This window comes from Hibiscus syriacus, unplaced genomic scaffold (genome assembly GCF_006381635.1).
Source record: "Hibiscus syriacus cultivar Baekdansim isolate YM2019G1 unplaced genomic scaffold, ASM638163v2 tig00112249_pilon, whole genome shotgun sequence".
In the NCBI taxonomy this organism is placed as follows: Eukaryota; Viridiplantae; Streptophyta; class Magnoliopsida; order Malvales; family Malvaceae; genus Hibiscus; species Hibiscus syriacus.
The window spans coordinates 1,660,290-1,804,468 of NW_024063281.1; the positions used below are offsets into that span (position 1 = coordinate 1,660,290).

Below are 144,179 nucleotides of genomic sequence, written 5' to 3' on the forward strand. Positions count from 1 at the left end.
CGATCGTAAACCGAGAGGCTCGCCCGGGCACCGTCTTGGCTATCGTAGCCGAAACGAGTGTCGCAAGTTTGGATATCGGTTTTCTCAAGAAGTTACGTTACAAGATGGAAGAGCCAAGAGATTACAAAGGCGAAAACCATACATGCTAGCAGGAAATTTAGAAACCGATGGACTAGCCGGAAGTTTCGGGTTTCCGCAGCACGAATGGCAGTGGGAACCGTCACTGCTGCTGCCGCTGCTGTGGAATCGTACACTTCGTTCCACGGCCCGATCGTGTCGATATCAATTGTTCATATAGGAACATGGATACCCTTGAACATAGTACTAACAATACGATGTAACGACCGGATCATAACGATTTTCAAAGTCAGTACGACACAATAATCGTAAAACCCGAATTTGAGTAAGAAAAGAACGATTCCCGGAGCTGAACCACATGTAAAGCATCATGGTGGTTTATCAAGCATTAACAACAAAAGTATCTCATCAATTTTTTTAACAGAACAAACCAAAAGACAAATAAGTCATCAAATTTCCTACAAGAAGCCAGACAGGCCCTCTTGAATTGAAGTTTAATTATGCATCGTCTCTCTCAAATAAGAAGGCTATATGATTTTTCTGGGTAAACTATGTATTAAGTCGTCCACCTATTCTCGAGATTCTACTTTAATAATTCAACTATTTAAAAAAAATCACACCTGAAGTTATATTTTTGTCACTCGTCGTTCAAAAATTAACAGTGATATTGATGTGTCACCACAAAAAATATTATCATTGAAAAAAAATCATGTCAGCAATTCTCTTTATTTTTAAACGATCGATAACCGAAAAGAATGTAAAATTAGGAGGAAAAAAAATAATAGAATGACCAAAATAAAATTACTAAAATAGTTGAATAATTAAATATACAATTTACCCTTTTTGATGAATACTGTTTTCAAGTGTTGATGTTCCTCTTTTCTCTCTGTTTTTCGGTTCAAAACAGCATTCTCTTTTATCACGAACAATAATAATCCTGAACGATATCACGATCTTAAAAGAACACAACATTCTCTTTTATTATATAGATCAATTGATAATTTTTTAATTGAAAATTGAGTATTCATTATCGATAATAATAATTCGGCTTAAATGTTACTTTTACTCTTATAGTAGACTTAACATATCATTTTCGCATTATAGTTTTTAATTTTAATTTAGCCCTCGAAGTTGTTTAGGAGCATCATCCTAGCTTTCGAAGTCCGTTTTAACTTACATAATCGTTAGTCTTCTGCATTTGTCGACGCTAGCAATTCCGACGACAACTAATATTATTGATGTGACTTGATGATGACGTGACATTTATTTTAAAAATAAATAATAAAATACTTAAAATATTTACTAAATACAACAATTAGAAAAAGATACCCAAAATTTTGATCTAATCACTTAATTTCACTGAAATAAATAATACAATCTTGAGAATTTTTTCTAATTGTTGTGTTTAATGAATATTTTAACCAAATATTTTAATCCATAGGCGCATAAGACTCATGGTTCTATTAGTCAAAACAATTAACAGACTTTGAGAGTTAGGATGATTCCCTAAACAACTTCGAATGCTAAATTGACGTAATTAAAAAAAATAGAGACAAATAATATCGAGTTTTGCATAAAATAAAATAAAAAAACATAAACAACATATCATCCTATACCCTAAACCCTCCAACATGAAAAAACATTAAAAAAAATCTAACAATATGATCACTCTTTCTATATAGAATCATATCTTTAGTTCAAACCCTCCACCTCAGATCGCGTCGTACACATTTGTTTAGCCATCTCCGTCGGCATAACTTCCTTCGACATGCCTGTTAACCTGCTTGGTCCGACATTGAAGCGCACGGTGTCCGATATCCCTATTTGCATGCATGGAGTAGCTCCTTGAGACATTCTCTGGCCCGCAGCATTGCTCGGTATCCTACCGTAATTGTTCTCGAGACCGCTCTTTATCCATGCAATGTTGTTTAAATCAGTTGCTATGGAGATTAGTTCGTGGCTCGAAAAAGCGGGGGGCTCCTCGTAGTCGAGGAACTCTGGCCCCAACAACGAACTCTGAGAATGACCCCCACATGGAGTTGAGCAGCAACCGAATCCGCATCGCAAGGGAATGACTGGTTCACAGCGAAGATCTTCTAGGATTTTCCCGACTCCCCAGTCTGCCCTGGATGATTGAGCTAGAGGCCCTTGCATTGGGATTCTATTCATCATTCCGGACTCCGTTTTAGAACTTCTAGGAGCATTATATCGGCTGAATGCACTAACATGGGCAACTGGACGACAAACGGTAGGATGGTCCTTTGGTTCAACGGCAGTTTGATCCTCTTGTATCGGTGGTTTGTCTTCTTGAAAGTTCGGTCTATCGCCCATCACTACATCTCTTCCTTCTTGAGGCCTGAAGTGGTTTATATCTCCAGCCGACAGTGTTTCCCCCGAGGAAGCTTTTGATCTCTCAAGGCTGCCATCTTCCATCATATCAGCCGGCCCGGGTTTAAATCTACGCTGTTCCATGCATCGACGTCTTAAGGTAGAATTCCAATGGTTCTTAATTGCATTATCAGTTCTACCGGGCAAGAGTTTTGCTATTGAAGCCCATTTGTTGCCGTGGATCGCATGAGCTGAAATTATAATTCGGTCCTCTTCATCTGCAGATGGTTACATAATAGATTTTGCCAGTGAGTTCCCATATAAGAAAACTATTCATTCGTCCGGCATCGTTTCTCAGCAGCACAATGAGAAACAAAATCGAGACCTCAAGCTCACCTCGAAAAAGAAATTCATGCTGCATGATACAAAGAATGAAAAAGAAAACGAGAGACACCACCCTCCTATCAAAAGATATGCATATCATTGTTCAAAATTGAAATCTTCATACATCTTCCTCGACAACAGACATTAATAATATATACTAGGCATAGAAACGGATTCAATAATCCGACACTGCAGTTTCGGAGAGTTCCCCTAAAGTTCAAGAATCAAGCAAAACAACCTAGAAATTCTAAAACAACCCCAACCCCGCTGTTAAAAATCTTGCTCTATGTGATGCTTTACACTTACAAAAAGCCATAGAACTCCTGTGCTAAGATCAACTAGGTAAAGATACATTGTTCTAAGTACACAAAGCAGAAGAGAATAGAGTTACAAATAAAATGAACTGGCCTTCCGACTTGGTCTCCACTCTCAGCTACCCGAAAACAATAGCAAACAAAACAAAACTTAAATGCACACATCAACCTCAATAACTCCGAACATTCCGATGCGAGAACGTGGGTGTGTGTGATCAACAGTCAACACAGCTTCGACTGACTTCCAATGGCACCCATCAATACACGCATTACTCGTGAAAAAGGAATGGAATCGAAGTTGAAAACAAACGAATTTCAAGCAACAAACATAAGACAAGAACAGAAAACATGTTCTCCATTTCGACGCCGATTTCGACTAGCACAGAGAGGTATCACACTCTAGAGCTTACTATTACTTCTAAGCAACAGAGATACAAGCTTTGCAATACAATGTAACAGAGTAGTAAATTTAGAGCACTAGGAAACAAAAGCGAACTCCGACGAAACTTCGAACAGTTGAAGCATAAGAATCAAACATCATCAAGCAATCAACATTGATCCAAATGTAAAACAAGAAGAAAAACAGTGTTTTAGACTTAATCAGACAAAGAACCAAAAAAAAAAAAAGGGACACACCTTGTCTTGACTTCCCACATTCCAACCAACAGGAAAAACAGGAAACAATAACTACCCATTCTAGAACAGAAAAAAAAACCTAAACGAAAAACACCCAAATCCTCATTTAAAGGAAGAAAAAGGAATTCACCGGTGAAAGGCTTGCGCTTGAGGCAAGGGTCGAGCTGGTTGCACCAACGAAGCCGGCACGATTTCCCCGACCGACCCGGAATTCCTCGCGCGATCAAACTCCAATTCCTTGCCCCGAACTTCGTCACCAGCCGACTCAACACGGCGTCTTCCTCCGGCGACCACGGGCCTTTCACTCTGGTATTACCATCATCACCACCGCCATCAGCGCCACAAAGCTCCGACTCAGCCGCAATAAGCTCCGACTCATCGACGCCACTTCCGGAACCACTACCACCCGCCGCCGGCGAGTACTGGCGGTTGCTCTCCTTTTCGTCCTCCATCTTTTGGGGTTTATTACCTACCTGCCCAACTGCAAGAGAATATCGATTTTTTATTATTATTAAAGGGCATATTTTTCGGTGTTCTTTTTTGTGAAATGACTGTTATGTCCCTGTTTTTCCCGCTTCAAAACGGCGAGGTTTGTTATTTTATCGGCATCGTGTTTGACTTCGGTTGACTTCTGTTCAAGTGGGGCCCATTCGTTGGTGGTCAATGACATTCTAACCCTTGAACTTCGTGTGCTCTGTATCAAGGTTTTTAATGTAAAAATCGATGGACGTTTGGGTATTTTTGGTATGTGAGATTCCGTTATTTTGTTGGGCCACACCGCATGAGAAACCGCCTTCAGTTTTTCGTATTATAAAGTAGACCAGTGTTTGTACAGTTCCCTTTATGTTTGGTTTAGTTTCAAATGGACTCGAACCGACAGGTTCCGACTCGATTCGATTTGATCGAGTCATATTTTTTAAAAATAATTTGAGTTTGGGTTAAGTTGAATCAAATTTTTAAGGTTATGTTTGGATTTGTTAGGGTTCGAGTTTAGAGTGAAAAATATCTTACTCGACTCGAAAAAATGTAATTTTATCTTATATATTTAGGATAATTGCAATGATATCCCTCCCTATATTATTTTCTTTCAATTAAATACCTATTTTTAATTGAAAAAAATTAATATCTTTAAAAAATATATATTATTCCGGGTCAGGTCAGGTAGGGTTCGGATTTTATCTCAAAAAATCGGATCAAGTTCGGGTCAAGTGGAAGGTGTATATTTTTTGGGGTGGAATTCGGGTTGTGTGGAGGATTTATAATTTTTGGGTCAGGACAGATGGACTGAAAATCCGATTCAACCCGACCTATGTCCATCCCTAAATAGGCAAATGGGTTAACGAAATTAGATTCTAGGGTAAACTACACATTTAGTACTTAAACTATTACTTTTGGTTTATTTTAGTATCTAAACTTTTATTTTTTTCAAAATCATATCTAACATTTAATTTTTGTTTCATTTTAGTACATACCATTAAGAACATAACGTGTGTAATATTTAAACTATCAATTTTTGCTCATTTTAGTACCTAAACTTTCATTTTTCTCAAAACTTAAAGTTAAATTTTGAACATGGATACTAAAATGAAACTAAAACTAAACTTTAGATATGGTTTTGAAAAAAAATAAAAGTTTAGGTACTAAAATAGAACAAAACTAATAGTTTTTATACGAAAAGCATAATTTACCTTAGATTCTGTAACACCTTAAACCAGTTTGACACACAATCGACCAATCCGGGTGCCACACGGAACCACCGAAGTGGCTGACCAATTTTTTTTATCACTTTCTCTTACTTTAGAACAACTATTGCAATAATAAAAATAAATTGTTTGATATACAAAATCTTACAAAAAACATAATTGAAACTTTAACACTGGAGAGCTCTCATAATAAATAAAAACATTTTCAAAAATATACAGACTGACTCTTGATTGACTTTACAACTCAATACAATTGAATTTATGAATATACATGCCATTTAAGAAACTTGTGGCATTCTCTGCTCTGCACTGGATCTGGACCTCGGTCTCTCTAAATCTTGTCAAACTAATTGATCTGCTAACCTGCCAATAGAAATGTCACACTAAAAATTAGGTCATACTAAAAGTGCATCATAAAAACTACATCAAGCTTCTCAATCAATAAAGAATATCTTCGTGATATTCACTCTCTACTCTAATTGTAGAGATCATGGTGCGACTGAGGGATCTCTGCATCTCAGAGCTCACACACCCCTTTAGTCTACCAAGGATATGGCCCCCGAAATTTTTACATCGGACACCATACCCCTGACTGACCCACCCCTTGCGAGCGTCAGGTCTTGACCTTAGTTAGTAAGTTATAAGGGCCTTGCGCCCTACCTAAGAATATATCCGGACTGCATCTATACTTTTGACTCCACTAGCTTTCTAAAGGAACTTGAGTGTCCGAATCGTTTTCCGAGCATCAAACAATGCTAGTCTTATTTCATCCTAATCATTTAGGTTTCTACGTTTGAATTAAGTTTGATATTGTTCTCACTTGTAGTCTTATTTAGGAGTAATTAAAAGTTTTGGGAAAACCTCAACTCTTCTTAACATTCTCGTAAAAGTTCTACCTAAAAATATGACTTGGTATCGATACTACCCTCTCAATATCAATACCACCCCTTTAGTATCGATAGCCCCTCAAAGGTATCGATACCCCCAGCTATTTTGCCTTACTTTATGCCAAAACATAACCTTGATATCAATACTAGCCTTACAGTATCGATACCCACTCTTCAGTATCGATACTCACTCTTCAGTATCGATACCGAAATGACATTATGGAATCCCGGTCTCGATACCGAGCACCCTGGGCTCTGAAAACAATATGCATATATTCTATATAAAATGTGATCCTAATGCACAATCAAGCGATCTCGGTGGTTAAAGGAATTGTTGTTATTCTTTGAGGTCCCAAGTTCGAGCATAAGGAATATCAAGGGTGTGAGCGTTCAATGTCAAATGGTTGAGGATTATCTTTAAATAAATATTGCCTTATACTTACCTAGATTAATAAAAAAATGTGAGCCTAATTTGAATAATCTTTAGAACCTCAACCCTTACAAATTCTACTAAAATCTTATTGGCACCAACCAATTGCATACCTAATTTCAATGGGGCATATGACCCTCTAAATGAGGAATTACCATTTGTGTATCCTTTGGCAAGGGACCCTCTAAAAACTCTTTTTGCACCTTATATTCTTCCTTTTCCCTACCTTATACCGAAAAAGATGTTTTAAAATATCAATAAAAAGATCTTAAAATGAAAAAAAAGGAAAAGAAAAGGAGAAGTAACCGATGTTCGTAGTGGTGATGGTATAAAATTTCACTAAAAAGCAAAGTTTAAGCGGTTGATAAGTAATGATGATTCCGACAACCAAGAAGTTCATAAAAACTTTATATTATATACCACCAAATCAACAATAGAATGGATCCTAATGTTACACTTTTAATGATGAGTAGTATCCCCCACAACAATTGAAAACATTGAATTTTCGTATGATTAAGTTGACTTAATCATGGAAGCATGATCAAATCCACTTTATTTTACTGCATTTTCATTTAATTAAGCTCGGGTCTTTTGCACGAATCAACTTACTTAAGTGGTTAAAGAATTGTTGTTCCTAGAGGTTATAAATTCGAGCACCAACAACAGCAGCAGAGTGATTGAGCGTTCATCTCCGATCAGTCAATTTCAAGTTTAAGTTATTTCGAACTTAGGTCAATCTCAGGATCAAGTTGTATGGAATTCATGTCATTAAATATCTAACATTGTTATATTTTAACCCTAAGTTCTAAACCCTAAATTGATGAAAATGCAAGAGAAAACTAAATTCAAATTTCACCAATTTTGTCTTTAATTTATCAATTAGTAGTTGGTCTAGCGGGATAATGTGCTAGCTATTTTCTTTAAACAAAATTAAATGTTTAAATCCTAATCTTTTGAACAGAGAAAACCGGATTGAGAGAGTCTTACTCATAATAATTCTCTATAATACATGATTCATATTAACTGTTTAATGGATCAAATACCGATAGTTTAAAAAAAATCCTAAATTTAGATTTTAAAACTTAAAATTTTCAATTTTCCCATTTTTGAGCAATGTCTATAATCCTAAGTTACCATGAAATTCAAGGTGGTTGAATTTACATCAATGGTGCAGCATTCACGATTTATTTATCTAGCTACAACTGGTTCAACAATGCCAATAGTTTGTGGTCCAATGAGTGGGTTAGTCGCTTCTCTCTGAAAATTTAAAATTATAATATATTTTAAATTTTTTATGTATTTTTATTAAAAATTTATTTTTATATTCCTTAAATTTTATAAATTCAAGTTCGGCCACTAAAATTTTAAATATTTAAATTTATCCTCTAACATAAACTTCTATATCTGTTCCTGTTGTGGTCCAATCAATTAAAAGAATAGTTGAATAGTTTAAAAGTTGTAGGACCATCATATGATAATTGCATATATCCAGAAGGTTATAAAATTCCACACAATTTGGTAGGTAATAATTTTAAATTTTAAATTTCGAAATCCGAGATTTTAATTTTATATTAATTTAATGTAAATATACAATTCATTAAGTGTACAGGTGGGGGCTATTTTAATAAGGAATAAATGTCCACAAGTTGCACAAATAAAAATCGTCCTCCTACGTTAACCGTAACAACATTTTTTTTGTATGGTTCTAATATAGTTCGAGATTAATCGTAATAATAATCATCCTACAAATAATAAATGTTTGAGATATTATTTTTTAACATTTTCTTATATGATCATAATATTAAGTGATTGGTTTATTCAGTCAATAATTATAGTAAAAAATCATGGTTATGAGTTTAATTATAGTGATGAAAATTTATGTCAATAAAAAAAGGGACAAAATATGTTCTTCTATGCACTCTTTCCCTCGATGGGAAGTTCTACAATGCGGTAACCTTAATATAAGGTTAAGGAAAGATGTTATTGATTTTGTTATTTTTTTTTGACAAAATCGGTAAAAAAATACCTAAAAAATTATTATTTATACCTAAAACATTAATGTTTTTTAATATTTCCAATAAAGTGTCCAATAATAACAAAACCGGTAGAAAAAAATAATAAAACCGGGAAAGCGCTCAATAATAACAAAATCGGTAGCACCTTTCCTTAACCGCATATTAAGACTGTCACACGTGAGACTTTTTCCCCGGATGGAAACAAGTAGAGGATACAATCAAAAACTTTGTTTTGACGTCATAATTTTACAATATTATCTATTCAAGAAGTTTACTTCCCCCCCCCCCGGTATTGTATGTAATTTATGTATTAAACGTGATATTAAATATTGTATCGAATATATTACAAATTTCGGTTATGATTTATACAAAACGAACTTCACTTCAGTTATTTTCACGTAATAAAGAAAGGAAAAGGGTAAAAAAGTCACTTTGCATGTCGTCGATTTATGTTTTTTTAATCAATTTTGATAACATATATATCTTACAAATGCAACTATTCAAACTCAAAATCTCTAAAAAAAAATAGTATTACATTTTACCACTAAAATCTCAAGAGCTTAATTGATACCCTCGTAGCTATCGAATGCTTATCTAATGGCCAATGACAGAACTAGGGGTGTAAACGAGCCTAATCGAGTTCAAGTATTGCTGAGCTCGACTCGAAAACTCATAAGCTTAAAATTTTTAAGCTTGACTTGAACTCGAAATCCTGAACTGAAGCTCGTGAGAAGCTCGAAAAGGCTCGAAATGAAAAAAAAATCTTAAACTTAACTAGATTGAAGCCTCAAACTCGAACTCGAACATGAACCTTAAATACGTGAAAGTCTTACTGTATTTTTAAAAAAAAAACACATAAATGTTAATATTATTAATAATTTGTTTTTTAAATAAAATCTTAATATATTATATTTTCGAGCTGCTCATGAGCCTTTCGAGTCGAGTATCAAGTAACTCGTTTCGGCTCGTTAAGAATTCGAGTCGAGTCCATTCGATCCGAGTATTTATCGAGTCTTGACTGAGTCGATCTTGAATAGCTCACGATCTGTCTCGTCTCATTTACAACCCTAGACGGAACGCTGTGGGGACATCCTTGGCCCTGCTAATTATTTTTAAATATTAATTAACATTAAAAATATGTTTTTAAAAAATAAATAAAGAAAATTTTACCATACCCCTTCAATTTATATATATATATATATATATATATAAATAATAAAAAATATTTTAACCTCGCTATAATAAATCCTAATTCCGCACCAACTAATGACTCATATTTTTTCTTCATAAATTACCTAAATTTTATATAAAAAGTAACTCATATATATATTATAAGTAGGGCATAATTTATTTATACGATGTAAAATTTATTAATTTTACATAAAAATATAGTTGTTGATGGATGAAAAAGGGATTATGGTGATTTTTGATGATTCATTTCTTTTGATTTCGATGAAAAGTCACATGTAGTCGTTCAATGGAAGAGAAATAGAGAACATATGAGTTATAGAAGATGGTGAACAGTCAAGAAACATAGTCTCCCCTGTTCTTCAGTCTTACATGGTAATTTATACAGGTCTTTGGTGTTGGTGATAGACTAAAGGTGATGATGATTATTCGTGGGTTGGCATAGTAAATAGTTCTGATTGTTAGATAGTAGATTTAGCTGATAAATAATGTACGTTTATCTGTAATCATGTCAGGGTACTATAGCTAGCCTAAAGATATGAAACTTTTGATGCTTTAAGGAAATCTAGAGGAATGACAATGAATGTGAGGCTTGCGGAGAGATCTAAAGGTGATATAACGATAATCATTTGCTGAATCTCAATAATCTATTTAGATTCATCTAATGATTATATTCTCGTGTAAAATTAATAAATTGTACACTATTCTCGTAAAAAATCGTCAACCAAATCTTCATAGTCAATTTTCTCCAAAATACCATTCTCAATCGCTATCAATGTTAACCCGTTAAGCCTTTCTTGTGACACAGTAGAAAGCATATAGATCTTCAACAACTTCAATTCGGAAAAGCTTCTTTCTACAGATGCAACTGTCAGGGGAATAGTTAATAAAATTCTATATGCAATAATAGCATTAGGAAAAATAACACATTTCAAAAAACATTAAAATCTTCGACGGCCCCATTTTTTCTGCAGGCAAGAACTCTCTTAGTAACCTCAACTCCACATGCAATTCATTTCCATCAACATTAAATTTTCCTTTATTCTTAAGAATATATTCAAAATAAGCACAATGAGACTTTAGACTCTCATCATCTACTGACTGCGACTTACGAGAAGTAAATAAAAATCTAAATTTTTTCTCATATTTTTGGTATTGTTCAAATCTTCTATTAAGAAAAACAATAGTTTGATCAACAATATATAAGAAATAATTTAATCTAAATGAAATTGGGATAAATATAAATTATATTTTTTTCCATTTAGAAATCATGATTTTAGTGGGGGTTTTAGGAAGAAATGATTACAATTCATTTACTAAGAGAGCAAAGGAGAAAACTAAAATATATATTTTTTAAAATCTTATCATGAAAAATTAATGAAAGAATTTTTGAGAAAATAATTTTTTATTAACATATTTTTTAAAATGTGGGGGCCCTAAAATTTTAGGGCACTGTGACATATCACATCTTACACATGTAAAAGGACGAGCTTGAATTAAGTTATTCGATCCTATCAAGTGGCCTCAGTCATAAAAGAGAATATTATTATCTTTAGAGGTTCTCGGTTCGAGTAGTTATGTTTGTAGGTTGTGTGTACGTAGTCAATATATTAAGAAAGTTATGAACATATTCTACCTTGTAATCTCACCAGACTATCTCACATATAAACTGTTGAACTGTTAATTTTTTATTAATTTCTTGCTTATAGATAATTTAATTGTTGATTTTTAATCACTGATTTAACGACAAAATTTAACATTGATATCAAATTAAATTAATATTTTTATATAAAGTATAAGAATCAAATTTTTACAAATTAAAATAGATGGACTAACTTCTTAATTTTTGTTAAGTAGAGACCGAAGTTTACATAAAGGACCAATGGAAACTTATATAATAACACAATTAGTATTCATTATTTACACATTCAATCAATTTATTTAAATTAAATATCAATTTGGTCCTTATTACTTACATGTTATTAGCTTAACAAAATCTTGATTAAGTTTGTTAAAAGTTATTATTTCTTTTTTTGGTAAAATATAAAAAAATATTTTAATAATTGAATAAAAAAGAATTATCATTTAAGTTATTAGACTTTCAGTTTCGTTTCAATCAAACCATCAATCATTAAAGATTAATAAAATTATTGGCGTGACAGTTAAGATATTTGTACAATAACATAGTTGGTCCTCCTTATTTACACATTTAATCAATTCAATCCTAATTCTAACAATTTTATTTTTATGAAAAAATTAAATACAAATAAAATAAAATTTATGGAATGGAGAATACCTCCCCTTGAGAAATAAGTAAATATAAAAGAGTTTGGTGTAAGAGATTGGTCCATTGAGTGGACCACAAACCTTCATTAAAATAAGCAAACAACAAAATGAAAAATTTATTAATTATGACCACCAAACTTGTTGGGAATTTCTATGGAGGGATAGCTTAGACCCACTAGTAAAAAAATACTCTTTTCCATGCATGTGCCCGGTTGGTTAATGAATTTACCTTTTTTTTTAAATTATATATCAATTTGTAAATAATATCGAGCGGTATTAGTGGTTAAACTAAGTGTCGTTTTATCTTGAGGTTCTAATTTCGAGTAGTCGTGCTTGTAGGGTGATTCTATATTATAATCATCCCAGACTATTGAGATAAAAAAGGGTTAAATAAAAAAAATCAACTTAGGAATTATTTTTATCTATTTCAATTCTCAAACTAAGACTTTTTTCTGTTTAACCACTGGTTTTAGATCCATTTGTTGACTAATATTCAAATCGAGTACTACATAGGTTTATTACAGGGTAGCCTTCAGACCCATTTTTTTTTCATTCACAACGTAAGATTAGAACTCATGATATTGTTTAAGAGATCTAGTGTCTATTTCCGCTAGACTAACGGGTTGTTGGTGGTTCTCAATCTAAAACTTTTTTATATATAAAAAGAGTTCATTTGAGCACTTAGATATCCCTTTTCATATTGGTAGGTCTCCCCTAAAACCACTTCCCTCTATAAAAGAAAGAAAGAGAAGAAGAAGAAGCACAAAAGTAAAGAGAAGAAGGGTGGTCTTTGGGAGAGGTATAGTGTCTTTAAGAGAGGTATAGGAGAGAGCTTAGTCAGCTGATTAAACCCTACTAAGAACCAGAGGAAGCATCCAAAGGGATCGCATTGATCCTTTATTTTTCAGCCCCTAAAACAAATCACAATTTTGGATCATGCTATCCCTTTGGACTCCTCCTTTGGTAGCTTCAACATCCACCGCTCTTCAGGTACGTTCCTCGCCTCCGAACCGCGGAATTCGTCGGAGAAAACGGCTTTGACATCGTCTCTGTATCGTCAAGTAAGTCATTACATAGCAGTTCGTCTTCTACTCTTTGATTTGCATGAGTTTTCTCCTAGGGTTTCTTCCCATGGTATATAGCAAAGTAAATTAAGCTTGATTATTAGGGTTAAATGAGAGAAATCCCATTATTAATTCATTTTTTTATAGGAAATTTGATTTTTTTTCCCTTGTAATTTCTCTTCTTTTCTGAGAGGAAAAATCAATCATCATTGACAAAAAAAAATAACCAAGTGGAAGGTAGCTATTCATACTCATTATGAATAAAACAGTGCTTATAATAATAGGATGATTTAATCATGCCTAAATGATTATTTTAGTTATTAAATTTTTAAATATCACAAAATGATTAATATAATCTATAATAAGTACAAAAATTTGATAAATTTAATAACTGTTTTATAATTTTTAAAAATTTATTGACCTAGATAATCATTTGAATATAATTTAGTGATATCGGATATAAAATGGATGTCCCTTGTTCCCATATGTAAATGGGGTAAGAGAGAGGTAAGATAGTAGGCTGCCCCCAACACTAGGTTGAGAGCAGCTTCCGTAGAAGACCTCCAAATTATGAAATGCCCTCCATAGGACTTGATCCCATGACCTCAAGGTTAAGAACCTTGATATCGGATATACTATTCCTTAAATATATATATATAAAAATAAAAAACTCTAAATCATATGCTTAATTGGGTAGGATCCAAATTAATGAAAGGTTGGTATTTAAGTATTTCATTTTTATTTATTTATTAAAAAAACCAACGAGATTTAATTCAACTGATAAACAACTTGATATCGCTTAAACAATGTCTCAGATTCGAGTTATTGTGTATACAAAAAAATCTCTACTAAAAGACTCACCCATTAAATCCAAGCATACGACCCGAGTCGGTTCAGATTAATCATAATAAATCATTCGATCTAGAGGGGGAAAAAAGACTTTTGGGGCCTTACGTTGAGTGTGCCAAAGGCAAAGGATTCACCCACATGGGATGACAGACCCTTAATAGGCTATATAACTTTTACTTGAATATGGTAATTCGTATATTTTAATATTAATATAAAGTCTATTTTTTTAATTTTTTAATAATTTTAAGAGTCAAAACTAATAAAATTCAGCTAGGAATTTATTTTAAAAAAATTAGACTAACAATATAAAAGTAAGAAGAGAAAAGAAAAATTAGATTATGGCATATTAAAGGAAAGGGTAAACTACATTAGATACAACCAAATTTTAGGTATTGTATCGCTTATACCGCTAAACTTTTAATTTTGCCCATTATAGCACTGAACATTGATTTTTGTTTCAATTATACCATTAAATCGTTAATGATATGATGATGTGGTTGACGACTGCCGATGTTACTGATGATTTTCGACATAGACACCTCACCAAAATGATATCGTTTCAATCCGACTGTTAACGATTTAATAGCCTAGTGGTATAATTGAAACGAAAATCAAAGTTCAATGCTATAATCGGTCAAATTAAAAGTTTTGTGGTATACACGATAAAACATCTAAAATTCGGTGGTATCTGGTGTAATTTACCCTAAAGAAAATTGACTAAATCCCAAATTCAAATAAAGTAGAGGGGCCAAAAAAACCAAATTTGACCATTTTCTAATCATGCATGCATCTATGTGTGTATGACAATGGCATACTTAAAAGGAAATAAAATTATAGAAATTTTAAATCCATGGTTTCTCTTTACTTTTTTCCTTTAGTTGAAATGGAACAATTACTGCAAAAATGTCATATTCACCATTATGTCTGATTTTGCAAGCTCTATCTTTTGTCTGAGATGTTAAAAACAGCCCCCGACTTCTGTATCATTGTGTCTGTAAGACTGTAAAAACCTGAAATTTTTTCCATGATTAAAATAATACTCTATCGGTTTTATTATTGTTTAAATAATAAAATCGGTAAAAAATTATTTAAAAATTATTATTTTTATCTAAAATATCATTTTTTAACGTTTTCGGTAAAAGTGTCCAAAAATAATAAAATTAGTAGCGCCTAATAATGTTTTCGATCATTTTTTAGCGCCTAATAATATTTCCAGTCATTTTTTTTGAAAATCCGGTTAAAACGCCCAATAATAACAAAACAGGTAGCGCCTAATAATGTTTCCGATAATTTTTTATCGGTTTTGTTATTTAAACAATAACAAAACCAATAATACTTTTTTTAAACCGTATATTAAAACTGCTGCACGAGGACATTTCCTTATTCTTCAATACTTGAATTATGGATAGTTCATTTATGTTTGGCTTTGGTAAAGGTTGTATACTGTTTCGATTTTTTATTTTTTCAAAAAAGTATATATACAAAGTTTATTTACAAAAAGATATATTTGGATCCAGGATTTTGTTAAAAGAAAATAGGGTAAATTAGTGGTTTAGTACTTAAACTATCAATTTTAATCTATTTTAATACCTAAACTTTTATTTTTTTCAAAACCATATCTAAACTTAAGTTTTTTTCCATTTTAGTATCCTCGTTCAAAATTTAACATTATTTTTAAAAAAATTTGAAAGTTTAAATACTAAAATGAATCAAAACTGATAGTTTAAGTACTAAGCATGTTAAGTTTTTAACGATTGATACTAATGTAACCCCCTTAGACCGATACGAGTGACCTGATCTGATTCGATGTGTCACATTCGGGCCATCGGAACGAGCCACCATCAAAATCTAAGAAAAATTAAAATTTTGTCAAACCATTTAAAATGTAAAATAATTTATAAATAAATTGTACAAGTTCAAAAAACATTTATAAATCCCAGAGTTCAAATATACACAATACCAAAGTAAGTTACAGACTCGGTGTAAAATCAAATATGACATACATGCCCCTAATTATACATGTACAACTCTGCAAGCAACACCAAAGGAACTCCTAAAACTGATATCGATAACTGCACTAGATCGATTATTTTATCCTGAAATGGTGAGAGAGTGAGCTTTGAGAAAGTTCAGTAATACAGAACTATCTGATAATGCTAAAGCACAAGCATATATATAGTAAGACGTAAAAATTTACTTATTGGTCTAGGTATATACAAGTTCCAATGATGAGTTAAGGTTTATTATTTAAATCTTAGGGTAGTAGTTATGAAGCCTACAATTCAGAGGAAACATTCAGAGGGCCAGATTTAGGAGATTAAAAACGGATGTCTAGTGTGTTTCCATAAAAATAGAAATATTGTAAATATAGTTTAAAAATAATATTAGTTTATTTTAGAAAAATAGATTTTAAAATCACAGAAATATCGTCCAACCAAAAACATCGATATGCAGTTCCCCAAAATTGCATCCATAAGGACTTACCCAATGCCTGTTGGACGTATGAGCAACCTAAAAGAGTACCTTGGGGCATATATGCTTACGTAAGGGTCACCTTAGGTCCGTAAGGAATTGCCAACTGGATCAGGGATAAACCTAAAAAAATTATGTTTTCATGTAAATTTATTATATTTAATGCTCGTACGAATGGGCAGGAGTCTGGTTTGGCCAACCCAACTCAACCCGATTTTTTGAGATAAAATCCAAACACAACTTGAAATAATAAAAAATATTATTTTTATTTAATAAAAATATAGATATAAAAATAAGGATTTAATTCAAAAAAAAATATATAAAGGGGAAAAAGAGAGTAAAATTCAATGAGCAGAAGACTTTCTCCCTAAAATGCAAGAATAAGTGAACAGTAAATATAAAAAGCAGGCAATATAACAAAGAAGCCAATTTTCATACTTCTCATCCAATGAAAATGGTAGGGATAAGCTCACTAACTAGAGAACTGATATAAAGGATGAAGAAATGTACGTAGCAATTATATTCCCCCACTAACTAGAGAACTGATATAAAGGATGAAGAAATGTACGTAGCAATTATATTCCAGAAATGAAGGAACATCATAAAAAATGACTGTCCCTTGTTCCCATATGTAATGGGGTAAGAGGGAGGTAAGATAATAGGCTGCCCCGAACACCAAGTTAAGAGCAGCTTCCGTAGAATACCTCCGAATTATGAAATGCTCTACGTGGGACTCGATCCCTCGACCTCAAGATTAAGAACCTTGTGCTCTACCAACTGAGCTAGATAGTCATCTTCTCATCCAATGAAAATGATAGGGGGTAAGCTCACTGACTAGGGAACCGTAAATATAAATGATGAAGAAATGTACCTGGCGACTATATTCCTGCAGTGAAAATGCAAAACACTTTAAACCAACCAAGACAAACTGATACAAATTGAAATGTGATGTAGACCTGGCTAGCTTGGAAAGTGATTTTCTTGTCAATTGGTTCACACATAACACTGGACTCAAACTTAATTTCATGGAAATTAAAGCACAACCAAATAACCATGCCTCACAATGTCAAAAGTCAAGCAAAAGGTTAGGAAATTAATCATATGGTAAATAATATGTCAAAAGACATAAATTTACATTAATTCTCCCATATCTGAGTGGGATGGAAAGGTTGGTTAATTCTGGAGACAGCTAATGCCTTGAACTGGATAAAGAATCTGGGCGCGTGTCTTGCTATGTTTACCTAGTTAGTTAAGGAAATAGTTAATTGTGTTTTGGATGGTAGTGTAATTATTAGGCTTGTAAAGAGATGTGTGAATTGGGAGGCTGATAGCTTGGCTAAGTCGAGCATAGGGTAATTTGGGTTGTAATCATGTTTGGGTAGTTTGTTTTGATTAGAGGGTTGATGTTAGGTACTCTTACAAGACAACTATAAATAATGTCAATATGATCATACTTTTTTTTGTGAAGAAAGGTCCAAACAATAAAAGAGCAATCTTAATTGTCTACGTGGATGGCATCATCATCACAGGTGATGACATCAGAGAAATCGAAAATTTGAAGACATTGCTGCACGAGAATTTGAAACCAAGGACTTAGGGACCTTGAGGTATTTTTTTGGACATGGAAGTAGCAAGATCAAAAGAACGGATTGTCATAAATCAAAGAAAATATATTCTGGACTTACTCTCTGAAACTGGATTAGCGACACAACCCACTTTGAACTTCAAAGTGATAGTAAGTCGGCTATAAGCATTGCCAAAAATCCGGTACAACACGACAGAACTAAGCACGTGAAGATCGACAGACACTTCATTGTAGAAAAGGTGGATGGTGGATCCGTAAAACTCAACTATGTCTCTTCAAAAGATCAACTAGCCGATATTTTGACCATGGCACTTCCAAGAATCAATTTCGACGAGATTACGTCCAAGCTAGGTCTTTACAACATCTATTCCCTAGCTTGAGAGGGAGTGTGAGTTATAGTTAGATGTAAATACTAGTATTCTACTTTGACACCAACTTTAGAACTCTATTTTATCTCAAACTCTTGAAAACACTTGTATATATATATATTCCTCTTGTACAATCAGAATGTAACGTGAAATAGAGAATTTTTTCAGAGAATTTTAGTTTTACAACATGTAGGAAACTGACAGTTAAATATACAAGCTAATGTCTTATCTTAGGAAACTTCTAAACTAGGAAAGTGACTGATTCTAGTAATAAATACAATCCCTTAAAGTTAGGGAACCTAACTAATAAAGAATATTTACAAATCCTACTTCCACAAAATTATAGTGAAACAAGGAAGAATGTACATTAGCTTCATAACCGGTAAAAATATCTGAAACAGCAAACTGTAAATATAAAAAGTAGGCAATATAACAGAGAAGTTAACTTCCACAATTCTCATCCATTGAAAATGATAGGGAAGCTTACTGACTAGAAAGATGAAGAAATGTACCTGACAATTATATTCCAGAAATGAAGGAACATCAGGATAAGGGTATTGATTAGTACTTTCGACAGGAAGACTTTCAAAGCAAATTATTCCACCATCCACAAAGCTGCCGTGAAAATGTAAACACTTAAAACCAACCAAAACAAACTGATACAAATTGAAATGTAATGTATACCTGGCGGTTATGAACATATTCGAGAAATGAAGGAACATCTGTGCAGTGATATTGATTAGTACTTTCGACAAGAAGAGACTTTTGAAAGCAAATTATGTCACCATTCACAAGCTACCGTGAAAATGTTTGACGATAAACACTTTTAACCAACCAAAACAAACTCATACGAATTGAAATGTAATGTATACCTGGCTAGCTTGGAAGGTTATTTTCTTGTCAATTGGTCAACACATAACACTGGGCTCAAACTTAATTTCATGTCATAGTCAAACCCACAAAATTACTATAAAGCAAGGTATAAAATACATTAGCTTCAATTATCAAAGTAACCAGTAAAAAAGCAAAATGAAAAAAGAGTAAAATTCTATGGGAAGAAGACTTTCTTCCTAAAATGCAAGCATAAGAGAGAAAAATGACTGAGAACTGGAATTGCTCTACTGAGAAAAGATATTGCTAGAAGCTAAACTCATAAAGATTGGTCTTTTCATCAGGAGCATACTCTGCCATTTTGTTTAATTTGGACAAAATTTCTATAAGCTTCCTTGTAATTTTCACAACATCCCTCCAATATAGCTAATATAGATCAGAAAGATAACCCAAATAAGATTTCACGTATTTATCCAAAAGACAAGGGGAAATAGACAACCTACCAAAGTTTGATTTGCATTTCTAACTCTCTTAGTTCCACATATCCATCCACGTCATCAATCATCTTTATCGTTCACCTTCATAAGGGAGATCTTTTGATTTCTTGGTTATCTTATTTTATTTGCAATTCATTTATCTTTTCTTTATCTTGTTTTAATCTTATTTTTATATCTTGTTTCCAGCACCAAAAAGAAACCCTATCTATTGCCGCCACCTTCCCGATTCATCCCTTATTGTTCTTCATCGAGTCTAGATCTTTTCTAGGTTTGTTTCTTCAACAAGAGTAACGTTCATTAACCCGCCACCGCTTCACTATCAATTGGTATCAGATTTGGGCCGATTCTTGGAAAGAAGCAAGCAATCTTGTTTGTTCTTGCACACAACACCGTCAAGGTACCTATGTCCGCAAGCACAAAGACTATATTCTTAAAGTATATCTTACAAACTTTAAAGAAAAAACCAAGAGAAAGAACATGTCATGTAACTCACCCTTTCACACCATTGTACATCAATACTAATGACTCATCAACAGTCCATATAAAACTTTTTTTTTCTTCATCCCATACACACAGTTGAGCCCTCAAACTTGAGGCAGGTTTTTTGAAGAAGTTAATTGACTTTCTGTACAATGCATACCACTAAAACATAAAATCAGGGGAAATGAGAACTTTAGCATTCTCTCTTTCCTGCAAGTTAAAAAACAAATAAATAAAGTTCTTTTAATAAATTTAGTATTAACATGAAGAATTAGCACAAAGTAGAAATTACAGAACTTAAAATCGGCTTGTTAATATTTTCAATAATATCCCTCTAAACATAAATCAAAAGAAAATTTTCCTTAGTTATTAATAAAAAGGGAGTACTGTAGTTATAATATCATGTCCTTCAGGAGCATGAACTGAAAGTTGTTCCTCTGGATAATCTGAGAGGTGCAGGATGTTGTAACTTAAGAAGCAAAATCAAATGGATAAGAAAAATACCTCTACACTCAACAGGAGAGGAAGCAAAAGCTGATGAAGAAATAATTTCAGTCCTATCATCATCATCTGATATCAGATCAACCCGCTCATTCTGCAGACATTTTAATAGAACAATATACAGGAGGTTTAGGATCTTTTTAATATATCACTCAGGGACAAAGTCTAGGACTTCTATAATTAGACAAGCAAACAAGCAACAAAATATGGAGTACTTACAATGAACTACTTTGGCTAATATCATATATGGTTTATCGTATTCATCTCACAATTTTTTAATTGATCATCCAATTTAAGAAATCAAAATACAAACTTTCATTGTAATCACCTGGAGTAACTCATGGCAGAAAAATCATAAGCTGTCTGATTAATAAAAAAGACAATCTAACATCAATAAACTAAAAAGAAACCAGCAGAACAGAAAAAGGCTGCAATCAAAAAAGCTTTCCAGTTCAACCATGAGAAAAAAAAACCTGGAATTCTTAGAAACTCCCAAGATTTACTTTTTCATTCTCGTTAACCCCCAACAAAAGAATTGAAAATTGAAAAATAAAAACCCGGAATTTCGAAGAAAAGATGAGTAGGAAAAAAGTTTAAACCTACTTTGAGGGGAGGCTTCTTAGAATCCGACCCATCATACTGCTTAAGCTCCTCCTCGGAAATCTCGCTGAGCTGAACCGGTGGTGGAAGCGGCTCCATCTGCTCCTCCTCAAAAGCCCCGGACCGTTGATGGTTGTGATCATCGGATGAACTAAATAGACTGGTTGCTACATAGTAAACGGCCCATAATAGAGCAAGAACCGTGAAGAAAGTGGCTGGAGATAGACTCAAATACGCAGTTTCACACATGGCTGCAGCCTAAAGTATGTTGCCCATTTGATTATATTGTTCTAGATATATTAATGGTAGGCACCTATACCTTAGAGCTTCAAGAAAAATATTGCATGGAACAGTATGTAGGAAATGCGCATTGATTTTCACTAGTTGGTTGCGCTTTTACAAAGTTAAATGAAGAACATTAGAAGCTTCAATGACAAATTCCATGTACTTTTAGCATCAACGACAATTAGTCCATCGATCTTTTTCTTTTTCCAAGTCTTGCGATTTTGTAAAGCTACAAACTGTAAGACAAAAGAAGTATAGGTGATAACACAATATTGTTACATTAGTAATTGAAATACAAAGTTACATGAAAAGCATCTGAAGCTTGAACAACAACACTTAAGATATACACTGATGCAATGTACCTTTAGCATCGTCGTCAATTGGTCCATCAATCTTTCTCTTTTTCCAAGTCTTTCTGTTTTGTAAAGCTACAAACAAAGACAGAAGAAGTATAGGTGTTGCAACAATATTGTTACATGAGTAATTGAAATATAGATAATAACATTCTTTTTGTCTTATCAGGAGAAAAGATTAGAATAACAGCTATCAAAAGAAGAAAAAATAAAATAAAAACAAAGTAATTAGAGAATGTGTCATTACAACTCATATGCCCATTGCCATTGCAATAACCAAGCAGCTAATGGTGATACCAAAACACGGCAAGGCCTCATTAGCCACAACTCTCCTTTAAAGTTCCAAGTTGAATTATACTGCTCTTCCTATCAGGAGAAAAGAGTAGAATAACAGCGAACACGGTGCCCGACAAAAACAAGCAAGAACATTGAAATATCCACTGGTAAATTATAAAAGCAAAAACAGAGAAAATACAAATACGGAGATAATTACCAAAGGCTCGAAGATCAAATATTTAGAGATAATAGCTTTCACACTGGAGAAAATGATGATTCAACATTTATATCTAATACAATGAACCATAGATACGGGACTAAAGACCTAAACCATGAAAAGGCATTAAAAATATGGAAAGGCATGAACCCATAAACCAACTAAAGTCAATAACATTCTAATTTATGCAAATCATTAAAAATATGAAAAATAACAGTAACAACCCACATTGCAGTTCTGTTAATTCATAATCAAGTTCAATTGGTCCTTTGTTAACTGCCTTTCGCTTAGTCCTGCAGCAATCTGCAACTAGAGCACATGAAAAGGTCAAATATTTATAGATGATAGCTTTCACACTGGAGAAGATGATGATTCAACATTTATATCTAATACAATGAACCATAGATACGGGACTAAAGACCAAAACCATTAAAAGGCATGAAAGCATAAACCAACTCAAGTCAATAACATTCTAAAATTTTATGCAAATCATTAAAAATATGAAGAAAAAAAAAATAACAGTAACAACTCACATAGCAGTTCTGTTAATTAAGAATCAAGTTCAATTGGTCCCTTACTAACTGCCTTTTGCTTAGTCCTGTAGCAATCTGCAACTAGAGCACATGAAAAGGTCAGATATTTAGAGATGATAGCTTTCACACTGGAGAAGATGATGATTCGTTATATCTAATACAATGAACCATAGATACGGGACTAAAGACCTAAACCATGAAAAGGCATGAAAAATATGGAAAGGCATGAACCCATAAACCAACTCAAGTCAATAACATTCTAAAATTTTATGCAATCATTAAAAATATGAAAAATAACAGTAACAACTCACATTGCAGTTCTGTTAATTAATAATCAAGTTCAATTGGTCCATCGATCTTTCTCTTTTTCCAAGTCTTTCTGTTTTGTAAAGCTACAAACAAAGACAGAAGAAGTATAGGTGTTGCAACAATATTGTTAGTAATTGAAATATAGATAATAACTCTATTCGTTTTGTCATTCACAGCTTTTCTGATTAATCAATATACTTGGTTTACTCTAAATTCAAGTTCCTTTACTGTTTTATACAAAATTTAGGTCTTCCTAATTAGCATTAATAAGGGCCGGAAGTATAAAAGCTATCAAAAGAAGGAAAAAAACAAATAAAAACAAAGTAATTAGTGAATGTGTCATTACAACGCATATGCCTATTGCCAATTTGCCATTGCAATAACCAAGCAGATAATGGTGATGCCAAAACACGGCAAGGCCTCATTAGCCACAACTCTCCTTTAAAGTTCCAAGTTGAATTATACTGCTCTTCCTATCAGGAGAAAAGAGTAGAATAACAGCGAGCAAGGTGCCCGACAAAAACAAGCAAGAACATTGAGATATCCACTGGTAAATTATAAAAGCAAAAACAGAGAAAATACAAATACGGAGATAATTACCAAAGGCTCAAAGGTCAAATATTTAGAGATGATAGCTTTCACACTGGAGAAGATGATGATTCAACATTTATATCTAATACAATGAACCATAGATACGGGACTAAAGACCTAAACCATGAAAAGGCATGAACCCATAAACCAACTAAAGTCAATAACATTCTAAAATTTTATGCAAATCATTAAAAATATGAAAAATAACAGTAACAACTCACATTGCAGTTCTGTTAATTCATAATCAAGTTCAATTGGTCCTTTGCTAACTGCCTTTCGCTTAGTCCTGCAGCAATCTGCAACTAGTGCACATGAAAAGGTCAAATATTTATAGATGATAGCTTTCACACTGGAGAAGATGATGATTCAACATTTATATCTAATACAATGAACCATAGATACGGGACTAAAGACCAAAACCATGAAAAGGCATGAAAAAATTGGAAAGGCACCCATAAACCAACTCAAGTCAATAACATTCTAAAATTTTATGCAAATCATTAAAAATATGAAAAAAATAACAGTAACAACTCACATTGCAGTTCTGTTAATTCAGAATCAAGTTCAATTGGTCCCTTGCTAACTGCCTTTTGCTTAGTCCTGCAGCAATCTGCAACTAGAGCACATGAAAAGGTCAAATATTTAGAGATGATAGCTTTCACACTGGAAAAATATTTGGAAAGGCACCCATAGATGATGATTCAACATTTATATCTAATACAATGAACCATAGATACGGGACTAAAGACCAAAACCATGAAAAGGCATGAAAAAATTGGAAAGGCACCCATAAACCAACTCAAGTCAATAACATTCTAAAATTTTATGCAAATCATTAAAAATATGAAAAAAATAACAGTAACAACTCACATTGCAGTTCTGTTAATTCAGAATCAAGTTCAATTGGTCCCTTGCTAACTGCCTTTTGCTTAGTCCTGCAGCAATCTGCAACTAGAGCACATGAAAAGGTCAAATATTTAGAGATGATAGCTTTCACACTGGAAAAATATTTGGAAAGGCACCCATAAACCAACTCAAGTCAATAACATTCTAAAATTTTATGCAAATCATTAAAAATATGAAAAAAATAACAGTAACAACTCACATTTCAGTTTTGTTAATTCAGAATCAAGTTCAATTGGTCCCTTGCTAACTGCCTTTTGCTTAGTCCTGCAGCAATCTGCAACTAGAGCACATGAAAAGGTCAAATATTTAGAGATGATAGCTTTCACACTGGAAAAATATTTGGAAAGGCACCCATAAACCAACTCAAGTCAATAACATTCTAAAATTTTATGCAAATCATTAAAAATATGAAAAAAATAACAGTAACAACTCACATTTCAGTTTTGTTAATTCAGAATCAAGTTCAATTGGTCCCTTGCTAACTGCCTTTTGCTTAGTCCTGCAGCAATCTGCAACTAGAGCACATGAAAAGGTCAAATATTTAGAGATGATAGCTTTCACACTGGAAAAAATGATGATTCAACATTTATATGAAAAGGCATGAACCCATAAACCAACTCAAGTCAATAAAATTCTAAAATTTTATGCAAATCATTAAAAATATGAAAAACAACAGTAACAACTCACATTTTAGTTCTGTTAATTCAGAATCAAGGTCAAATTTTATGTACTAAGAGGAGTGAGCAGCAGTTAAGTGCTATATTGTCAATTGGGACAAAAGTCTTAAAACATCAGTTTTAGGAACTAAGGTTTTGCCTGCATTCTTCCAACTCGATGAGAGTGTTCTCCTTGTTAATATCTGTTGCAGCAACTCTCCTATTTAAAGAACTCTATGAGAAAAAAGTTAACAATGATTTAAAACATGAATATATGCAATTTAAATAAAATGTACTGAGAGGAGTGAGCAGTAGTTCCCTACTATCCAAAGTACTGATAAAAATTGTCACTTGGGATAAAAGTTTGAAAACAACGCTTTAAGTTTTTTTCTTTGCTTTGGTCCACATTGGCCTTCGTTCAGCATATTGTTCTGCAGTAACAACAGCATGACAAGCCACACAAAGATACCTCATATTTGTATTCACCTGAAATTTTGTATACATCATGGAAACCAACATTAAGCTCAAATTAACAGAACACCAGTAAAACAAGTAGTCGAGAACAAAGAAAAAGTATGCTCATGAACAATAATATACCTCCCCTTCTATAAATAGGGACAATGTGGTCCGCATGCCATGCATTGTCCTCAGAAGGTAAATTAGGAAATTAGTTCAAAGAAAATATTGTGGTCTAGAAAGTAACAGTGAATGACTCAACTTATGTGGACATTTTCCCACAAAGTTGTTCAATACTTGATATGTAAAGGAGGTTTCTTTACATGAAAACTCAAAATGTGGTCCGCATGCCATGCATTGTCCTCAGAAGGTAAATTAGGAAATTAGTTCAAAGAAAATATTGTGGTCTAGAAAGTAACAGTGAATGACTCAACTTATGTGGACATTTTCCCACAAAGTTGTTCAATACTTGATATGTAAAGGAGGTTTCTTTACATGAAAACTCAAACTGTCTTTGCATAATTTTCTACAACAAAATATTCTGCAGTAATTAGAAAACTAGCATCAGTATCTTATCCTGACTGACATACACCTCTTCTGACTTGCAATCTTTGGTGCAACTTTGATTATATACTCCCGTCGCCTCTCTAACGATAAAGGTTTTAAGTTATTCACAAGTTTATGGCAGTTTATTCGGCAATATGTGCAGATATCATGGTCAAGTTGAAAAAGTTCCAGGAAATTCTGAATTGCCTCATAAAATCTGCTCTTAAAGGTGAAAGCTTGAAAGATGGATAAAATGGTCTAGTAAAGAAACATTGTGACCAAACCTCATAGAGATATTTGTTGCTCTTCTTAGGCCATATTCTTCATAGCAGCCAATATTACAAAAAAAAAAGATTCTCAAAATATTGAGGAACCTTGGCATTTCTCCCCCTGAAGACATAAAGAAATCCAGTGACATATGTGACAAATGGTATACAAGAAAAGAGTAATTGGTTCTTACTTGCATGGTTTTTTGGCAGAGTTTGTCGAGTGGTTCATCAGTCAGGGTCCAACCATGAGTACATTCTTTCTCCTTTTTACTTTAACTACGCCGTAGATGGACCTTTTTATAGACAACATTTGGAGGTAAAGAAACATTTATCTCACAAAAAACCTATCAGCAGTCCCTGCAACAGAATTACAAAGAAACGCCTTAAGTCATTCATAATGAAAGAAATAAGATATCCCGGAGACAAATACATGTTCATTCATACATATGTGACAAATGGTATACAAGAAAAGAGTAATTGGTTCTTACTTGCATGGTTTTTTGGCAGAGTTTTTTGAGTGGTTCATCAGTCAGGGTCCAACCCTGAGTACATTCTTTCTCCTTTTTACTTTAACTACGCCGTAGATGGACCTTTTTATAGACAACATTGGGAGGTAAAGAAACATTTATCTCACAAAAAGCCTATCAGCAGTCCCTGCAACAGAATTACAAAGAAACACCTTAAGTCATTCATAATGAAAGAAATAAGATATCCCGGAGCAGAATACATGTTCATTCATACATACCCCACTGTTATGGTTAATGCTTTCCTTAAAGTAGCATAACTAAGCAGACAAAGGGAGTTGCAAAGACTTTCCCCATTCACGTAAGATATTCCTTCTAAAATCCATCAGATATGAAACAGAAAATCCTACCCTTTTCTCATGAAAATGTAAACGTAATTACTTATATATGTAAGGCATCAAGTACTCTATTGAAACACCAAGTTTCTTAATCAAACGATAGCAGAGATTATAACTTGCAAATTCCACAACTACTCTAAAATCATAACTTATGTCCCAAGTGTCATTATAACGGCATTTTAAAGTAATATTATAGTTGAAAGTGATCAAATATGGAAGGCTAGACTCAAATAACTAAACAGCAGCTAATGTAGTAGAAAATTCAATAAAGTACATACCAGTAAAGGGAGCTAGGACTTTTTTAAACTCACAATAGTATTTAATTCACTGAAAATAAAAATTAGATTGACGAATAACGATAATAAGAAAACATATTAAATGAGAAGAAATCATAATCAAAGAACAATTACCAAAAATATTCATCCCAGGTCATGGCTTTTAGGTCAAGTATATGTAGATCATTTCAGAGCGCTTGCTTTGCATCCTGCTCACCAAATATTGCTAAGATAGTTCTGACGAGGGTTACAGATTGACTATCGCGAGCCACCTGCAATATACTGAAATTAAGGTCAAAAACTCATAACTATTGGAAAAGAATTTGTTCAACCATACTAATATGTCTATAAATTTTCAGCTAAACATTGCCTTTCAATTGAGATTCTATTATTTAGTTTTCAGGTTCTTATATAACGTATTTGATTCAGCGAGAAACGGTAATTCACAAAATAAAATCCAAAGGCTGATCTAATTTTATGTGAATACCACAACAACCATGAACCTGCTAGTTTCTAAATATAGTGTTGTAATTTTTTCTAGTTGGCAAAGGGGAAAGATAAATACTGGTGCTTTTCCATAAGTTTTCAACATTGACCATGTGCCGGTTTGCGGATCAAATGTCTTCACTCACTACCATAAGAATACAGAACAGTAGAATAAGAAAACAAGGGAAAGATGCAGAAAAATAGTTTCAAATTTTCAAATAGTTATAAGGGGAAAGAACGAGTACCCTGGATAGTTTCAGAAGGACACTTTGTAAGGCCAGCTATTGAAAGAAACTTGTTCTCCCAAGGTATCTATCGGGAAAATAGAAGAGAGGGAGTGAGAGAAATAAATAATATAACTGCAGAAAGACAACCGGTACGAATTCAAGAATTTTAAGCAGACAACTACAAAGAAACGATAAAAATAATTTGCTTTTAAATATTCCTTTTGTATAAAAACAATTTGCTTTTAAATATTCCTTTTGTATAAAAACAATTTTGAAATGACCACAAATTTCACTAATGATGTTCCTTCTAAAATCCATCAGATATGAAACAGAAACTCCGGCCCATTTTCTCATAAAAATGTAAAGGTAATTACTTATATATGTAAGGCATCAAGTACTCTATTGAAACACCAAGTTTCTTAATCAAATGATAGCTGAGATTATAACTTGCAAATTCCACAACTACTCTAAAATCATAACTTATGTCCCAAGTGTCATTCTAACGGCATTTTAAAGTAATATTATAGTTGAAAGTGATCAAATATGGAAGGCTAGACTCAAATAACTAAACAGCAGCTAATGTAGTAGAAAATTCAATAAAGTACATACCAGTAAAGGGAGCTAGGACTTTTTTAAACTCACAATAGTATTTAATTCACTGAAAATAAAAATTAGATTGACGAATAACGATAATAAGAAAACATATTAAATGAGAAGAAATCATAATCAAAGAACAATTACCAAAAATATTCATCCCAGGTCATGGCTTTTAGGTCAAGTATATGTAGATCATTTCAGAGCGCTTGCTTTGCATCCTGCTCACCAAATATTGCTAAGATAGTTCTGACGAGGGTTACAGATTGACTATCGCGAGCCACCTGCAATATACTGAAATTAAGGTCAAAAACTCATAACTATTGGGAAAGAATTTGTTCAACCATACTAATATGTCTATAAATTTTCAGCTAAACATTGCCTTTCAATTGAGATTCTATTATTTAGTTTTCAGGTTCTTATATAACGTATTTGATTCAGCGAGAAACGGTAATTCACAAAATAAAATCCAAAGGCTGATCTAATTTTATGTGAATACCACAACAACCATGAACCTGCTAGTTTCTAAATATAGTGTTGTAATTTTTTCTAGTTGGCAAAGGGGAAAGATAAATACTGGTGCTTTTCCATAAGTTTTCAACATTGACCATGTGCCGGTTTGCGGATCAAATGTCTTCACTCACTACCATAAGAATACAGAACAGTAGAATAAGAAAAGGGAAAGATGAAGAAAAATAGTTTCAAATTTTCAAATAGTTATAAGGGGAAAGAACGAGTACCCTGGATAGTTTCAGAAGGACACTTTGTAAGGCCAGCTATTGAAAGAAACTTGTTCTCCCAAGGTATCTATCGGGAAAATAGAAGAGAGGGAGTGAGAGAAATAAATAATATAACTGCAGAAAGACAACCGGTACGAATTCAAGAATTTTAAGCAAACAACTACAAAGAAACGATAAAAATAATTTGCTTTTAAATATTCCTTTTGTATAAAAACAATTTTCTTTTAAATATTCCTTTTGTATAAAAACAATTTTGAAATGACCACAAATTTCACTAATGATGTTCCTTCTAAAATCCATCAGATATGAAACAGAAACTCCGGCCCATTTTCTCATAAAAATGTAAAGGTAATTACTTATATATGTAAGGCATCAAGTACTCTATTGAAACACCAAGTTTCTTAATCAAATGATAGCTGAGATTATAACTTGCAAATTCCACAACTACTCTAAAATCATAACTTATGTCCCAAGTGTCATTCTAACGGCATTTTAAAGTAATATTATAGTTGAAAGTGATCAAATATGGAAGGCTAGACTCAAATAACTAAACAGCAGCTAATGCAGTAGAAAATTCAATAAAGAACGTACCAGTAAAGGGAGCTAGGACTTTTTTAAACTCACAATAGTATTTAATTCACTGAAAATAAAAATTAGATTGACGAAAAACGATAATAAGAAAACATATTAAATGAGAAGAAATCATAATCAAAGAATAATTACCAAAAATATTCATCCCAGGTCAAGGCTTTTAGGTTAAGTAGATGTAGATCATTCCAGAGCGCTTGCTTTGCATCCTGCCCACCAAATATTGCTAAGATAGTTCTGATAATGGTTACAGATTGACCATCGCGAGCCACCTGCAATATACTGAAATTAAGGTCAAAAACTCACAACTATTGGGAAAGAATTTGTTCAAGCATGCTAATATGTCTATAAATTTTCAGCTGAACATTGCCTTTCAATTAAGATTCTATTATTTAGTTTTCAGTTTCTTATATAACGTATTCGATTTACCATGTTCCGGTTTTCAGATCAAATGTCTTCACTCACTGTCATAAGAATACAGAACAATAGAATAAGAAAACAAGGGAAAGATGCAGAAAAAATAGTTTCAAATTTTCAAATAGTTACAAGGGGAAAGAACGAGTACCCTGGATAGTTTCAGAAGGACACTTTGTAAGGCCAACTATTGAAAGAAACTTGTTCTCCCAAGGTAGGGAGGGAGAGAATTAAATAATATAACTGCAGAAAGACAACTGGTACGAATTCAAGAACTTTTGGCAAACAGCTACAAAGAAACGATAAAAATAATTTGCTTTTAAATATTCCTTTTATATAAAAACAATTTTGAAATGAACACAGATTTCACTAATGATGTTCCTTCTAAAATCCATCAGATATGAAACAGAAACTCCTACCCGTTTTATCATAAAATGTAAACGTAATTACTGATATATGTAAGGCATCAAGTACTCTATTGAAACACCAAGTTTCTTAATCAAATGTAAGCAGAAATTAGAACTTGTAAATTCCACAACTACTCCAAAATCATAACTTATGTCCCAAGTACCATTCTAACTGCATTTTAAAGTAATATTATAGTTAAAAAGTGATCAAATATGGAAGGCGAAACTCAAATAACTAAACAGCAGCTAATGCAGTAGAAAATTCAATAAAGCACATATCAGTAAAGGGAGTTGGGACTTTTTAAACTCACAATGGTATTTTAATTCACTGAAAATAAAAATTAGACTGACGAATAAAAATACCAAGAAAACAAGTTAAATGAGAAGAAATCATAAGCAAAGCACCATTACCATATAAAAGAAGATTAAGACATCCAATAACACATGTGGAATATGGAGAAAACAGATGCCCGTGAAACCCCCTATAACAAAAACAAATAATTTTTTTTTGCAACCATCAGATATGAAACAGAAACTCCTACCCGTTTTATCATAAAATGTAAACGTAATTACTGATATATGTAAGGCATCAAGTACTCTATTGAAACACCAAGTTTCTTAATCAAATGTAAGCAGAAATTAGAACTTGTAAATTCCACAACTACTCCAAAATCATAACTTATGTCCCAAGTACCATTCTAACTGCATTTTAAAGTAATATTATAGTTAAAAAGTGATCAAATATGGAAGGCGAAACTCAAATAACTAAACAGCAGCTAATGCAGTAGAAAATTCAATAAAGCACATATCAGTAAAGGGAGTTGGGACTTTTTAAACTCACAATGGTATTTTAATTCACTGAAAATAAAAATTAGACTGACGAATAAAAATACCAAGAAAACAAGTTAAATGAGAAGAAATCATAAGCAAAGCACCATTACCATATAAAAGAAGATTAAGACATCCAATAACACATGTGGAATATGGAGAAAACAGATGCCCGTGAAACCCCCTATAACAAAAACAAATAATTTTTTTTTTGCAACCATCAGATATGAAACAGAAACTCCTACCCGTTTTATCATAAAAATGTAAACGTAATTACTGATATATGTAAGGCATCAAGTACTCTATTGAAACACCAAGTTTCTTAATCAAATGTAAGCAGAAATTAGAACTTGTAAATTCCACAACTACTCCAAAATCATAACTTATGTCCCAAGTACCATTCTAACTGCATTTTAAAGTAATATTATAGTTAAAAAGTGATCAAATATGGAAGGCGAAACTCAAATAACTAAACAGCAGCTAATGCAGTAGAAAATTCAATACAGCACATATCAGTAAAGGGAGTTGGGACTTTTTAAACTCACAATGGTATTTTAATTCACTGAAAATAAAAATTAGACTGACGAATAAAAATACCAAGAAAACAAGTTAAATGAGAAGAAATCATAAGCAAAGCACCATTACCATATAAAAGAAGATTAAGACATCCAATAACACATGTGGAATATGGAGAAAACAGATGCCCGTGAAACCCCCTATAACAAAAACAAATAATTTTTTTTTTTTGCAACCATGTTACAAACTATCTAAATCCAGAAACAAATTTAGTATGCTTTAAATACCCAAAAAGATTACTTTAACAGTAGAGTAGACAGCAAGGTAAAAGGAGATATCTTTTCTGATTGAAAAATCATTATGAATTTGATTATCTACTCCATCCGTAGGGTAAACGCCAAAGAAATACAAAACCCAAAATTTGAATACTCGACTACCATCTCCAAAACAGAAAATCGAGGAAAAGGGTAAGTATTATCAACAAGGGAATGAGCAATGTACCTAGAAGTTATCAATCTTCCAAGTGAATCTTGATTTTCAACGGCATTTACAGTCCCGGTTATCAAATTGAAGACGCAACAAAATCAAAAATTTGTTCTAGTGATGCCCACGAGAAACAAGAACGATAAGAAAAAGATAGAATGAGAGGGAACTTACGAAAAATAAGAAGAAATCTTTTTCTTGCTTTATAGAGAATTATCAGAAAGTTACCGTTACAAAGAAAAACGGTAACACTATTGTTTCTGTAAACGAAGAGCAATCAAGAAAACTTCAAGAAAACTAAATAAATAAAAAAACCGGGAACATTTTTTTTGGGGAAAAAAAGAGGGTAAATTAATCAAGAAACAAGAAAACTAAATCAAAAACTTGTTCCAGTGATGCCCACAAGAAACAAGAACAATACCTTGGTAAAGAAATCAAGAAAAAGAAATCATTATGAATTTGATTATATACTCCATCCGTAGGGTAAACGCCAAAGAAATACAAAACCCAAAATTTGAATACTCAACTACCATCTCCAAAACAGAAAATCGAGGAAAAGGGTAAGTATTATCAACAAGGGAATGAGCAATGTACCTAGAGAAGTTATCAATCTTCCAAGTGAATCTTGATTTTCAACAGCATTTACAGTCCCGGTTATCAAATTGAAGACGCAACAAAATCAAAAATTTGTTCTAGTGATGCCCACGAGAAACAAGAACGATATCTTGGGAACTTGCATTGAAGTAAAGTAATCAAGAAAAAGAAAAAGATAGAATGAGAGGGAACTTACGAAAAATAAGAAGAAATCTTTTTCTTGGTTTTATAGAGAATTATCAGAAAGTTACCGTTACAAAGAAAAACGGTAACACTCTTGTTTCTGTAAACGAAGAGCAATCAAGAAACAAGAAAACTAAATCAAAAACTTGTTCCAGTGATGCCCACAAGAAACAAGAACAATACCTTGGTAAAGAAATCAAGAAAAAGAAGAAAGATGGAATGAGAGGGAATTTATGTAAAATAGGAAGAAATCTTTTTCTTGATTTTATAGAGAATTATCCAAATGTTACTGTTACAAATAAAACGGTAACACTTTTGTTTCTGAAAACAGAGAGTAATCAAGAAAACTAAATTAAAAAAAAAAACCGGGAACACTTTTTATTTACGCATAAGAGGGTAAATTATGCATTTAATACCTAAATTATCGATTTTGATCCTTTTTAGTGCATCGGAACTTAAATTTACCTTTGTAGACATTATCGAAAATAAATTAGTGCATTAAAATGAAAATACAAGTTAAGGTCAAGGCTAGTAATGCTAAACCATAGACACATAAGAAAGTTTCAAACTTCAAATCTGGCCATCATAGAAACTATTAGATATAGGTTCACATCACTATCTCAGAAAGAATCTTAGTCATATAGTCTAGGATTTCCTGCAAATGTATAACTAAACTAAAGACTACTTTACACAATTCAATCTATTTATGTAACAATAGAACTAGAAGCTCAACAAGAAAGAGAGAAATTTTTTCAGTAAGAAGTAACATTTACGACAAACTATTTACTTAATCAGACATTGTTGACAAAAGTTTCTATCTTATGAAAGAACATTTGAAAGGATAATCTTGGTGTTATTGGAATCAGACATTGTTTGAAACCTATATTGCTTCAAACAAAATTTCATCAACACAAATAAAAAAAATCTAAAAAGAAAAGGTTCAATTATAACTCACAATTTGTTGAAGAAGAATTTGTACCTATAAAAATCAAAGAAATCGTTATCAAACACTTATAATAAAGGAAATTAGAAAACCAAAGCAATTGATTACTGATTTACCCATCGGAGATTATTATCCAACAAGGGCAATCTTAACCGTTCAAAATGAATCAAAATCGGCAGTGATGATGCCATCATGGTAATAGCATAAACATCATACTTTAAAAGCAATTCTTTCATCTTACAAAGAAAAGGTTAGGAACTCGCAAAAATAGTCGATCGACAGTGTTTTGCTAAGATTGTTTCGACAAGAATCTTAACGCTAGCGCTACAAAAATCCCTGCAAACAAGAAATAAACCAAGGAAATAATTGATCAAGTCATAACTATTAAAAGGAAAAATAGTCAATCAAAGTGAAATGATTTCATTACTAAAACTCATAAAATAAACATCCAAGAATCAATAAATATCACTGCACCTAACATTTTGTGGTTTGTCCTGAGCATTGATGATGAAGTCATTGGCTAAGAAAAACATCATAATCAAACAACACAGATCAAATGAGCTTACAGAAATAAATAAGATCATATTCTACAGGCTCTGACTGACATTAAATGATTGGAAAACCTTAATATTTCACTGCGTATGATATGAAATAACGAGTTAATCAGACCAGTTATAAAACAAAATACACTGAGGAAAGGAAACAGCCACTTACACATCTCCTGTTTCAGAATTCAAGATCTTGAATACTTCTTTAATAAGAAACAAGAAATATTAAACAAGAGTTCAGGTCTTAAAAACAGCATGCATTACACCTACCAACTAAAACCATATATCAAACATACCAAGAATTACAAAGTCACCATTGGCTAAGAAAAACTTCATAATCAAACAACATAGATCAAATGAGCTTACAAACCTGCCATGAAATATCAAGAAACTCAACATAATCAGAACAAGTAAAGCTAGAGAGAGAATCCAGACTTGGCTGTGGAAAATGAAAAAACTTTTGCCACCCATTTTGCTTGTAATTCCATCACTCTAAACACTATTGCCTGATCGTGTCAATGTCGAATTCTAGTTCAGAAACACTTAATACCCTCGGAAATACTAGATTCAAGTGGAATACAAAGGTTTACCTGTGATGTAGTCCCACAAAAGAAAGCCGGGGGCTAGGCAAATACATGTTCATAGAGAGGTCCAAATGATCTTCGTTCACTTTAACTACTACATTTGATTTGAGAAACGGGTAACGGTATTTGTACCTGCAAGAGATTCTTTCCCACCTCAAGGATTGAAAAAATGTATTTGAATTTAAAAGGACAAAATATTTCAGGAAATACCCAGTGCAATGAATAATGGCATCTGCATCAACAATTGATCCATCTTGGAATTCCACCTTACCATCTTTATGTGCTCATTCAATCTGCAGGAAAAAAAAAGCCAGACTATTAAGAAAATATGACCACCTTAAAAGTTAACTTTATAAACTAACTTAATTGATAGAATGACTAAGAAGCCAATGGATGCTAGCAAAGATTATCATGTATGGGTTGATGATACTGAAACTTCAAGAATCTGTTACTATGTTTGCCGAACCATGTAGAAGACTAATATGGTTTTGGTTCAAAATCAAATCATAATTCAAAACCCAAAAACAGATACTCGTGAAACCTCCTATAAATCACCAATAAGTGATGTTCTTGGCTTGGGAAGAAAAACAGATGCGTGAAACCCCCTATAACAAAATCAAATCATAATATTTTTTTTTGCAACCATGTTACAAACCCAAAAAGATTACTAAATAGTAAGCGTATGGATACCTCTTCTGATTGAAAAATCAACATGGATTTGATTATCTACTCCATCCGTAGGGTGAACGCCAAAGAAATTCAAAACCCATAATTTGAATTTATCAACAAGGGAAAGAGCAATGCACCTAGAGAAGTTATCGATCTTCCAAGTGAATCTTGATTTTCAACGGTATTTACAGTCCCGATTATCAAATTGGAGACGCAACAAAATCAAAAACTTGTTCCGGTGATGCCCACAAGAAACAATAACAATATCTTGGGAACTTGCATTGAAGTAAAGTAATCAAGAAAAAGATAGAAAGAGAGGGAACTTATGAAAAATAAGAAGAAATCTTTTTTCTTGATTTTATAGAGAATAGTCAGAAAGTTATCGTTACAAAGAAAAACGGTAACACTCTGTTTCTGAAAACGAAGAACAATCAAGAAAACTTCAAGAAACCTAACTAAAACAACCGGGAAAACTTTTTTTGAAAAAAAGAAGAGGGTAAATTAATCAAGAAACAAGAAAACAAAAACTTGTTCCAGTGATGCCCACAAGAAACAAGAACAATACCTTGGTAAAGTAATCAAGAAAAAGAAGAAAGATAGAATGAGAGGGAATTTATGTAAAATAGGAAGAAATCCTTTTCTTGATTTTATAGGGAATTATCCGAAAGTTACCGTTACAAATAAAACGGTAACACTCTTGTTTCTGAAAACAGAGAGTAATCCAGAAAACTAAATTAAAGAAGAAGAAAAATAAGGGTAAATTACGCATTTAATACTTAAATTATCAATTTTGATCAGTTTTAAATAAATTTATGTTTTCATGTAAATTTATTATATTTAATGCTCCCACTATTTTTATACATATTTTTGTATCCTTTCATGTTTTAAATATTTTTCTCATTTTATATTTTATTTTACATTTATTTACTTAAATTTTATATTATAATATATATCATACAATAACATAACTAAAAATCTAGTGTAAACCCTAAACAATTTAGGTTTATGATTATTTCGATCTCCTTTTCATCAGAAAATACTTTAATCTTCCTAAATTGATAATAGACTCCTCGATTTCTTATCTTCCGATCTCCATAGTCTGTCATCAGAATGGAATGAAACTGAATTATATTAGTCAATTCATCAGTCTCCCTTGGTTTATCGTTCGGGTTGCTCTCTCGTCCACCGGAATTATGTCACGTCAACCTGTTTGTTAAGTTTTTAGCGATATGTATTAAAACGAAGCAAAAACTAAACATTACGTATACGTTACATACCACAAAATAGAAACATGTTGAAAATCGAGTGACTAAACATAAAGAAGACTTTATATATATATTAAGACGATGTTGTATTAAGACGATGTTGTCAATCTAAAGAAAAAATATACGTAAAAATTTATATTAAAGATACAAATTTGAGAGTTTATATTATAAATTTAAGGGTATAAAATATAAAAATAATATAAATTATATGATAATTTGATACTTTAAGGAAAGAATCAAAGCCTTGCATGGTAATCTTGTAAATATTTGCACTACTTTTTTTATCTTTCATATTTATTTTATAATTTGTGTTCGAGTTAAAAATTATTTTCTATAATATTTTTTTTAAAATTTAAATTTAGATTCTTTCCTTAACAATACAATATATTCTATTAATATACTTAAAAATTTATCTATAGATTTCCATAATATCTTTAAACACATGTAAATGGACTTTTATGTAATTGTATAACGAAGGGTTCTAAATAATAAAGATGAGTGTTGTTCTTTCTAAATGTTGTGAATTTGATAAGTTGCGTTTGTAGGGTATATATATTATCAATAGATCAAAAAATATATGTACCAAATTTTCTTCGATTATTTATCTATTTTATTAATTGTACATACTCTAAAATTTTATTTTTATTGTTAATATATATATATATATATACCCAATTACTTGCCTCAAAATTACTTTTTGACCCACTATTAGATGACAACTATATAGTTAAAACTAATTTTTATTTAAAAATCATTATTAATTACAAAGTTTTTGCATGAAATCATGTGTCCATTATACATTTAAGTAATGAAATCATGGGTATCTTAGTGTGCGTTTGGTTCACGGAATGTAAGATTATCGGTGGAAATAAAAGATTACCAGAGAATATGATTAATGGGAATGTTGTATTTTGTGTTTGGTTGCTTTAGCAGAAATGTAAGATTACCTTGTTTGGTTAAAGAAATAAAAGATTATTGGAATATATATTTGACCAAATTATCCTTATTATATATTTGTTTTTTTAACAAGTTTAATTCTACTATAATATTACTGTAAGATATTTATATATTTTCTTTAAAAAATTTAAATTCATAAAATTTATATAATTTTTTTTACAAAATTGAAAATATAAAAAGGTTTAATGAAAGGTTAATATTTTATTTTAACCCCTGAACTTTATATAAAATTATAATTATGAACTTTTTTTTTGTAAATCTAAAATAGTTTAAGGATAAATTTGTAATTTAATCTTTGCATAATTTTTATTATTCAATGACAGAAGAAGGATATTTTTGAGAAAAAAAAATTTAAGGGCATTTTAGTCAAAAATACCGGTAATCCAACAATACCTAAGGGAAGAGAGTAATGACATTCTCGGTAATATACCCCAAAAAACCCACTGTTGATAATAAAATATTACTGGGAATGAGATTACCGGCCAACCAAACGGAGAATGTGAATTTCATTCCACCGGTAATCTTATATGACATTTTTCATGCTTTTTGAAACAAAACGTGTATCAAAATATTTCACGTAATGATAAATATCTTGATATCATTTAAGTATAATATCAGGTTCGATGATATGCGGATCAATCTAGAGTAATTAAACTAATCCATGGAACCGGAGGCAAAAAAATATTTCATGTAATATCCCACCAGGAGTTTATGTTTCATGTGAAGAGTGAGCCTACCATGTGACACAACATGCGGTGGGTCACGGTAATAAAATGAAAAAAAAAACATATATTTTAAGATTAACTGTTAAAAGTATTTTAGTTTTGAAGTTTTAATTTTTGATTAAAACAGTTTTTTTATTTATAAAAATTGTTAGTTAATTAACTATCAACATGTGTGGTTGATTTAAATATTTTTACCAATAACAAATAAGGATGTGTAAAAATACTTGATCCAGTTGATCCGACTTACCGACCCGAACATTAAAAAATCCGGTGATTTAAAAAAAATTACTTGATCAGGTCGGGTACCCGGCCCAACATTTCCCGGGTCGGGCATAGGTCATAAAATTGTGTTTTTCCGGGTACCCGAGTACTCGGTTAGTTTTTATTTTTTTATTATATATATATATATAATGGATTATTAGAATTTGTATTTCGAACTTTTAAATTTTACGTTCGGATGTTGGAGTATGTAATTCAAAGTTTCGAACATTTAAATTTGTGTATTTTTTAATTAATAATTTGAAAATAAAAAAAATAGGTACCCGATTACCGGGTACCTGTAACATCCAAGTTGGACACGGGCCGAAAAATCACCGACCCAAATATTTCGGGTACCCAGATTTGTACACCTCTAATAACTGATAAAGAAATATAGTAATAATAAAATATTTTCTAATGTGATGGACGCAATAAAGTTTCATGGTAGATACTATGAGTAAAATAAATGTATAAATTTACGTTGAAAAGTACAAATAAATTATAAAAGAGAAGTACAAGTATCACACGGAACTTACAAAACAACCAATAACCAGCAATAATCTTAGATATGATTAAAAATTCGATTTTAATAGTATTTATTAAATAAATTGGTTACAGTTAACAAATGATCTCAAACTATAAAATATTATTTTATTAAGTCTCTAAATTATTAAAAATTATAACTGATCATCCGACTATAAAATATATTTTTGTTAAATCCATCGACTATTAAAAGTTACAAAATAGTCACACAATTATTCATTACGTTCTAAACTCGTCTTTTTCATTAAAAATTTAGTGGTTGTATAAGATAGACGTTAATATAATGATTGAGATATGTTAATCGTTTTGAGATTCTGATATCAGATTTTATGATATTATAGTCAGCGGATTAATGTTTAGCTTAGAATACCTTTAATTTTTAAAAGAAAAAGAGCGAGCTTGGAAATAATGAATAGTCAGGTGACTATTTTGTAACTTTTAATAGTCGAGTGACTTAATAAAGCAACATTATATAGTCATAGAACTGTTTTGTAATTTTTAATAGTTGAAAAACTGAATAAAATGTTATCTTATAATCGGGGTCAATTTGTGTACTTTACCCAAACAAATTATATAACAAAATTTTACTACATGTTTATAACCTAAACTATCACTGTTATTTAGTTTTAATACCTAAACTTTCATTTTTTTCAAAATCATACCTGATGTTTACTTTTTGTTTCATTTTAATACTCGACGTTAACTTTTTGTTTCATTTTAGTACCATACCGTTAACTTTTTGTTTCATTCTAGTAACTAAATTTCTAACTGCGGGTACTAAAATAAAACAAAAAGTAAACATTATGTATGATTTTGAAAAGAACGAAAGTTTAGGTATTAAAACGAAACAAAAATAATAGTTTAAGTACTAAATATGTATTTTACCCAATTTTAGAATCAAACTTGTCATGTTCTATTTTTTTATTAAGCCGTGAAAAGTACAAAGATAATTCTTAATTTTTTGATATTGAACGCTCACATCCTTAATATTTATAATATTTGAACCTAAAATCCTTAAAAAACAACGACAATTCCTTTATTCGAAAGTCACTGCCGAATTTATCATGTTCTAATATATCAACAAAAGTGATTGTAACGGGAAATTCTACAGTGCGACACTCTTAATATACAACTAAAAAAAGGCGTTATCAGTTTTGTTATTATTTAAATAACAAAATCGGTAAAAAAAATTACCTAAAAATTATTATTTCTACCTAAAACATCAATATTTTTTAACATTTTTGATAAGTGTCCAACAATAACAAAACTAATAAAAATAATAATGTTTCTGATAAATTTTTACCGATTTTATTATTTAAATAATAATAAAATCAATAATATTTTTTAATCGTACATTAAAATTACCACACGCGTTCATTTCCCGATTGTAACCAAATAAATCAAAAGTCGAGAAAGTGCCATTGATGTGTTCATGGAAATAATTATTACAGCCACGAAAACAGTTGATAAACATTACAAGACAAGGGACAATCTCAGCCATGTAAACTTAGTCACCATTATCCTCCAGCAACACTTGGCACTAAAACTAAACTCAGTTCATAATCAAACTTACTTTAATATTATCTTTTACGACTCCCAAATTTCTAATTTTTAATATAAATTTTAAATATTTATACTTTTAACATAAAAATATACGTTATCTACGTACAACAACAACAAAATCCTATTTATATATGCAATATAATAAGGGGGAGATAGGGTAGTAGACTACCTCAACATCAGATTAAAAGCAGCTTCCGTGAAAGATCACCGAATAACTTAAAATAAGCCATTGTCCACTAAAACTTAGACATTAGGCATGTAAGGTCCGAGTCCTTATGTCGTGTGATATAAAATGTAACCATCAAGAAATTGATAAGCATATGCTATGATAATATATTTTTTTAACGTTATCTAATAATTGAATTTGAATATAATTATTTATAACCATGTATCTCAAATATCACGATCGATAATAAATAAATGGTTTGTTATAAAATATATTTTATTTCTATGATGAAAATTAAACATATAATTATATAAAAATATTTTTTTTATAATCGAGAGTAATTATAATATAATATAATATATATTCAATATTTTTTAAAATATTTTATTAATATTAGTCTCTAAATCTCTTTAATATCCATGTTTTTTTTTGTTTTAATTTTCTTTAATACTCGTTTTCTATGGGCTTAAATTATCATTGTTTTGAAAATAAAGAATTTTACATTACTTTTCAGAGTATAATAGAATTGTTGGTTTGGTATCAACTTTATAGTACTTTTAGGGTAAATTACACGTTTAGTATATAAATTATCAACTTTGATCCTTTTTAGTACCAAACTTTCATTTTTTTCAAAATCATATATAATGTTTAGTTTTTGTTTCATTTTAGTACCCGCCATTAAAAACTTAACGGACGGGCTGACGTGGCATAGCTCTGGTGGACAGACAACCAATCCTAATGGTGGACCAAGAGAGAATGATAAGTCAACAAACATAGTTCATTTTCATGCCCATCGGACGGTAGACCATAGAGATTAGAGGATGAAGAAATCAAAGAGTTTATTGTCAATTTGGGGATATTGAGACGTTTTCCGGTGAAACGGAAGCCGAAATCGTGTTCAAGGGGTCGAAAAAGGTGAAGACTAGAAGGTTTGAGCTTTATTAGCTGACGGATGCGACGGCCGACGATTGTATTGAGTTTATAACGGTGGGTACTAAAATGAAAGAAAAACTAAATGTTAGGAATGATTTCAAAAAAATGAAAATTTAGGTACTAAATACGCGTTTTACCCTTTTTAAAAAATATAATAAAAAATTGTTTTCAGACTATTTATTTTAAAATTTAAGAGTTTATTATAAGGTCGGAGAGGGTGCCAAATGTCAAAGCTGCCCGACAGAGTGAGTTAGGGGACCCTACAACATTCCTTATGGCACAAAAATAAAGTGATGGAGACATTATAACATATTGTATAACACCTATCATATGGTCGCATTTGTCCTCTAAAAGTCCCAATCCAAAATGACTTTAACTTTAAATGTCCATTGTCAATAAATTTTATTGAATTGTTATAAAAAATTATTATATTTATTGTATTTTTTTAATAATTATTTTATAATATTGAATAATTTTAATAATTATTTATAATTTTAAAATATTTTTTTATTTTTATTTTTATTAATCCATGATAAATACAAAGAAATATCTTTGGGTACTCGAATCCGAAATCTTAAAAAATAAAAAAATAAAATTATTATTGAGATCACTTGATTCGTATAATTTAAAATAGCTGTCGAAATATAATTCGATAAATTTTCGATATAATCTAAACTTTCATGATTGATACGTGTGCTTTTTGCCAACTTTCCGGCTTGTACTTTTCCTCTATTTTGCGTGATTCATTTGGGTTTCATTTTCAAGTGTATATGCCCTTTTCTTACTCTTAACTTGACTCCTTTTCCATCCTCCCTAACTTTCGAGAATCTACTTATATTGTTATAATTATATTATTATAATATATATAATATAATTTTATTTTAATAATATATAATAAATTAGTAATACAATTAATATTATTTATTAATTTCATAAAAATAATATTATTGAATTATTTGAATATTTAATATATACTCTTTAAAATATAATAAAATATAATATTCATATTTTAATATTATAATTTTTAATGTTTTAATAATATTATTATTTTAATATATAATTAATATAATTAATAATATATGGTTCTTATTTTAATAAATAATTAATATAATTTATAATAATTTTATTTTAAAGAAATATAACAATCGTAATATTTTATTTATAAAGTTGTATATAATATTTTAATAATAATATTGAAATAAATAATATTAAATATATTATTCTAATATTTTTAAAAATATTATTGCTATTTTGTACTAAAATGATAAAATGATAACCAGGATGTAAAGAAGAAGCAAAACCAAGATGTAAAACTTAAGAAGAAGAAGAGGTGACAGGTTGATGCACGTGGACATTTTTTAGAAAAAAATAATTTTCACGTAATAATTTTGTTAATAGGTTAACGGATATTAACGGTTGAAAGATTAGAATCAAACAGATCGATAACATAAGGGACCAAGCGCGCTTAATTTTTGAATAGATGACCAAAGTCGGTCGGATCGAAAGTAAATAGAACTATTCGCATAATTTACCCTTTTTTATTTATGTTTTAGTTTATATTTAATATTTAAGAATTTTCATTTTAATAATATATCTTTTACCTATATTAAATAATAATTGATATCGTAATTCAATTATTTTCATCTTTTAAAAATCCATTGAGAAAAGATATTTTTTCTAATGATTACATAACGTTATCTTATGATGACACATCAACATCATCGTAAAATTTTTAACGGTGAAGTATCAAAATGAAACCTAAATTAAACGTTAGGAATGATTTTGAGAAGATTAGGTACCAAAACATAACAAATGTAATAGTTTAGGTATAAACGTGTAATTTATCCTTTATTTTATTCTTAATAAATATAACCAAAAACTTATAACATAATTATATTATAAACAAAAAATATATGAATTTGACTATGATATAGATTTAAAAGTATGATTTTCTTATTTTTAAAAGAATATTAATTATAAATTTATGATTATAGTTTAATTTTAAATGAAGTTGAAAGGTTATAATCTACATTTGTTGAAAGGTTTGATTTTAAAAGAAGCATGCTCAGGTGAAACATATACTTGATTCATGTTCAAGAGGTAAAATAGGGTAGCTCACATACTTGTACATCGGGCTTTGTCGAATCCCAATTCGTTTTGATTTTTCTATGACGAACCGGATTGTATTAAGTCTGTTATCATTCTTGATGCCATTAGAATGTAATTCAATCCACCTTTTAAAAAAGAGGCAAAAAAGGAAATAACTAAAATTTTTGAGGTCCAAAAATCGTCGAAGACAATGGTCGATGATGATTATCGATGATGGTGGTGAGTGACGACCGAGGATGGGAGACTCTGTTTGAGTTCAGGGGTCATTTTGATATTTTATATAAAGTATAGGGGTTAAACTGATACTTCATCTAAAGTTCAAAGTCAAATTAGTATTCTATTTAAAGTTCACGAGTCAAACTAAAACCTAACATATTTTTTGACTAACATGACACATCATCGAACTAACAAGAAATAACGGCTTAGTGATCAAAATATAACAATCGATAACGTAAGTGGATAAAATTTAATAAATTGATAATGTAAGTGATTAAAATATAATTTTTTAAAATTTAGTGAACAAAGGTGTACAAATATAAAAGGAAAGTAATTAATTTATTATTATTATTATTATTATTAGTTGACCCTTATTCCCATATGTAATTGGGTAAGGGGGAGGTAAGATAGTAAGCTACTCCAACACTAGGTTGAGAGCATCTTCCGTGGGAGACCTCCAAATTTAATAGTTTACCCTTAATCGTAATTATTTTCTATTTATCCAGGATAAGTATAAGATAATATTTGTTCAAAGATAACTCTCAACTATTTGACAGTGAAAACTCATACTCCTGACATTCCAAGTACTCGAACCCGAGACCTCAATAAATAACAACGAATTAAATGATCGCAGTGGTTAAATAGATGGTTTTTATTCTTTAAAAAACTCGGGTTTAAGCACCAACGATTGCTGGGTATTTGATCATTCATTGTCAAATTATTCAACGTCTTTAAAATTAACAAAAATAATTAACTCTTTAATGTAATTAAATTAAGATTTCATAAAAATGAGAGTAAATATCAAATTATTCTTCATTGGTTAAAAGTTTTCAAAGCCAAATGATTACACTTTTGATATTTTGGGAAACAATATCTTGATATTTTCTCTAATTAATACTCTTATTTTTATTAACCGTTTATTTCATAATTTATATTTAAATTAAATCTTAACGATGTAATTAGTAATAAAATAACAATCAATATTTAATTCATTATAACTCTCTGTGGAAAAATGAAAATTTTGATGTTATGAGTAAAAATAATTAAATTTGGAGAGTTCCTCTCATAATATATTTATAATATTTGATATAAATAAGTTGATTAATAAATTGAATATTGATAATTCTATTAAAATAAAGAATAAAACACAACACATGTCACTAAACTACGTCCGAATGATTATTTTGGATATTGAACTTTCAAAAGTTATAAAATAGTCATTAAATTTATCGAACTGTTATAAGATGATGATTAGATTTTATCGAATTATTACAAAATGATCATTGAATTTTATCAAACTATTATAAATTGATCATTAAATATTATTGAATTGTTATAAAATTATTATTAAATTTATTGAAATTTTACAAATATTGTAACATTGCAGACTTTAGGGAGATGGACTGAAATGAAGGCAAGTGGGGCAATCGATCGGTTGCCCTCAAAAATATTTAATTCTCATATATTTTAGATATATTTTTTTATTTTCTATAAATAATATATTTTTGTCCATCTTAAAAATTTTATAAGTTTATCGCACTTAAATAAAATTCATCACTTTTAACATAAATCACACGTCCTTCTATGATTACGATGATCTTTTTATAATAGTTTAATAAATATAATGATCATTTTATAAAAATTCAATAGTCAAACTGATCATTTAAACATAGTTTAACTACCTCATGTATAACTTGCCCTAAAATAAGAACAACCATAAAAATATATTTTGTTTTTATTTATATCTGGGTAAACTACATGTTTAGTATCATAACTATTACTTTTGTTTTATTTTGGTCATTCAACTATTTTTTTTAAAATATACCTAACATTTAGTTTTGGTTTCATTTTGGTCATATGTCGCTAAAAATTTAATGGTGATATTGACGTGTCATCATAAGATAATGTCAAATCATCAAATGTAACGTTAGATATGATTTTGAAAAAAAAATTGGTGACCAAAACGTAACATATGAGATAATTGGGGCAATAAACGTGTAGGTTACCCTTTTCATTTTTTGGATTCTATGTACGTGTGCGTCAGTGCGTGTGTGTGTATATATATATACACACATTAGTGGATGTTTGTGCTTAAAGAAGAAACGCAGAGGGAGATCAGTTACCGAGTCATCACTTTCCAGCACCAAACATCAAAACGAATTTGCTTCTTAAAAAAAAAACTAGATTTTACGTCTGTTTGATCATTTGCCAAAAACCCAGAAATTCTCCATTAGTGGGAATCAAACTTCATTGATTGTGCTACGTTTTGACATCGAATTCAATAACAAAATCACATACAACAAATAAAAAAGAAGAAGAAGGTTTAATCCCCAATCAGCAACCATATGGCGTTCATCGATATATTTGCGGAAGAAGATAAACACGGAGACCAACAAGAGGAGACTGTTTGGCTCTTCTCCGAAGAAGGGAAAGAAGAGCCAAACATGGTGGAAGAGAGCGGAGATGAACCCGAGGGTGATAAGTTGACTGTTAAAATCCCTGAAACTGCTCATCAAATAAGCACTGGTGAATTTCTAATTCTGGGTTTTTGTTTAATTTGATCGCAACGCCTTGCTTAATTCTACGATTTTGTTTCTATCATTGTCTTCGTATGGACTTGGGATCGCATATCTTGTTGCATTTCAACGCTTTTTCTTGTTCTTCCTCGTATTGTGTTGTATTTTGCTGCTACACGATTTTCTCTTCTTTGTTCGTGGCATTTTCATACTGTTTTGGGGTTTTTCTGGGAGGTTTCACTGTAATCTACAGCGATTTAAATTACGATTGCGGCGTTGACATATCAAGAACTATTACACTGATTGCGGTTATATAATGGGTGATATTTAAATCCTTGGTTATGATCACTTTGGAATTATCGTGGTTGCAGCCGTTGCAGACATGACGGATGCTACTATGATATGACGGATGCTATTATGATAAGCCGCGCCCCCTAATGTAAATTGTAATAATTTTAATTATTGTAGCAGACTGTTGATTTTTCCGTCGTTGGATGATTTTTCTGTAATCAAGGGTGGACCGAGGGAAGCTGACTTCCTTAAAAATTATGAATTTCCAAATAATTTAAGTATTTTTTTTGGTAATTTTCATTGATAATATATTTTCTCTCTTAGAATTATCCGGTCCATTCCTGCTTGTAGTAATTAAGTTCATCAATGGCCTCTTGTGTGAGTTCTGATCTGATGAGGCTCTGGTTTCCGGTTTGTCCTTTTGTTGTGGCTTTCCAGATTCATGGTTCCAGGCAAGTTTCGTCTTGACCACTGGTATCAACAGTGTATTCGTCTTGGGATATTCCGGTACCATCATGGTCCCTCTCGGCTGGGTCGGAGGTGTAGTCGGTTTGCTTCTAGCCACCGCGATATCGCTGCATGCGAACATTCTTGTTGCCAAGCTCCACGAATTCGAGGGAAAGCGGCATATCCGATACCGAGAACTTGCGGCTCAAATCTACGGTACGAGTTGCCTGATTAACGTTTGATGTTCTTCGTTATCTATTTTGATTGTTGTTTGATTAGCATATCGTTTTCAACAGGCAGGGACGCTTATTACGTTACATGGGCGTTGCAATATGTCAATCTGTTCATGATCAACCTCGGATATCTCATTTTGGGTGGTTCCGCTTTAAAGGTAAGATCCGATCCGGATATCCGCAAGACGATTTGAATATAGTCTGCGATTCGGGACTCTGTAACATACGCATGTGTGATGCAGGCTTGTTATGTTCTTTTCAACGAAGAGCATACGATGAAGCTTCCGCACTTTATTGCCATCGAAGGACTCGTGTGTATCCTGTTTGCTGTTTTGACGCCGCATCTGTCATCGCTAAGAATATGGTTAGGATGTTCGACTGTTCTCAGCTTGATATATATCGTCGTGGCGTGTGTGCTGGCAACTAATGACGGTAAGTTCGAACACACTGAAGTGGTAATTGAATCGTCGACGGAAATAGTTAACGGTTAACCTCGAAGTGAATCACTTTTACGACTTAGGGTCGAATGCTGCAGTCTAATCATTCTTTTGAGTAGACCAAAATATTGATCCATGTTTTAAGTTTGACCCATAAGAAGCTTTTAATCTTCATTTTTATGGCGTTAATGGTTCTCATGCTGTTATAGGATTGAATGCGCCGCCCCGAGATTATACCGTACACTGGGAATCGACCACCGACAGAATTTTTACAACCATCGGGGCATCTGCGAACCTTGTTTTTGCATTCAATACCGGAATGCTTCCTGAAATACAGGTTAGCGGATTATATCCGGTTGTATTTTTATCATTAGCATATTTCTTGGAACTTAAATAGAAGGATTTAGCTCTAACGGATTCGTTATGTTTCAACTCGTCGATGTTCGTTTGCCGTCGCCTTCTGAACATTTTTCTCTATAAAAGGCAACAGTGAGGCAACCTGCAGTGAGGAATATGATGAAAGCTTTGTACTTTCAGTTCTCTGTCGGAGTTGTGCCGATGTATGCCGTTACTTTTATCGGCTACTGGGCTTACGGGTCTTCAACACCTACATATTTACTTAACAGTACCAGCGGCCCTGTTTGGGTGAAGGCTGCTGCAAACCTGTCCGGCTTCCTGCAATCGGTTATTGCTTTGCATGTAAGTATTCTTAGTTGTATTTCATGGTTTTGGAAAACGCCTCGACGAACCCTGATCGCCTCCCTCATCGCCGCAGATATTCGCAAGTCCGGCTTACGAGTATTTGGACACAAAGTTCGGAGTTCACGGGAGTTCATTGAAACTGAAAAACATAGCCTTCAGAACTGCAGCGAGAGGCAGCTACCTTCTTGTGAGTACGCTGGTGTCGGCTCTCCTGCCTTTCCTCGGTGATTTCGAGACCCTCACCGGAGCATTGAGCACGTTCCCCCTTACGTTCATCCTCGCGAACCACATGTACCTTGTGGCGAAGACGAAGCAGAACAAATTGAGTTCCCCGCGACGTTTCTGGCATTGGGTCAATGTCGGTTTCTTCGGTCTCATGTCTCTTGCAGCAACGATCGCCGGTATAAGGCTCATTGCCGTGGATTCCAAGGCGTATCATATATTCGCCGATGTTTGAGTAGTCGTCGGTTAAGAATAGATGAAGATGATGCGGTTGCAGACGTCAGAATTCGAACTCTTCGAGACTTCGAAGATTCCTCTCGAATCATTATTTTCATTCCGAGAGTTGTGTTCTTTTAACTTGCAACCACTGATTCAACTAGGTGTCGAATAAGAGTTGATATAGTATTAGTTGGCATAGTATCGTTGAGAGTAGCTTTAATACTATGAAGAGTGTTTATAAATAATGGTAAAACTTTTTTTTAATAATTTATTTAAGCGGTATCGGAGTGTTATTAAACTCGATCGTTCAATTATGTTTTAAACTCGTCATTTTTCTTTAAAAAATTAACGGCCGTCTGAATTTGATGTTGACATGTTAAGTGAGGTATGGTAGTTTTGAGATTATGAAATCAGATTTTATCATGTCTCATATTTACGACAAAACAACTGTTTATAGTCGAGGGACTCACCAAAGCAACTCTTTATAGTCGGGAGATCATTTTATAACATTTAGTAATTAAGGGACTCAATAAAATATTATCCTACAGTCGAGAGACTATTTGTGTATTTTACTCTAAAATTAATGATATAACATGCCATGTTAGACGTTTGTGTAATTTGCCCCAAGAACAATGAACAAAATGCTAAGGCCCAAATCCAAACGCATATATTAATTGGGCTTACGTACATAAATTTCAGCCAGTTTATATAAATTCCCCAAATCTTTAGCGCTTATAATTAGGGTTTAGGTCTCCGCCTCACAGCCACCTCTACCAGAATCCAAAGGATTGAAAAGAAAAGCTCCAGCTTCCGAAAATGGTGAAGGGACGCCAAGGAGAGCGAGTCAGGTCTGGTTTGATCTTTCCATCAACCCTTTTAAAACCCTAATTCTCCTTTTCGTTTTCTGATTTTGAGCATATGGAATGGAATTTTAGTTCATAGATTTCACTTACTGTTTTCCATTTTCGTTTTCAATTAATATTTTTAATCCCTTTTAACTCATTATTTGCAGGCTTTATGTAAGAGGAACTATCTTGGGTTACAAGAGGTAATGAAACCTTAAAACATTTTTGTATTACTTCAAGCACCATTTTTTTAGGAACTAGAGAAAAATCTTAAATAAGTTGAATATTTTACGAGTATTTTGAGTAAAATGAGCTTGGTGTAATCTGTTTGGAAAAGAAAGTTTAGCATTCTATATTGGAATTAGTGTTTTGCAACAAAGGGTGTGGTTGAATTTCTATGTTTTGTGTTGGGGGATTGAAATTAATTTCTTTTGTAAACTAAATCATGAAACAAAGGGTTTGATTGAATTTTGGAGTGATGCTTATGATTCGTTTGGTGCCGGTTGGCATTAGGTCGAAGTCAAACCAGTACCCGAACACTTCACTGATCCAGATCGAGGGAGTTAACACCAAGGAGGAAGTTGCTTGGTATGCCGGCAAGCGAATGGCCTATATCTACAAGGCTAAGGTGAAGAAGAATGGCTCGCACTATCGCTGCATTTGGGGCAAGGTAGCCAGGCCTCATGGTAACAGCGGTGTTGTTCGTGCTAAGTTCAAGTCTAACCTTCCCCCCAAATCTATGGTAATTGAGTTATATCTTTGTCGATTAACGGGCGTATGTATACTGTGCTTTTAGTCTTACATGTATCTCTTGGCTCCTTTGCAGGGAGATAGAGTTAGAGTCTTCATGTACCCCAGCAACATTTGAGGTAATGTTGATTCCCCAGTTTATGATCTTTCTTAGTTAATTTCTGGCTTGTTTTTGTTTGTATACAAGGAATGACAGCATCGATAACGTTTCACATTAACATTTAATCAAACGGTATAAGCAGTTTTACTAAGTTTCCCAGCTTTTGTCCGTTACCGTGTTCTTGTGTTCTTGATTGCTGCTAGAAGCTTATTTATGCCTCGTTTTAGTGATATTATGCTTTCCCGTTTGTGATAACATTTTGAAAACTAATTACTAATTTTTTCTTTTGTCGAATTGAAACAATTTGTCCAAGCTCCCTAATGTTATATTTTTTTTCTCTCTGCTGTTGTCTCTAGATGCTTATCGCCATTCGGTTGACAGATCCAAGTGACTCTCGCCTTCCTAAACTTTGTCAAAATTTCGTATGTTGTTTCTTCTCTTTACTACGGTAGATGAAACTCTGCTTTTGTCTGAATATTTCTTTTATCTCGGATTTTTATACATTTTTGTTTCTTGACTTTGAAGTTTTGGTTAGTCAATTATTCATGGAACTGAACAGCAAGTTTTGAACTTCATGGAGATTGCATATTATTATAATTTGTTAGCTTTCGGATGATTAAATATGTTTTCGACCTGTTCGTATTAGCCCCGATACATGCGTTTGAGGTCTGATTCATGGTAGTTCAATCTATGGACAAGTCTAGTTGAAGTTTTTCAAGATTTTTTTTGAAATTTCAAGCTGATAAAATGTTTGACAATATCAACATGATGATGATAATTTAGGAGTTTACAACATAATTGTTATGTACTTCTAATTCAAGTGAATTACATCTTACATAAAGCATGCACGTGGACGCAATAAATTGAACAAAAAGAACACTCAAGTAAATGACTTGCTTTTATTTTTAGGGTAAATTGCACTGTCCTCACTCTACTTTACTTTCCTATTTTGCTCACCGAACTTTCAATTTTTTTAATTTGCTCATTAAATTTTACAGATTGAATTATTTTGCTCATTCTGTTATTAATTTTTTAACGGCATTATGATGTGACAGAAGAATTTAAACGACGCTGTTTTTAAAAACTTAAATATGCACTAAAACGAAATCATTTTGGTGAGTAAAATATGAGATAAAGTTAAATGATTGATGGTGTAATTTACCCTTTTTCCTAATGACTCATGGTGTAATTTACCCCTTTTTCGTCTCTTCTTCATTTTCTCTTCGTCGGCCACATCATTTTCATTTCGGCCACTGTCAGCCGTCGTAGATGGTGATCGTTCGATCCCAAAATGTGATGGGTCAGTTCGTCTCGAATCCTTGAGTCTGGATCTGGTGGTTGTTTCACCAAAAAATGTCCTAAAACCCGTGTATTTGGATTGAAATGTTTCGGTTTTCTCATTTTCGAAAAAATGTAGGTTGGATTCGAACTCACGACGTCGAAGCAAAGCGACCCATCTCATTTTGGGACCAAATGACCACTATCTACGGCGTCCGACGTTGACATCCAATCACCTTATGTTTTTATTTTATTTTTTAATTATTTTATATTAAATAATAATAAAAAATACATCAGAGAAAACGGGAGAGTGAGTAAAATGATTCAATTTATAAAGTTCAGTGAGCAAATTAGAAAAATTGAAAGTTGGGTGAGCAAAATAAGAGAGAGTAGAGTGAGGAAAATTGTAATTTACCCTTATTTTTATTTATTTAATTCTATTAAAAAAATTTAAGATTTATCATTGACTACATAATAGTCCTTGACTATAGGATGATTTATTATTGAGTCCTTCGCAATTAAAAGTTACATAATGCTATTTGATTATAGGGTGTTGATTTTTTGAAGTTATAAAATGGTCACTTAATTATTTATATATTTTAAATTTTCCTTTTTCCGTTAAAAGATAAACAAATGTATGAGATGTATGTTATCATGATTATTGAAATATAATAAAATCATATTTTAAAGATAATGTTTTCAAGCACTGATTTAATGACATATTGTTTAAAGCATCTTGACAAATATAATGTAAAAGGAGAGCTGGTCCAAAAAATATAACTTAGAACGGTTTTGAGATTAAATTTTATCATATTTTAATCAACAAGTTAATTCAATTCAGACGAACGCCAATATTTTCATAGAAAATGAAGAGTTTGAAACATATAAGTCGTTGGGCGACTATTTTATCATTTATTTTTTTCATGTATTAAACATGATTCATTTAATAATTACATCACAAATATAATGAAAAATAAATACATATTTTAGGATAATTTATTACAATTATCTGTCTTTACATATAAAATCTTAAAACCGTTTTACTTTATCTTTTTAAATCTCAAAGACTTACAAGTCTATGGAATCAGCTGATTACCTTGGGATTGGATATGGATCGGCCGTGGCTGCTCGGAGGAGATGTTAACGTGATTGGGAGCTGCTCGGAAAGACATGGCGGCTCTCAACGTCGAGTAGGGATTAGCCGAAAATTCACCTGGAAGCGTGGGACGCTTATGCAGAGGTTGGACCGTTGCCTTTGCAATTCGCGGTGGACTGGTGTGTTTCCTCATTCAGTAGTGTACCATCTTCAGTGAATTGGTTCCGATCACCGACCACTACTGCTTGACATGGGAAGGTCACAGAGGGTGCCTCGTATTCGACCTCTTAGATATATTGATGCTTGGAGCGAGCACCCAAATTTTCGAAGCTTTCTTTCGGAGGTTTTGTTGAGCTCTTACGAACAACCAAAAATGAGACAAAAGGGGGTGAATTGGTTTTTTGAGAAAAAGAAAGTAAAGTGTTAAAAAGTATGAAAATCGGCACAAGGATTTATAGTGGTTCGACTTCTCAACCAACGAAGTCTACATTCACTACCTTAGCTCCTCACTTGGGATTTTCCAACAAATCACTAATTTGTTATTTGTTTTTTAAGGATCAAGAGTAACATTTACAACTCCCTATCTTTTCAATGGTTAAGATATAACCAAATCCCTTTTACAAAGGAAACAAAGATGTAAACAAGAAAATCTCTTAATGTATGTGTTACAAGGTTTTAAGCTCACAAAAACAAAATCTAAAGATAAATAATTAAGCTCAAAACACAAATAGTTCCAAAAGAAAGAAAATAAAGATTGAAATTTTTTTCATTTGGATAAGTGTTGGTAATATTCTTCAAGTGTCTTGAACTTCATTTTATATGTTGGAATGAGTTTATGGATGTTTCTAGTTATTGGGAATGTTTTGGAGCCATTGAAAACCTTAATTTTGAGCATTAAATGCTCACCTGCACGTTGGGTCTCGATATCGGGACATTGGTCTTGATAACGAGCCTTCCAACAATCAAATTTATAACTTTTGAACCTCAATATCGATACAGCTTGAATCTGTATCGATACCCACTCTTCGGTCTAGAGGCTAAAGCCTTGGTATCGAGACCAAAAACCCATTTTGGAATTTCGTTCTCGAGACTACCATGTTGGTCTCGAGACTGGCTGACATTGGTCTCAAGACTGACAGGGGGTTTTGGCTAATTTCAAGAGTTTTTGAGTTTTAAAACAATATTTAAAAGTTTGTCAAAGAAAACAATTAGAACATATTTTTCAAATTTCTTTGGACCTTGAATTATTTTTGAAAATTTTGAATAAATTTAATTTAATCTAAAAATATTTTACCTTTATTTGTTATATCAAAATATGGGTTCAACAGGTTTGGACCGGAAATGAGAGCATTATAGAGGAAATTCGAAACTTCCAAAACAAGAGTCGTGATTGGAACTACAACACGTTTGGACATATTGGTCGAAGGAAGAATATTTTGATGGCTCGGGTTAGGAAGATTGAGAGTCTAGTGGAAGGTTCGGATGATAATTTCTTATTGGAGCTCGAAGACAGGTTGAACCGTGAGCTCAATTGGGTCATGGCGTTGGAGGAAAGCATTTGGCATCAACGGGCGAGAAGTAATTGGATTGCGAAAGGGGACTTGAATACCTCTTTTTTCCGTACTTCGACTATGATGAGGAGTCAACATAATGAAATCAGCATGCTTCAGCTCCAAGATGGTAGTTGGTGTTCTGAAGGAACCTCTCCCGTAACCATGCGGTGAATTTCTTTCGTGGACTTTTTGCTAGTGAGGGTATCTCACCTGGTGGGGAGTCTGCAAGGAGGAGTTCATTTCACTGGTTTAGGGTCGATGAGCTTCGGGTTCTTTTATAGGTTATTTCAGTAGAGGAAGTTCATGGTCTGTGTGCGCTCAGTGTCGACAAGAATTCCTATGGAATGGGGAGTTAACGGAGTCATTCAAGCCAACTAGAGGACTTCGACAAGGAAACCCGCTTTCTCCTTATCTCTTTGTTCCTTGCATGGTCGCACCTGATTGAAGCAAGGATTGCCACGGGGAAGTGGAAGCCAATTCATCTATCCAGGAATGGTCCGGGATTGTCTCACCTTTTGTTTGCAGATGATCTTGTTCGCTGAGGCCGATTCACCGTAATGCTCCATAATTAAAGATGTCATCGCAGAGTTCTGTATGGCTTCAGGTCACAGAGTTAGTGCTGCAAAAACTCAAATTTATTTCTCCAAAAATTGTTCGCCGGGTGTTTAGGAGTCTATTGCTGACCGATTTGGATACGAGGAAGTGAATGATTTAGAGAAGTACCTTGGGGTTCCTCTGCTCCATAATCAACTAAATCAACTTATGCGTGCCTCCTGAATAAAATGAATCAAAGACTTTCGGGGTGGATGGCTAAATCTTTGTCGCTAGCTGGACGTGTCACTCTGGCTAAATCGATCCTTCAAGCTATTCCAGGTTATGCCATGCAATCATCTTGGCTTCCGAAAGGGCTCTGTGATAACATGGAGGGGATCATCCGAAGGTTTATATGGGGTTCGCAACATCAAGAAAAGGCCTTGCTCTAGTGAGGTGTGTTGAGTGAATGATGTAAGCTCACGTGAATGAAGAGTGCTTGTGTAATGTCATACATGGGAGCAGGATTGTAGCTGATGGATATAGCTTGCATACCTGTCAAGTCTGTTAGGAAACTATTCTAGAAGTTGTTAGTTTGTTAAAGTTTGTTATTAATTTACTATAAGTAATTAGCTTAGGTGATGTATAATTCAAGCTTAATGAAAATACTTCTGATATTCTGTTTGATTCAAGCTTTATTTTCTGCAATACTCAACATGGTATCATTCGCCAAACGGTCCTGACTTTATTTTTCTTCCGCTGCATGGAGTTGTGGCGAACGAAAATACAGAGGAGAAGATCTCGAAGATCACCAATGGCATCTCCTGCGCCAGAGGAAACCCAGTCTCCTCCTCATGGCCAGGACAAGTTTGTCCAGGTCGAAGGCGGTTTCGCCTGTGCCCTTGATCTGGTTAAACATATTAGAGCTAAATATGGTGACTACTTTGGCATAACGGTTGCCGGTTATCCAGAGGCTCATCCCGATGCTATAAGAGTTAACGGTGTAGCAACACCAAAAGCTCATCAGAACGATCTTGTTTACTTGAAGAGAAAGGTTGATGCAGGAGCTGATCTGATTGTTACTCAACTGTTTTATGATGAGATTACTGTTTCCTTAGAGCCTATCAAGGACAACGATGAAGCTGTCAAAGCCTATGGGATTCACCTTGGAACAGAAATGTGTGGCAAAATTTTAGCTAATGGGGTTAAGACGTTACACCTTTACACGTTAAACATGGAGCAGGATCACATCTTGAAAGCTAATGGTATGGTCAATTGTTAAGAGTTTTTTGAGTAGTTTGTTTACATTTAGAGTTTGCCGGGAGTTTAATTTCTTGTTGTCATTGAAACAAATTTGTAATAAGTATGATACTATAGTCCTTTAAAAAAAATGTCAAGGAATCTTGTATAAGAGGATGAAGAAGGAAGAAATGAAGGTGAAAAAGAAGAACGAAAGAATGCATCGCACTTCCGATTCAAGTTGAACGGAGGGAAGCGTCGGCACTTTCGATTCAAGTCGAACGGAGGGAAGCGTCGGCACTTCCGATTCAAGTCGAACGGAGGGAAGCATCGGCACTTCCGATTCAAGTCGAACGGAAGGAAGCATCAGCACTTCCGATTCAAGTTGAACGGAAGGATGTATCGCACTTTCGATTCGAGTGTTCATCTTTTCATCAAGAAGATTGAGAAAGTAGGGAGAATGTTGAGTGAATGATGTAAGCTCACGTGAATGAAGAGTGCTTGTGTAATGTCATACATGGGAGCAGGATTGTAGCTGATGGATATAGCTTGCATACCTGTCAAGTCTGTTAGGAAACTATTCTAGAAGTTGTTAGTTTGTTAAAGTTTGTTATGAATTTACTATAAGTAATTAGCTTAGGTGATGTATAATGCAAGCTTAATGAAAATACTTCTGATATTCTGTTTGATTCAAGCTTTGTTTTCTGCAATTCTCAACAAGGTGGGATACAATGATAAGACCGACGGTTGATGGTGGTTTGGGGATGAAGAATTCGTTTCACCAGAACAAGGCTTTCCTTATGAAAACAACATATTAGCTGGTCACTAATTCCTACGCTTTATGGGTAAGGATTATCCAAGCAAAATATAAGTGGGATGAAGTTCTTCCTTTGAGCCTTGGGGGCGTTAATGGGTCTAGGTTGTGGAAGGGGCTTCGTTGTATTTGGCATGATTTCACAGAGAGTATCGCTTGGAGTCTGGCCATCTACGAAAGGATGCGTATTTCACTTTTGTATATGCGAGTGTCCTTGATCATGAAGAAAGTCTTTGGTACCGAAAGTCTAGGTGTAATTGGTTTCTGAATGGAGATAGGAATGCAAAGTTTTACCATGCATATGCTAAGCATAGATAAAGGGTGAATTATATTTCTTCATTACGTATGGATAATGGAGAATGGTGTTCGGATCAGGTGGTGCTCCTACGTTTGGCGGTAGATTTCTTCTCAAGGCTCTTCACTAGCTCGTTGGATTGTGGTTACACTTATCATGTGCGGGGCCTTTTCCCGGCTTTGAGTTCGACTGATGTGCAATATTTGGCTCAGGAAGTAACTCTAGAGGAAGTCAAATCTGCAATTTTCTCCATGAATTCGTCTAAAGCTCCCGGAGATGACGGTTTACATGCTTTAATTCTACCAACAGAACTGGGACAATATGTACCTTCAGTTTATCAGCTTGTGCGGAGTTGTTTTGTAGAAGGTACGGTCCCGAGAGAGATACATCACACTTTGTTGGTCCTCATTCTGAAGATCTTTTCTCCTGAGAATTTCACCCAGTTCATGCCGATTAGCCTTTGTAATGTCATGTTCAAGGCCATTGCAAAGGTTCCAGTGAACAGATTGAAGCCGTATATTCCTACCTGGCCATTACAAGTTTTGTTCAAGGGGTATTCGGCAAGGAGACCCTTTGACTCCGTATCTCTTTGTTCTCTGTATGGGGCGTTTGTCGCAGGCAATTCAAAGTAAAGTCCAGACAAATGAATTCAACTTTCTCGAGGAGGACCAAAACTTTCACACCTATTTTTCACCGATGATCTCTTTGTGTTATGGATATGGCGGAAAATGGGGAGTGGAGATGGGAGATTCTTGACTCACTCTTCCCGAGTATGGTACTTCACTACATTAGGGGCATCAAGGCGCCGACTGAAGATGGAGGTCCTGACGTTCCCTTATGGAGATGGGACTCGCAGAGGAGTTTTACGGTTAAAAGTGCATATACCAGTAGATGCTGGGCGATGGGGCATGTGGAGCAATCTTTGTCGTGGAACCCCATTAACTCCTTTAGGGACCTGCCACGGATCAAGCTGCTCTTATGGCTGTTTTATAAAAATTTAAATACTTTAAATACTTATTTTGACAAAAAAATAATTTTAGGTACTTATAATGACAAAGAAATACTTTAACTACTTAAATGAAAATGAATACATACTTTAAATACTTATTTATAAGCCGATAAATATCGATAATTATTCGAGATTAATTAATATTAATCCCCTCGATGAATAAATTAAAAGAAAATACAAAAGCGTTTACCTTCTCTTCTTTAAAATCCTTCTTGCATTTCTATTTTTATTATCATTCTTCTCTCAATGAACTTTGCAGAGAAATGTCCACATTCTTTCCCTTTTATCTTCTTCAAAAACCTGATATTTCCCCCATTTTTAGTCAAAATCCTAATTTTTCTTCTGTTTTCAGTACCTTGATTTGGTAATGGGGAGCCTGAAACCTTGAATTAGAGCCTCGGAAGCTAATTTCATCAAATTATTCCCCCAAAATCCATCTTTTTTGACAAGAAAAGAACCCTATATTTTCCCAGATCCACCTTCGTATAATTCCAATTTTCAAAACCCGGTGTTTTTTCAAGATACCCAAATCCTCAAAGCATCAAAAAATGAAAACTAATTCGAGATTCTTCACGATCGGGCTGGTGACGTCCTGGTACTCATCAAACATTGGTGTTTTGTTGTTGAACAAATATTTGCTGAGCAATTACGGCTTCAAATACCCAATCTTCTTGACCATGTGTCACATGTCGGCTTGTTCTTTGTTGAGCTACGTCGCGATTGCATGGATGAAGATGGTCCCCATGCAGACGATTCGATCCCGGGTTCAGTTCCTGAAGATCTCGGCCTTGAGCCTGGTCTTTTGCGTGTCGGTGGTGTTTGGGAACATCTCTTTGAGGTTCCTTCCGGTGAGTTTTAACCAGGCCATCGGCGCTACGACGCCGTTCTTCACGGCGGTCTTCGCTTACTTGATGACGTTGAAGAGGGAGGCTTGGCTTACATATGTTACCCTCATCCCCGTTGTTACTGGGGTCATCATCGCCAGTGGGGTATGTATTTTAGCTAATCTTTGGCTTTTATTTTCTTGGTTTGATAGGATTTTGATTTAGTTTTCCTTCGACTTTGTTGAAGCTTGTGTTGGTTTGGTTGCTTAAATTTCTATTGGAAATGTTAGATTCGTTAATGTGTATGTGTTCGTGGAGAATTTGGATGGAATGTGGAAAGGATTTGCTTTATTTTTTATTGAATTATGTTGGATTTATATGTGTCGAATTCGAATTGATAATATAGATAGGGCAATAATGTGGGAATCTGATGCTAATCCCCTCTATTTGAATTAGGCTAATATGAATATTTTGATGTGATATGAAAGCTTCAAGCTTCAAATTATTCTCTAGTTGATCATTTGCGGCACGGAAAGGTTACGAATACGAGTAGAAGTATAAGCTAGAAGCATAGAATTATGATCCAAGTTATTTGGTTTAGGTTCTATTCAATTGCTGAAACATGCAAGAATTATGATCATTTGCGGCGTTTTTAGCTAAATTCAGAGGTTTTTAAATCATAATTATCGCAATCTGTGGATTATCTTTTTCCTTTTCTTGATTTCGTCGTAGAATCTGCTATGTCTTTGTTTTGTTTATGATTCATCGATGCTTCTCGTGTACAACCTCTCTTCCCTACCGAATGTTTGATTGTTTCGTTTGTTGTATTTAGAAGCGTGCGGTCTGGACTCTTGTGGCTCTATTTGATTTTAAAAACCTTCAACTGTCCTGGATTATTATTCTTATCAGCTTTTTAGTTTAATTAATCCGTTAGAATCGATCGCTATCGTTCATTTTTCTTCCATGGCCATAGGGTGAACCGAGTTTCCATCTATTTGGTTTCATCATGTGCGTTGCTGCTACTGCTGCAAGAGCTCTCAAATCGGTTTTACAAGGAATTTTACTTTCTTCCGAAGGGTGAGCAAACTTTTTATGCCTTTGCTTCTGCGTTGCGGTTAATGGCGTAAGTTATGTATATTTACGTGAAGTTCAGAGATTAGACATGAGCGCTGAAAAGTTTTGCAATTTTATTTTAGCGAGAAGCTGAATTCCATGAACCTCCTCCTCTACATGGCTCCTATAGCTGTTGTATTTCTACTCCCGGCATCGCTCATTATGGAAGAAAACGTGGTCGGTATTACCGTGGCCCTTGCCAGAGATGACGTCAAGATAGTTTGGTATCTAATATTCAATTCAGCACTCGCGTACTTCGTGAATTTGACCAACTTTTTGGTCACAAAACACACCAGCGCCCTCACGTTGCAGGTATGGCATGCGTGATACTGTTGACCGGCTATTACCCAACTTTTCGGCTTATCGGAATTTGCTACTTTTGTTTTGCACCATGAAGTTAAATTGGCATAAGTAGACTTACTAGATTATGAACTTTGCATACGAATAGCCGTCGCCGGTAATTCCATGCACACACTCCTTTATTTTAGTATATTCCATGCGCACATTCCTTTATTTTGGTATGATCGGTTCCGATATTCGAACTTGCCATAATTTTAAGCTTTTCGAGATACTGAGGTCTTGGCTCTTGCAGGTTTTAGGAAACGCAAAAGGAGCTGTAGCGGTGGTGGTTTCGATTTTAATTTTTAAGAATCCGATCTCTGTCACCGGAATGCTCGGCTATACTCTCACAGTCTCTGGGGTCATACTCTACAGCGAAGCCAAGAAACGAAACAAATGAAGCCATCATCCGGCGAACACGATACGTGCGTGAACGGCCATAGATTTCGCTTCCATTATCGCAAAGAACATCGACAATGTCCTAAGAGGAAAGTTACGGCAATGCGGTAGCGTATGAAGACATTGATTTTTTTTACCCTAGGTTCTTTTAAATTTCCCCCGGAAAATCCAGGAAACCGGGTTTTCTTCTTTATCGGGTACGGCTGCCGGACTAGTCGAGCACTCGGAAACTCGAATAGGTGACTGATTTGGTCTCTATTTTCCTCATTTTTATGTTTTCTGTTCATTCAGGAAAAGGAAAAAGGTTGAAGAATTGGTCTTCACAGTTTACACAGATTTCTCTGTTATCAACATTTCTAATATTGATTATTAATGAAGAAACCTCATAATTTTACTCATTTTTATTGTTTAATGTGTTGGTCTTTGTCTCTTTATATGCTGGAAATCATGGTACGTGGGATTCATGCATTACACAGAATTTGTCTATCAAAAAGTATTAGGGTAAATTATGTATTTAATACTTAAACTATCAGTTTTAGTATTTAAACTGTTAGTTATGATCCGTTTTAGTACTTAAACTATCAGTTTTGGTCCGTTTTAGTACTTAACTTTTAATTTTTTTGAAAGTCATACCTAATGTTTAGTTTTAGTTTGATTTTAATATTAGGTCATTAAAAATTTAATGCATTTAGTACGTAAATTATCAATTTTGATTCAGTTTAGTGCTTAAACTTTTAAATTTTTTTTTTCAAAACTTAAATTCTGATTGGGTACTAAATGAAACAAAAATTAAACTTTAGGTATGATTTTGGAAAAATTAAAAGTTTAAATATTAAAATAAATTAAAAGTTTTAGTTTAAGTATTAAACGCGTAATTTACCTAAAGTATATTTACTTAAAGTATATTTACCCAAAGTAATAGTTGCCAAAATGAAGCATGCCAAAGTCAGACACATATCTATACTCAAAACTCAACCGAATTCGAGTAATATAAGCTTTCATATGTCCATAATTTAGTAACTTTTATCTTTTTTTTAATGAAACAGTTGATCAACTATTATGTGAGAGAGAAGTACACATTGAGGTACACTGGTGGAATGGTACCTGATGTCAACCAGGTATATCCCATGCTTCTTCTACTGCCACAAAATAGCCCTTGAATTTAGAAAGTTTGGTCAGATTGGTCCCTAAATATTTCTGTAGTCAAACAGGCCCCTAAACTTGATAAGCTTAAACTTATTTTGGGGCCAAATTGACCTCTGAGCTTATAAGTTGCCATAAAAAGTTCAGGGACGATTTTACCAAACTTGACAGAGTTTAGGGACCAAGTTGACCAATCTTATCAAATTCAAGGGTCATTCTAGCGTTTTAAACCTTTTGTCAAATTTAAATGATTTAATTTTTGTTCTTTTTTATCCTAAGATCATTGTAAAAGAGAAGGGTATATTCACAAATGTGGCCTCACCGTCAGCCAAGGCCAAGCTGAGATTGTTGTTTGAGGTTGCACCATTGGGGTTCTTGATTGAGAAAGCCGGCGGTTACAGCAGCGACGGTCAACAATCGGTGCTCGACAAAGTGATCACGAACCTCGACGACAGGACTCAAGTCGCGTACAGTTCGAAAGCCGAGATTATCCGGTTCGAAGAAACTCTATACGGATCGTCCAGGCTCAGTGCAGGGGTCCCTGTTGGAGCTACTGCCTAAATAAACAATGTTTCACTTGCATTTTCTTTTCCTTGTACCTTAATCATGTGGATGAAATAAAAGGCTTGAATTATGATGAAACTTCGGCTTTCGGATTCGAACTCTCGATAGGTTAACGTCGATCGAATAACATCCGGTTTTCGAATAATTATCACACCGAACTATCTAAACAATGCAACTAAATCCGAAAAGATGGAAATTCCAAAGAAACTAAGCCTTGGAATTAGCTCCCATTTGCATAGTATTATTGGTATAATCTAAGGGTGAGCTATTATAAGCATTAGAATTGCAGTCCATCACATAGATCCGAATAACACCATAGCATGGTACGAGTCGTGTTTTGTTCACCCTTCGACTTTATCTCCTTACATGATTAAAGTTTCGACCTTGTTTGCAGGCCGTTGAAATTGGAAACCGGAAATGGCGTGGATCGGTTTGTGGGATAATTGATTCACCTCTAGACAAAGTCTGGACTGTTGCCTCGCAAACGAAAAGATTGTCACAATGGATGCCAGTGGTCGAGCGATGCATGGATTTAGCCGGGACCGAAGGCGTTCCTGCATACGTCCGTCTAGTCTCGGGCTTCATGTTCCCTCGACACGATGGAGAAAGGTCGTGGATTAAAGAGAGGCTGGTCGCAGTGGATCCGATATCACACAGTTATGTTTACAAGATGGAAGCAAGCAATGTGGGATTAGATGGACCTGTGAATTCTTTGAAACTTGTGAATTATGGAGATGGCTCAACGTTGGTCAATTGGTCATTTGAGATAGACCCTTTAGAAGGTCAACTGAGGATAACATCATTGATTATTTAGGGTTTCTCTATAAATCATGCATTAACAAGATCCAAGTTGTCATTGAAATGGGGACGTAAATGAACCGGATTAAAACGAATAGATCGGTGTTCGTGTTATATTCATGTTTGTTAAGAATTTTAAAATTGTATTTATGTTCATTTATTTAAAAGGTATATGTGCTCATGTTTGTTTAGCGTTTATGTTTTGGCCATCCATCTTTTGAAACTTCTAATTTTAAACCTCAATTCGAATCTGATTCGGTTAATCAAATCTATTCAATTTGAACCTAGAAATGATAGATCCGAAATGATATAAATATATAATTACTTGAACTCAAAATGAATCAAACTAGTAGTCCTAAATGACCCAATCTCGAAAGTCAAAACCCAAATATAAGCTCTGAAAAGACTTGAACCTAATCCTAAATTATTCAACGTACAAACCCAAATGACTAAAATCCAATACAACATGAATTTGTAATTGACTCAAACCTGAAGTGATCCAACTCGAAAATTTTGAAATTCTATTCGATCTTAACCCACATATATAACATAAAATGATCAAATTCCTTTTGAGTATTTTTCATATATTCGAAAGAAAGTATTCGAATATGTATTCGAATATGGAAGAATCACATCTTGGATTTCATATAATTAAAACTTCATGGTTGTTCATAAAGTGACAATTTTGTTAGGATGTCAAATGCAAACATTCTTTCGTAAAAATTAAAGTAATAATGGAAAGGCAATGCATAGCCATCTGCACAGCATTTTTTAGGGTTTAAGGTGGTGTATTTAATCCTTCATGATATGCCACCTTTAAAACAAGCATCTTGGTGATTTATTAGTGAGGTAAATTGGGGTTTTCAGGAGGTCAAAAATCTTTTATTAGCCCTTGTATTGTGAAAATTATGATCTTAGTCCTTGTACTCCGATTTAGTCATTTTTTCCTTATTTTTCGGATTTTAAAATTCCGGTCTTGACTCCTAAATAGTTGTTAAACCTATTGAGTCATATTTTGTAATCAATTCATGTTACATGCATGAGTTGTAGATTTAGTTCCTATTATCCAATTTGATCATTTTAAGTCTATGTAATTTAGTCATACTATTCAGATCAAAATTGAAATTTTAAAATTCAACAAGTACATTTGATTAAAATTGATATAATTAAAGTACAAGAACTAAATTCATAACCTATGTATAGTACAGGGACTAATGACCGAATTTGACTAAATTGATTTTCTCATTTGTCCCTTTTTTTATTTAGAATAAACTCCTAAATTATCTTTTTTCTTTTTCGTTTTATCCTAAAATGTAAGACGCCTAATAAGAATATGTCACATGTCATGTTTTAAACTATGAACAAATGAAAGTTTAGGTATCACTTTGACCTAAGGAAACTTTATGGACTAATTTGGAAAATGAGGTATAATTCAAGAGTCAATTTATGAATAAAGCCGAAAAAGGCACTTCTTTCAATTTTGAGTTAATTGCATCATCTGTCCCCAAAATATGAATCTCATTCTAAATTGATCCCTAAAATTTTGAATATTCCAATTTCATCCCCAAACTATGGCTCTTATTCTAAATTGGTCCCTAAACTTTTAAAGCCTCCAATTTCATCCGCAAATTCATCCAAATATGTAATTAATTTTAACCATAATTTAACCTAAACTTTATTTTTGTTCAAACATATAATAATATAACTCGACCTGGCGATTTTGTTAACATGGAATGTGATTAGTATGTACATGTAATTTGGGATGAAATTGAAATGTTAAAAATGTTTGGGGACCAAATTAGAATGAAGATATAGTTTGGGGATGAGACTAAAATGTTCAAAAGCTTGAGGATTAATTTAGAACGATAATCATAGTTTAAGGATGAAATTGGAATGTTAAGAAGTTTAGAGACCAATTTAAAATGAGAACCATAGTTTGAAGATGTATGATGCAATTAACTCCTGATTTTTCTGCTGACCAGGTCATTGATTCATCATATTCGAAAGCCATTTCTCAACTACAAAAAGGACAATCTCTAAACTCCTCAACGTCTTTACTTTTTTACATATGACAATTGCCCACCACCGTATTTGTCTGTTTCATGCACATGTGTATGTAGACTAGCACTCTTCATGAAGGTTGGAGAGTTAGGGGTGAGTATTCGATCGAGTCAAGTTAAGAAAATCAAATTATTCGAGTTGACGAGTCTATTTTACAATCCGAAGTTGACTTGAAAACTTTTCGAGTCGAGTTGAATTCTAGAGTTTATGTTTAAATTAATTGTAAATATTATAATATTATGATATTATTTGATTTCAATTAAATGATTTTTATGACCATATACAATACATATGTATTTCTTTATATATATATCATATAGAGTTGAGGGACTCGACTCAAACTTGAAAATCAACTTACTAATTACTAAAAATTTTGAGTTATTTGAGTTTTATTTTATAACTTGATTTGAACTTGAAATTTTTTGAGTCGATTCGAGTTTATGAAATTACAACTCGAAGTTAATTCAAGTAAATTTGCTCGAGTTGAGTCGATTAAAAAGTATAATTTTTAAATTGAGTGGAGTTTTGCTCACCCTATTTGGGATTATTATAATCCGTATATAATTGATTTAATTTCTTAAATATTTTATTAGTCGAGTCGAGTTTTGCTCACCCTTCCTTTAGCATTCACGAATATGTTCGCTTAATTTTTATTAAAATGTTCATTTAGCGTTCGTGAAAATATTTGTTTAGCGCTCGTTAACACATTCGTTAGCGTTAATTAATATGTTGATTATATGGTTTAAGTCTCTTATCTACCAACACTCCTTTTTACCCATTTATTTGCAGGCTAAAGAAAAATAGTGATATTAGTCCTTAATTTTGTAGACTTCATTTGAATTTCAAAGTTCATATTGTATTCAATTTAGTCCTTATCTTCACCCAACATAAAAAAAATTCACAATCATTTGTTTAACTTAATAATCAAACGTTATAGAAATAATTATGAACAATTTATCAAATACTTTGTTCATTTCACCCGTAATTAAATGTTGCTTATTTTTTTACGCTTGTCCTAGAAATTAAAGATTGGGGACTTAAATGTTGGAGAAAGTTACCGAAATAAAAATCATTAGTGGTGAAGAAGGAAGAGTTTGAGAAAAACAAGGTATATATGTTGTGAGGATGGGAAGTAAGTTTCAGACATTGAAGTATCAGCGGTCGGCAATGGTAACCTTTGAGAACATACCATGACGCTACTTTGTGTATACCCAAGAAAACTAAAAAAAACCTATCAGGTTCTAGCATCTCTTCTTCATTCACCTAACCAGCTAAAACGACATTGCATCAATGGCGATTTGACCGAGAAAATGCTATAAAAGGGCGGTTTGCAGACACCGGTTCGACACAAAAGGAGCGAAAACTATGACTTCTTGGGTTCCGACATTCGTTTATGTCTGTCTTGTTCCCTGCAGCATTGGTAGAGGTAAGATCCGGCATTACCACTTCTCTGTAAGTAAATTCGGTTCCACGGTGGTTCGTAGCCGTATACTCGTTTATGTCGGTTCCGTTTCCGGTGGAAATCATGCGGTCTGTTGGTAGGATACCGTATGGTTTCGGGAATAGGGATCCGATCGTACCGTTGAAGAACATGTCAATGGGACAGTTATGTTTATTGAACATTTTATTTTGTTGGGTCTGTTCAGGTGGTCTTGAAAATGCAACAAAGCTTTGTACGTCGAAGACGATCGTGACGGTGAACGGAAAGTTTCGGGGCCGACTCTTTATGCTCGATGAGGGCGACAATGTTCTAGTGAGGGTCACAATCATGTTCAATACAATGTGACGATCCACTGGTAAGCAAGTTCATCACAGGAGTCCTATAATTAATGTGTCTAAAATTGCAGCTTGAGCTTGAGATTGCAGGCATGGGGTCCGGCAGCTTCGAACCGGTTGGTTGACGGACCGGCATATTAACAGGTCAAAGAGGGACACTCCTTGGCATGCACATATTTTGGCTGAGAGCAACCGTGCATGGTGCCATTGTTATCTTGCCAAAAAAAGGTGTCCCTTATCCGTTTCCGAAACCCGACAAGGAAAAGGTCATCGTATTAGGTGAGTTTCGGACTTTCCGGCACCTCGAAGCTTGTTTTTGCCTGCATGGATTGTGTTCACGAGACTAATATGTTGATATTTACAGGGGAATGGTGGAAAGCAGATACCGAAGCAGTGGTGAGCCAGGCTATGCAAACCGGTTGCCTCGAATATCAGATGCACACATGATTAACGGCCATCCGGGGCCAGTTCCTAATGTTCTTCTGATGGTAATAGCTTTGGACTATATATTATCTTGTTTTATGTTCGATCATGCTCGTAAAAATCGCAATTTCTTTCTATCGGAAAATCGGAAACCGTGTCGAAAACCATTTGGTCTAAGGGAAGAAAGGACTTAAAACTAGCATATAAGAACAGTGCTAATCATCTAAGGGTTGTATCCTTCGGTGAATGCAGATACATACTTTACATGTCGAGACCGAAAAGACCTATTTGATTCGAGTAAACGCGGCTGTGAATGACGAACTCTTCTTCAAGATTGCACACCACAATCTGACCGTGGTCGAAGTAGACGCCTCATACACGAAACCGTATACCACCGATACATTTCTTGGTCGGGACAAACCACAACTGCACTTCTTAAAGCAGATCAGGGCATTGGCAAGTATTTGATAGCCATATCTCCATTCATGGACACCATTGTCGCAGTGATAACGTGACCGGAGTGGATACTTACGCTACAAACGCACCCTCGCCTCTACGCCAACTACCTTGTCAGCATTCCTTCCGTAAATGCAACGCGGTGAGTCAGTTTTTCTGATTCACTTCGAGCCTTAATTCGAAAGAATATCCGGCCACGTTCCTTTAATAGTGGACCATTCACTATTTTCACCATCGGTGTCGGGGATTAACCCTTGTGCCACATGCTTCAACAGTAGCCGAGCTGTAGCGTCAATTAACAACATCTCTTTCGTCATGCCAACTACAGCTCCTTCAAGCACATTACTATGGAATAAACGGAGTTTTCACGATGATTTCCCGGGAAAGCCGTTAATACGTTCAACTATACGGTACTCCACCATCCAATCTACAAACAATAATGGCACCAAGGTGTACAGACTGGCCTATAATTCAACAGTTCAGCTAGTGATCCAAGGGAACAACATAGTAGCACCCGAGAGCCATCCAACACATCTCCATGGATTCAACTTCTTCGTAGTCGGTAGAGGGGTCGGAAACTTCGATCCGGAAAAGGATCCATCGGAATTCAATCTCATCGATCCAGTCGAGCGGAACACGGTAAGTGTACCGACTTCAGGGTGGACTGTAATCAGATTCAGAGCAGATAACCAGGTAAATACAATCAAATCTTATCGACGAAAAAAAAAATTGCATCCTATATTTCTTCTACAGCAAGCAATGCCTTCTTCATAAACTTTTCAACTTTAACAAGAAGCAAACCGAAAATTTCTTACAAGGAACACATGTTCAAGTTCCAAATTATGTTACGGTCTGTCGATTTAGGGATCTGGTTTTTTCATTGCCATCTGGAAGTTCATACAACATGGGGGCTTAAGATGGCATTCTTGGTGGAGAACGGGGAAGGCCCGGACGAGTCGATCGAACCGCCTCCTAGCGATCTTCCGAAATGCTAAACGACGTTTGAGACAGCTTTGAGAATCAAAGTTTGAGGATTGTAGGGAGGAGAATCAGCTAATAAAGAGCAGATGATCAAAGTTTGAGGGTTTTTCTTTATATCTATATATATATATATAATATATATATATATATATCTATATATACACGCACACACACACACTTTGAGTGTATGTAATGGAAGTCATATATAAGTAGTATCAGAGTTGTAATCAAAATTTATGGTGAATGAGGGCTTTGGGGAACTTGGAATTTTTCATTATCTGATTTATATATTATAATTATTAAGAAACGTGTTGTGTACAAATCAGGTACTTGAATTTTTTAATTGTACAATTGGTATCTACCTTTTTTTGTGCGATTTGGCATGAAATTTTATTTTATTTTTGGTGCAATTAGGTATACGTTTTTTGGCACGAATTTTTTTTGGGTGCAATTAGGGGTCTATAATTTATCATGTTTAAAATTGTAAGTATGACCAATCAAAAGTGAATATGTGCAATTAAAAAGATGGTAGGTCGAAAGGTACAGATGTAATTGAGGGCATTTCTATCCTTACATACTTTCTAGGCCTGTAATGAACTGAACGTTCAGCGAACCGTTCGTGAATCGTGCGGCGAGAAGTTCGTTTGTGTGGTTTATTATTAAATGACGAACGAACAAATTTTTTGTTCGTTAATTAAATGACACGAACAGCATTTACGTTCGTGAACGTTCGATTATGTTCGTTCGGTTATGTTTGTTTATGTTCGTCGATTGTAGTTTATGTTCATTCATTTATGTTTAACTCAATCTTCTTAAATCAATTTTGGTGGACCAATTGTAAGTACCTTAAAAATATTAATTAATCTGATATTCTGATGACCAACTCCATACAATTTGTAAGTACCTTAAAAATATTAATTAATCTGATATTCTGATGACCAACTCCATAATTAACCCAATTTTATTTGGAGATTAAATCCAATATGTTAACCTGTGAGGCACATCGCACCTATTATTTCCCCTTTTTCCCCAAACCCTAGTGTTCACTAGAGAGTGGAGACGATCGCTGAAAGCTTCAAAACAAGTATATTATAGTGCAATATGAAGTTTTACAGGTCTGTTTTCATCTCTTTCTCTGTTTATTTGACTTCATAGTTGATATGTAAAGTTATTGCAGGTATCTTCACATCTAAAACTCAAAAAAACATCATACTTCTTTCTAGAAATAGATGGGAAGATAAAGGTAACAATCGGAAGTATATGAGCATCAATAAAGAGAAAAATATATAGAATTTGCCAGAAAACAAAACAAAGATTTCTATGCAATTTCTGAAAAGAGTGTAATAGCGAAAAATGATTGTTCATATGTAATCATGGACCACTAAGATAAATGTTATAGCGTTAAAAAAGTTGTGTGAATAATTAATATCTTTAAAAGATCGATCAAAATATTTGATATCTTCAAACATTTCATCACTGCTAATAAACGCTTACGCTATTTATCACTGTAGATTTGGTTATTTGCATTGTCGACTATTTTTCATGAAAGAACAATGGAAGGTAGGGTCTCCAACGTTTATGTTCGTTTATGTTCGTGTTCATTTATGTTCGTGTTCGTTTATGTTCGTGTTCGTTTATGTTCGTTATTTATTAAATGAACGAACATGAACATATTATTCCTTAATAAACGAACATGAACAAAAAAAAATTTTGTTCGTTTATGTTCGTGTTCGTTTATATTCGTCTATTTATTAAATGAACGAACATGAACATACCTCCGTTCGTGTGCGTTCGGTTCGTTTACAGGCCTATACTTTTCTTTTAGTGTTAATATCGAAAACATCTGATCTAATCCCGACATATCTATACCTACGATAACACGAATTTGGTGTTGCAATCCAACAACATAATTTTATATTTCAAAGTCTTCAATGATGTTATTATCATGATCGAGAAAAATAATTTGGATGCTCTAATACTAATTTACTAGAATATACGTCGACAACGATAAGTAGAAACAAACGCAAAATAAAAGAGACACCAAAGTTTTACGTAAAAATTCTTGACGAGAAAATTATGAGTAAAAGAGAAGAATTTTCACCAATTTCAAAAATAAAAGAATACAAGAAAATTGCTGAAATTCAGTTAACGTTTAACTTTAATACTTAGTATTTGTTGTTGAAATAATCACTTGATTATTAATGAAATTTAATTAATAAAAATTTACTTAAATTAAAGTTTTTAATTTTAATCGATAAACAATAGTAGAGGTATGATTGAAATAAAATTTAGGTACAAAAAAATTAATAAAACCCTAATAAATGAATTTTAAAGTATTTAATTAACATATAAATTTATTAATAGTTAAATATAGCTGACTCAAGTTTTTAAATAATCATATAATTATAACATGTATAGACAAATTAGCATATCTAAGTGAGAGTTGCGCATAGGTCAATACTTTTTATAGTGCCCTTTTCTTTTAGGATTATCATTGCAACTTTATGAACATTTGGTGTAAAAAATAAATAATAATAATAATAATATGATTATATAAGAAAAAAATAAAATTCAATTAAATATTAAAAAATATAGATATAATTAATAAACATCATCGATAACATGATAACAATTATAATAAATTATGAGTGATAATCATTTTATTATAGACTGATATTATTATTCTTCTAAATAAATGAAAAGGATGTTGTGAAGAAATGAGGCACGAATTAACTTATCTCGATAATTAAATAAATCTTTGTTGTTTCTTAAGGTCACAGGTTCGAACAAGAGGAAGAGATGAAAAAAATAAAAAAATGCGTTGTTTCTTTTTGGGTTTGAATCCGAACAGAGAGTTTGTAAGGTGTGTGTTATCAATAATTAAGAAAAATTATGAATAAATAGAGCGGAATGATTACAAGGTAGTATTTGTTAGAAGTTTATTAAGAAAAATTATGAATAAATAGAGTGGATGATTACAATGTAGTATTTGTTCAGAAGTTTTCTTAGTTGTTACCAACACAAAACCTGTAGATAGGGATATGCATGTGTTGGGTCGGGTCAGATTTTCATCAATCTAACCGAATCAAAAATAAAAACCCTCCACCCGAAGTTCGACCCGACCCGAGTTTAGAGGCGACTTCACCCGACCGAAATCAACTCAATTTTTTGAGATAAACTCAAATCTGACCTGATCTTGATCGAAATATATAGATTATTTATTTAAAAAATAAGAATCTAATTGGAAAAATAATATATAGAAATATTATTATAATTATTCCTGATTATATAAGATGATCAATCCACTATTTTTAACTCTAAATTCAAACCCGACCCAAACATTTTTAAAAATTTGATCTCACTCGACCCAAACCGATTTTTTTACTTCAATTTATTTTCTCAATTTTCTTCCACATTTCCCATTTGATCAAATATGTTTCTTCCTTCCAAAGAAAACCCATCTTCCCACTGTTTTTCCACCAGTTTTTAAGTATCCAAAGAATCAATCCTTTTCTTCCCCATTTATTTTACTCAACTGGGTCTCTTCACCTCTATCCACCATCTTCACTGCCATTGTTTTTAGTATAAATTCCAAAGTCCCAAGCTTTATTGTTTTACTGTTCTCCAAACAGCTTCAACTTCTTGTCATATTATTAATAAAAAAAACCCAGATTCTCTTGTCTTGTTCTTTGTCAAAATCCTCTTGATTCTTCAAAGATTGTCTTTTTAGATTCTTCGGGGGGAAAAGATTGATTCTTGATTCCCAGGTAAAATTATTCTCATTTCATCTCCAACATGAAAACCATTGCCCAAAGCTAAAGATTGTTTCGTCTTTTTATGTCATAACTTGTCGACCATGGAAGCTTTGTTTTCGACTTCATTTATGGAAAATTTTGGTTGGCTTGATGATCATCAAGAGAACCAAACCACATATTGGACCATAGAAGAAAACAAAAGATTTGAACATGCTTTAGCCATCTACGGTGATGATGTTCCTGATAGATGGATCAGAGTTGCAGAGATGATACCTGGGAAAACTGTCTCTGATGTGATGAAACAGTACAGGGAATTGGAGGAAGATGTTTTCGATATCGAGGCCGGCCGAGTTCCGATCCCGGGCTATCTCGGCTCGCCTTTCGGATCGGAATTGGTGGTTAACCATGATCTCGATGGTTATAGTAAGAGGGCTAATGGTGCTAGAGGCCATGATCATGAAAGGAAGAAAGGTGTCCCTTGGACTGAAGAAGAACACAGGTGATTTTTCTTCATAAACCAACTTAGGGATTCTTTCATCAGTTTTCTTGGTTTGCAAGTAAACTTTATGTTAAAAAAATTAGGTATCTAATTGAATTTAAGAACAAGTTTTATTGAATTGTATATTTAACAATGGTTTTCTTTGATTTTGGCATATGAAGGAGGTTTCTAATGGGACTTGTGAAGTATGGTAAAGGGGATTGGAGAAACATCTCAAGGAACTTTGTGGTGTCCAAAACACCGACACAAGTTGCAAGCCATGCTCAAAAGTACTTCCAGAGGCAGCTATCGGGTTCGAAAGATAAGCGGAGACCGAGCATCCACGACATTACGGTTCTCAATCTCACCGGCAGCACTGTGTTTTCGATCGACCGTAAGCTGCCTTCGGTAAAACCAGTCCAATGTTCTTGCATTGCAGCAGAAGCTGACTAGTATGTCAAAAGCTGCAGGCCTTAATTGGAACGACCCCAATGCTGGATTGGCTTCGGTGAATGGCAACCGGTTTACGTCCTCGAACGGAGATCTATACGGCAGTTCTTATCATGGAGCTCTTATCAAACCCCAAAGCTCAGTGTTCTAAAAATGTACAAGGCAATTATTCTCTGTTGTACTCGAAAACATTTCAGTTTCATGATGTTAAATGGTTTGCTTGTTCCACAATGGTGAATGAAAACCAGTGTACTGTAAATTCATAATAATACGATATTCGGTTCTTAAAAACCGGTGTTCGGAGAACGAATCAAAGGAAAGAAAGAAAAGAACCATCTCAGAGCCTTAAATATTTTTTGTGTCTGCAGTTCTTTGACAGGGGAAAGCCTTGTTGCATGATGATGACATGAAACCAAACCTCGTGAGGCCACAAACCGAGACACGACCGGACTCGTTCGAGGCGGGATCGATGATCCGTTACTGATACAATCAAACGGTACTAACAGGCTGACTCATTTGGCACTGCAATTGGAAATTCCTTCGGCATTTCTGATGCTTGCTTTTTGTTTTAGGGACCCCTTGCCATTTTTCACATTTTGTGGACTCAGTATGGCCAACTTGACTCACCTTTGATTGCCATCACTTAGTAGAAGCCGAGTAGCATTCCACTTGATTTCAGCATCACATACTTTCAACCTTTTACATAATATAGAAAGATGCTTTTTCAACATGAACATCTACATGCATGCATATATAATACCTCAAATATCAGGTCAGTGACTATATGAAAGGATTTTTAAAAAATTGGAGGATTAAATTGAATAAATGGTAAAGTATAAGAAAATGATTTAGAAATTTGTTTAAGACCAATTAGTAAGAATGGAATAATGAAAGGGTATTTTGGTCCTTTAGAGGGAAATGTATTTAAAATTCATTTTTAATTAGGGTACTAAAGAAAGGGAAAAAAGGAAAGTTGAAAAATACACTAAGTTATCTTCTCTTTTCTTCCCATGGCAATGCTCTCCTCCCAGCCAAAGATCATAATCAAGCTCCCGAGTCAAGCAAGAAAAAAGGAAGGATAAGGTTGTCGAGTAGTTGGACGTCATTACATCATATTAGGGAGATATATCAGGTGAGTGCATTTATTGTAATTATATGGGATGAGGAATACTCGCAATGAGGCAACCTCTAATGTTATAATTTAATATATGTTTTACAGTATTTGATATATTTTATAATGTGTATGGAAATGATATATTAATAAGTTTAGATTATAAACTGCTCTATAATGAAAGTTAAATGCATAATGGTGCGTTTTTTGCAGAAATGTACCACTAATGCAAGTTAAATGCTAAATGTGCTTTTTTGACAGAAAGATTGAAAGATGTCACTAATGCAAGTTAAATGCATAATGGTGCATTTTTTGCATAAATGTGCCACTAATGCAAGTTAAATGCATAAAGGTGCATTTTTTGCATAAATGTGCACTAATGCGAGTTAAATGCATATCAGTGCATTTTGGTAGAAAGGTGTCACTAATGACAGTTAAATGTATAACGGTGCATTTTAGCATAAAAGATGTCACTCATGGTGTAACTAGAAAAAAGGTTTTAAATGATTCTCATGAAGTACGAATTATCTCGGATTTTGATAGTCATGATGGTTATGTATGAATTGTAGTTCGTTTACAGTATTATGTCTCACTAAGTAAATACTTAACTTGTTATTTCATGCGTAGGTAAAAGCAAAGACGAGTAAGGGGTGTTGCAGGAACTATCATCAATCTAAGGTTGACTCATCATTAAGAGTAGGACATTCATGTTTATTTTGAAAATTTGCTAGCATGTAATCGAATTTAAGAAAAAATGCTCTGGGATATATTTAAAGTGATAATTTTGATAATTATTTAACGAATGTTTTATTATTTTACAAAATGTTTTGTTTGTTTTCGAAACAAAATTTTATGGGTTTTACAAATAAGTAAATGTTTTAAAAGTCATGTGACACCTATGACTTGTGTACGGAAACGTATTCAGCATAAAAAAATGTTTTTAAAAGTCATTCTTCCATTCTTACTAATTGGTCTTAAACAAAATTTCTAAATCACTTTCTTATACTTTACCATTTATTCAATTTAATCCTCCAATTTTTTAAATACTTTCAATATAGTCACTGACCTGATATTTGGGGTATTATAATATATGCATGTATGCATGCCACATATCCAATTAGCATGGTACCTTCTTTTATGTCTTTTTGTTCATATTACTTCAAATTTTCGTTTTTATTAAAGTAATTGTGTCGACAAAGACGGATGAAACATTAGGGATCTACTTATAAAAGAAAATAAAAATCTAAGAATATAATCTTTTAGATATAAGTGTCGGTATTCAGTTTTTTAATCAACTAATTTAAATTAGATATCATAGAGATTATGATCTTTCAATCTATTTTCTTTATTCACAACGTCAAAATTTTTACACGATAATACGAAATACCATAAAAGCCATTAACAAATCTTTTAGAAATAGAATATATTCAAAATAAGCAATAAACCCTTAAACTTGAATACGAATAATATAAATTATTGCTGGTGATGCAACCATGATGAAATGACTTAGTGCCCTATGTCACATTGCATGGTAAATCTATCATTTTTTATGCCACACAGTAAACTTTTTTTGGCTTAAATAAAAACAAGTCCCTAAATTATACTTAAAAAATTAAATTTTGGTACATAAAGTTAAGAATAGGTGTCTAATATTTTCTGTTACAAACCGTTAAAGAAAAACCGTTAAGCGACGTCACGTTCATTTTGTAAGGCTTAATACAAAATATGGACGTGACACGTGCCATTTAAGGGTCTTTTTAATGGTGGGCACCTAAAAGTGTAACGGAGAAAACTTAGGCACCTATTTTAGCGAAAAATTCTTTAGGCTCCAAATATTAATTTGAATATAATTTAGACACTTATTTTGAATATTTATTTAAAAAATTAAAAATATAAACGTGACACATGTCAATTAACGATTTATTTGACTGTAATACCTAAAAATATAATAGAAAACTTTAGATATTTATTTTTAAAAATAAATTAAACATCGAAAATCAATTTTAATATAATTAGGTACTTGTTTTTATTAAGCCATCTTATATGTGGTAAATTATCTATTTACTGACTAAATTGCGAGACGTATTTTATTTGATCATTAAATATTTTTTTATTAATTAAGACATTAACATTAAAAGTATATCAACTAAGTCATTGACCTTAAAGTACTTAACAATAATAATGGCATATTCCATTTTGAATTGGGATAATAACAATTTTAGTCATCTATATTCACACTTCAATTTGGTCATGATTCTTAATAATCGGATATTGAATCAGTGTGATAAATTGATAGAATTTATAAATATTTAAAATTAATTTATATCAAATTAGGATCCCACTGAAATCACATTCCATGCAATCACCTTTCATAGGAATTGTAACACGAAAAATTATCGAACACTGACTTTATGTAACACATTAATAAAATAATTGTATTATATGATTAACAATTCAAGTGTAGTTATCAACAACTCGTCCTTCTAGCTAGCGGAATAAGATATTAGGTCCTTTAATATAATGTCTAGGATTTAAACCATGTCCTGGGAACCGAACAAATTAGATGGAGATAGTTGTTTCCATAGTGAGCATCTATAGTACTTAATTTAGATTAGTCAGTCAATAAATCGAATATCGATGATTATATAAAAATCAATTCCATGTGGTGTAGGTAAGAGTATTTGCTACTAACCTTTTAGTAATGGGTTCAAATTCCATGGACTCCTAAAAATTTCTCTCGAATTTGAGATAAAAACTCGTATTCAATCCGATCTAACACAATATAACAAAAATCTTATTTTTATTTGATAAAATAAGGAACTAATTAAAAAAATTATATAGAGAGGTGTTATAACAAATATTCAGACCCGTATTTGAGTATGGGTAGGAGGGGCTAGGGATGGCAATGGGTCGGGTCGGGTTTTTGGGTCACCAGACCTGACCCGAGAAGAAAGGGTCCTCCACTCGTGACCCGACCCGACCTGAAGAAATTAAGGTTTCACCCGACCTGACCCGACCCGAATATATGACTTAGAAACCCGACCCGAAATAATTAAAAAAATATATTTTTATTCAATAAAAATAGTGTTTAATTGAAAAAAATTAAATATAGAGGGATAATATTATAATTATCCCTAAATATAGGTAAAATTATATATATATTTGGGTCGGGTCGGGTCAGATTTTTCCACCCTAAACCCGACCCGACCCAAACAATGCATTAAAAAAACCTACTCGATCGGGTCAGAACTCATCAGGTTCAGATTGAGTTGCCATCCCTAAGAGGGGCACCAGGCCGGGGCCCAAAATTGTGAAGTTATATAATTAAACAAAAAAATTATTTATTTATTCACCTATTATTTTTTGTCATCTAATTATTTTTTTTTCAAAATCATACTTAACGTTATATTTTATTTAATGTTTAGTTATTCATCTTTAAAAAATTATCAACGATATTATTTTTATTTAATTTTTAGTTATCCATCATTAAAAATTATTAGTGATATTGATGTGATATTTTTAAATTATTTTCACTTTCTATTTAATTATTCTTTTATTATTTTTTTACAAGATAGAGCAGGTTGAAATTGAACCAAGGCCCTCTTAAAAAGGGTCATGCCTATTTTATGGGTAGTGGTGTGTTTAATAGAAAGTCTTTATATTTTCTTTTTAAATTTGATGTATTTATTATAGTTTATTAAACGTAATAAAGAAAACAATTTACAAATAAATTTATTTATCTTTTCTTGTTCTTACGATTCAACTTTTCTCGATACTTATTATTAGGGGCCTAATTTTTATGTTTGTCTCTGGCTACTAAATCTCAGAAACGAGCCTACAAATATTCTTAGATATATAGAAGAAAAGTATATTATATCACGAGGGAGAGATTTTTCACCCTCTACAACTATTATCTAACCCTAACAAAAAGAAATAGTCCTATCAATTGAACCGGATCAAAATTTATTCGATTTTAGATAAATTATCATCCCTAATTATAAATAGAACAAATTAAATTAAATCAAGGAGAAAATCCAACCTTTTTTTTCAAGTTGGGTGAGAAAAAGCACTCTTTTCCCTCTTTACTCGACACTTTGATGAAAACCTTTGAGAAAGGTTATATTACATACTTTTTGGCCATCTTTTTTCTTCTTTTTTCTCCATAAAGAAAATACAGAAATCTTAAACTTTAACAATAACCCAATGATGAACATTCAAAATCTCCATGCAGATATTAGACCTACCCATTGTATCGAGGGACGGACGCAAATTTTATATTAAGAGGGACGAATTTAAATTTAAAATTCCAACGGGACGAAAATATTTTCAATAAAAAAATACATAGAAAAAATCTAAATGTTAGTGATTTTTTTCTAGGAAGACGATTACCTTAACCCGTCCCTCTCGGTCCATCTCTGATTACATCGCATGATGTATTTGCATTTGGACCCTTCTTTTTGTACATTCTTTTGTGTCGTCAGATCTCACAAAATGATGTTAAAGTGGAGCTGATGTTATCACTTTGATGCAATTTTATATTTATATTTTCTTTGGCTTCACATGATTTTTCCATTCCTTGAATATTAATTAGATTTGAGTGTTTTTAGAGTATGTCAATGTTGACTTTTTTTAATCGAATGAGATATTAGATCAATGAATTTACAAAATTTAGGAGAATAAAAATAAATTAGTAATAAAAAATATAGAAAAATTAAAATATATGAAAAATTAAAAATTTTAGGGACACAACCGTCACTATTTGTTCCCCTCTATTCATCTAGCTTGAAGTTTTAGTTTTTTAGCAAAAGGGTATGTGAAACACTATACTTTTTTTTAAATAAGGTGGCCCTTATTATTTTTTTCTTCAATGTGACCCTCTAGCTCGATAAAAGAACCTAATATGACCATTTCACCAATTTTTCTGTCATTAACCAACGTTCTCCTTGCTGATGTGGCATCTCAAATAGGTCAACGTCCTTCGTTTAATGTTGAGTGGGAGCCTTTTGAGTTCATAAACCCAAAAGGTGTCCGGTCAATATTAAATGGAAGGCCCAATCAACACTAAAAAAAAACAGAGGTGTTGACTTGTATGATGTCACATCGGCATGAATTAACGGAGGGTGTTGGTTAATGACAGAAAACGTTGGTTAAAGGTAGAGGTGGGTATATGGGCTAAGGTTCACGGCTACCCGTTTAACCCGCGACCCGTGCGGTTTTGGACACCAAAAGTTGAAACTCGTTTAAATTGTGGGATGTTTAGGTCGGACCGTTAAACCCGCAGGTTTAATGGGTATAACCGCGGGTAGCCCGCGAAGCCCGCCTAATTTAAAATTTATAAAATTTTAGAGAAAATAAACTTAAAGAATTTTATAGAAAAAGAAAATAAATTACCTATAAATATGATATTACTCATAACCATTGTAGTTCTTAAATTTATTAGAGCATTTGTCATAATTCTATCGCTGCTTGATATTTTTTTTCATTTACAATGTATCAAATTATTCTTCATTTTAAAAAATAAAATATTTATATAATATTTTAGTCTTATAAAATTTACATCATTATCACTTTGGTATTTAAAGATTTTTTTATTTAATTTTGACCTTTATTTTTTTCATTAAGTATGTTATCCATTTCATTCTTTAATTATAAAAAGTCACGTGATATTTTAATAATATATCACATGACACGTAATATTTGGATTAAAAATAAGAAAGAAAGTAAAAGAAAAAAATTGAAAACATATTTGTTGAATTTTTATGTTTGAATTTATGCTTGCAGACACTTCTGTGTCTTCATATTATAGCATTAATAATTGTGTTTTATAAAAGTATATTGTGGTTATTATTTTATTTGTTTTCAATTTGGTGATATAAGTGAATATTGTTTTTTTTAATTTGAGTTTAAGTAATTATATCGTTATATATATATATATATATTAATGATTAAAAATAAAAAAAAATATTTTTTTATAATCATTTATGACTATTTAAAATAAAATTTAAATATTATTTATTTTTTTGATGGTGCTACCTTCCTTTTCAAGTTACTAAATCATTTTTAAAGGTGTAACAAGTATAGCATTATTTTTTATTACATTTAAAGCATTAATTTTTTTAAACGGGCCGTGGGTAAGCCTGTTTAACCAGCGAGTTAAATGGACGGGCCTTAGAATTCAAAACCGTTTATGCATGCGGGCTTTTTAAACCGCTCCGTTTAAGCCTGCATCGTCAAAACTCGCGAGCTAAACGCACGGGTAGCCCGTATACCCACCTCTAATTAAAGGGTTACATTGAGTTTTTTTTAATTGGAGGGTCACATTAAGAAAAAAATAAGACGAGTGTAACATTGATTTTTTTATTAAAAGAAGTACAGGAGTTTCGTATACTTTTACCTAATTTTTCCTTATATAAAAATAATATAAATATTGTAATATTATTCATGAACAAACCCAAACTATACATTTTTCAAACCCAAACAAAGTAATAAATCCAACCCAAACTTCATTAACATAAAATATATTAAATAAAATAAGCTATCATAATATTTATTAATTGGTTAATTCAAATAAAATATTAAAAGAGTCTATTATAAAATAATTATTTAATTTAATATATTTTGCTCATAATACTATTAAATTTTAAATGCTTTTTACAATTTGTTTTTGATAAATTACGAATTTAGTATATGAACTATCAATTTTGATCCGTTTAATACATAAACTTTTAGTTTTTCAAAATCATACCTAACGTTTAGTTTTCATTTCAATTTATTATTCCGTCGTTAAAAACTTAACGTGTTTTGTACCTAAACTATCATTTAGTTCGTTTTAATACCTAAACTTTCAAATTTTTTCAAAACTTCACGTTAAATTTTGAATGGGGGTATTAAATGAAACAAACTCTATAGTTTTTAACGATAGGATACTAAAATAAAACAAAAACTAAACTTTAAATATATATTTGAAAAAAAAATTAAAAATTAAAATACTAAAATAAACCAAAATTGATAATTTAAATACTAACGCATAATTTATCAATTTTTTTTTTACTTCATACCGTAAAATGAATACGATACCTACAGATAGAGTGTACCCTAACCAAACATTATGTCATTCTGATTCAAGTTTGATAGTTTAAATATTTAAATTTTCTAGATTTTACAAATTTTAAAAATATTGAAAAAAATATTATTATATTCTTTTTTTATTAATTTAAGGTAAATACGAGATAATATTTTAAAATAAAACTCTCGACCCTTTGACATTGAAGACTCACATACATAGTATTATTAGTGTTCAAACCCGAAAACTCAAAATTCCGAAATAGTTGTCGTTCCATTTGTAATGACACTAAATATGAACAGAAATGCAAAGGTCTGTCGGTGAAAAAAAGATGGGAAAGAGCAAGAGGATGGTTGAGGTCAATTTCATGCAATGCAGACCACTTACTCCATACCCTGCCACCTGCCCCCTTCTCAATGCCATAAATAGTTTGACCTTCCAAAAACTAAGATAAGCAACAAGTTCCAACACATGGATAAGAAAAACTACATCTCATAATCTCTACTCGAATCTAGAAATTCGAAGCACGAATCAAACGATCTCAATAGTTAAAAAATTTATTATTTTTTGAGGCCTTAGATTCAGTACTGTAGATACCGAAGTACGAACGTTCACTGTCAAATAATTGAAAGTTTCTTACCCTAAACCCTAATCTAAAACCGTAAACACTAAACCTACTTGAGCCTGAAGTTACTCACACCAATGAAAAGATTACTTCAAATTGAAGCTATTTCAAGTGTCTATTACTAAATGTTGTATTCTTGTTGCATGGTAGTCCACCAGGAACAATGCAATACTACAAATGCTTTCAAAATTACAGGCCAAACACAATCTTTATTACAAGACAGTCGAGAAATGAATCGGAAAGAAAAATGATCAAACCGGAAACCCTCTAAACCGTAAGAAAGTACATAATCTGTATAAACAGAACGTGGATCGGGAAGTTCGAAAAGAAGAAGAAGAACAGATTGTATTTACAGCACCGGATCCAATGGAATAACTGTATCTGGAAAATCTGTTCTGGGTCCAGCTAGGGAGTAGTAGGCGAGTATATGAGCCGGATGTTCTTGTGGAACTTGTCCAAGTTGATTAGTCGTAATGACTCGTCTCGCGGGAATTAGCTCGATTCCAGAACGGACGAGCCATGGCTAACAGATCGCGACCTGATTGTGATGATGCTTTATATCCTTGCACCCATAAGTACCTCAAAGAAGGTAATTGTAATGCCGCATGAGCGAGTGCGCGCTCGCTGAAGCAGCAACCCCTCATCTCGAGTTTCTGCAAGCTAGGACATCCCTTGGAGAACTCCAACAGTCCGGTATCGGAGCCCCCGACATATCCCAGAAGCATCCATCTCACGTGCGGACTATATCGCCCGATATAACCGAGACCCACATCAGTCAAACCACCAGTCGGAGATAGAGTGCAAATCTTCTAAGCTTTTCACAGCCTCTCAGTAGAGCTCGTACTCCATTGTCGAGAGGCAAGTCTGTTATCCTTTCTTCTCGGTCAAGCAAAACTAGGCGAAAATCACAGAGATTTTTGGAGTAAGTCCCGATGGATTCCAACGATGCATTAGTGATGTCGGATACATAAATGGCTATATATTCCAATTCAAGGCATCCCTGAGCTAAAGCTGTTAATCCTCTATGTGAAACCGCGCCTTCTTCATCCCCCATTCCTTGCTCATCCGCTCCTCGCTCGATTCTAAGCCGCTTTAGTTTCTTACAGCTTTGAGCAAGAACTTCTAATCCTGTATCTCCAATAACATTCCTTGTCTGTCCATCAGAAACACATTTAGTAAGACGTGATCGAAAATTAAGAACGAAAGCTAACAACATGTCGTTTCTAGAACATTCCTCGGGATTTCGCATTATCCGAAATACCAGAAACCTCTTTTGGTCATTCAGCACATTCAACTACTGAAAATGTCAATGACAGATAAAATTTGTCACAAGAAATGCCAACATTCTATAACATAATGCCAAAGTTCATTCAAAACAACATTACTTGAAACACAGAAACTAATAGACAGGCCAAAGAACGAGATAAGATTCGGAATCCATGAAAACGGTGCAGCAAAACGTTAAGAAATAGTCATAGATTCGTGATCCTACCTCGAAAACTTCTAAGTTTGGGCATCGTTGAATTAACAAGCAATGATCTTCTGTGTCAAGCAACGCATAGAGAAGATCCAACTTTTTAAGCGACGATGCAAAAGGAAACACGATCGGCATTTCATGGCTCCCCATATATGTTAAGCCCAAACGGCATAGCTTCGGGGGAAACCTTACGACATTATACTTTTCTGATTGCTCGTTATTGAAAGAACCCCCACAGAATTCTTCTAAAACAGAAGCAGTACGAAAGAAGCCAACAAGATCCAGAATTTCACAATCACTAACTTTCACAGAGGTCAAGTTGCTACAATTTCGGGCAATCTGTTCAAGGCTTTGAAACTCACTTGGACAAGATCAGTCATGTAAAAGTTCAAAGTCTCGAGAACGGAGTTATTCATCGCGATCTCGTGAAGCCATTCTCCGTCCCTCTCGATAATTGCGCTCTCTTCTAGAAACAAGGTTCTTAGTTGCCTGCAGAAGCATATCAAGATTTAAAGTCAAACAATGAATTCAGTATACACTAATATAACACCAGAAGCATAACTAGCTAACTCTTTATCTTTTACTTCTTTGCAGATTCATCGAGTTCAAATACCTATGAAACCGGTTTTTTTCTGTATGAAATCTCAAATATGAACTATCTCCCGATGGACCACAGGACATGAAGTTTTATAAATGAAACATGAATTGATCGATCACACAAAGCTCGGCACTATCGGCATCCTATCGTTTATGCTGGAATACCTTGCTGCACCTCAGTATCTCATAAATATCCATGACATTCTCTAATCAACTTGAAGCATTTGAAACAAGAAGAAGAAACAATCCTCACTAGTGTTTCGAGACGAGAATGAATAAGTGCGAATTTAAGCTACGCCGCTCTCCGACACATACAAAACTCGACGCTTCACTGGATGCAGCGATCACCATACTCGTATCACATGTATAAATCCGATTCTTACACCCAGAAATTAAAAGATCTACCTCATTTTCAAACAATATAGAATCTACAAATGCTAATCCAGTCATCCAATCATATCAAATTCAGAAACAAATCATTAAGCATAGCTTATAGTAAGCAAATTCAGGAGGAAAACCTAACAGCATCAATGATTAGACTCGAATTAAAGAATGAATTTAATCGCAATTAATAAGCAAAATTAATACCATCAAGGTTACAGCTCATAACTAAGCATTAGAATTTAAAAAGGAAATTGAAAAATACCGGCACATGCTTCCATATGGAAGAGTCCATCAGTTGAAAACCCAGAGCATTTATCAAGCTTCAAAGCCTGCAAAACTCTCCCCCTAGACCGAGCCAAACCTCGAGATCCGAATCTCTAACAATCATCCTCCTAAAATGAAGCGATCTCAAGCAATCGAAGTTCTCCGCTATTTCCCGCACCCACGGCGTGACGTACCCTCCCCAATCATCGGGTATCAGATTGAACATCGCCGCCCGAGGCTTTCCCTTCAGCTTCAACGATTCCAGGAACGGAAAACGCCGCCGCAACCGATCTGTCGTCGTCGTGTAACAAACGCGATGGTTATGTGCCTGCGCCACATCGAATCGAGCTCGTACCACCTCCGGCAGACGAGCGAAATGGCGGCGCGGTCCCTCGGGTCGTGTACGTACGACAAGACGCATTCCAATACGACGTCAGACATGCCGTATTGAACGACGCCGTTCTCTGCATCTTTTTATCATTCCCTCCATCCAAGCAACCAAATCGGATCAAAACAAACGGTAACAGCTCACTTTTATGGCAGAAACGGGAACAAAAAAACCGATCTGTAATATTCCGAAGCTTCTCCTATATTCAAACGAAGAAGACTGAACCGACAGAGCTGGAATCCGAAACTGAACGGAATAAGCCCAGATACAAAACGAACCAGGTCGGTTATGTACTGGGTCGACGAGTCATGAGGAAGAAGTAGAAGAAGAAGAAGAGAAATCTCACACGTAAACTGAAGAAAGAACAGAGCTGGAAGATGGCTTTTTCTAGTAGATTGAAGCTTATCTGTGGAAACGGACGCTAGAGATTGATTTAAATATGATCCAACGGTAGAGAATGAAAGTATGAGATCAGTGCGGCTCTCAAATTTAAAAATGAAAAAATTAATGAAAGCGACGAAATGCATAATATAATCGATTTTAATAAAATATAATTAATCGGGGTGGAGTCTGACGTGGAGAGATTTGATTGGATGCATTAACTGTACGACTCTGCAGTAGATTCCTACTATCTTATGGGACAATCTTAACGGTAAGGAGTTCGATGTTAGAAAGCAGTTTGGGATAAAAGTAGTAAGTTTATGTCTTATTTAAGTAATTCATTTTTAAGTTTAAAGGATTTATATTTTTATAAAAAAATTATTTTTTTTCAATTTTACAATATATCATTATTTTATAAATTCGATTTTCACTATATGTACTATATTTTATATATTGATGATGAAATTAAAAAATCAGAAAAATAATATAATTACATATCTTTAATTAAGGATAAATATATAACATCAATCCTATTGTTTTCAAACTTGATTTTATAGAATTAATTTTTGAAAATAGGAGTTTAGTCAAGTCGAGTTAGATTTTTAAAGATAATAATAAGGTCGGGTCCAGTTCAGGATAAAAGATATCTAACCTAACTTGAATGTAAATATTAGTATAATTTACCTTTATATATTTTGGGATAATTGTTACAATATTAATCTTTCTACATTTTTTCAATTAGATCTTTATTTTACCTAATAAAAAATTGTGTCGGATTGACGTGGGTTTGTACCTAAGAATTATCAGGTTTTAGGTTGAGTGAAGTTTCTCTAAACTCATGTCGGGTTGGGTTCATGAATTTAACTGTTATCTGTGTCGTATATAAAATTTTTAAAAAATGACTTTTTTAAAAATTAATATATTTTAAAAAACATTTTTTTATAAAAATAACGTCCCCCTTCTCCCTTCCCTTTTCCACGTCAACCACTCCCACATCGACATTGTCACAGACTGCAGTGAAACCACGATTCTATCAAAGGTACTATGATGAGTTATGAAGCAGGAAAATACAGTGGGGTTATTGAAAAACTGATTGTAATTGTTGTGGGGTTGTAATTTTTAATTGTTGTGGGGTTTTAATTTCTTTATTTTGATTTTACATCAAATTGCTGGGACTTTGATTTTACAAAGCACACGGTGGTGCGGGACGATGCAAGAATGGAGTGTCGAAGGGGATCTAGGGTTTGTAATTGAAATTGAACTTGGGAGTTTGAGTTTTGGATATAGAAGATTTTAGAGATTTAAGGGATCTGGGAGACGATAAAGACGATGATTGATCATTAGATGGATGACGACGAATGGGTGATCATTCTGCAATGACGATGGTGATCGGAGATGACCGGCAACAATTGCTAATGGCCGAAGATGGTAACTTATAGCTGGGGAGGAAGGGAGACGGACGAGAGGGAAACTTGATTTTTTTTAAAAAAAATATTATTTTAATTTTATAAAAAAATATATCGATAAGTACTTAAATGTAAATGAGAAAAGTTAGACACTTATTTTTAATGAAAATTCTTTAAGTACCAAATCATTTTTTGAGGTTTAATTAGTCATTTATTTTTATATTAATCCTTTTAATTTATATTAAACATTAAAACATTTTGATTCCGTTATTTCTTAAAAAAGACAATTTTCAACCGGACTAAACTTAACTGATATATTAGTAAAAATTAAATGCATTGTTTTAATTTAAAATCAAACAGTAGTTTTAGATAGATTTGTGTTGAAAAAGTATGTGTAAATAAAATAATATTAATTGAATATTCTAACACAATAATAAAAATAAACCAAATTCAAGATGAATAAGAACAAACAAAGTAACCCCTAGATCTAGTTTAAGAGTTACAGTTGAATTAGGGTGACCATGTTGATTACATATACGATTCACAAACGAAAATTTTTAATAAGTCGTTCTGAAAATGTTTATCAAATATAAAATCAAGAATAAACTCATGCCACATTTTAAGAAGTCTGAAAAGTAAATATTAAACCGCATAAAGTGTATAATCAATCTCATACTTGTGATAGCCAAACTGGTCTTACATCTAGATAATCTGAAAAAGAAAGAAAAAAAAAATAGAGTGAGCTACAAGGCTCAATGTGTCCTCTAAATTTAATCAGGTAATACCGCAACGGAAAAAAAATTAATAAAATAATAAACAAAATAACAATCGATCAATATTAAAATTTAGATATTTTACCAACAAATGTCCCAACAGAAATTCACAATCTTGCATTTCATTTCGAATCAACATAATACATTACCTTACAAGGAGACATTAAAAACTGAATACCAAAATCAGAATGAGAATTTAGCCCTCATATAAATAGAGTCAGGACTGAGATCTAATCTCATGCAGATGTCAGAATGGAGAATTTATCCCATGCAAATATCAGAAATGAGAGTTTATCCCATATAGATGTAAGAATGGGGAACGTCCCATGTAGAATCAAGACGATGACTAAGCCCATGCAGAATCAGGACGGGATTATGTCCTCTATAAAGGATCCCATGCAGATAACATAAATGCATTAACATGCAAATTAATGGTGATGTCACAGTATTCAGAAGTCAGATATGTCGCGTATATATATATAATCAGATCACAAACATGTTTACAGATAGCAACATATAACACGTTAAATATCGAACAGGTCAAAGGGACACGCATATAAGAGAAAAATGCATATATGACAGACCTTATGTTTCTCATGTTATTAGTACTAGGTCCAACGAAATGGGAACCTAAAAAGTACTAGTATATGAACACATAATCCATAATTCTAAATGGTAAAAGACTATAAAGTCACTAAATAATACTTACGCGTATCTCAAGACAAACAAGTAGAATCGAACTAAACTAGGCCAGAACATCCAAGGTCAACTGGTGAATGATCCTGAGAAGCGTGATCACATTCGAAATCAATATCAGAAACTGAGTCCAAAATCCCACAATTTACTTAACTAAATCATAACTTTAAATAATAAATGATGAAAAACAAGGCTTTCGGGTTAGAATTTGGCTAAACAAACTGCAAAAACGGACTTAGGACGACAAAAAACATAAAGATAAGTGATTTTGAAAAAAAATAAACGGTCAAAGTCAAAGTTAATGGTCAACAGTCAACGGGTCGGTCAAACAGGTCAGGTCAATGGGTCGATGATTGGCCCAGCCAATTCGGTCCAAGGGTGATTGGTTCAGCTGGTCCAAACTGACGGATGAATCCCACGTGCCACCGAGCTCATGGGGGACTTTACGGTGGCCGAAAAATACCAAAATTTGTAGAAAAAATTTCAATTACGGGGAATCACTTATCGGGGTCAATTTGCAAAAATATCAATGAAGATGGGGGTTTTAGCGAAACCTAAACATTCAAATCTTCACTGATTGCAACAGTGATGGATAACAAAAATCCAAGGGCACGGAATAAACGGGGTTGACGAGACAAACAATGGTACCAGAGGTGTCGAACAACTCCTCTCGGTTAGCAACGAATCGAAGAAAAACCAAAAATGTTTTGTTAAGAGAGAAAATAGAGAGAGAGACCGACTAAGGTGCCCATTTTTTTTCAAAATACCAAATGGTAACCATGAATACAGGTTTTGGGTATTCAAACCCCAAAAATTATAGGTTAATTATAACCCAAACCCCCATATTTTTAAAGAGTTCCTAAATAGACTAGTAAACTTACCAACACTTCAATTTAACCCAATTTTTGAGGTGTTACAGCTATCCCCTTAAGAAAATTTCGACCTCGAAATTTAGATGACAAAAAATGATAAAGAAACAACATCCTCATAGACACTAGAGTCGATGAAATAACCTTCAAAAACTATGATTACTCTACAGTATTTTAACTGTCGATATTTATAATTCTCAGAACTTGACCCTCACATATAGTTTTTTTAACTGGAATCAGATCTTAGTTCATTAGTCTCAACAGAAACAATATAAGGGGATGGTAACAATTAATCACGAACAAGATGTTATGCAATTAGTCCTGCTCATCGTAGAATATGTCAATGATTAAACATTAATCAACGGTAAATGATCCCTCCAATCATCTCGGAACACTAAAATACGACATTTCAACTTATATTCCAATATCCGAGTAATTCATTCAACAACCCACCAGATTGAGGATAATAAATGGTATCGAAGTTTCAATCGTGGACATAGAATCTTAAGAAGTCTTTGGAATTGCGACATAAATACCAAATCTCGGTCAGTCACTATAGACAAGGAAACTCATCAAAATGAACAATCTCAGAAGTAAACAACCCAATTAGTTACCAGAAATGTAACCGATTCAAACTAGAATAAAATAAACGAACTTGTCAAGATGATCGATAAAACACAGAATGAATCTTACTTTGACAGAGTCAAAGGCAATCTACTGAGAAAGTCTATAGTTACTCATTCACAAATCCATTTTGAAGTATGTATGGGTTGAAAAAACTAGGCAGAATAGAATTCTAGTTTTCATACTTTCAGAGTAATTCCCAAAATTAACTCTCTCCACTATAGATATCTGAATCAGAGTAATGTAGATGTTATATCCTTTTGGTTTTCTGAATATAGACAATACACGAGAATTCTTATATCCAGTCTCATCCAGAATGCTTCAGAACTATACTCATGTTTTAGGACAATGGATATCACATATAGAGTTATTAATCCGAGGAAGATGAATGATAGTTTCGAAACACTTTCCCCAAGTCATATTGAATTAGAACGATACAACTATCATATTTATTAACCAAATGAGGAAGTTATTAGTAGATATTGAATTATTCTATAGAGGATTTGAAGGAATTAAAAATGGTTCATATCAAATAATATTTCATTCTGGAATGTTAAACTTTGCAAAATTTTTGGCAGAATAAAAACTCGAATAGAGTATTGCTCAAAAAGCATTCTTGTACATAGAAAACCCCAATGTGACAGAATAAGAACTCGAACAGGTTAGCGTTATTACAAGGATTCATTTATATTCTTATATTGTTGCACAGAACTGGAATTTTATCAAAACTCACAATCGAAATGAACTTGGAAGAATATTAAGTCATACGACATATATAAAATTCCTACGAGTTACTTCTTAGGAAATATTTTATAATAGGTCCAGATATTTCGGTCAGAGTTTCCCATCTAAAACTGAATATAATGCTAAAAACCAAATATTAACACATCTTATTTTCAAGAGAAAATCGAGAATAAATTCAGAATTGTTAATAAAGTTTAACATATGAAGACTGAATGGTGTTAAAAGAAAATCAAGAACATGTGTCGTTATTTGACTTAATTGCAAGAGTTCAGACCTTACACCAGAAATAGCCAATTAATGTGTATAAACAACATCAAACATCCAAATCAGGCTCGTGACTATGCATATATATTAAGTATTAACCTATTAATATGGATAAGTAGTAACTTTCCACAATGGCATCGAAGTCTCGATAATTTCAAAAAATACTTGAAAATCTCGTGGCATGATTTTTCATACTTTTCTAAAAATATTTTTTGCAAATTTGTTTTAAACAAATTTTTAGAATTATAGCAGGCTGCAGAGTCTGAGAGTTTAAACCTGGGCTTTGATACCACTAACGTAACCCCCTAAACCCAGCCTAGGAGTTACAACTGAATCAGGGTGACCATGTTGATTACATATACGATCCATGGACGAAATTTTTAGTAAGTCATTATGAAAATGTTTACCAAATATAAATCAAAAATAACTCATGCCATTTAAGAAGGCTGAAAAGTAAATATTAAACCACATACAATGTATAATCAAGACCATACTTTCGATTGCCAAACTAGTCCTATATCTAGATAATCTAAAAAAGAAAGACAGAAACAGAGTGAGCTACAAGGCTCAATGTGTCCTCTAAAATTTAATCAGGTAATACCTCAACACAGAAAATTTTCAAGTATAAAAAATGAACAAAATAATATCGATCAATATTAAAATTTAGATATGTTACCAGCAGAATGTCCCAACAGAAATTCACAATCTTACATTGCGTTCTGAATCAACAAAATATGCAAATTACCTTACAAGGATACATCGAAAAGTGAATACCAAAATCAGAATTGGAATTTAGCCTTCATATGATGATCCCAAACAGAGTCAGGACAGAAATATATACTCATGCAGATATCAGAATAGGGAATTTATACTATGCAGAGGTCAGAACTGGGAGTTTATCCCATACATATGTCAAAACGTGGAACGAGGTCCCATACAAAATCAAGACGGGGACTAAGCCCATACAAAATCAGAACGAGGAATAAATCACATGCAGAATCAAGACGAAGATTATGCCCTCTGTAGAGGATCCCATGCAAATATCATAAATGTGTCAACAAACAAATTAATGGCGATATCACAGAATTCAGAAGTTAGATATGTCATGTGTGTGTATATATATATATATATATATATATATAAGTCAGAAATTAGATCACAAATATGTTTACAGATAGCAACATATAATATAGCACGTTAAATATATCGAATAGGTCAAGAGGACACACCTATAAGAGAAAAATGCATATCGTCTAGGCCTTACGTTTCCCACGTTAGTAGTACTAGGTCTTGCTGAATGGGAACCTAAAACAATACTAGTTTATGAACACAAAATCCATAATTATAATCGGTAAAAGATTATAAAGTCACTAAATAATACTTATGCGTATCTTAATAAAAATAGGCAAAATCGAACTGAACTGAGCAAGAACGGTCAGGGTCAACTGGTGAATAATGCTGAGAAACGTGATCACCTTTGGAAATCAATATCAGAAAGTGAATCCAAAATCCCACAATTTACTTAATTAAATCATGACTTCAAGCAATAAACGATGCAAAACAGGGCTTTCGGGTAAGAATCTGACCAAATGGACTGCGAAAACAGACTCAGGATGTTGAAAAACATAAAGATATGTGATTTTAGAAAAAGTCAACGGTCAAAGTCAAGAGTCAAATTTAATGGTTAACAATCAATGATTACGTCAAACGAGTCGGTCAAACGGGTTAGTGATCAGCCCAGTCGGTTCGATCCAAGGGGTGATCAGTTCAGCCGGTCTAAACCGTCGACGAATCCCACGCACGACACATGGGTGCACGTGGGGGACTTTATGGTGGTTGTAAAAATACCAAAATTTGAAGAAAAATAATTCCAACTACGGGAATCGCTCACTAGGGTCGGTTTACGAAAAATATCGATGAGATGGGGTTTTAATCAAACTCAAACATTCAAAATTTCACCAATTGCAAACGGCGACGGTGAATGGAAATCCAAAGACACCGGACGAACGGGGTCGACGAGATGAATGCAATGGTACCAGAGGTGTTGAACACCTCATTTCGATTAGCAACGGATTGAAGTAAAACCAAAAATGTTTTGTTAAGAGAGATAAAATAGAGAGAGCCCCGACTAAGGTGTCCATTTTTTTAAATACCAAATGGTAACTGTGAATGCAGGTTTCGGTTATTCAAACCCCAAAATTTATGGGTTAATTACAACCCAAAGCCCCATATTTTTAAAGAGTTCCCAAATAGACTAGTAAACATACTACATTTCAATTTAACCCAAAATTTTGGGTGTTACAATTGCTCATATGTTGGTTTAATTTAGAAAGGGAGAGAAAATAACTTTATAGAAAAGTACTCGATTAAGTTATCACCTTTTAAAAAGTTCTCGATTTAGTATCTTTTTGACAAATTAAAAAGATTCTTTCTTACTATTTCTTATAAAAATAGTCATCATGTCATTATAATGATAATAGTAAAGTTCAATAACTTTAATGATCATTTTGTAACAGTTTGATAATTTTAATGACCATTTTTTGTAACATGATGATGATAGGTTTATAATATTCTAATAAATTTAATGTTCATTTTATAACTTTTGACAGTTTAATAATTAAAAAGATCATTTAAATATAATCTGATGACCTTTTAAATACTTTACCCAAAATTATTATATACACCAACCAAATTTGACAGTTGAAAATTGCATTAAAATTAGTATTTATTATTGTTCATGCATCATGAATAAACACAAAAGACAAATGTTTCAATTAAAGTACATAATAGTTATAGCAAAGTGGAGCCATGATATGTGAAGATTATTTTAACAATTTCACTAACAATTTATCTTTTATTTAACAAATAAAGGGTTAACTATATGAATTACACTATTGATCACTTTTATTTATATTTTATATATTTTATGTACTAATTTTTAAATATATATATGTAGTCAATTACGTTATCGTTTTATTAAATTTTGATCACTGGAATGTTAAATGGCATTAGATTGATGACATGGCATGTTAGTAAAATGATTAATTTTTATTTTAATCCCTTAATTTTATATAAAATACTAATCATGTTCTTCAGTTAGCCATGAAGTAGGAGCTGATACATTAATGTTGAGCTTAAAGCTGGCGGACACAAGCGGCGGAGGAAGCGACAGGTCGGAGGAGACAGAGCTTTGGCAAAGATGAAACATTAAAAAAAAGACATAATTTATATTTTATAAAGTTTAGGGACTAAATAAAAATTAAATCATTTTATTAACGTGTCACGTCATTAACCTAACATCATCTAACGTTTCCATGACCAAAACTTAATAAAACAATAATAAAAGTGACAACATATTATATTTTTTAAAATCAATAAGGAAAAGTGGGCAAAACATAAACAAAATTATCAATCATGTAGTTAACCCCAATATATATATATATATATATATATATAAATAATATTTTTAAATTATAATCAAATGTTTGTATTAATCATTGATTTTTTAATTATAAAAATAATTATTAAATTATTTAGTTATTACAAAATAATAATTTATTTCATTAAATCATTATAAATAATTATTAAACTTATATTATAATGTTGCAATGATTATTTTAGTAATTCAATAAAGTCGATGACTGTTTTATAATTTCTGAAAGTTTAATGACCAAAATGATGTTTACTCATAGTTTAGGGATTCTTGGTGTACTTTATCTTTTTTTAAGACAAAGATGTCCACTCAATCCTTATAGTCTTTTTCTAATTTATTTTAATGCAAATTGAGCAATTAAATCAATAATTTATTCAAAATTATATAAAATTAAAAGAAATAAATAAACCCTATGGCCAATGGGGAAATCAAAGTGTCATATCATGTCTAGCTAGCAAGTTCCACCACTTTCCGTAAAGGATATGATTTTATTTGCAATTTTTATTTATATTTTTATAATTTTACTATAAAATATCATTTTTTTACTTCAAGACGTTTTATTTTCTTAATGTATATGTTCTTATTATATAAAGAGACGAAGCCTTAGAATTCTTGAAAAAAAATTAAGGTCTAAAAGTGCAATTATGCCATTTAAAATTATTCTATTGAAAAATTAGATTTGATTAAAGAAATTATAAAGAAAGTGGCATTACAACAATTGCTCCAAAATATATAGAAAAATATAATATTATCCGATATTAATTTTTTTTATCTTAAATCTAAACTTGACAACCTCATCCTTTATAAAATATAATTTAAATTAAACTCGTTTTTTTAAATAAAACTAAAATTAAATAGAAAGTTATCCATTAGTGTCAAGTTAACATTCACTATAATAATAATAAAAAATTAGGCTTAATACAAAAGATGTCCAAACTATGTCTTGAAAAATATTTTTGTACCTAAATAATTTTTCAGTAAAATAGGTTCTTAATGTTTTCAACGTTACACTTTTATGTATCTGAGCATAACGCTAATAAAATATTTGTTAAATGACATGTTATTGGAGAATTTATTTTAAAAAATAAAAAATAAAAAATATTTATTAAAAAATAAAATAATTTAAAAAATTAAAATAATCCCTTCGTCCCCTTGTCCCATCCTCCCCTTCCCCAACACCACCTCCACCACCACCACGTGCCGGTGGTGTAAACTTTAAAATTAGTCACTAAACTTTAATAATTAGCCAAATAATAAGTTTGGTCACTAAACTTTTAAAATTAGCCAAATAGTCATTAAATTTACAGAGTGATCATTGTGATGTTATGATAAATTTAATAATATTTTTATAATTTTTAAAAACCCAATGACCAAAATAATAATTTGAACATAATTCAATCACTTCTAATATACTTTAAGTTTAATGTAAATAACTTGGATCTCTATATTTTACATAAATTGTAAAATTTTGATAAATTTAACATGATTTTGATTGTACTTAAACATTACTAATAGAAAAAGATAATATAACCATTTTAATGATAAATAATAAGAGGGTTATCAATATAAACGCATAAAGAATATTATAAAATTATAAATACAAAATTGTGTCAAATTAAAGTAAATGGATTAAATTATAAATTTCTGTATATTACATGGATTAATTTCAGAGATAGACCAAGTAAGATTCCGGTGCAAAGAGTGAAAAGTTTACGCGTGGCAGTCATCAATTGGATGTTTATTTTTGTCAAGTTTAATTTCTGTAAAGGACGAGTTTAGAACATGATGAATAAATAGTTGGGTGACTATTTTGTAACTTGTAGTAGTCAGAGGACTTAAAAAATAACGTCCTATAGTTAAAGGATCATTTTACAACTTTTAATAGTCTAAGGACTCTATAAAACATCCTATTGGTGGGCATTTATGTACTTTACCCATATTTTTTTTAGAAAATAAAATTTTTAATGCATGCATAATACATAACTATTTATTATATTGAATTCATTAAACAACTACAGTGGTAAAAGGAAATGTGATAAATTATAAGTTTTAAACTATCAATTTTTTTCGTTTTAATGTCTAAACTATCAATTTTTTTTCTTCAAAAATACATTTAACGTTTAACTTTTATTTCATTTTAGTATCTCCAATGAAAACATAACATTAAGTTTTAGGGAAAAATGAAAGCTTAGGTACTAAAACGGATCAAAATTGATAGTTTAGGCACTAAACGCGTTAAGCTTTTTAAGTCAGAGTACTAAAATGAAACAAAAACTAAACGTAGGTATGATTTTTGAAAAAAAATGAAAGTTTAGGTACTAAAATGAACCAAAATTGATAATTTAAGTACTAAACGCGTAGTTTACCCAAAGAAATATTATCCTCTTAAAGATTTTAAATTCGAATAACTATATATGTAAATTATATATTAATTATCAATTAATTAGAATTTTTTAAATAAATACTATATACCGAAATCGATCTAGAGTAATAAAAATATTTATTATATTATCATAATACTTTAGGGTTTTAAAGAATTGTTTTACCTAAATGTATTATTTTTAAAATTAAATGTGATAGTGACGCTTATCTCTAACTATTTTTTGAAATGACATGTTTCAGGCTGTAGAGAGAGAAGTTCAAAAAATGGTGGCATTATTCATTAGGGTAAATTATGTATTTAGTACCCAGATCATCAGTTTGGATCCGTTTTAGTACCTAAATTTTTATTTTTTAAAACTTAACATTAAATTTATAAAGTACTATATGTTCTAAATACTCTCAATTATTTAATAATGAATGTTCAATCATCCTACTGCAATCGCTGGTGCTTGAACCCTTGATCTTTAGAAACAACAACGATTCATTTAACCACTGAGATATTTTGGTTCGTGCTATCAATTATGAAATACGTAAACTATTATATGTTCTTAAATTATATTTAAAAATAAAAAAAATAATATTTAACAGTTTTTAAATTTAGTTTGTGAAAAGTAACAAACTCAATGTGTAAGATAATTTCTAGACGTTTTGACTCATTAAGGGGAAATTAACTTGATAAGTTAATAATTAGTCTAAAATTTTATTTAATAAAAAATAATTCCCATTAATCAAGTATATAGTTATCATCACTAATGATAATCCTTATTCCTTTTGACTCTTTAACATTGGGTATCTGTCATGATTTAAACCATCAATCGATCTTTGATTTTCTATTTTTTAATAAAATAAATAAATGATTAAAAATATCATGAATAAAATATGAAATATGGAATATTCTTAAAAATATCATGAATAATATATTTTTTTTAAAACTAAAATCTTAACATAAAATTTTAAAGTCAACTATTATTGTATTTTCTTCACCATGTGTCGTCCGGGTAGTTCTGCTATACGACAGTTTTAATATACGGTTAAAGAAAAATTTTATTGGAAGCGTTAATATTTTTTAAAATTTCCGGTAAAGCGATACCTAAAACATTATTTTTTACCGAAAATGTTAATTTCGCTAACTAATTTCCGGTAGAACCTAATATTAATATTTTCGGTAGAAAAAATAATGTTTTAGGTAGTGCTTTACCGGAAAAGTTAAACATTTTAGGTAGTGCCAATATTAACATTTTCGGTAGAAAAAAAATAATGTTTTAGACAACGCTTTACCATGAATATTAAAAAAATATTAATATTTCTGATAACATCTTTTCTTAAACATATATTAAAACTGACGTACCTAAAACATCCCGTGCCGTCCACCTTAAACCAAACCTGTGTCGTATTCTAAATAATTATTCATTCATAACTTGGCCTACGTCTTAAATTGGCCGATCTTTTACAACATTAAATCGGCCCCCTGTAATTTTTGTTACGGCAATTTTTTTCTAATAATGTAAATGATTTAAAAAATAATAATAATACGATTCTAAAATTATTTATTTGAATGAAGTATTTATTATCGTAATCATGAAAAACACATGAATTAATGGTTGAATTAAAATCCATAATTATTTGCATATATTTATAATGCATATTGTTATCATAACATAAATTAAGTAATCAATTATGTTATAAAGTCATAAGATATTAAAGTGTAATGGAAACAAAAGTATATATATTATTAAAGTTTTATTTATAACTTGACGAGGGACATAGTTATAAATATAGACAATAACTGATTCTTAAATCAACTATATAAATGAGTTATGATCCCCAAGAAATAGGTATTCTCGTATTTACTCTTATTTTATTTTCGTCAGAGAGTTTATACTCAATAGAACTCTATTATCTTGGAAGATCACAACTAAAGAAAGATTCAAGTGTTTCAACCTATCAATTAATTTAGGTACGCTCCCGCTCCTTGATGGTTTGACATGATTAGATCATGATTATTTTTTATGGTTTAGTTCTAACAAATAATATCATCGTCTCGTCATGTTAAATCATTGAGAATTGATTGATTTTAAGGTTTATTAACGAAAGTTATATTTTTATTCGTCTTCGATACGCATTATTGTTGTGCTGTTGAATACGATTTTGCATTGTTTTGAATATTAGTAACTTCAATTCGATTTCGCTCGTGTGATTGTTGTTGAACTGAGTTATTGCAAATGGCATTGCTTCTTCATTAACTTTTGAATTGAATTATAATGGTGCATGGCATACGTTATTTTTTTTCTTAGTAAGGGAAAATTTGGTGTTAAGTCCCTTTATATTTTTGATTTGTTCAATTTGATCCATATGAACTTCTGTCATAAAAAAACTGTATCCGGTTAAAATTGTTCATGGTTCAAGAGTTTACGGAATAATGTCATTGTTTGATATAAATCAGGGTAGTTTTAAAATTGAATTGTGCTATTTATGCAATTTTCTTTACGGAATTCTGGTTACAAGTAATTGATCATTCTGTGATGATCAATGATTAATAAATTTTTGAGGAATAGTCAAAGATTTAAGTTTTTCGGTTTCTAATAACGTCTTTTAAACAATCTTATTATGAGTTATTTCGGAAATTATGAGGTGATTAGAAAATTTTGTTATGATTTTTGAATGTTATGAATTATATAATATATATTTGGAATTGATATATTCGATTTAGTTTAGAAAAGTTTTAATTCACTAGTGTGTATTTTGGCATTTACTTTTGCTTAAATGTTAATTTGAATTCGGTTTATTTTTGGTGATTTATGAAGTTATGTATTAATTGCATGTTTAAGGAATTCTTCAGAAATAATAAAAAACTTGAGCTTTCCGATTTCTGATAGCATCGCTTATGTAACCTCATTTTGGGTTATTTCGGATACTGTAGTGTAATCAGAAATTTCAGTTTCACCTTTGATTGTTATAGAAATATTAAATTTGAATACTAACATTCATTTTGAGATGACTTGATTAAATCAATAAGTCGATAAAGTGGCTTCCGCTGTGGAAAACATATTTTTTTTTAAATATGAAGGATTATATGCATGTAACTTAGGATATGTTAGTATTGATCGATCCAAAGAAGATTAATAGTTGACATAATCACATGTACAACTTTGGTAACAAGCATGTGATAATTCTTCATTTTGATGTGTGAGTAATAAATCGACTCAACGAAAGATTTTGGTTTGACATGTTCTTATTATCAATGTTTGGTTACCGTCTTAGATATCAATTAAAGTGAATATTTTGTCTAAAGGAAATAACCATCCATCTCAGTTGGTAGAGCACAAGGTTCTTAACTTTGAGGTCGTGAGATCGAGTCCCATTGAGGGCATTTCATAATTTGGAGGTCTCCTACGGAAGTTGCTCTCAACCTAGTGTTGGGGCAACCTACTATCTTACCTCCTCCTTACCCCATTACATATGGGAACAAGGGACATCCGTTTTGTCTGAAGATGAATATTAATGAAGTATTTGATATTTTGAAATAAGGTTTAAGTGTATTCAAATTTATTATTATTTTGGTTATCTTTTAATTTAAGTAAAAGATAAATTAATAGAGATAAATTGGTTGACAATATTTATATGGTTTTATTTATATTGTTAATGTAATATATGTATATATTGAATTCGGTTTTCGGTTTTGATTGTTGATTATTAAAATATATGTATTTTGAAATAAATTAATTCGTATTATGGCTATGTCTATTAATAAATGCATGAAAAACAAGAAACACATATGTATTCTATTGTGGTATATGAGCAAGTAGTTCAAATTTGGTTAAAAAACAAACTTACAATAAATAATGAATTTAAAAAATAATAAAAATATGAAAAATTAAGGGATTAAATTGAAAAATAAAAATATTATTATCAAAAAGAGATTGAAAGTACATATGTATTCTACAATGATTTATGAACATGTGATTCAAATTTAGTAAGAGATGAACTTAAAATAAATGATGAATTTTATAAATAAGAAAAATATGAAAAATCAAGGGACTAAATTGAAAAATAAAAAAATTGTTACAAAAAAGAGGAATTGAAAGTACATATGTATTCTACGATGATTTATGGGTATGTAATTCAAATTTGGTAAAAAAAAATAGACTTAAAATGAAAGAGAAAATGAAGGGATATTGAAATGAGAGACTAAATCATAAAACTGTCAAAATACTTATTCAAATTTTTTATTTTTTGAGTAACTCGAAATTTCAAAATTTCAACTTGACTCAAATTCAAAACCCGAATTTATAATTTAAGTTGACTCAAATAACTTGACTCGAATAACTCAATTTTTTTTTTATTTTTCGAGTCGAGTTTACTCACCCTATCGTATGTGTTTGTTTACGTTCATTTATGTTAGTTTACATCCGTTCACGTTCATTTATCATTTAAATGAACAAACATGAACTAACACGAACAAACTACATTCCTTGATGAACGAACACGAACAATAAATTTTTTATTCGTTTATGTTCATATTCATTCATTTGTTCAGTTAAAATTAAACTAACGAACATGAACATACCTCATTCGTGATTGTTCAGTTCGTTTACATACCTAGTCCACTATAAGGGCAATCCTTTCAATCTATTTTATTTAAATTTATTAAATTAAATCTTAAGAAACTTTGTTACCAAATTTCATTTTAAAATTAAGTTCAACTATCAAAATATTATTATTATATTTATCTTTAGATAATATATTAATTTTATTTATTTTAAATGACCATCTAGTTCAGTTAGTAGAGCACAAAGTTTTTAACCTTGAGATCGTGGGATCAAGTCTCATGGAAGACATTTCATAATTTGGAAGTCTCCTACGGAAGCTGCTCTCAACCTAGTATTGGGGGCAGCCTACTATCTTACCTCCCCTTACCCCATTACATATGGGAATAAGAGACAACCATTTTTTTTATTTTAAATGTATTTATATTATAAAAGATATAAAACTAACCCACCAAATCATATTTACAGCACCGGAGCCAAAGGAACAACAGTATCTGGAAAATCTGTTCTGGGTCCGGCTAGGGAGTAGTAGGCGAGTATATGAGCCGGATGTTGTGGAACTTTATGTCCAAGTTGATTAGTCGTAATGACTCGTCTCGCGGGAATTAGCTCGATATTCCAGAACGGACGAGCCATGGCTAACAGATCGCGACCTGATTGTGATGATGCTTCATATCCTTGCACCCATAAGTACCTCAAAGAAGGTAATTGCAACGCGGCATATGCAAGTGCGCGCTCGCTGAAGTAGCAGTCCCTCATCTCGAGTTTCTGCAAGCTAGGACATCCCTTGGAGAACTCCAGCAGTCCGTTATCGGAGTCCCCAACATATCCCAGAAGCATCCATCTCACGTTCGGACTATATCGCCCGATATAACCGAGTCCCACATCAGTCAAACCACCAGGTCGGAGATAGAGTGCAAATCTTCTAAGCTTTTCACAGCCTCTCAGTAGAGCTCGTACTCCATTGTCAAGAGGCAAGTCTGTTATCCTTTCTTCTCCGTCAAGCAAAACTAGGCGAAAATCAGAGAGATTTTTGGAATAAGTCCCGACGGATTCCAATGATGCATTCGTGATGTTTGATACATAAATGGCTATATATTCCAATTCAAGGCATCCCTGAGCTAAAGCTGTTAATCCTCTATGCGAAACCACGCCTTCTTCATCCCCCATTAATTGCTCATCCGCTCCTCGCTCGATTCTAAGCCGCTTTAGTTTCTTACAGCTTTGAGCAAGAACTTCTAATCCTGTATCTCCAATAACATTCCTTGTCTGTCCATCAAGAAAACACATTTAGTAAGACGTGATCGAAAATTAAGAACGAAGGCTAACAGCATGTCGTTTACCAGAAACCTCTTTTGGTCATTCAGCACATTCAATTACTGAAAATGTCAATGACAGATAAAATTTGTCACAAGAAATGCTAACATTCTATAACATAATGCCAAAGTTCATTCAAAACAACATTACTTGAAACACAGAAACTAATAGACAGACCAAAGAACGAGATAAGAATCGGAATCCACAAAAAACAGTGCAGCAAAACGTTAAGAAATAGTCATAGATTCATGATCCTACCTCGAAAACTTCCAAGTTCGGGCATCGCTTAATTAACAAGCAATGATCTTCTGTGTCAAGCAACGCATAGAGAAGATCCAACTTTTTAAGCGACGATGCAAAAGGAAACACGATCGGCATTTCATGGCTCCCTATATATGTTAAGCCCAAACGGCATAACTTCGGGGGAAACCTTACAACATTATACCTGTCCGATTGCTCATTGAAAGAACCCCCACAGAATTCTTCTAAAACAGAAGCAGTACGAAAGAAGCCAACAAGATCCAGGATCTCACAATCACTAACTTTCACAGAGGTCAAGTTGCTACAATTTCGGGCAATCTGTTCAAGGTCTTTGAAGCTCACTCGGAAAAGATCAGTCATGTAAAAGTTCAAAGTCTCGAGAACATAGTTATTCATCGCTATCTCGTGAAGCCATTTTCCATCTCTCTCGATAATTGAGCTCTCTTCTAAAAACAAGGTTCTTAGTTGCCTGCAGAAACATATCAAGGTTTAAAGCCATACACAATGAATTCAGTATCTACTAATATAACACCAGAAGCATAACTAGCTAACCCTTTATCTTTTACTTCTTTGCCGATTCATCGAGTTTTAATAGCTATGAAACCATTTTTTCGTATGAAATCTCAAACTCGAACCATCTCCTGATGGACCACAGCACATGGACTTTTATAAATGAATATCATTAATTGATCGATCACGCAAAAGCTCGGCCATTGCTATCATTTATACTAGAGTACCTTGCTGCAACCACAGTATCTCATAAATATTCATGACATTCTCTAATAAACTTGAAGCATTTAAAACAACAAGAAACAAATCCCCACTGGTGTTTCGAGACGAGAAAGAATAAGTGCGAATTTAAGCTCCACCGCTCTCCGACACATGTAAAACATCGACAATTCACGGGATGAGGCGATCACCATACTCGTATCACATGTATAAATCCGATTCTTACACCCAGAAATAGAAAGATCTACCTCATTTTCAAACAATAGAGAATTTACAAATACAAATCCAGTTGTGTAGTTAGTATTTTCAGCCAAAACTTACCATCTACCCAATCATATCAAATTCAGAAACAAAATCATTAAGCATACATTATAGTAAGCAAATTCAGGAGGAAAATCTAACAGCATCAATGATTAGACTCGAATTAAAGAATGAATTTAATCGCAATTAATAAGCAAAATTAATACCATCTAGCTTACAACTAGTAAATTAAGCATTAGGATTTAAAAAGGAAATCGAGAATTACCGGCACATGCTTCCAATATGGAAGAGTCCATCAGTTGAAAACCCAGAGCATTTATCAAGCTTCAAAGCCTGCAAAACTCTCCCCCTAGACCGAGCCAAAACCTTGAGATCCGAATCTCTAACAATCATCCTCCTAAAATGAAGTGATCTCAAGCAATCGAAGTTCTCCGCTATTTCCCTCACCCACGGCGTGACGTACCCTCCCCAATCATCGGGTATCAGATTGAACATCGCCGCCCAAGGCTTTCCCTTCAGCTTCAACGATTCCAGGAACGGAAAACGCCGCTGCAACCGATCTGTCGTAATCGCGTAACAAAACGCGATGGTTATGTGCTTGCGCGACAACGACTCGAGCTCGTACCACCTCCGGCAGACGAGCGAAATGGCGGCTCGGTCCCTCGGGTCGTGTACGTACGACAAGGCGCTTACCAATATGGATTCGGACATGCCATCACCGAACGACGCCGTTCTGTGCAGATTGTTATCATCTTCCTCCATCCGAATAATCGAACCGGCTGCTTCAAAAAAAATCGAACCAGGTTAAAAAGGACCGGGACAGTTTTCTTTTCGGCCAGAAAAACGAGAAAATAAAATAAAAATCCGATCTGTAACGAACCAAGGAAAAGGTTCACTTGATCGCACACACAAAACTGAAGAAAGTAAAGCTGGGAAGCCTTTTATAATAGATTAGAGCTTGTTTTTATCTAACATTATTTTTTGAATGTAATCATTCGAATTCGATTTATTAATCGATTAATTTCGATCAAATATTATACTGTTGATTGTATAATATTTTTTTTGTATAATCACCGATATATGAGCTACTGATCGACTAGTTGAGATTGGATACTGTAAGACAATGACAAACCTCTCAGCCCAATTTGCTTCATTTGCAAGCGTCAAGATTCGAACTACTAAACTTACTTAAGAGATTTAATGTCTTATCTCACTATAGCGATGGGTTGTTGGTGTTTATATAATTTAAAATATAAAATAAAAACAGAGGGTGATCGAACACCACCACCTGTTGCCTTCGACAAAGTTAGATGGTGGTCGTTTGATCCCAAATTTCATGGGTTGGTTCGCCTCGACACCGTGAGTCTGAATTCGACCTCCATTTTGTCGGAACTTGCTCCGAAGTTCACAAATTGAAGATTGAAAGTGAAGAAGCTGAAATGTTTAAGTCTAGAGATTCAAGGTTTTTGAGACATTTTTCAGTGAAACAACCACCATATTTAGACTTAGGAGGTAACGAACCAACCCATGAAATTTGGGATTGAACGACCACTATCTACAACAGTCGACGATTGTCGGAGGCGATGTCTGGCCACCTTCTGTCTTTATTTTATAATTTTAATTATTTTATATTAAATACTAATAAGAAATATCATGTCATAAGAAAATAATAATAAAATAATTCAGAGTGATCAAAACATGAGCAATTCGAAAGTTCACTGAGCAAAATAAAAAAATTGAAAGTATGGTGAATAAAATAAGAGAGAAAGTAAAGTTAAGTGAGAAACGATGTAATTTACCTATTATAAAATATCTAATACTTTCTTATAAAACTCAATTATTGTCATCCACCATCTGACCCTAGATGTAACATCTCAAATTCCGAGCTAATAGTTTCAAATTTACCCGAAGGACACTTTAAGTCGTTGGGTTGAGTTGGGCTTAATTAGGTTAGACTTGTGCCTAATTAGCCATAAAAAAAAGTTTTTAAATAGTGGAAAGATGAGAAGGGACCAAAAGCATATTTTTCCCATTTTAAAAAGGTGAAGGCTTTTTATCTCTTCTCATTTTCTTCTCTCCCATTCTCCTCTCCAAGTGCCATAGCTAAGGGTAAGTTGCTTGGGCCTTTTTCATATTTCTTTAAACTTCAACTTCATCCTCAATCCTTCCAGCAAACTTGTTTTGATGTTTCAAAACCTTGGGTTCCTTTTAGCTAAAGAGAAAATGGGGGTTTTCATCCAAATCTTAGAGGAAGGAAGTGTGACTAAGCAAGGAGTTTCATTTCGGGATCCTAACATTAAGGTAGTGTATTTATAAACCTTTAAAGTGTTAAAACTTTTATAAATATGAAGAATTGCTAAGATTTGAGTAGTTCAACATTTTAAGGTTTATACTTCATTTAATAACTAAATGACGTTTTAGACGTAAAGAAGATGTTTTTATGCCACTTTATAATTATAAGTAGCTCCCTAAAGCTTTAGCACTTGATTAAGAACCAAACTAAGATCTTTAGGATGAATTTTGGGTGTTTCCCGAGCCTAAACAAGTCATTTCTAGGTTCGAGTATCGATATTGGATGAATAATATCGATATTGAATGAATTGGGTTGAAATCTAAGCATTTTAGGCATGAAGCATTGATACCGTTAGGAAAAATATCGATACTACCTACAGTATCGATACTCAAGGTAACAATATCGATACTAGACCACATTTTCAACAACAAAACCTCTTTTTGGTACTGATACTCATAGGGCCATCAATACTTGACTCTAGGGCATCGATGATACAAGTAGAGTATCGATACTACCCACTTTGGATTGTTAGATTTGAGCTTTTTAAGGCACGTAAAAGCTAAGGATGATCCAGAATAAGAGAACATAGTCCGTAAGGAACAAAAAGGACCAAGAGGGCCTAAAAACACTCGTACGAGTGGGTTACAACCGATGTAACCATACAAAACGTAATATGTTAAAGTATCTTAAGTCAAGCACGTATTGAATAGTTAAGAATGAAGATTGTTACAGAGGATGTACTGATAAGCGATACGATAAGTCAGATTCAAAAATAACGAAAAGTGTGTACTTCAAGAACGTCAACGAACTGAGAATGCATAAGCCGTCCCTCCAATTCAAGGGATATTAGGATGAAGTACCGACAAGAGCGATTAGAGTGTTGCTACTCAATAATGAACCCGAGTTAGGTGTCAGGCTAACTAATGATACAACCAGTGAACAAGAAACACAGTAATCGTCGTTAAGTCATGAAACACATAGAGACCTCTTTAGAGGCAGAAGTGACTAACATACCCTTAAGTAACGAATGATCAGAATTAACTTAATAACTAACAACAATAACAGACTAATAAACCCTTACATAACATTCTAGATAATAGAACGAGCGATAACAACTAATAGGAGGATGACCTCACTTTAGCATGTCCAACTATGTTAGGGTGTAACCAAGTTACCTTAGTTGCCCTACTGGGGCATTGTCAGTGCGCGAGACACTTCAAGGACTAACTAGGACGCGAGACCTGAACACTCACGAGAAGTGGGTTAGCGATGCCAGTGTTGTGTGGCCTTGGGGCCCTTAGGAATGCATGAGTAGTTGCATCAATCCAGTATAGTAGTTACCAGTAAAGCTTGGCTTGATGCTATATGTGATACCAAGCCAATGCTTCAGTTGAGCGGGAATTTCCGATGCTATGAGATACCAGACTTCTCCCTCCATGGTCTACCTCATGCTATGTGATACCATGACACATTCAACAACTTAGAGGAGACTTTACCGATGCTATGCAATACTGGTACCTCCTCTCAGTAGGCTAGTATCTAATGCTATTTGAGAATAGATACTAATATAGCAGACTCAGTGTTGCATTCAGATAATGCACGAGTGTCAGTGTTACAATTAGATGTATACTCATGGCGAGGCCCTTAGCAGAGGATTAAAGGAAGCGTAAGACTCCTACTTCAGTGATAAAACAATTGAACTTTAAGTAGGTAGCGCTTGATAAAGATCATGTATGTACATACTACTGAGTACCATGTCTTTAACATGCTTGTGTTTATGAGACTCATAATGTTGCTCTAGATTAGCAATTATACTATTGGGCTTCATAAGTTCAGCGCTCGAATGTTTCTGTTCGTAGGTTTCTAGCTCGGGCAATTTATGGATCACCGTCGCAACAGGATATCCAACATCTCCGTCAAAATACTATACTGTAGCTTTAATGGGCATATGTATTCATAAAAATTTACTCGTGTATTTGGTTTATCGAACTCTGAGTTTGTACTATTTTGATTTTAAATTATGTGTCATGAAGTTCTAATTTTATAAAAATGGTTTTATAACTGTTGTATATATTTGTTTTGGTACGACGTAGTATATTTTGAAAATAAAAATGAACAGGTTTTGAAAATCAAGGGTTAGCACGATAACCCAATGTGACACTTTAGACCCAATCGACTTTAGGGTGTTACACTAGAAACCTAACCTTTGTCTTATTCTAAATATTTTACTTATTAATAACTTGGCCCACATTTAAAAATATATATAAATCACTAGACTTAGTCTTAACTTTTAAATAAATATAAATTTTTAATTTCGGGATATGATCATGTTATACAATGTAAAACTCTTTTAGTTTTACACATATTTAAGACCGTTGGATGAGTGAAAATAGATGACTGAGATTAACAGTAGAAAATGAGAAGATATTCATTGGGAAAAGAAAGAGTCAGTCTCACCCATTTACCTTAAATCATCCAACTATCCTAAATCTGTGTAAAATTAAAGAGTTATACATTGTATACGTGAATCCTAACCATTTAATTTCATCAAATTAAATAATTTAATTTTACGGTAAATTATATGTTTAATACCTAAACTATCAGTTTTGATCCGTTTTAGTACTTAAACTTTCAATTTTTTCAAAATCATACCAAAAGTTTAATTTTTGTTTCATTTTAGTACCCTTATTCAAAATTTAACGTTAATTTCAGAATTTCTTTTGAAAGTTTAGATACTAAAACAGACTAAAAACTGATAGTTTAGGCACTAAACATTTTCTTATTCTTATTTTTAAATTTCAATTATTAAAAAATATATTATTATTAAATTTTTTAACAAAAAATGTTACACTCCTACTTTACATATTTTTCACATGTCAAGAAACAAACTTTTCTTATTCTTTTTGTTAATTTCACAACAAAGGTGGGATATTGCCAATTTGTTGTAATTAATGTTGAATAAAATTAAGTTTTTATTTAAAGGAAAAATTACAAAATTGGTAACTAACTTTACTACCTCTCTTATTTCACTCATTGTACTTTACATCTTTTCAATTTCCTTACTGAACTCAATACATTAGGGTTTTTTTTTGTCACTCGGCCGTAAAATAGTTAACGTTGTTAAAATGAGTTGTTATATAGACGCAAAACGACGTCTTTTTGGTGAAAATTTTGTTTTTTAAACCAAAGACATTTTTAATGTCGTTAACCATTTAACGACAGAGTGACCATAATAAGAGAGGGAGTAAAGTTTATTGAACAAAAAAACTTAATGTATTAAGTACAATTAGGAAATTGAAAACTTTTAAAGTTCAGTGAAGAAATTGAAAACTTTTAAAGTTCACTGAACAAAATAGGGGAGAGATTAAAGTTTAGTGATGAAATTTGTAATTTACCCTTATTAAAAAAACTTCACGACAAACATATTGAAATTAGGGGTGAGCAAAATTCAACTTAACTCGAAAAATTGATTTTTTTCGACTCGAGGAAAATCGACTCGAATTGACTTCAAGTTGTAATTTCATAAACTCGACTCGAAAAAATTTCAAGTTCAAACCCAGTTGTAAAGTACAACTCGAATAAATTGAATTTTTTAATAATTAGTGGATTGATTTTCAAATTTGAGTTAAGTCCCTCGACTCTGTATTATAAATGTATATCACATATAAAAAAATATGAAGAAATACATATGTATTGTATATGGTTACAAAATAACCATTTAAATTGGAATGAAATAATATCATAATATTATAAATATTTATATTTAAATTTAAGCAGAAACTAGAAAATTTAACTTGACTCGAATTTTATAAATTCGACTCAACTCGATAAAATTTTAAGTCAACTTCGAGTTGTAAAATAGAATTCGACAACTCGAATAATTCAAAAAATTTTAACTCGACTCACTTTAACGCTGACCCCTAATTGGAATGCTTCTGAATTCTACACAGCCATTTCTCTTTTTCTTTTTAGCCTCCTTATCTCATCATCTAGTCATTCCTAGCCACTGCTATCCACATCACCATCATAATGTTCTTCATCTACCACACTAGAATAATTAACACATTCGAACCCACCACTACTATGGACATTAAATGTATATTACATATAAAAAAATATGAAGAAATACATATATATTTTATATAGTTACAAAAAACTATTTAAATTGAAATAAAATAATATCATAATATTATAAATATTTATAATTAAATTTAAGCAGAAACTAGAAAATTTAACTTGACTCGACTCGAATTTTATAAATTCGACTCAACTCGATAAAATTTTAAGTCAACTTCGAGTTGTAAAATAAAATTCGACAACTCGAATAATTCAAAAAAATTTAGCTCGACTCACTCTAACGCTCAACCTAATTGGAATGCTTCTGAATTCTACACAACCATTTCTCTTTTTCATTTTAGCCTCCTTATCTCATCATCTAGTCATTCCTAGCCACTGCTATCCACATCACCATCATAATTTTCTTCATCTACCACACTAGAAAAATTAACACCTTCGAACCCACCACTACTATGACCATTAAATTCACTGTCACTAGGGCCGTATCTGGGTCTGAGCAAGAAGGATACTGTTCAGAGCCCAAAATTTGTATAATATCTTATATTTGTAAAAAATAGTTTTTATATGGGGTTTAATTATTTTTAATACTTATTATTAAAGCTTTAATTTTTTTTCAATATTTTTAATACTTACTATTATGGGGTTTAATGAGGAGTCTCTCGAGGCTTCAATCGCTCGAGAAAGTGCAGGTGAAATATGCTCCCCTCTTTCCAATTTTTCTTCAGCGAAGAAGACAATCATCCCTGTGTTTTTCAAAGCTTTGAATAGATGAGAGGTGAAGTTAAGGCGTGTGTCTTTACCCTTAAAGCTACCGAAAAAATTACGCACTCTTCGACAGCGAACAGAAGAAGATGCCGTGGAAGATTCCCTCCTTTGTTTTTCTATTTTCCAACTCGCATTTTGAAGGTAACCATCTTCAAGCTTTAGAGATACTTCCTTGCATATAGCATCATCATGGGTAGTTCCACCTATAACACTTGAAATTGTCTTTTTATGATCAACTACTCCACCCAATTCTTTAGAAGCACTTGCAGAATTGCTATTCTTCAATTTTTCAGTAACACATTCAACAACTTCCTTGATGTACTCGGTTTCAGGTCTAGCATGTAATCAAAATATATGTATAATTATATATAAAATCTAAAAAAAACAAGTACTCAAGTAAGAAGATGAGAAAAATACAATTACCTGTCGAATTTGCCTCCTACTGTATGAGTACGCCACCCTTCTAATTTACCGATTTCAACAAAAGCAGATTTCCTTCTCTCCACTTCATCAAGAGGCCACTTTGACTCATTCTCTTCAAAAGAAGTCTCAAAGGGATCAACATGGTAAAAGATAGGAAGTACAATATGTCCTTGAGTGCGCTTGCAGTCCATTATGTCATAGAGTTCAGCCAAGCATGATTTTGAAGAAGCGTAGTCTTTAGACAAAACAATTATGGAGAGAATTGAGGCTGCAATTGCTTGAGAGAGTGCTGGTGAAAGTTGTTCCCTATTTTCCACTTTTTCTTCATCGAAAAAGAAACTGATTCCTTCGTCTTTCAAAGCTTTGAGTAGATGACTGGTGAAGTTGTGGCGGGTGTCTTCACCGAAGCTCAAGAAAACTTGATGCTTCATCATCAACTTTTGTATAACAGATTCAACAATATCCTTGATGTGTTCGATTTCAGTTCTGGCAAACAATCAAAACAGAAACAGAAATGAAATCTAAAACAAAGATAAGTCAAATATAAAAAGAGAAAGATATAATTACCTGTCGAATTTGCCTCCTTCAATACGCCACCCTTTTAATTTACCGACCTCAGCAAAAGCAGATCTCCATCGATTCACTTCATCAACTGATCTGCTCTTTGATTCGTGCTTTTCAAAGGATGTTTTAAAAATCCCAACAATTTCTCGAACATGAGAAGGATCAACATTGTAGAAGATGGGAAGAACAACAGGTACAGGAGTGCGCTTGCTATCCATGATAACAGAAAGTTCAGTCAGGCACGATTTGGAAGAAGCATAGCCTTTCGATAAAACGACTATTGAGAGATTTGAGGCTGAAATTGCATCTGAGAGTGCTTGTGAAAACTCCTTCCCCTTTTCTAGTTTTTCTTTAATATCGAACAAGACATCAAGGCCCTTGCCTTTCAAAGCTTCGAGTAGATGACCGGTGAAGTTATAGCGCGTGTCTTCTCCTCTGAAACTCAAGAAAACTCGATGAGAGGATGAAGCAGCAGAAGAAGCCATTAGAAGAGAATTGATTGAGTTACTGAAGCAAAAGAGGGAAAATACAGCAAGGAAGCCTCTGGAACAACTACCAGATTTTAGGGATTTTGGTTCTAGGGATTTTGGGTTTGGAGATTAGTCAACTTTTTATAACAATAATGGTTATTAAAAACTACTGAGATAATGCCATTGGATACCTCTTTTTGATATAAGTACCTACTTTTTTTTCAAAGTATAATAATTATAATAAAGATTTATAAGTATAATAAATTAAATATATAATTAGTATATTTTTGTATAATAATTGAAATAAAATTAACAACGTAAGATTAAATAAGGATACGGTAAAGAAAGATTAAAATGTAATCAAGAAATTCGAATAAAAAAAGATAATTACAAGCAAATCTGAATCAAATAAATCACAAAAGAGAATTATTAGGTATGACTCATAAATATACTGGTAAAGAAGACAGAGGATGGAGCGGAGTGAGCGAAGCGAACGCAACGAACATCAACTGTCCTTACAAAGAAAGTCTCGTAGAGGGGTTACGATTATGTGGGTTGGGGGTGCGGGGCCGCGGGGGTGCGATACGGTACAAAGTTAATTATGTAATTGTGTACCAGGTTTTTTATTATAAATAGAGATGTAACCTAAACCTATGAGATATTGAATAAAACTTCTAGCGACGCCTAGGCACTGAGGACGTAAGCACATTGTCGAACCTCGTTAAAAATTCTTGTGTTCTTTCGGTTTCTTTACCCGATTCTTCAACAAGAATCAAACTACTAAAAGACTACCAACAACCCGTAAATCATACTCAAGCGACGTGGAAGATTATCCACAAACGCATAACTGACATTCAAATCCAATTTGAGGGTTCAAAATAGAGAATATCAACAATATAACATATAAACTCCACCTCGATCAATCGTGGCAATGTTAAATTAACCCTTAGAAAAAAGAGAAGTGGAAACAACGGTCAAATGACCAGAAAATGTGTTAAAAGGCAGAAGAAAACGTGTCATACATGTAGATTTATTGAAAAATAAAAAAATACAATAAATAATATTGATAGTCGACAACCAACATCAAAATCAATGTCGCAATTTATAAATAAAAAAGAATAAACATCATACCAAATAGAGAAAACTAAAAAAATATTAAATTCTAGAGTTGTATAACTCTTTATATTATATGCTTACCTTCGTAAAATATTTAATATAGTATTTGTATTTTTAAAATATATAATATTATAGACACTCATTTTCGTCTGCGGCTTATTTAGTATATATATTAATATAGTATAGTTTTTGAAAATATTTTTGAAAAAAATATAATATATAGTTTTTAGAAAACGGGTTTTGAAAAATATATTATATAGTTTTGAAAACGATTTTTGAAAATATATAATATATAGTTTGAAAATCGTTTTTGAAATCATTATATTTTTTAAAAAAGGTTTTTTTTGGAAGCACAATATATTATATTATATAGTTATATATTTCATTTATTTTGATTTATTATTTATTTATTTATTATTATTTTTCTTTTTTCCTTTTTCTTTTATTTCCTTTATCTATGTACATTTCAAGTCTAGATCCAAATCCAAGGCAGCAGGTGAGCCTGTTTGAGCATGCAGGTCTGACCCAACCCGCAAGCTCATTAGGGTTTCCACATATTAACCAGGCGCGCCGAACACAACTCAGATGTCAGATCGGGTGCAAATCAAGGGTCTAGATTGAGGGGTTTTAAACCCTAAATCATGTAGCACTGGAATCGCACATGTGGCGCATGGAAGCCACGCGTAGAGCGTAGAAATCAGCAAGGCCACAACAGGTATCGACCGAGAGGTCCGGCCGAAGAGCCCGGGACTACACCATCCCAGTGTTTTTGGTCAACACACGAATGACCGAATGACCCGAAAATAACGGGAATAACCCGTTGAGGGCGGAAACAAACCACCGACGATGGGGTATAAATACCCTACCAAATTTGTCAAACAGACACAAGAGGCAACCAAGCATCATCGGAGCAAAAAAATAGAAACAACAAGCAACCACAAAGAAAAACAAATTGAAGAGAACCCCTGAAAACAAGAACAAAAAATACGAATAGAAAGCATAGCAAAGTCAAGCAAAAAAAAACAAAAACAATGTTGAAGTAATCGTTGGTCTAGCGTCGGGGGGAGAACGACCGTCGGGAGAACGAAAAGCTTCGCAAAAAAATGTAAAACCCAAGAGTTTTATTCTTAGTTCTACGGCGTTGTGGTTGTTTTTAGGCTATTTAGAGGTTGATCTCGGCTTCGGGGTGTTAAGGGGAACGTTTTGGGGTATTTTTGAATTTTTCGGCCACCTCCTTCAGTGGCCGGAGGGGCGATTGACGGTGGTCCGAATGGTGGGTGGTCACCAGCGGGTGGCCGGGTTTCAGCCGACCTTAGGAGAGGGGAGAGCTTTTTTTTGGAGGAAAAAGTTTTTTTGTGTGAAATGTTTAAAATGATGTTTTTTTTTTGTTTTATGGCTATTTGTAGCCGAGGGACCTTTGTACAAATATCATATTTTTAAATTATTTCTACAGTCCCTGTAAGTTTGAAGTGTAATTCATTTTGGTAACCTGCTGTAAATTTACCCTTGATTTTCGAATTTATTCAATTTAACCCCTATTTACATTTCTTATATTTTGCAATCCAGTCCCCTAACTTTTGTTTTTTCCTTGCATCTCATTTTTAGTATAAATTCAATCTATAAATTTTAATTTATTTGAATTAGATCTTTTTTTAATCTATTTATTGATTTTTTAACCTTTTTTATTTCTTTTTAAAATCATTTTTTGTTTTCTTTTAACATTTTTTATATTTTTTACTTTACAATTTTCCTTTATTTATTTTTTCTCTCTTTTAAATATTTAATATTTTTCCTTCTGATTTTATTTAAATTTTTTTACACATTTTTTAAAAACTTTTTCCCTTATTTTCCTAATTTAATCCTTTTTGTTCTTCTCCTTTATTTATTTATTTTTATTTTACAATCTAACATTATTTTGACTCTTTTTTTAGAGATAGTTTCAATCGATCAAAGGTAAATAATTTGAATCGAGTCTTTAAATTTTAATTTAAATATTAATTTTCACAATTAAGACAACCGATAAATTAAAATGGTACCGGAAGGGCAGTTCAAGGGTGTTAATCTTTCCTTAACTGTAACCGACTCCCGAATCCGACATATTTCTGGTAAAACATAGATCATGTAAGATGGTGTCCGATCAACCTCAATATTTTTTTAAATGATCGGTGGTGACTCTAACATATTTTATTCAAGTCGAAGCCCAATTTCAGGCCCACCCGAAATACGATTACGACAAATATGATTTTCACTATATGCATTTTAAAATATTTGAGGTTAATTTGTTTTGTTGTAATTAATTTTAATGAAATTGGCTACTTTTAATTAAGAAAAAAGAAAATACTTCACAATCGACGTATTGAATCTCGATTAAATTTAGAATCAAGCTAGACCAGATATGTAATTAGTATCATACCAGTTAGAGGTGAGCATTTGATCGAGTCGAGTAAAAAAATTCTAGTTATTCGAGTTGATAAGTCATATTTTACAACTTGGATTTGACTTGAAATTTTTTCGAGTCGAGTCGATTTGATTTTTCAAGTTTTTGTTTAAATTTAATTATAAATATTTATAATATTATAATATTATTTTATTCCAATTTAAGTGATTTTCTATAACCATATATACAATACAAATATATTTATTTATATTATACATATATCATACAAAGTCCAAGGACTCGATTCAAACTTGAAAATAAATCCACTAATTACTAAAAGTTTTGAGTTATTCGAGTTGCATTTTACAACTCGATTTGAACTTGAAATTTTTTCGAATTGAGTCGAGTTTATGAAATTGCAACTCAAAGTGCATTCGAGTCGAGTTTTGCTTACTTCTAATCCCAACATCATCGTCGCATTTCCCTTCAGTGTGCATTTTGTTCACAGAATGTAAGATTACCTTTGAGAATAAGATTACCGGAATGTAATATTACTCTATGAATGTTGTATTACCGTGTTTGGATTGTTTACCAAGAATATAAGATTATAGTGTTTGGTTGGAGGAATATGAGATTAATTGAATGCATATTTTACTAAATTATCATTGTGATATATATTTTTTAACAAATAAAACTTTAATATTAAATTATAAATATTTGTACGAAAATTTATAAAAATATATTTTAATTGTTACACTATCTAAGTTTAAAGAAAATATCCATTTGACATATAATTAATATAATTAGTATATCAAACTTATATTTTTAAATAATTTTCATAAGTATTATATTTATTTATATAAAATATAATATAATATAAAAAATAATATTACTATCTCGAGTGAATAAATATATTATTTTTAAAGTGTAAGATATATTTTTTAATAACTCAAAACTAAATATTATTTTAAGTAATTATATTTGTTACAATATTAACATTTTCACCTTATCAAATTATAAAATGATTAATATACTAAATAGTAAAAATACAAAATATTTTAACTACTTAAATTTATTAATATTTTATTAAATTAAACTTTTTACATATTATTATTATTATTAAGTTTATGATTTTGAGTAAAAATGAAGAATAAAAATTGAGAAGAATCCATATCAAAAAAATATTATTTTAGGGGTATTAGGTCCAAAGTGGTGGGAATGGTTCATTACCTAAGAATTTGTAGATAATGACATTCCCACCATTTTAACTAAAAAAATGCTACTATTGGTAGTAAGTTATTACTTAATAATGATTTTTTTCCTCGAACCAAACATGAGAATACAATTATGGAAAAGATCATTCCCCTTGATAATAATCTTTTCCGCGAACCAAACGCCCCGTCACAAGAATACTTCTGAATCCTATACCATTTCTATGATTCTTTTTAGCCTCCTCGTCTCATCTTCTAGTAACTGCTATCCATATAACCATAATAATTATTTTCATATACCACGTTATAAAAACTAGGGTAAACTACTTGTTTAATATCTAAATTATCAATTTTGTTTTGTTTTAATACCTAAATTTTTATTTGTTTCAAAATCATATTTACTTTTTGTTTCGTTTTGGTACCTCGTTATTAAAAACTTAACAGAATTATTATAATATGCCACTTTTTATGGGTAAATTACATCATTAATCTCTCAATTATCTTCTCACTCCTATTTTGATCATTGAAGTTTATTTTTTAATTTAATTACTTAACTTTCAAATTACTACTAATTTAATTGGTCACACCCTAGTTATTCGGGGCTAAATAAAAAGGTTTAAAAAATAATAATGATCAAGCATTAGTATCTGAAATATTATGGACTTAGGGCATAATTTGTCCATGGTTAGGTTTAAAACCTAAATTCCCTTTATTTTCCACTATATTTCCCATTTTCTACAAAAATCACTTCCCCCAAATAGTTTTATTTTCTCTCTCAAGTTTCATTGTGTTTTCCTTTCAATTGGTCTCTGTTCCGGTCATCGTGACTCTCACCACCGGCGTCATTGTGTCCGTCTCGTTGTTGTCGTTCGCCCGGTACCCTTGGTTTGTCATTTTTCATTGCTGTTAGCGTCAGGTGAGGGAGTTTAGTTTTAGGTTTTCAAAGAAATTCAATCCCGACATAAATCGACCCCGACAAGTTGTCCCTCGTGCGTTGATTTTTTTAAAAATTTTGGTGCGAAAACCACCGTCGGACGGCGTTGCACGCCCACACGCGCCATAATATGCGTGTGGGAATGTTCTTACAGTTTGAACCGATTAAGTCAGTCACCTTTGGACCAAACCGACCTGTTGATCGACCCGACCCGTTGACCGTTGACTTTGACGTTTTCTAAAAACCCCTATATTTATGTTTTTTGATGTCCCGAGTCTGTTTTGCAGTCCGTTTTGCCAAATTCTAATATGAAAGCCTTGTTTTATGCCATTTTTCATTTAAAGTCTTAAATTTGTTAAGTAAATTATAAGGTTTTGAACTCACCTTTTGGTCTAGTTTTTTTAAGGTACCCGCACGTCTTCGGATTGCTCTTCATAAGACCCTGATCAGTCCTGACCTACTCAGTTCAATTTCAGTTTCTCATCTCAAGATTTGTATAAGTATTAAAAAATGACTTTTTAGTATATTTTTGTTTAGTTATTGGAATTCATATTCATGGAAGGTTATTATTTTAGGTTCCCATTCCGCAAGACCTAATACTTCTTATCGTGGGAAGCGTAAGGCTTAGCTGATATGAGTTATTTTCTATAAGTGTGTTCTTCAGACCTATTCAATACTCTTTGGTATTGTGTTATATGTTATATGTTACTGTCTGAATACATGTTCACAATCTGATTCCATTTATCTGCGACATTTCTGATTTCTATTGTCCGCGAATCATGAGTACTATAAATGGTGTGGATATGTGTGCAGGTATACACAATCGAACAAGTAATAAAGTGATGAGTGAGTATCGTTCTCCACAGGGATTGGGGGAAATCAAATAAGTCTGTCACAACACTTTACTTTGTCACCTAAGTAAAGTTAATAATGGTATATACAAATGATAATGATGTGGCAAAATGAGATGGATGTTGCGAAAATGGAATGGTGATAAGGTGGTAGCAGATGGATATGTCGTGGCAAAATAGATTGTGTTGAGTGCAAACAAATAAAAATGTCAAGGCAAAATGAAAAGTAAATATACGAGTTGCTTAATAGGACTTTGTCTTTCTCACATGACAAGCTGCTATGGGATTGAGTTATGGGAATCACTAAGGAAAATCTAAGTCTACTTCTCAGAATGGTCTTACTTCTATGCCTAGTCTGTCCGACAGAGTCTACTAAGGTACCCTATACTATCTCTAGTAAGGGACTCGACAGATTGAAGATGCCCTGGCAAAACCGATTGGCGTGAACCCCTGTAGTGATCCTATTGGGCAGCTGGCAATGGTTCAGCCTGGGTGGTTGACTGGGCAGGTAAGGATCTGCGCTGATCCAGGCAGATTTCTCGGTCATGGTCAGAGATCCCGTGAAAATAGGGACAGTTGGCTCCAAAAATATCTTCTTTCATTTTGTTCGCTCTCGAAATGCCAATCCAACTCGATATTTTCGTTATTCTCAGCAATCTCCTTATGCCACATCATTTCCCTTTTTTCTTTTCCTTGCTCTCAAATCCTGTGCATCATCAAACAAATACCTTCCCTATAAAGCAGCACTGATTACAAAATAAAATGTCACGGCAAACATAATTCCACCATATGCAACTATATGCTCCTAATTGCATCTATATGGTCCTAAATGAGCTCTTAGACATTCAATAACTTAAGTGAAAAGGTCCCAAAATGTGACCTTTTTACGGAGTTATCACACCCCCAAACTTAAACTGTTGCTTGTCCTCAAGCAATAGATAGTACTAAGCAAAATAAAAATATCATGACAAGTTCAGAAGCAGAATAGTTGTATGGGATAAAATTTTAGCCCTCAACACATTTGGCTTCAACATGATAGACTAAGTCAAGAAATCAAGTATTGTCCCCTAGAGCAAGATTCTTTGTGTGCGTGTATGCGTATTTGTATCCATTCCATGCTTAACAAACCTAAAAATTTTCTATGCAAGCTTTCTTGTTTTGCCACGACATTTACAATTTTTACTCCCACTTTGTTTTTTTTCATTTCTGCTACGAAGGGAGTCATCCCATCACACCTACCATCCCACACTCTAGGTAAAAGGGAACATACCTTCCATCCCTGAGCTAGTCAGGTAGAGTCATCACGTGACTACTTTCATTCACTCATATACCATAGCTGCCATTTATTTATTTGTATTTTCTAGGCAATGCCATGACATAGCGGAGTGTCCTTCTACAGATATACCGAATTATTTATTCATAACTTCATTTTTACACACATTTTTTGTGGGTTTTCATCATTCAAAGTTTTATGCCACAACATTTAAGAATTCTCTTATAAAAAATTTCTAAGTTTCTCAAGCATGGAAAACATACAATCATGTATTCAAGGGTTTCAAAGAAGCAAGTCCTAGAGTTGGTTCTATCATCCTCAACCAGTCATGTACATTCTATCATAGCCATCAAGAATTCTTCATCATCGGGCATCCTTAATTCATTCCATTAAACTAATTATGCGTTTACTAATGTCCTGACATATTCATTATACTAATACTATTATGCAATGATTTAAGAACCCTACTTCCCCCAAACTTGAGAGAAACATTGTCCTCAATGCTAAATAAAACTAAGGAGAAAGTAACCTATATGCTATGAAATGCAATGTAAGGTACCTTGACTTCAAGCTTGTGGTGGTGCGGTAGTCGTATGATGGGTGCTCTTTCGTAATTGTGTGGAGATAGAATGTTCAGAATCTGATGCTGGTATGGTTGAAGGTTGTATGTACCCTAACCTTGCAAAGAAAAATAAAATAGTCAATTAAAAGGAAGCTGAATAAAAACAGTAACGAAATAAACATTTATTTTTGCACAGGAGTAAATCCAAAATGTCACAACATCTTCAAGATGCTTGGCCAGTTTCGACATCGTGCAAGAGGAATGCAGTCTTGTCACGCAATGGTGGGACTCCTTGGTAATCCTTTAGGCGCTGTCCACTGACTTTAAAGATGGACCCATCGTCCATGTTCTTGATATCAACAACGCTGTACGGGTAAACATGGTGGACTTCGAATAGTCCTGAACAACGTGACTTTAGTTTGCCAGGGAAGAGTTTGAGCCTAGAGTTAAACAGAAGCACTTTCTAGCCAACATGAAAATGTTGTGGCAAAAGCATTTTGTCATGCCACTTCTTCATTTTTTCCTTGTAGAGCTTGGCATTTTTATATGCTTGCGCTCGAAACTCTTCCATTTCGTTTAGATTGAGAAATCATTTCTCCCCAGCTAGTTGCGCATCGAAGTTCAGCTTTTTGATTGCCCAGTATGCCTTATGTTCTAGTTCCACTGGCAGGTGACAGGCTTTTCCATATACCATCTTGAAGACCGACATTCCCAGAGGTGTTTTGAATGCCGTTCGATAGGCCCAGAGCGCTTCATCTAGTTTTGGAGACCAATATTTCCTTCTAGGGTTCACCACCTTCTCGAGTATTTGCTTGATTTCTCGATTGGACACTTTAGCTTGCCCATTTTTTTGTGGGTGGTATGCCGTGGCAATTTTATGTCGCACTCCATATTTTTGTAATGCCTTGGCAATTAGCTTGTTATCAAAGTGGGTGCCCTCTTCACTAATGATGGCTCTTGGTGCTCCAAATCGAGTAAAGATATTCTTGTGAAGGAACTTGAGCACCGTCTTAGAGTCATTCCTAGGTGTGGCAATCGTTTCAACCCACTTAGACACGTAGTCCACCGCAAGCAAAATGTACAAGCCTCCAAAGAAAGATAGGAACGATCCCATGAAATCAATGCCCTAAACATCGAAGAGCTCTATCTCCAAAATATTTTCGTGTCGTCTGGAAATGTTCCCAGTGTGCTGCCATCTGTCGCATGCTTTGCAGAACTCGTGGGCATCCTTAAATAATGATAGCCAATAGAAGCCTGATTGTAGGACCTTGGCAGCAGTCCTCACACCTCCAAAATGCCCTCCACAGGGTGTTGTGTGGTAATGGTGTAAGATGGCTTGTTGCTCATCTTCGGGGACACACTCTGACCATAACATAATCGATAAATCCAAGATGTACTCCTACAAGTAAATGGAGTTCGAATAGATATTGGGTGTTTTTGAAAGGCTCTGAATCGATTGACAAGCCCAAGCCCAATATATTGATTTCGAATGGCAATGCACCGCGTACCCATATATATATCGTCTGCTAATACACATCCAATTAATGTTTGGATAAAAATTCTTTCCGGGAGTATCCTCTTTTGAGGACTCACGAAAATCCCTCGGGTGGTGCCACAATTTGTTCTATGTACAACAATGTGTTGAACTACTTCAACAAGTCAGCGCGTAAGTTATCCAACATCTGATGTTCATACGGTGGTATTCATAACCCCTTTTCGGGCTCAGTAGGAAGAAATGATATATTTTGTTAAAGACAGTCCTTCGTGTAAATTGCTTTGAATAGGTAAATCGATAATTTGTCCTTGGGCCGTCGAATCATTTGATCGACACATTGTTTGAACAAGTACGGTTCGTCCCAAAAGTAGAACTTGACATCATGATAAAACTTCTTTTTGCCCTGACTGTTCAATTCATAAGGAAAAATACCACTAACAAGAAAATTAACAAGGTCAGCGTACCACGGAATTGTCGTGGCATATAAGATTTTCTCATTAGGAAATTCTTCCTTAATATAAAAAATATCATGACATTCTGAAATGTTTTCTAGCCTAGATAAATGATCTGCAACCTGGTTCTCAGTACCCTTCCTATCGATTACCTCTAAGTCGAACTCTTACAGTAGTAATATCCACATAATAAGTCTAGGCTTGACATCTTTCTTGTTCACTAAGTACTTTATTGCTGAGTGATCCGTGTGAACTATGACTTTGGTGCCTATCAAGTATGGCATAAACTTGTCAAATGCAAATACCACGGCAAGTAATTCTTTCTCAATGGTAGTATAGTTTAATTGTGCATCGTTCAAGGTACGACTAGCATAGTAAATGTCATGGAAAATTTTACCTCTTCGTTGCCCAAGCACAACTCCCACAACAAAATCACTTGCATCACACATCAACTCAAATAGTGATGTCCAATATGTGGGAACCACGATCGGTGTAGAGATAATTCTTTGCTTCAGCTCTTTGAATGTGCCATGGCATTTCTGATCGAACACGAATAATTGGTTCTGTTACAGCAAGGTGCACAAGGGCTTGGATATTGTGGAGAAGTCCTTGATGAATCTTCGATAAAATCCAGTATGTCCAAGGAAACTCTGAATGCATTTGGCATAATTTGGTGGGGGTAATTTCTCGATCACCTCGATCTTTGCTTTGTCCACCTCAATGCCCTTTGCATAAATTTTATGGCCCAGAACAATGCCCTAGGTCACCATTAAGTGGCATTTTTCCCAATTCAGCACAACATTGGCCTCCTCGCATCGCTTGAGTACCTTTGCCAAATTGCCGAGGCATTTTTGAAAGTCATCACCAGAAATAGAAAAATCATCCATAAAAATTTCCAGAAAATCATCAACCATGTCAAAAAATATAGCTTGCATGCAGCGTTGAAAAGTTTTCGGGGCATTACAGAGTCCAAAAGGCATTCTTCGAAAATCATAAGTGCCATAAGGGCACGTGAATGTTGTATTCTCTTGGTCCTCCGGTGCAATGGCAATCTGATTATACTCCGAGTATCCGTCCAGGAAATAATAAAATGCCTTGCCAGCAAGTCGATCCAACATTTGATCGATGAACGACAAAGGGAAGTGATCATTCTTGGTGGCCTTGTTGAGCTTGCGATAGTCCATGCAGATCCGCCACCCGGTGACCGTGCATGTAGGTATCAACTCGTTGTCCTCACTCATCATCACTGTTATGCCTCCCTTCTTGGGCACACATTGAACGGGACTTACCCAAGAACTATCAGAAATAGGGTATATTACGCCAGCGTCAAGCCATTTTAGAATCTCCTTCATCACAACTTGCTTCATTATTGGGTTTAGTCTCCGCTGTGGCTCTATGGATTTGCCGTGGCATTCTTCCAACAGGATTTTGTGCATGCAGATTATTGAACTTATTCCCTTGAGATCTACCATCGTCCATCCTAACGCTTTATTATACTGTAACAAAACATTTAGCAAACTCGATTCTTGGTTAGGAGTAAGGGAAGAGGAAATAATCACAGGTAAAGTTTCATTACTACCCAGATAAGCATATTTAAGATGTTGTGGCAAATTCTTAAGTTATAGGGTAGATGTATGCTGTAATGAGGGCTTGGGAGGAACAAACTCTTCGAAATTAAGAGGTTCAAAGCGCGTACCTGGGCTAGCTTTGAGTAAACTAGCCTATTGCTCCTTGGAAGAAAAATCATTAGGCTCTCCGGCCTTTAAGTCTTCAAATAGCCCCTTATCAGGTTCCAGCTGAATGAAATTGTCATGGCAAAATTGATCTGCTTCTTTTGTAATTTCTGTATCCACTTCAAAAATGCTTTGGTATTCTTCAGAATCATCCATGTACTTGAGAGATCGGAAGACATTCACTGTGACTTGCTGATCGACCACTCTTATGGTCAGCTCGCCCCTCTCGCAGTCTATGACCAGTTTCTAAGAAGGGTCTTCCTAGAATGATGGGTGCTGTGGCATCGACTTCACAGTCCATAATAAAAAAATTGTCAGGAAAAACGAATTTGTCAACTCGTACGATGACATCTTCAATTCGCCCTTCGGGATGAACATGCGAATGATCGGCTAATTGCAAGATGACAGATGTGGGTCTCGCGTTTCCTATCCCAAACTTCACGAAAATTGACTTAGGCATCAAGTTCACGCTTGAGCCAAGGTCACATAGTGCCTTCCCAGCAAATTTGTCTCCTATCGAACACGGGATGATGAAACTGCCCAGATCAGGTCTCTTTGGTAGCAGCTTGCTTAAGGAAGAGCAAAATTCTTTTGCCGTAGCAATTGTTTCGTATTGCTCAACCTTTCTCTTCTTGATGACAATATCCTTTAAAAATTTAGCATAGGTGGGCATTTGTTCCATGGCCTCCAGAAAAGGAACATTAATTTGAAGTTGACTCAGAATGTCAACAAACTTCTTGAATTGGATGTCTTCGTTATGCTTCTTCAGTCTTTGTGGAAAAGAAGGAGGGGCCTGACTTCTTGAACTGACGGAGTGGGAATTGAATTTGCCTTGGCATTTTTGTTTGCCCCCTTAGTCGCTTTACTTGAGGAACCATCATCCTTGTCCTCTTCTACTGGTGATTCTTCCAGTACTTCTTGATCAGATTGGATGGCCTTAGGGGGTGAATCATCCTTTGGTCTTCCCCCAAACTTGTTTTCAATATTAATTTGTGTGCCACTTCGGAGAGTTAGCACACTGCATTGTTCTTTGCCATGAGGTTTGGTGACTTCAGTGTCACTCGGCAGATGTCCTGGTCGTCTTTCTTGTAATGTTGCGATAATTTGACCAACCTGACTCTCCAATGCCCTCAGCGACGAACTGTGGCTCTGAAGCGGAGCTCTTTGGTTTTTGATGGAGGTCGCATAGTCTTGCAGTATTGTTTTCGTTGTTACTATGAATTCTTGCATAGTGGCCTCCAAAGAACTAGTGTTAGACGAAGATGGCCCTCCATTGTGAGAATTATACCATGGCATATTCGATTGATAACCTTGGGAGTCATTGAAATTCTGCTGCCGAGCTGGTTGTTGAGCATTGCTGGTTCCTTGATTCCCCCATGAAAAGTTTGGATGTTGACGCCATCCAGGATTATATGTGTTGGAATAGGGGTTATTGTTGTCTCGATTGAAGTTGTCTACAAAATTAATGGATTCTTGATTGGTCGGGCAGTCACTCTCATTGTGATTGCCGTGGCATAATAAACATGCTGAATTGGTTGCCTTCACTTCTCTCACCTCACTTGGCCTTTACAAATTCTTCAAAATGTTGGTGATAGCAACAAATTGGGCAGACACCATATCCTTAGAATCTAACTCGAAAGCTCAATGTGTTTTTTGCTCAAGTCCAAGTGTCGTAACCGTCTTTCGGTTGGGCCCCGAAATTGGGCTTCGACTTGAAAATGGATTAGGAGTCGCCACTGATCATTTATTTTAGAATAAAAAGGTTGATCGGATACCTTATTTCTTACCTGATCTGCGTTTTACCAGTGATATGTAGGATTCGGGAGTCGGTTACAGTCAAGGAAGGGTTAGCACCCTTGAACTGTCCTTTCGGTACTGCGTAATTTTCAGTTGTCTTAAATTAAGAAAATGGTGGTTTTAAATTAAAAGGTAAAATGACGATCCCCAAAACTTCCCTCTGATTGCTTGAAATAACCTTAAAGAAAAAAATGTTAAGAGAGAGAAAAAATGAAAGTGATTTAAAAATAAAAACCATGAGAAATAAATAAAATAATGTAAACAAATACGAAAAATATATATATATACATAGTAAATAAAGTAAAATAATAAAAATATGTGTATAACGAATAAATAGATAATAACTAAAAATAATAATAATAAAATAAAAATATATATAAAAAGGTACGATGATGATAATAAAGGAAGAACAAAATAAAAATAAATAAATAAAAATATTTATGTTAATAATAATAAGTAATAATAATGATAAATAAAAATATATACATATATATGTTAATAGTAAAAACGATAATAATTGTTATATGGAAAAAATATATACATAATAAAAAGAAGAAAAAATATATATATATACATAATAAAAAAAATAATGATAAAAAGGATTAATTTGAAAATGAAATAAATTCAAGGGTCAATTTACAAGGATTTCAGGTTTAAAAATCAATTCAGGGGACTAAATTAAATGTTTTAAAACCTGGAGGGCCAAAACGCGAATCTCTCCTTTCTTGTTAAAAACACGCGGGTCTGAGGGGTTCGGTGGGTCGGGTCGTAAGCTGGATCGGGTCCAGTATAAAAGTAAAATTTTTTTGTAAGTTCTTCATTTCTCTTCTTCTCCCCCATCGAACCCCTCTCTTATTCTCTCCTTTTTCTCTGCCCAGTTCATGTGTTCTTGATGAACACATGAACACCATCACCAATTCCAGAATCCGGCCACCGTTGCCACCTTGCCGCCATCGTTGAATGGTGCCGGCCACCGTTGAACGGCGTCGGCCACCGTTCATCGGCGACAAAACTCGAAAAAAAATTAATTTTTTAAAAGCTCTTCGGATTCTTTCTTTAGAAATCAAAATGATTTTTCAAAAATCGCTCCAGAAAAGCGTAGATCTAAAAAAGTTTCGAAAATACAGGCCTAATTTTGTTCATCGACCGAACCTCCATTCGAGCTACAGACGAAAACATCAAGAAAACATGCAACCAGCATACACAAGCAAACGATAGCCAAACGAGGTAAAGTAAAAAAAATTGTACCTTTTATTTCATGTTTCCTTCGAAAAGTACAAATTTTGAGTACAAAGATCTTACTACTTACTGTGGATTTTCTCTCGTATTTTTGTGTACAATCCTCTTTGGTATTATATGTAATCCCCTTAGAATCGTGATGATTTACATGTATTTATAATCGAAAAAAACAAGCTTATTTTAGAGTTTTACTCCGAGTAAAACTCAGTTTGGTGGCGTTTGTGGAGTCCACGATTCTAATTAATTTGACCCCTGAATGATTATGTGAGTTCAAGTTAACCCATGAATTGATTTGCTTAATTACTTAAACTCTTAAATTATAATTTGATGAGATTTGAGTGATCACTTCTTTAACACACCTAATTACATAATGAAACCCTCATTTGTATGTTACTATTTGGTACATAAGTTTTGCATATTTACGTTTAGGTCTCTAATCGTGTATGATAAATTGAGTGATTGTTTGATGTCTGATTGGTATGAAATTTTGTGTGTTACTTTCTTATGACATTGTTTAACATGTAGTAACCTTAATTGGATGATTTGATTTGTTGATTTATTATGTAATGTTTGCATGTTTAATTGAGATTCAATTATATGTTTAAATAACCAAAATACCCCTAAACGTTTAAATGTAATGTTTACATGTTTAATTGAGATTTAATTTCATGTTTAATACATTGAATGTTGTATGTGATGAATAATAAGAGTTTTTAATTTGTTTGCTTCCACGAAATGTGTGTAATGTAGATCTTGATATGTCCAACACGATTGGAACCTAATGTACGCTAAGGTATCCAGCTTGAACTCCTGGACCTGGTAAGGAGCGTTACAAATTCCACTCGAATCGGTAATAAGTGAGTAGACTTGGTCAACCGATCTAATATTACCCACACATCATCATGCTTGTGCCTTGTCATTGGTAACCCTATCACGAAATCCATCGTTACTATATCTCATTTCCACTGTGGTATCTGAATCGGCTAGAGTAACCCTGAGGGAACCTGATGTTCTGCCTTAACCTATTGTCATACCAGACACTTTGCTACAAACTCAGAAACCTCTATTTTCATACCCGACCAAAAGTACAAAGGTCGAAGCTCTTGATACATCTTATTGCTACCAGGATGGACAGAAAGTGGACTACAATGAACTTCATGAAGGATCTTGCTATGCAATTGAATATAAGGCACACATAAACGACCCCCTAAAGTACAATACATCACCATATTACATTTTGAACCATGGGGCCTCACCTTGGTGGACTTGTTCTATGCAAGCTCTTAGGTGATTGTCTGAACTTTGAAGTCTCTTGACTTCATTCACTAACTCGGGTTCTACTCAAAGCTTGTCTAACAAACCTCCCTCACTGGATATACTCAGGCACACCAATAAAGCTCTTAGCTCTGACATTGACTTTCAGTGCAGCGTATCTGCTACAATGTTCATTTTCCTGGGGTGATAATCGATAACACAATCATAATCCTTAAACAATTCCACCCACCTACGCTACCTCATGTTTAGTTTCTTCTGGGTAAGTAAATACTTTAATTTTTTTTATATGTAAAGATGTGGCATTTCCCCCCAAACAAGTGATGTCTCCAAACCTTGATTGCAAAAAGAACTGCAACAAGCTCTAAATCGTGGGTGGGGTAATTTCATTCTTGAGGCTTGAGATGACGAGATGTATAGGATACTACCTTTTCATCTTGTATTAGCACATATCCTATGTTGTTTAACGAAGCATCGCTATACACGATAAATTCCTTTCTCGACCCAGGCTGGGTTAATATTGGGGCTTAGGTCAACAGGGTCTTCAATTCCTCGAAATTATATTGTTGTTTCTCACCCCACACAATCAATACATCTTTCTGAAGCAACTTTGTCATCGGGGTAACTATCATCGAAAAACCCTTTACGAAACGACAATAATAACCCACGAGACCTAAGAAACTGCATACTTCCGTTACGCTCTTGGGTGGCTCCCACTCAAGAACTGCTTGAACTTTCTGAGGGTTAACACATATATCATTCCCTGCTACTACATATCCCAAAAATGAAACCTCAGACAACCAAAACTCCTATTTTCCAAACTTAGCGAACAATTACCAGTCTCGAAGGGTCTGAAGAACTATGCGAAGGTATCAGTCATGTTCATCCTCTGATCACGAATACACCAGAATATCATCTATGAAAACCACCACGAACTGATCCAAATACGGGTAGAAAACTCTATTCATGAGATCCATGAATGCTACTAGGGCATTGATGAGTCCAAACAACATTACCAGGAACTCATAGTTACCATATATTGTCTTGAAAGTTGTCTTTGCTATATCTGCTTCCTTTACCTTTAACTGATAATATCCGGATCTCAAATCAAACTTGGAGAAGACGCACGTGCCCTTGAGATGGTCAAATAGGTCATTGATTCTAGGTAAGGGATAGCGGTTCTTGATGGTCAACTTGTTCAACTGTTAGTAATCAATGCAAAACTGTATCGACCCATCTTTCTTATTAAAGAAGAGAACCGGTTCTCCCCACGGTGAGATACTTGGCCGGATGATACCTTTCTCCATAAACTCTTGGATTTGAACCTTCAGCTTTTTTATTCTGTCGGTTCCATGCGACAGGTAGCAATAGACACCAGAGCAGATCCTGACATTACCTTAATGCCAAAACTCTAACTCTCGATCTGGTGGTAACCCTGGTAACTTTTTCGAAAAACCGTAAAAAAAGTATATGATTGTTTATATATCCTCAATCCGCAGAACTGTTATTCTATTATCGATTACATGAGCCAAGAAGGCTTCACAACCTCGATCCAACATCCTTTAAGCTTTAAGAGCTGACACAATCCTTGTGTACTTAGATTTTTCACCAAATATCACAATTTGCATCCTGTCATATTTCCTGAGTTTAAGTTGTTGAAGCTTGCACCTTAACCTTGCATCATGCTCTGACAACTAGTTCATGCCCAAAATTAGATCGAACTTTCTGAAAGGTAGCTCCATAAGGTTGGCGATGAAGGTTTCACCTTGAGTTTCAATAGGGCATCTACGATAGACCTTCTCCATTAGGACATATAATCCTAAAGGCTAGATACTCTAAACCCTATCTTAAGTTTCTCAGTTGGGATACTCTACTCTTGAACTAAATCATAACAAATATAGGAATGAATGGATCTTGGATCGATTTACACAGTAACTGAAAGAGAAAACATTGTAAAAGTACCTAAAATAACATCTTTTGCGTCATAATCATCCTGGACTCTGACTGCATACTGACGAGTAGTAACTCTGGCTCTGTACTAGCCCCTAATCAGCCCACACCTCTACCAGTTTGACCACACGATGAGCTACCACCACTATGATATCCTCTATCCCTATGAACTATAGGAGTTGACATATGCGTCGAAGTTGGTGTCGTATCTCGAGCCTCTGTGCACTCTCTGATAAAATGGTTCAAAGAAACACATCTAAAACAACCTATGGACCCCTTACGACACGCCTCTGCATGCTTCTGGCCACAAATTGAGCAGACAGGTTGAGATTGTGCCCTCGATGAACCTCTAGAGCTCGCTACTAAAGTAATGACCAACGACCTCCTACGCTGATCAGACCTACCACATCTTCTGCTCTCCTAATGGGCTGGTCTGCTAGACTAGCCTGACGAGGCTCTCAAAGAACCTTGAGATTATCATGCTATCTTTGATGGCTGCGATGGTCCAGACGACTCTGTAGCTCCCCTGACTTGACCGGGAGTTGTAGCTCCTCTCCCTAGAACCCTCTCTAAGGCCTTGGCCTGACGGACCAACTCGTTCAAAACTCTAGGGGGATTAGTGGATAGAAGGGTGAGGATATCCTGGAGGATGCCCTCCCTAAACCTCCTACAGCTAAAATACTTCGATGATACTAACTTTGGTGTGTACCTACTGAGTCGAAAGAACTACAACTCATACTCAAATACAGAATGATCTCTCTCCTTTAACTGTAAAAACTGATCCCTCAGCTCATCCATGTAAGCCTCACCTATATACTTCTGGCGAAACTCTTTAACTACAAAAATTGATCCCAGGTAGGTCACTTTGGCTCCATAGACATCTCGACTGAATTGCACCAATCAATTACGTCACCCTTCAGCAAGGATGTGACACACTCTAGCACACCCTCGAGAGTGAGGTATACCTGATGAAGTGTCCTCTGAGTCTCCCTCAACCACTTATCAGCTACTACTGGGTTGTCATCACCTGACCCAAAAAAGTCTATGGTCCGATACCTTTAGAGCCTCTCAACAGGGGACTCTTGTGAAGCTACGACAGGTGGGACTGGCGGGGTTGACTGAGTAGGTGGGGCTATTGGTGTCCTGGGTAAGGCTCTAGCTAAGCGTCTCAAGGTAGCAGTCGTCTCTATAAAGAAAGCTGCCTCATCAACTCCAGCATCTCCGGGCTCCTCAAAATCTATCTCGGGAACGAAATCATCACTGATATCGCTCACGATGGAATCTCTACTATTATATCTACCCTCATGACTATGACCTGGGCTCTCATCCATATCTAACTCTAAAAATGTAAACAATACGAGGAGTTACTATCACTATTTTATAAGCAGAAGTACTCTTTACATCTCTAAAGACATGTATACTCATAAACTTTTACTGACTCTGACATACATGTCCTAGAAACGTCTAAACCTGACGCTTTGATACCACTAAATGTAACACCCTAAACTAGTATGACACACAGTCAACCAATCAGAATGTCACACGTAACCACCGGAGTGGCTAACCAAATTTTTCTTTTTAATTTTTTCGTTTTTAAAAACGACCATTTGTAACCACTCACACTAAAATAAATCAACTATAATTTAAATAAAATAATTTACATTGGGAGCTCCTAAAATAATATTTAAATCATACATACCATAGTTTAAAATGAGTTATGACTTATACAAAATTATACAAATCAGGGTTTATAATTATACATACACTCTAAAGATGAACTCGAGACGTACTTACACTATTTGGGTCTGGATCACTGATGTCAAAAAGTCATCAGACTGCTCCTTGACTAACATGTGTAAAGAAACAAATTCCAAACACTGAGCTAATTAGCCCAATACCACACTAACAACTAAGTCATACTAGAAGTGTTCATGACATGCTCTACCTAACTGATAAACTGAAATAGTGAATATACTCGTGTACTGAACTCTCTACTCTATGGTAGACATCATGGTCCGACTGAGGGTTTTGCATCTCGAAGCTCACACACCCCTCTAGTCTATCAAGTCTGGTTACCCAGAATCTCTACATCGATCAACCCCCTCGACTATCCCACTCCTTGAGTGTTGGACCTTACGCCCAAACTAGTTATCTTTAAGTGCCTCGCGCACTACCTAAGGATATATTCAGACTGAAACTATACTTTTGATAATGCTAGCATTTTCTAAAGAAACTCGGGTGTCTTGATCATTTCCCGAGCATTATCCAAGGCTATTTTTATGTCATCCTAATTTAATCTTGTTTCTAAGTGTAATTAAATCATTAATATTCTCATTTGTAGTCTTATTTGATGATATAAAGAAGTGTTGGGGAACCTAGAGTCTAATTCCCTTAAAAACTGACATTTTTTCCCAAAACAGACTGAAAGTATAGATACTAGCCCAAGAGTATCGATACTCCTGCAATAGTTTTGATACTTTATATAAGTATCGATACTTTTAAACATTATGTTCTTCCCAGTTTTGAAACTTTATATGAGTTTCGAAACTATGACCCAAAGTTTCGATACTCTTGAAAGAGTATCGATACTCTTGCCTAGAAACTCACGAATTTGCGAAAAACGAAGAACAAGTATCGATATTATCCTTATAGTATCGATACTCTACCTGCAGAAGTCATAAAACACATACTAAAATGTTATATTCTCAATCCCAAAGACCCTAGTGAGGTCTCCAAACATGCTTAAAGTTTTATTTGATCAACAAGGGTCATAATAGAGGCTTTAAACACATTTATAGCTCTAACACAAGAATTTCACCATGGAAATGTTTATCATTCTCATTTCAACCATTTAAACTATTTTGAAAGAGTATAGAAGAATTGTAAAGGTGTTACCTTGCTGCTTGGATGTCTAGAAACTTTCTCAACTCACTCAATATTCAACTTTTTTTCCTTTAGCTCTTGAGCTTTCTCCTATCTCCTTCACTAAACAAAATGAGAAAATGGATTACCAATCCATCTAGGGGTTGAATAACATCTAAACAACTCCCAATAACTCAAAACTTAGCTAGAATCCATAGATTCTCACAACCCTCTCAAAACCCATTTTTGGTTATATGCATAAAAACTAATGAAATTAAGCTTATATTGAAGCTTGAAGAATAAGGAGTTGAAATCTTACCTTGTCTTCACTCAACTAAGCTTGAATTTCTCTAAGTTCCTCACTTTAGAAAAGAATGAAGAAGAGAGAAAGATGAGAAGATAAGAATAGTGTTTGGTGAGTTGTGTGAGGGGTTTTGATTCAAGTTGAAAACATAAAATATGGAGGAATTTTCAGCTTCCAAAATGACTATGGGTAAACTACACTTTTAGTCCCTTTACTCTTATTTCATAATTTACTCATCCCCAAACAACAACTCTCTTGGGCCCTAAATCAAGTCCACAAACAACAACTTGGTCCAACTATAATATAAGGTCCAATGGCTCAACTTTGGACTTCGGATTGACCCGAACTACTAACCCGGGATTCAAGGTGTTGCAATACTCCAAGTATGTCAAAATGCTCCTATGACTCTCAATGTACATACAACATGCTATTAAATCCAAATCGTAAGTTAAATATTTATTTTAAAGCATCGATAGTCGTTAAACAATATAAAATACATCCATTTGTTTTAGGGTAAATATACCCTAAAAATCATTCATAAAACAATTTTCATATAACTTTATGAAAATATTTTAAAAAAAACGTTAAAACATGCTTTCATAAAAATATTCAAGGTTGACTCTTCGCAAGTCTTCCTCATATCATATAAGTACATAATAAATGCACACCCTGGTATGCCTCACTGTTATGCCTTACTGTCAATATCTGATTACTCTTGAACTTTTTCCTTGCCTTTCGCTTTGCTTGTATCTCGAGTTTGCTCACGATATACGCAAGCATCCATAATCATACATACAAATATAAAATGCATGTTAATATCCTTACTAACATTTTATACATAATAATAATACCCAAAAGTATTATTATTTTCGAATTCTTCTAAAATTCATCTTAACTTTTCCTTTTTACTCATAATGGATCTTTCCCATTATTTCTTCATTTCAAGACTTAAATAAGCCCAATAAATTTCTAGAATTTTAAATTTCCATCATGTACCTTAAAAAAAATTTATTACTTCATAAGTCACTAACTTTTCCAACATTTGCCATTTTGTACATTAACTTTGCCAACTTTCCAAAATGGCTTAATTTTACATTCTAACTTCAATTTCAGCCCCAAGAAGTAATTTCCAGCAATTCACATAAACTACTGAGTAATTACACATTCATCCCATAACTTTTCAAAATCACTAAATAGGTCCCTCAACTTCCATAAAATTATAGATTGGCACAAATTTTTTTCTAAGGCTTGTAGAACCCTTAAAACATCATTTCTAAGCCATGAGAAAATTTTCACAATTTTCCCCATTAAATTCCTCAAGGACGAATACTATGTAGCTTAGGGTTTCAAGGTTTTCACTAGATTCGAGCATGAAATCAACCTCTATTCCTCATTTTAAAATCTCTACAAGATTAAGGTTAGGCCGAAACTACAATAGCTTGTATAGGTAAGTATAAATGATTTTAATCATCAATCATGCTTGGAAATGATTCTACAACATCAACAACCTCAAAATCCATCATCATTTCATCAAACCTAATATGAACATAAACCCTAAAATTTGATATCTTTGAAATCAAGTAAAATTAGCATGCAATATTGGTATCAAATTATAGTGTTCTTCGAATAGAACAATTTTCTATTTCACGTCTTAATCCAAAATCCAAAGGAAATTGCTCAAAAATGAAAAACAAAATTTTTCATTATCTTGGTTAGGGTTCAAGGCTTGGAGCTGAATATTGGGAGAGATTACATGAAATTTCTAAGTAATTTCATGTTAATTTATCCTTTATTTAAGCTTAAATGAATATAAAATTCATTTAATGAGAAATGACCATTTTACAATTAATGACCTTATAATTATATACATACCAAGTCACATAAACCTTATCATCTTTATAAATTCAAAAATGAACAAATTAATTCACCCTTTACCATTTTAACCATGCAACTTTCAAAAATTTCAATATTGCCATTTTAATACAATAATCCAAATTAAACATAGCAATAATTCCTCAAATCCAAAGGTCAATATTATTTTCCATCATTTTAACATATGGAAATAATATTTTTAAGCTTAATTTATCATCCTTCAAATTTTTTCAAAATTTCTATTCGATCCGATTAACCGAATTCTTACTAGACTTTAACACCTTCTAATTTTTAACATAAATTCCATATCAAGAATCCATTTTCCATAAAAACCTCATTCTCAAGAGTAAATCATCCATTTATGGAATAAAAATTCTTTTTAGGAAAATCACCTCTTTGGTCCCTAAACTTTTCCCAATTTTATACTTTAGTCACCAAATTTTCAAAATTTATGTTTTGTTCACTAACTAAAATTTGGGGTATTACAACGGTTGCATCTTAATTGTGCTATATTTAATTTACTTTAGAGGACACACTGGGCTTCGCATCTCACTTTTTAGTTTTTGTCTTTTCAGATCATTCAGACCCTTAGGACTACGACTGGTACTTCGAGTGTAACATCCCAAACTACGGGTTAGTGACTATATCGTAAATTTTTCGAATTTGGTGATTAAAGTGGAAAACTGAATAGTTCAATGATTTATTTAGAAATATTTTCTGAAAGTTATTGGTAATTATTAAAAGAATGAGAGGGCAAAATGGTCATTTGACTTAAAAATTAATTAAAAATTTCATTGATAAGAATAATAAGGATAAGATGAAGGAGATATTTTCTCCACTTCTCTTCTTCATCTTCTTTCTTCTTCCTCCTTCACGTGAGAGCTCAAGCAAAAGGAAAGATTTCTTTGTTGTTGATTATTAGCTGAAATTTAAGTTGGGTTTTGATCCTTAGATGATAATTAAGCTTAAGGAAAACTTAATTTGTCTTAAAATCAAAAGATGAAGAAGTTATGAAAGATTAAAGAAAATGGGTTTTTAAGTGAAATTTTGAATAAGAAGGTTTAAATGAATTTGGAGGATGAATTTGACTTGTCATCTAAGAGAATAAGAAGTTAGAAGTGTTAGAATTAAGTTTTGATAACATGGAAAATTTGGTATGATTATTGATTTCCATATGAAAGATGGAATTTTGAGGTTAAAGATGAGATAAATGGATATAAATGAGTTTAAGCATGTGTATGTGAGTTAAGGATATGAAAGGGGTTGAAATATGGCACAATTAAATTAGAAGGAAGTAATTTACGTGCTTAAATAGGAATTATGGACTAGTGTGCATCGGTACACATTCAACATGTACCGATGCATCAAGGGTAAATTTCCAGAAATTATTCAGTGTGTATCGATGAACATAGGTGGGCATCGATGCATGGGAATTTCGAATCTAATTTGGGTACCGATGCATCCATAGTGCATCGGTACACTCTTAAAGGAAATTAGTAATATGAGTTTATTAAATTCGTTTAAGTTAATAGCATTGAAGTATAAGGTTTAGGCTTTTGATAATAATCTTGAAAATTATATTTATGTAGATACAGAGCCTAAATGAATTCCAGAATAATCAAAGGATTAGGATTGAATCAAAGCAAGGCTAAGGTGAGTGCAATTTAATTTGTGTTTATGTTATAGAACGAACATTGGCTTGCGATGAGCCAGTGACATATTTACTATGGTAAGAAGTAAGTTCTAAAATGTTATGTGATTTATATGTGTTAAAAGGTTATTATGTATGTTACATGATTTGCATAAGTATATGTTAGTGTGATAAGTCATATGAAACAATATAAATAATCTATAAGATTATATAAGAATATGAAATATGTTATAGAAATTACATGATGATATGTTTGTTCATTGGCGTTGTGATATATGTGTTATTTGATATGAATATGGTAAGTAAAAGGGGTTAATGGGGATGATAAGAATAATAAGGATAATGAAATGATATGTATATGGGAATATATGTATATTTGATCCAAGTTATGTGAATATATGAGAATACATGTCTATGTGATGAGCTATGTGATGTATATACGAACATATGTGAACAAGGTATGACATACGTACATGGACTTATGTGACTACGTGAGAAAGAATATATGTCTATGAGAAGGCATAAGAACAAAGTATAAACTATGTGACATATGAATATAAATCATATGAAAATGTTCTACATGTAAGTGAACTATGTGATGATATGATATGTAATAAATATGAAAGATAATGCCCATGTTATGTGTCATGAGATCTAGAGGTATAGTTGGCATGCCAAGAGTAGAGGGTCTACACGGTTCGGGACAATTCTACGTGGTTTTTCGGGACGTATATGTATTCTTTGGAGCATGTACGAGGTCTTTTGAGACACCTACTTGATCCTTGGTATATGTATATGATTCTTAAGGAATTTATATGTGGTCCTTATGGACAATCTTATATGGCACTACGGTGCATTTCTACGCGGCACTTCAGTGCAAATTCTACGTGGCACTACAGTGCAAATTTATACGAGCTGTGGTGACAGCATAGTGCACAACCTCACAGTACTCACATACCTTAAGTTCTCAGTAATGTACATGGGCCTATAAAAGACATCAAAAGTATTTACAAGATTCATATGTGATACTGTGTATTCCTAAGTGAAATGTATTTGTTATATGAGATTGGTAATTGTTCATGCAATGGTGTGATTTAGAGTTTACATTATATGTTGATATGGTATATATTAGTGATGATAAAATGATAAATGATAAGCATGTTAATGATGTTATGTTTCATGATATGTGCATGTATGTATATATTACAGAAAAGAATATATGCTTTGGTATGATAAGGTAATATCAAATGTTCATGCATTGTAGAAGTTACAATTAGCATATAATTATGTTTTATATGCCTCACTAAGCAACGACTTAGCGTGTGATTGTTTCACGCGTAGGTTCCGAGAAGATGAAGATTGGTAAAAGTTATGCAAGACAGGTCAGTTTCTCCTTTCCAAAGATCAGATCAGAAAAGAAGTTAATAGTATGTATTTTATAATACTCATAATGGTTGACATGTAAACAAAGATTTGAATCCGATATATTTTAATCGGTTTTGTAAAATCATATGATTGAGTTTTGTAATGTTTTAAATGGGTATATGTAAATGGTAATTTTATACGAATGACAACTTATATTTTTATGAATTTATATGTATTTTATCGAAGTTATTGTAGCAGTAATGTAGCAGTGCATCGATGCACAATTTTGCTTCGATATTTTTGTGCATCGATGTACTGTAGCAATACATCGATGCACGTAGCACTGTTCATACTGTTCACGACACTGTTCATACCGTATTTACTGTTCATAAATACGTTTTTTACCTCAAAATTTTATAACAAACACAATTCAACAATATATGATTGTATTTTCTTAATATAAGTTCGAATGTTCTGATGTTTTGCAAGAATAAAGGTTTTGAAATGTTAATGTGACATCTCAGACTCGTATCCGGATCGGGTACGAGTTGGGGTGTTACATCGAGGATCGTTAATATCCTGTTTATTTATGGGAATTGTGGATGTTATGTTTATTTATGGGAATTGTGTATGTTTTATCGATTTTATTTGCTCTGAATTTTAAACTTGTAGCACACTGGTTATATTTTGAACCTTTACATATATTTATGGATTTTCTTGATTTACTGTTCATGCATGTTTAAATTTGTAATTCTCTCAATTTATGTTCAATTAAAATTTTGTTGTGGGCTCCGAGATTCTATCATAATGTCCATGCTGGGTCTAATGGTTATATTTAGTGGTATCAGAGCCTAGGTTTAACTCTCAGACCGTGTTACTCATCAAATTATATGTTGTTCTGTAAAATACTTTTTACATGCATAAAAAAATTTGGGTACGAGAAATATTTTCTAAATTCTTTTTTGACTATAAAATTTGGTTAAATGATTTTAATATTTTTTATTTGAAAATATGAATATTCTATTTCGAGACTCTAGTACCGGATCTGACTTTAGATTATGTGTTCCCTTCTATTTTAGATATCACACAACAGTTAGTATGTCGCCCCGTAGGAGTACACGTCGTTCTGTACTTATTCGCAAATATGATAGTGCTCGAGGTCGTAGAGGCCGAACAATTGTTTCTGATAGATGCCCTCTTATTTCTGAGGTTGAGTCGTCTGATGGGTGTACTCGAGCATCTGATTCATCTGACCCGACTGGACATACTTGAGCGTCTGATTCTTCTCATCCGACTGAGCATATCGAGCATACTGAGCATACAGAGTATACTGAGCATGGACCTATAACTGAAGGCAGAGTTACAAATGAGTTAGAGGATACTACTATTAGTTGAGCAGTATTAGGGTTACTTTAGAGATCTGTTGGGGTCTAGCTAGAGGACACTGCCACTATTATTTCATCGACGATGTTTCGTAACAGAGCAGAGTATTTCAGAGGGCTTTCTCAAGTATCTCATCTGTTGGGGAGTACTGGATTGAGGATACTGAGCGTTTGTTGGATAAGATGGATTATCCGATTGAACTGAGACTTCAGCCTGTTGTTTCATTGCTGAAAGAAGATGCCCTGAATTGGTGGAATTTAGAAAATAATAACAACTTTGAGGGAGGAGTTGACATATGAGTTTTTTCAAAGTGCTTTTTGGAGTTGCTTTATCGATAGTCGCTATCTGAAAGAGCAAAATCAAGAGTTTATGGATCTAAAACACGGTGATATGATAGTTCAGGATTATGAGATAGAGTTTCTACGCCTCAGTAAGTATGCTACTAGACTTATGTCTACTGAAGAAGAAAAATGCCTACTGTTTGAGAAGGGTCTCCGTATGGAGATCTGTAGCAAGATTGCTACTTTGCATGTGAGAGAATTTGTTAAGCTCTTTGAACGAGCTAAGACTGCTGAGGACATAAATGATCTCAATAGGGAGCATTTCAATAGAAAAATAAAGCAATTAGGTTCTAAGGGTCTTTTTTTTTCTACTCATCCTGGGAAATGTTTGAAGGATGATACTTCAAGACTTGATTCTAGGTCTAGACATGTTGCCTCTTCTGGTCGATCTGAGAGTAGGGGTGTTTCTTCTACACAACGGATTACTCATACATGTACTTATTGTAGTAGAAAGCATGATGGTGAGTTTCACAAGAAGATGGAAGTGTGTTTCAGATGTGGTTGTACTGAGCATTTCTTTAGAGATTACCCATAGTTCGCTCCGACTTATCAGACTCCTGCTCGTTCTCAAGGATCATCTCAGACTCTAAAGGTTTGTAGTTAGAGTTGACATATCCCATCTAGTCATGTGTCTGGTATTTCAGGCAGGGGATGATCTATCCCGGATAGAGGTTCTGTGAAATTTGAGTCTAGACAGCCTGCACTTGTTTATACTACTCGGTGTCGTGCGGATCAAGATGAGCTAGGGGTGTAAATGAGACGAGACAGATCGCGAGCTGCTCGAGATCGACTCGATTAAAGCTCAATAAATACTCAGATCGAATGGACTCGACTCGAGTTTTTAACGAGCCGAAATGTGCTACTTGATATTCGACTCGAAAAGCTCGTGAGCAGCTCAAAAATATAATATATTAAGATTTTATTTTTAAAAAAAATATTAATAATATTAATATTTATGTATTGATTTTTTTTTAAAAAATACATTAAGATTTTTATGTATTTAAGGTTCAGGTTCGAGTTTGAGGCTTTAATCGAATTAAGTTTAAGAAATTTTTTTCATTTCGAGCCTTTTTGAGCTGCTCACGAGCTTTAGTTCAGGATTTCGAGTTCGAGTCGAGCTTGAAAATTTTAAGCTCGCGAGTTTTCAAGTCGAGTCGAGCTCAATTTTAGAGTTTTCGAGTCGAGTCAAGCTCAACAATACTCAAGCTCGACTCGGCTCGTTTACACGCCTAGGATGAGCCAGAT

The 144,179-nt window shown here is 33.2% G+C and overlaps 7 protein-coding genes and 4 pseudogenes across 9 annotated transcripts; 8 read left to right on the plus strand and 3 right to left on the minus strand.

Annotated features, from left to right (window-relative positions):
- Positions 1–1,705: 1,705 nt before the first annotated feature.
- LOC120176506 (transcription factor MYB25-like) lies at positions 1,706–4,265 on the minus strand. The gene is made up of 2 exons (XM_039182932.1): positions 3,871–4,265; positions 1,706–2,684 (listed from the first exon to the last, which is right to left on the minus strand). Exons 1-2 carry the CDS (start codon positions 4,190–4,192, stop codon positions 1,771–1,773), a joined length of 1,236 nt encoding a protein of 411 aa, XP_039038863.1. The 5' UTR covers positions 4,193–4,265; the 3' UTR covers positions 1,706–1,770.
- A 43,407-nt stretch (positions 4,266–47,672) lies between these two features.
- LOC120176520 (proline transporter 2-like) lies at positions 47,673–51,190 on the plus strand. The gene is made up of 7 exons (XM_039182941.1): positions 47,673–48,095; positions 48,815–49,039; positions 49,120–49,214; positions 49,299–49,488; positions 49,703–49,830; positions 49,977–50,192; positions 50,269–51,190. The coding sequence occupies exons 1-7, from the start codon at positions 47,915–47,917 to the stop codon at positions 50,650–50,652; spliced, it is 1,419 nt and encodes a 472-aa protein (XP_039038872.1). The 5' UTR covers positions 47,673–47,914; the 3' UTR covers positions 50,653–51,190.
- A 180-nt stretch (positions 51,191–51,370) lies between these two features.
- Positions 51,371–60,037, plus strand: LOC120176525 (60S ribosomal protein L35a-1-like). Of its 3 annotated transcripts, XM_039182947.1 has the most exons (7): positions 51,371–51,484; positions 51,649–51,684; positions 51,995–52,223; positions 52,308–52,350; positions 56,847–56,850; positions 59,268–59,270; positions 60,026–60,037. In XM_039182947.1, exons 1-4 carry the CDS (start codon positions 51,453–51,455, stop codon positions 52,347–52,349), a joined length of 339 nt encoding a protein of 112 aa, XP_039038878.1. In that variant the 5' UTR covers positions 51,371–51,452; the 3' UTR covers position 52,350; positions 56,847–56,850; positions 59,268–59,270; positions 60,026–60,037. The 3 variants fall into 3 exon arrangements, with proteins under 3 accessions (XP_039038878.1, XP_039038875.1, XP_039038877.1); XM_039182944.1 differs by lacking the exons at positions 56,847–56,850; positions 59,268–59,270; positions 60,026–60,037 and adding an exon at positions 52,678–52,940; XM_039182946.1 differs by lacking the exons at positions 56,847–56,850; positions 59,268–59,270; positions 60,026–60,037 and adding an exon at positions 52,688–52,940.
- LOC120176601 lies at positions 54,719–56,429 on the plus strand. The gene is made up of 2 exons (XM_039183001.1): positions 54,719–54,901; positions 56,034–56,429. The coding sequence occupies exons 1-2, from the start codon at positions 54,719–54,721 to the stop codon at positions 56,427–56,429; spliced, it is 579 nt and encodes a 192-aa protein (XP_039038932.1).
- A 350-nt stretch (positions 60,038–60,387) lies between the features above and the next one.
- On the plus strand, positions 60,388–63,216 carry LOC120176521 (probable sugar phosphate/phosphate translocator At3g11320). The gene is made up of 4 exons (XM_039182942.1): positions 60,388–61,135; positions 61,944–62,047; positions 62,167–62,395; positions 62,676–63,216. Exons 1-4 carry the CDS (start codon positions 60,695–60,697, stop codon positions 62,820–62,822), a joined length of 921 nt encoding a protein of 306 aa, XP_039038873.1. The 5' UTR covers positions 60,388–60,694; the 3' UTR covers positions 62,823–63,216.
- A 612-nt stretch (positions 63,217–63,828) lies between these two features.
- Positions 63,829–64,574, plus strand: LOC120176524 (sedoheptulose-1,7-bisphosphatase, chloroplastic-like). The gene is made up of 2 exons (XM_039182943.1): positions 63,829–63,939; positions 64,244–64,574. Exons 1-2 carry the CDS (start codon positions 63,859–63,861, stop codon positions 64,523–64,525), a joined length of 363 nt encoding a protein of 120 aa, XP_039038874.1. The 5' UTR covers positions 63,829–63,858; the 3' UTR covers positions 64,526–64,574.
- LOC120176602 lies at positions 64,533–65,401 on the plus strand (annotated as a pseudogene).
- Positions 65,402–68,752: 3,351 nt separating this feature from the next.
- On the plus strand, positions 68,753–71,194 carry LOC120176603 (annotated as a pseudogene).
- A 3,206-nt stretch (positions 71,195–74,400) lies between these two features.
- Positions 74,401–75,937, plus strand: LOC120176523 (annotated as a pseudogene).
- Positions 75,938–84,730: 8,793 nt separating this feature from the next.
- Positions 84,731–87,962, minus strand: LOC120176540 (annotated as a pseudogene).
- A 16,219-nt stretch (positions 87,963–104,181) lies between these two features.
- On the minus strand, positions 104,182–115,015 carry LOC120176539 (coronatine-insensitive protein 1-like). The gene is made up of 6 exons (XM_039182959.1): positions 114,428–115,015; positions 113,861–114,346; positions 113,473–113,771; positions 106,568–107,081; positions 105,310–105,781; positions 104,182–105,003 (listed from the first exon to the last, which is right to left on the minus strand). Exons 1-6 carry the CDS (start codon positions 114,907–114,909, stop codon positions 104,197–104,199), a joined length of 3,060 nt encoding a protein of 1,019 aa, XP_039038890.1. The 5' UTR covers positions 114,910–115,015; the 3' UTR covers positions 104,182–104,196.
- Between the last annotated feature and the right edge of the window lie 29,164 nt (positions 115,016–144,179).

What these genes read in the sequence shown, in the direction of transcription:
- LOC120176506 (XM_039182932.1), bottom strand. Translation starts at nt 4,192, where the DNA reads ATGGAGGACGAAAAGGAGAGCAACCGCCAGTACTCGCCGGCGGCGGGT. An exon ending in CAAGCGCAAGCCTTTCACCG is followed by an intron (nt 2,685 to 3,870) that starts GTGAATTCCTTT and finishes AACCATCTGCAG; the next exon opens with ATGAAGAGGACCGAATTATA.
- LOC120176520 (XM_039182941.1), top strand. Translation starts at nt 47,915, where the DNA reads ATGGCGTTCATCGATATATTTGCGGAAGAAGATAAACACGGAGACCAA. An exon ending in TGCTCATCAAATAAGCACTG is followed by an intron (nt 48,096 to 48,814) that starts GTGAATTTCTAA and finishes GTGGCTTTCCAG; the next exon opens with ATTCATGGTTCCAGGCAAGT. An exon ending in ACTTGCGGCTCAAATCTACG is followed by an intron (nt 49,040 to 49,119) that starts GTACGAGTTGCC and finishes CGTTTTCAACAG; the next exon opens with GCAGGGACGCTTATTACGTT.
- LOC120176525 (XM_039182947.1), top strand. Translation starts at nt 51,453, where the DNA reads ATGGTGAAGGGACGCCAAGGAGAGCGAGTCAG. An exon ending in CGCCAAGGAGAGCGAGTCAG is followed by an intron (nt 51,485 to 51,648) that starts GTCTGGTTTGAT and finishes CATTATTTGCAG; the next exon opens with GCTTTATGTAAGAGGAACTA. An exon ending in ACCTTCCCCCCAAATCTATG is followed by an intron (nt 52,224 to 52,307) that starts GTAATTGAGTTA and finishes GCTCCTTTGCAG; the next exon opens with GGAGATAGAGTTAGAGTCTT.
- LOC120176601 (XM_039183001.1), top strand. Translation starts at nt 54,719, where the DNA reads ATGGATCGGCCGTGGCTGCTCGGAGGAGATGTTAACGTGATTGGGAGC. An exon ending in CTGGTGTGTTTCCTCATTCA is followed by an intron (nt 54,902 to 56,033) that starts GTAGTGTACCAT and finishes TGGGTTCAACAG; the next exon opens with GTTTGGACCGGAAATGAGAG.
- LOC120176521 (XM_039182942.1), top strand. Translation starts at nt 60,695, where the DNA reads ATGAAAACTAATTCGAGATTCTTCACGATCGGGCTGGTGACGTCCTGG. An exon ending in GGGTCATCATCGCCAGTGGG is followed by an intron (nt 61,136 to 61,943) that starts GTATGTATTTTA and finishes CCATGGCCATAG; the next exon opens with GGTGAACCGAGTTTCCATCT. An exon ending in CCAGCGCCCTCACGTTGCAG is followed by an intron (nt 62,396 to 62,675) that starts GTATGGCATGCG and finishes TGGCTCTTGCAG; the next exon opens with GTTTTAGGAAACGCAAAAGG.
- LOC120176524 (XM_039182943.1), top strand. Translation starts at nt 63,859, where the DNA reads ATGAAACAGTTGATCAACTATTATGTGAGAGAGAAGTACACATTGAGG. An exon ending in TGGTACCTGATGTCAACCAG is followed by an intron (nt 63,940 to 64,243) that starts GTATATCCCATG and finishes TTTTATCCTAAG; the next exon opens with ATCATTGTAAAAGAGAAGGG.
- LOC120176539 (XM_039182959.1), bottom strand. Translation starts at nt 114,909, where the DNA reads ATGGCTTCTTCTGCTGCTTCATCCTCTCATCGAGTTTTCTTGAGTTTC. An exon ending in GTAGGAGGCAAATTCGACAG is followed by an intron (nt 113,772 to 113,860) that starts GTAATTGTATTT and finishes ATTACATGCTAG; the next exon opens with ACCTGAAACCGAGTACATCA. An exon ending in CGAACTTGGAAGTTTTCGAG is followed by an intron (nt 105,004 to 105,309) that starts GTAGGATCATGA and finishes CTTGATGGACAG; the next exon opens with ACAAGGAATGTTATTGGAGA.